The sequence below is a fragment of the Pholcus phalangioides genome, unplaced genomic scaffold (genome assembly GCF_987345545.1).
Source record: "Pholcus phalangioides strain wild (caught in Gottingen) unplaced genomic scaffold, Ppha-v1.0 ptg000007l_1, whole genome shotgun sequence".
Classification (NCBI taxonomy): Eukaryota; Metazoa; Arthropoda; class Arachnida; order Araneae; family Pholcidae; genus Pholcus; species Pholcus phalangioides.
The window spans coordinates 5,330,557-5,454,508 of NW_028301600.1; the positions used below are offsets into that span (position 1 = coordinate 5,330,557).

Here is a 123,952-nt window from a genome sequence, read left to right on the forward strand (position 1 = left end):
TGGATGTGATCCATTTCCGAATCTTTAGTTAACGCGTGGAAAATAACGTATACAATTTTTAATCGTGTAAGGTCGGGATTACACTATAAAAGTTTGATAAAATTTATTTTATAAAATTTGAAAAATGCAACCAATAATCGTCTCTGTTACGAGATTATTGGTTTGCATTTCCTCGAATGCAAACCAATAGGCATATTGGTTGGGTTTTTTTAAGTTTTGTAAAAGATCTATTATCAAACTTTTATAGTGTAATCCCGGCCTAATTCTCAAGAATTTGATACATTTTTATAATTATTCCTTTTTATTTTTTATTTTTTTGGAAGTATTGTTAAAATTTAGTGATTAATTGGATAATTCGAATTTTGGATTATTCGAACTTTTTTTGCTGTCCCCTTGAGCTTTGAATTAACCAAGTTCGACTGTATATACAGAAAACAAGCCTTCTTCGGTCATGATTTGGTATAGTTGTAATAAAAGAAACCTCGTTCTCTTTCATTGAAACTCACTACGTATACAGTCCATCTCGCTTACAACGTTCCCACTTGGAACGTTTTCCTGCTTAGTATGGCTTTCTTTTTGATCCTTGATCCCAACTCTCACTAATATATATATATATATAGTATATAATCATCGAGATTTCCAGTGAAAAACGTTTTTCATCATGGTTTATTTAAAAAAACGTTATAAGCTGTATCCACGGTGTTCCATAAATATTTCTTTTTCCTAAAATTAATATCATAACTATATAATACAACTGTGGCTATATCCTATTACAGTTAGGGCCGTAACTACAATTTTTGCCGCCCGGGGCAAACATTATTTTGCTGCCCCACAACGTTAAAATTCGATAATTTTGTAACGGTGTTCTTCGTTACCACCTAAAACTGCATCCCCGTCCCTCTTGTTCCGGCCTGATTAAAGTAGATCCCGCTTATAACGTTTTTCGAAAACCGTCAGAAAAAAAAACCTAAGATGGAAAACGCTTTAAGTGGGAAATGTTAATGAGAATTATATATATGTATATATATTTAGAGTTGTGGGACCACAAAAATACGTCGTACTAAGCCAGAAAACGCTTAAGTGGGAACGTTACAAGCGGCATTGACTGTATATATTGCAAATCGAAATGATATACAAATACAACGCCACAACAGGCAAAATGCCCAACGAGGCGGCTGAGAATTCTGAGATCTCAATTATTTCAAAAGAGTTTAATTTCTGGTCGTGAATTTATGAAAATAAAGGATATAGAAAATTTAACTACGATCCAATATTATGTCTTGGCTCAACAGACGGAAAAAGCAATAAATGATTTCAAGGGTCATTAGCTAAATAAGAAGTGCATTCTTATAGATGAGGGTTTTTACACGTGGCAAAAGCGCATATTCAAATACAGTTTCTTTTGTGGACACTTTTTTTTTTGTCTTTGAGTATAAGTAAGCGTGAGGCGGATGCGTAGTTTGGTAAACACGTTCTTGAAAAGTTCGTGGTGTCTGCAAGAATTAGTTTACATTTTCAGTTCCTTACTATAACTTCCGCTCAACATCTGGACAATTTCTTGTTCTGTCAATTTCGCTTGTATAAATACACATAGCCTACTTTGCAGAAAGAAAAGGCAGGGCACATCATCCAACATGTTCTTTACTTCGAGCAGCCGTATCTGATAATACACATCTCGCATCTTCATCAAGGTCTTACCAAAATGATATCCGATTAAATTTTCATCTCGCAAATATATTTTTGAAATGCAGTCAAACTCAGTTATAACGACACCTCGGTTATAGCAACAATAATTAGCAATCTGGGCTGATCCCCTTTAGAGAATAATGGTAATGGACAAGTAATCAATCATGGTCCCCACATCCTGAAGCAGGGCCCCTAGGCTGGGATCTTCTCCTGGCCGACCAGACTTTCACGGGTTATGATGAATTCATAGAGTTAAAAAAAAAAAAAAGATGGAAATCATCCCGGGCCCATGGGCGGAGATACCGGTGGGGGGGGGGGGGGCATTGACCCTCTCCCCCCCCCCCCCAGTGTCAAAGGTGGAGTCGACTGATCTAATGTACATGTGTATATATGAATTGACATCACATCGTGCCCCCCCCCTAACTTTCAAGTCTATTTCCGCCTATGCCCGATCCCCAGGGTTGGAGCCTTGTCAGCCCACCCCTTGTGGGGGCCATGTGGATCATGCATATAACGTCGATGAAAATAACGACATTTTGACAGGAATTGGTAATATCTCGTATTTATAACCGATTTCCCGTCTTTTCCCGTCAAATATGCCCCCCCCCCACATTCATGATAAAATAACAGCTTCTTGTACAAAATTTGATTTGATTGCATCTGACTACATTTTTTGTCAAAAAAAGTCCCGAAAACGACTACCTCGGTTATAACGACAAAACATCAGGGAATCTTCGATGTTGTTATAATCGAGTTTGACTGTGCGTCATTCCCAGCTAAAACCCGTATAAAAGCGTTTCTATAAATTCGAACGCTGAATAGCTTAATGATGATTGTGATAATTAGAGCCCGGAAGAGTTCAGGCACAAGCGGTTTGAACAAGTGTCCAACGGGTGGCAGCCTAGGCTTTCCTCTAAAAAAACTCCTCTAGTTTCTGCATAGGGAACCTATCGGAGTAGATATCTTGGAGTTAACAAAGTTCAACGCTATATTGGGGATTTGAGATTAATTAAAAATTTCAACCCCAAAAGAGAGGAAAGGAAATATGATGGCTCATCAACGTGAGCTGTAATGTGGAAAAAGTTATGTCATAATTGAGAACGATGAAAAATAGCTCTGGACCAAAAGACAAGTCAGTTTGTTTAAAAGCGGGACGTATGGTCAAACGTATTTTATTAATTAAAAATTATGTTTATCCCCATCTCCTGGGCTAAAGCCTTTTCAGCCTCCCACCAGGGTCATCGTTAAAGGTGGCACGCACAAAACTTTGCACCCGGGTGTGCGACAGGTGCGGTCGCACCGGACCCCGCGTTTACTGTTACAATAATTTTTTTTATAAATTCTAAATTTTCATCAATTCTGGAAATCTTCATTTTCATCTAGACCGAAACAATTCTGGAACTCTGCATTTCCATCTCGAAAGAAGTGTAGTTTTAGAGAGAGAGAGAATTAGTTCTTTCACATAAATTTTGAATTTCCATCATATGTGGAAATGTTTTTTTAATAAATTCAGAATTTTTTCATCATTTCTGGAATTCTGAATTTTCATCGATTCTGAAATTATATCCTTCTGATCTGATCATTTTTGTCGCACCACGGTCATTTTCTGCACACGAGGGCCAATTAGACCGGGACCTATGATTTATTGCCGACTCCGAACGGCAGGCTTTTTTATACTCATCGAGAGGTTGGTGCGCTAACCCCTCGATGGGGGACTCCCTGCGGTAGCAATTTTTTGTTGCGGTCAAGTCGCCGTTTTTTTTGTTGTACAAATTATATCCTTCATTTATTCTGAATTTCCATGGGCGCTGGAATTATTTATTTCTTGCATTTATTCTGAATTTCTATGATTTTCATTTTCTGAATTTTTGAGATTCCCCCACCCCCACAGAATAATAAAATCAGGGCAAGGGAGGGGGGCACTATTCTTTTCCCACCGGGTCAGCGTATGGTAAGGGTGGCCCTGGTGCAGGTGAGCTCGAGCAGGGCTCTGTTCAGGCATAATGACATAAATGCCTTTTTTTGCCTATTTTCAAACTTCTCTATAATTCTGTTTTTTTTCTTAAATTTCCCTGCCATCAATGCCTATTTGGGCATTGTTTTATGGTTTTCTGTAAATTTTAGAGATTATATTCTTCAGAGCTTAGATATTTCGAGCATTGGGAAATTCACAAAAGAATTGATCTTTTTATAATCTTCAACTCGAAGTATTAATTATTATTATATTAAATACTGTATTATTATTATATTAAATATTGTATTATTATTATATTAAATATTGTATTATTATTATATTAAATATTGTATTATTATTATATATTGAGTAGTATTATTATTCTACGGGAAAGCCCCCCCCCCCCCCCCCAATTCCATTTAAACGCAAATAGGTGCCTGAGAAATAGAAAACTTGGTGGTTTTAGTGACTATTTTAGGCATTTTTAGCGCTTTTTTGTGCGCCTGCCTATTTTTTATAATTTTCGGTGCATAAGCACCCCGACTCTAGTGATAACGAAATAAGCTTTTTTAGATTTTCAGCTCGTGACTGGTAATCCAAAAAAGCGGTTTGGCGTCAAAGAATTCAGCCATTGTTGGTTAATTGTCCTGCAGGTATTGTGCTACATCTTTAAGATATTCATCTTCCTGTTTTTAAAAGAATATTTTTCTCTTAAAGGGTGGAAGAAAAAAGGAGAAGGGCAGAGGGAGTTTCTCTGAAACATGTGTTGTTTCCGCGAAACGAAATTTTACGGGGGAGGAAAAGGAATCCTGTGGTGCTCATATGTTTACGTATTTTAGGATGGAGGAGGACGAAGAGAATCGCCAAGAAATGACTTGTTTGTTAGGGAAGAACACAAGGATAGCCTTTTTTTTTTTGCAGTTAGATGGGTTTTTATGGAGGAAGAATGACGAGTGAAAAACAGATGCATCTCTATTCAATGTCCACAGTTCCTTTGCTAACGGCACTTCCGTTCGAACATCAGTTATTTCAATGGCTTTTCTTCTCGTTTTCTGGAAACACGATCCTTTCAAAGTTGCGTCGTGGTGCCACGCGAAAAAATGATCAGTGAACTGATTTTCTTAGATCCTGATCGGAAAATGGATATGAGAGAGAAAGAGAGAGCATTTCGAAATCAGTTTTCAGTTTTTTTTTGGGGGGGGGGGGTGTGATTATCAATTTTTTCCTAAGGAAAAAAAAGCGTCCGAGAAGCATAAAAATTAAAAATTTGCTAATGAGTGCAATCCAGCTTGATGGCTAGAGCCCGGAAGTTTAGGCATTAAAAATGCTCAAAATATGTTCAAAATAAGCACTAGAAAGACATTTGCTGTATAAATCATGGAAGAAAGGAAAAATAACTAAAAATTAAAAAAACCGAGATATTAAGTGTCCGAAAGCTGGCTAAAAATTGATTGCACTTACTCCGATTACCGTTTTAATTATAGCTTAAAATTGCATTATTTTCAAAATTAAATTGATTTCATGCCAAAAATAAAGTGTTTATGGTCCCTCAGGATTAGGTTGATTTTAGGGCCAGCACTACTAGACGCGAAGCCAGTAGAGGAAATGATTAGGGTCTTCTTAGAGTTATAAAGGTTTTCATTTATTTGTTGCATTATTTGGAAAATTCCTCACCATTTTTTTAGTTGAAACACGGATACCATATTTTATTGTTTGTAAAACAAATTAACTTTTTTTCTCATTCATATTACCCCATATGCGGACATATAGGCCTTTTTTCAAGGGCAGGCCCCGGTGTGGCAGCACCTGGCATACCCTGAGGGCGTCTCTGGTCAATTCAATCGAATACTAAATACCTAAAATAACTTTCCATGGCTGTTTGCAATGCATTTGTAATGCGGCGCGGTAGCCCAGGTCGTTAAAATATACTCGCCAAAAGTACCAAAGAATGTTTAGAGGTGTCACCAGTTCGATACTTGGTTCGTCCTTGTCAGACACTTTCCTGACACAGGGGTACAATAGAAACGGTGACATGACCACAGAAAAATATTGCTACCGCAATCGATGGGTTAGCGCACCAACCTCGCGATGAGTACAAAAAAACAGGCTGCCGTTCGGAATCGGCAATAAATTGTAGGTCCCGTCCCGGTCTAATTAGCCCTCGTGTGCAGAAAATGACCGTGGTGTGATCATTGTAGTATAAAAAAATAAAACGGATCCCAATACAATATTGCTCCCCAAGACTAGAGCCCTCTCAACTCTTACACGGCCTGGGTGAACCAAAACGTCAACTGAGGATCTCTTGGGACAGGGATCGGTCAGCTATACGTATGCAATGCTGTCGTCTAATCTCTAATACATGAGCAAGACATGTTATAAGGTGAAACAAACTTATTATTTTTCTCATCTTCTCTCGTGCATAACTGCGTCCGTCTGAAATAAAAACATTCATGTCTAACACTATCCAGCCAAAGTTGGTGGTAATCCATCCCAATTAACAGCATCCAGCCTAAGTAGTTAATGCGGGAAACACCAAGTTTTCTATCTCTTAGGCACCTGCATCTATTCACGCTTGAATTCGGCTGGAAGAGTGCGGTGTGCGGGTGCTTTCTGATAATAATTTTTTTTTAGATATTTCCTTTATTTAATACTTAATTAATACTAAGAGTTAGAGATTTTTTAAAAATATCAAGTCGTTTGAAGTTCTCGATGCTCAAAATATTCACATTCTACAAAATATGGCCTCTGAAATTCACGAACAATATTTAAATAGGTATTTATAGCAGGAAAAATCTAAAAAAGGAGTTTTTGCAAAAAAAATTTGAAAATAGGCATTTATGGAATTTTGCTTGAACTTCCGAGCTCTATTGATAGCATATTCTCGTGCCTGAAATCAGGGCCGAAACTTACAACCGAAATTTACTCAATCGACTGGGGTTAGTTCTCTTGGTGCCTCTCCATATAACCTCCACAAGGGCAGGGCTGACAGGGATCTAGCCCCCTGGTGCCCAAAACAATGGAAAAATTAAACATCTGTGGTAAGCACAATGCACGTCTGGTAATTCAAGTTAAAGCCCTGGTGCCCGGGAGATGATTCTTATTATTTTTGTTTTTTCACACTATAAGTTCACTATAGAGAGGCCCGTCAAAGATCACAGCCTAGGGGTCCCGGCTGCAGGGTGTGTGTGGGAGGTAGGGCATGTCCTCTCCTTTACTTTGAAAGAAAAAAGAGTAAACTCGTCTCCCATTCTGGTCAAGTACCCGTGACACTAGATCCCCAGCAGCGTTATTCAACTGCATGTCCGCCAAACATTTTGTTCAATGTATGTAGCCACTACATACAACTTTAGATTTAATAAATAAATTCCGTCTCCAAAATTGGTTAGCCGTTATAAAGGTCAGCGAATTATTTATCCCATATCTGCCGGTCCAGATTTTTACCCGTGGCCCCTCTTAGAATATCCTAGGACGGCAAGGGGGTCACATCGTCCCAGGTTGAGAGCCACTGCTGTACATTATATATAGCAAGGGTTCTTAACCTTTTTCAGCCTTGATCCAAAATCAACAGCAAGATCAGCTTCCCGACCCATTTGACTGTTTTTTCGAAATTTGTGAAACTAGTGAAAATCCTGTTATAAGAGTACATTTATAACGGGACTATTAGTGGAGCAAATCAAGTTTGGATCGTAACTCAGTCAAAAATCCCCGGCTGTAAGAATTTTTGTACGACCATTTTGGAAGCCCTACGAATCAAGTTTGTGTCGTGACCCACGGCTCAAGAATCCCTGGCAGTAAGATAATTTATAACAGTGGTTCTCAACCTTTGGAAGCCCGCGGCCCGCTAAATCTCTTTTGTATAAGTGAAAGGCCCGTTCATACACACAATAACGAGAAATTAATGGGAAAAATGAAATGAAACAGATTTATAAAACCAATTTTTTTGGAAGCCCCTGCGAATCAATTTGAGGCATGACTCATAGCTCAAGAATACTCGGCTGTGAGTGGGTTTATACGACCCATTTTGGAAGCCTCTGCGACCCAAGTTTGAGTCACTACCCATAGGTTAAGAACCCCTGATATATAGGCTACCTCGAGAACAAGTATTTAGGAAAAAAATGACTTTTTTTGTCAATGAAGTGATCGAATACTTTTCTCATAAAATGGTGTAAATTGTTTTTCTCTATATTTTAGTATTTTGCATAATGACTCCAGGCAAAATGAGTACAGGAAATGTGCGTTGCTGTCAAGGGCATTTTGAAGGGCGCGAGTAATTCCATTGGAGTTGGATGAGCAGCATGAACCCCCATGAGGGATGGAAAAAGAGGAAACGAAACCCAGTGTCCTATAACTGAAGGGTGAAAATGTGATCCATTTCTCCCCTTACCCTTAAGGCTCTGGGAATTCCCACTTCAGAAAGCAAGTTCTTTCCAAAACAAGCGACATTGGTGGGTGGGAAACAAGAGCTGCTGTTGAGGAATCTCTCATGACCTTCGACTTTTAACTGTCTTCTAGATAGGGCTACATAAACCGCACTGCTCTAGTTGTGATCGAGCTAATTTTTGTTTCTTTCCAAAACCAGAAAAAATTTATATCACAATTTAGTTTCAATGAAAAATTCTCGAATAATTAAAATTTAAAAGTTAGATAAGAATAAAATACTCCGATCGACCAGTTTAAATTATTGATCAAGTTTACTATTCGTATCAAAAATAAGGTGTCAGACTAGGTTTAAACATCATTTTGGAAGAAAATATCTATTTTTATTTTTTATGAAAACCCATTTTTTGTACTTCCAAAACAAGCCTTATTTTATTTATATACTTGTTTTTACATACAAGTAATCCATGAATAAAAGCTTTAAACGCGTTTAACGAAGAATGCTATTTTTTACTCGAGTTTGAAACATGATTTCTAAAACTATTGATTGTGTCATTACAAAACTTTAATATGATATTTTGATATATATTTTCAAGATTTGGTACCAAAATCTAAGGTTTATTACATACATTTGTCTAATTACAGTGTTTTATACACTATATGTAGAATGAAACTTCAAAAAATTCCCATGGACATCAATAGATTTGGGTGTAACTTATGAGCATACCATACAATCCTTTAAATTTTGGTTCATATAACCTGCTTACCAACAAACTTTATTGTAAAAAAAACACATCTGTAGAATTTTTGAAAATCGCGTTTCGAAAATATTACATCAATTTTGCTTAAAATTTAACATAAAAACGATTTTTTCATAGAAAATGACATAGGTAATCCCATCACTATTATCATTTTCACCATTTTGAGACACTTTTTTTCTATCAAAAAAAGTTCAAAGTTCACTCCAGTACCATTTTATAGAAAAGTGATAATGATAAGAAAGGTAGTCGGATACCTTTGAGTAGGTTTGAATTTTTAAGAGATATTTTTCATGTTAGAAATTGGAATAAAAAAAGTTTCGCGAGTCAGTTTTTCATGTTATTACAGTCGTTATTCTCGACACAGTAACAGAATCTGAGTATTTTTCGGCTGCAAATCCCCGTCTTGAGTTTCCCAACATAAACAGGAGAGGTTAAAGAAGCAATGTGTGCGCGACAGACGCTCTCTGTTAGCAGCTACTCTTGCTGATATCGGGTCCAATCCTGTCCCAATCCCACACAACAAGGCATCTGCACAGCCTCAAGGGGATTTGAGTTGAGTACTTTTTCTCAGTCTTGATTCACCTAGACAACAGACGTTTCTGGGTTGCCATATGTCCGCCAATCTTCGCATTTTGAGCCACGAATAATGTCTCATCCAGTGGAACAAAACTCTTAAAATAGATTGAATGACGGTTTTCCAATCAGCACAAACCCGAGGAACTCTTGTCTGGGCCGTCTTTGCAGAATCATGGGCCCCACAAGGTTGAAAAACCAACTACAAATCAGCGCCGTCTTAAGGCATGGGCCCACCCGGGCACGGCCCGGGGACCTCAAGAGAAGAGAGGGTCTCACAAAAAGACATCTGGTGGAAATTTTCAAGAATTTGTCTGGTAGGGCTTCAGGAAAATCACTTGCCCCGGGGTCCATGATGTTCTTCAGACGGATCTGCTACCAATTTACAATCTCATTCCCGAAAAATGTTGGTGCCGGATTTCATTGTCATCGTTCCTTAGGCACTCGAGGGTCCATGCATCAAGACGGCAATGGCCCTTAGTCAATCATGGATAGAACAAAGGGGCTCCTTCGGTATGCAACTGAGAGTCGCTGTATTTCATTTTTTTCTACTTTGTTCTAAATTAATATTTTACGGATTGAATTAATATTTTAGTGCATTCGATAGCAGGGCCATCTTAACAGCATGATAGTCCCCTGGCCCCGAGCGATGATTTGGAGCCCCCTCCCCCCCAAGCCTGACGCAGTTAATGTCAGCTGCTATGCCAGGTAATCAGAGCCTTCTTCCATTCACCAAGAGGCCTTTCGACCAGTGGTTCGCAACCGTTTTGATTCGTGGAGCCCATTTTGGAATCAATTTCTATGCCGGAGCCCCTTTGATCTCTTTTTATTATTATTATTATTTATTTTTACTTAATTTAGTGATTTATTTTATTTTCCTGGAGTGGTCACCAGGGCCGTAACTAAGAATATTGTGTATTGTGGGGGGGGGGGGGGCAGGAGGAGTAAACATTATATTTTCCGCTCCCACCACTGTAAAGTTGCATGATTTTTTTCAATGTTTATGTTCCCACCTATAATTTGCCGGCCCTTAAATTCCGTAGATGCCCTTGTGAATGTCTTATTACTGCCGAAGAACTGTGAACGTGGTCAGTTGAAAGAAACTGGCCACGAACTGAAGAAAGGGACTTTTTTTTTACTTTACACATGTCTTCATTATAGGAAAGAAATTGCAAAACAAGCGCTTCGCGTACTTGTATCTTAGCGGCTTTTAAGACATTGTGAACTGAGTACGGAAGTTTTTGTCAATAAAGGAGCCTTCTGACTTCCTACATAGTCTTGCAGGTTAACAACGATAATTTATAACTAAAAATGAGTCTGGTTTAACCTTAGCAGGTTAGCTTCAAAATACGTAAAAAGAAAAAAACACTTTCGACGGAAAAAAATTGGTAACATAAACCAAAATCTTAATAATTATAAACGAATTTTTTCCCATGTTATGATATTGGTCCGTTCCGTACTTTGCAAAAATATAGCCTAATAGCAATACCCAAATGATAACATTATCCTTGATTCTCTAATAAGCGGCATTTACTTTATACGATGCAGTAAAACCTCGATATAACGGTTCTCTGTGGACCAAGAAAAGATATCGTTGTGGAGAGATTATCGTTGTACCGAGAGGCAGCAGTTTAATATTAGAATAGCGTTTCTCAGCCTTTGGCCCGCGGACCAGAGGTAGTTCGCGACGATGGCATGGGTGATCCACACGCGAACTTTATAATTTAATTAGAATTCTGAATGAAAAACTATTCAATTGTTGTAAATTAGCCACATTCTCTCTCTCTCATATGAGGGGTTCAAATAAAAACTATAGATACCTTCATATACATGGATCCCGCTATAATGTTTTCCAAAAAACCGTCAAGAAAAGCGTTGTAAGCGGGAAAACGCTTTAAAGATATGAGACCATGAAAATAAGTCGTACTAAGCGAGAAAACGTTATAAGCCGGATCGACTGTACTTGAGTTCGTCATTCCTCATCGAGATAAATGCAGGAAATACGAGATATCAGTAATTTTGTAGACAAAAAATGCAATAAGCGACAAATTTGCTAATTACTGCTATAATTGCTAAAGGGTGTAAAATAAAGAGCTGCTACAAATGAACCGCTGTAACCAAAATGTATTTGGCGGAAAAAATTAAGTGACCCTTTGACAGTATTTTATTGAGAAAAATACCAGGAACTACGATCTTAAATATAGTAAAAAACGGGACATTTTACCAGTTATCATAAAAAACGATGCCATAAGTCGGCAAAATTACCAATTTATTGTTACTTAAACTGCGAAAATAACGTTGAACGTGACATGAATATTTACATTTTTAGCCATAATTATCATAACATAACTTTTAAGTTATGAAAATTTTGTTTATTTACGATTTTTTTAAATACTACAAACCAGAACAGTTAAAAAACGGGACGGAAAAAGCCAGAACGACCAAAAATACAGGAATGTCCCGTAATACGGGTCGCAATGGTCCGTCAAATTGTTTTAGACATTTTATTGGTCCTTGGGTTCAGAAAGATTGAGAAACGATGCATTAGAGTATAGATCTGACATCTTTATCCCGTTGCTCCCTGAAGCACCCAGAGTGCTCGACGCTCGATTTCGTGCTCGCGAGCACTTGATTAACTTTCCCATGAAACACCTTGTACAAACTGCATTCAAGAACTGAAATCATTTTGATTTCGTGAATTCGTATACCAAACTTGCCGCGTAAGGGTGCTCTTCTTTTGATGATGGATACGGACAGTGCTCGTGGCTAGAAAAAGGTTGATGACCTCTGGTATAGACAAACAAGACTTGAAAAAAATATCGTTGTGTAGGGATTTATCGTTGTATCGAGTATCGTTGTGCCGAGGTTTCACTGTCTCAGTCATTCCAAAATAAATTATTCTTTTTCTCTTATCCCGAGTATAAGAGATTTTGGTTATCAATTTCAAAACCGCGCCGTGACACACAAGAACGCCAAACGGGGGCTAATTGTTGCGAAATGAAGTGAATCTCGCCAACAAGTCAATCTTTTGGCGATTTTTCGAAAGGTTTTCCCCCTGCTCTCATCTCATCCTTGGTATCATCAACATCATCTCCGCATCATCATCATATCAGACAACACCAGAAAGAGAAGCGCATCTCTCTTTGTTTTCTCGTTATCCTTAGAAGATTTTTTTCCAACACATACAATCAACAAAATTTTTATTTGAAATTATCACTAAAAATGGGTTTCAGTTACAAAATAATTTAAATTTTCCATCAAATCTGTGAAGTAATTCGATAATGAAGTTGACGTGAATTGTGTTACAAAAGTGTGTTTCGTAAACTTTTCTATCATGGGATTAATTTTGTGATTGAACCAGGTTTTATTAAGGTAAGTTTTGAATTTATTATATTTACATAAATTTTAAGTTAATTTTTTTCATATTTTTAATTTGAACCAAATTAAATAATCGTCGCCGTTTTGTATTGATTTTACACAGATAGAATTTGTTAGAGACTCAACTGTGAAAAAAATTTGTTTATTCTACGAAATTGGTGGGTATTGTTTGTTTTTCTGAAAATATTTTCGAGTATTTATATGCGATTTATAATCAGGGGAGTTTGATAGGCATTTTGCGAGTCGGTGTGGAAAGCAATATCGCGCCCCTCTAAAATATATAGCTATACAATACCTATAGCTCTTACAAGTGGGAGGCTGAAAGGGCTGTGGTCTGAGGCCGTCTTCAGAGCAGCATGGGACCCCGGGCCTAGTGATTTTTCTCAGGCCCCACCTGGTAAATTCTAGAAAATATCAATCAGATCTCTTGCTGAGAGGCCCCCGGGCCGGGATCGGGCGGTCCAGTCCCATGCGTTAAGATGGCACTGCTGTAGCCTAGGCTCTGGAGGTTACGGGATCAACCCTGTATACTTTTAGTTTTTCACATAGTAAATTTTATTTTATCAATAAATTAAGTCCTGGTTGTGTGTGTGTGGGGGGGGGGGGGTATGGTGGTCAAAAACCCTGGTTTACGGAAGTCCTTTTTTGTATGAGCGTTTGTTATTACGTCATATTTTAGACACGTATTTTTGGGGTACGGAATTTCCAGATATTGATAAATTTTTATTATGTAGTTGAGGTGAGGGCCGCCCTTACCAGACGCGGGGCCAGGTGCGAAATTAATAGCGGGACCAGAGGCGTCTTAATAATTTCGATGCTTTAGCGCCGATTTTATATATTCTATGGGGAGGAGAATCGAAAATTCATAATACATGAAAAAAAAAAAATTCCAGCACTCATTTTTTCTCATGTGTTCTCATAGGCACCGGAACCTAGGGGCTGAGGCCATTTGAGCCCTTCCCCCAATAAACTATGTTATAGAGTATATGCTATACCTCCCCCAATAATTTCTGAAAAAACAATGCAATGCGTCCTTCCTTTTCTGCGTACGCGCTTGAGTCCGTATATACGGGACGACCACCAACTTTTACTCCCCCCCCCCCCATGTTTTCTTCATATCGGAGCCTCTGTGTGTTCTGAATTTCAGAATTGATGAAAATTCAGAATAAATGAAAGAAATAATTTCAGAATTGATGAAAATTCAGAATTTATGGAACAGATGCAGTATAATCCAGTACCTTTATGAAAGATGTTATTCGTTACCGTAAGTGCAGGGCACGGTGCAACCATACCTGTCGCACACCCCTAAGGGCGACTCTGGTTGAGGTTTAAAAAAATGCATAGTGTGTATTTAATGCCGTTTTACTGCCCCAAGTATTTTGTGGCTCTTTGTTACAGGCATCTCTTACGCTGCCTAAATTAATTAAAATTTATCATTTTCAGAAATTTCAACTTTTTTTGTGATTACTCTTGTGATAGTGCTGAGTATGTGTTTACAGGATGTCATCAGTTCAAGTACGGTGAATGGCGTCGCGTCAGCCGGATTATGAGTATTTACTTATCGGCATTATCATTTGTTATTCGGTGATTCTTTTTCGGCGACATCAGTCAATCTTTACTGTCTGTACTGGGAAATATTCCCAAGATGTATGACCTTGAGGAATAGAAAAGATTCAGGAAGTTTTTTTTCCCATGGCTTAGAAAAACGCAGTTTTTTTTTTTTAAGCTTGCAATGTACATTTCCTGTAAGAACCCAAACCTCCCTGATATTCAAGTCGAAACGATAAAGCATACATGCTCAACCTCAACTCCTGGCCCGTGGGTCATATGTGGCCCTCGGAGTCATGTGATGTGGCCCGCAACCTCAAACCCGATTATGTAAAAATGAACTAAACGGCACATTTCCAGCTCAATTATGTGACCCATTGTGCAGTTCCACATCACTCAAGTGGTTCGCGGCGCACTTAAGTGAGATCACATTACGTGAGACACATTCCTGTATCCCTTGAGCGATCCGCAGAACAGTTGCGGATCTCTGAAGTGGCCCACGGCACATTTACAGATCACTTAAGTAGCCCCGCGACACGTTTTGAAATCATTGAAGTGGTCCGCACTATCGAAAGGTTTATCACCCTTGCGATAGATGATATCTTCCGAGTGTTTGGTGAAAATTTCATTTTCTTTCATCGTTGCGCCCACGATATCCATTGACCTTTTAGAAAAATGGTAGGTGCATGGCATGGGACCCACAGGCTGGGATCTTTGGACTTCCACTACTAGACTTTCTAAGGGCTCCCTGTATACTCTGTAGCAGGGCTGGATAAACCGCAAAAAAAATTTAGGCAGCAGAAAAAGTTTTTAGGCTCCAAAAAAAATTTACCTGAAGAAAAGGGTCCAAAATAATGCTGCTTTTGACTTTTTCAGAGCATAGTGACCCTCTTTCATATTGGCAGATATGCTGCTATGAATTCCAAACATTTTGTGCTACTCTCAGCCTGCAATTTAGTAACCATACAAAGAAAATTTCAGGCGCCAATAACAATTTTTTAATCACCATGGCGACCTGTCATCTGTGACTTGCCCTGCCCTGCTCTACAGTGAATTTATAACGTAACAAAACACAAAAAATGAATAGAATCATCCCGGGCACTGTCAGCCCTATCCTTGTGGAGGCTGTGATGGTAGGTATCAGTATTTTATGGAATGATTACTCCCAAAACCAGAAACAGGGTTAAAAGGAAAAGTAAATTCTGATAAATTGTTAAATTGCTTCTATATTCATTAAAAAAAAATTCATGCTTTTTTTGAACCAGTTAGTTCTGTTAGACTTTTTTGCGGGCCAAATAAAGAGAAAAATATTCATTGGTGGGCCACGGACTTTTTCTTATTGTTCATAACGATGCTTCTAAACACCTTGCCTGAATCACCCCGCTTCTCTGAGTGTCGAGTTAAAATCGACAAATCTTGAATTTTAGTGGTCATTTACAATTTTACGAACTCTTTGAATGACCCTTTTTAACACATTTTTGACATTCCTCTAATTCATGGCCAAATTGCACAATTTTTTTATATATGATAACTGATTACTTAAATAACATATTTATAGAAGTTAAAAAAAATGGACATTAATTTAACTTGGTTTTTCTTTGTAATTAATACGAATTTCCAATTAATTAACTTTTAATTAATATAAATAAATTTAATTTAAACAATTAGTAGTTATGATTTTGTGAAACCTCGTGTACCTTGTGACAATAAAAATTTGAAAAAAAAACTGTTTTTTTTGTATTTTTAAAAAATTTATTTCTGTTCATGGTCATGGGAAAACAACAGATCGAAAATCAGGATAAAATTTCCAAAAATTTCATTTTTCAAAAGTCGTAAAAAATTAAATATCTTTGTAAACAAATCCTATTACACTCATTGAACCTATTAATTTCCAAAAATGTCCATTTCATACAAAATTTCGAAGGAAAATTAATATATGAAAATAATTCAAACAAAGTGTTGCGCAAATGCAACGTCAGTCAAAAAATGGGTTAAGTTGCTTCTTATAAAATAGCTGGATTGCGTTGTGTGACTAAAGTTAAAAAAAAAAAGAATTTAACTAATGAAACTCGCAATGATATGGTGAGAACTAGCAGTCATTTTTTTTTAAATGTTAACACAAAAAAAAAATAGTTGTGATGATTCACCGTATAACTGTATCTCTTGTTGCATCAGGAATAGCATTGACAACTATACGTGTCTTGACCTCACCCACTGCGGTCGATGGGTGAAATCTCAACCCCTCCTCTAGAACTAGAGGGTTCTCTACCATGGCCCGGCGCCGGCTTCTACTCTCTATAACACTTTCTTTTCTTTATTTTCGAATACTCCCTCTTTACCCAACGTCTTCTTTTTTCTTGTAGAAGCAACAAAAAAAAAGGTCTACTTAGATGTTAATTGCTGTAAGAATAGAAGTCCAAGAAGAAGCCAACCAAAAAGCGAAGACGATATTCGTTTTCTTATCCTAATCATCACACACACACAGGCTCCAGTCTCTGTCCCATATATATTTTTTATTCCTTGTGACTGTTGTCCATATTGAACTTTGCCGCCGTCTATATGACAAGTTCGGCGCCTTTTGGTATTCTTTACCGTTTTTGTGGAATTCGTTAAAGTACCTTATTTACCGGCGTTAGGAGATGCACTTATTTTTTTAAATAGGTCTGTAAAAAACAATGAACATGTCTTATCACGGCAAGTTCTTGTCACCGTTGATTTAAATGAACTTGACATGAAATTTTCTCTCATCAGACTCATTCATTCATTTCAGGTGAGATATAACAATAATCATTAATTGATAAGCGTCGGGAGCTAATAAAATACGCTCATGATGGTTAATTGATTCATTAAAAACGGGTTTTTACTGTTCGGAGTGGGTAAATGCCAGTATTTAGTAAGAGAAACTTGGTAAATATCAGAAATGAAAATGTTAACAAGTGTTTTTCGGTATTTTACCAACTCTCCTTGGCGGTCTCCGGGCCTTTACCGTAGCATATTTATAAATAAGAAAACAATGGAACGAAACGTGAACCTATCCGCTATTTATACGAAGTATAGAGATGACTGAATTATCTTCGTTTGATATCCAGTCATCTGTACTTCCTATAAGAAAACAATGATATTGTTTGCAAATGGCAACGTCTGTGAAAATCCATTTTTGTTGATTTGCGGTGAAAAAATTATTAACTAAATTAATTAAAATTTGCAAACAAAGTAATGGGAGTCTATTGGTTACTGGGCTATTGGTTCCTGGCTATTCCTGGTGCCTTAACCATATTTTTCAGTTTTTCGTAGTCCTCTATCCCATTTTTTTTCAACCTTTCTCAGCCTATGGCCCCCTTTGGACTATATTTTCCTCTCTTGCCTACCCGTCTTTTTTAGGGCCCCTACCTTCATCCTGGAGTGAGACCCTTTTTACTTATTGAATTTAGTAAAAACTAAATTTATAATGAACTCAAATTTTATAAATAAGATCGATTTCTGGAACCCCTGAGCCATACACGAATCTAGAAGGGAAATGATCATTCCTTCCAAGAGCCGAATTAGATGGGAAAAATAGGTCAGTGCGAAATATGGGACTAAGATGTGTATTAACATTCACAAAAAAAAAAGTTAAATAAAATTAGTATTATAAAGCAATTACCATGTTCGAAACACAGAAAGAGATAAGAGAGATAAAGAGAGAAAGAGATAAATTCAATAGCGTTCACCATTGTGGCTTGCGTCTCAACATCATTGGTCCTCGGGCAAAGTGATGTTTCTGTGGGCTCAATATTTAGCTGAAAGAGTAACAGTTAACATATTTGCATACGCACTCACATTCGAAAATCATAGTTTCAGACCTCCTCATGTAGGCCCCCTATGGACATGAAATCCCATTTTTCCCGACCATATTTAACTTGAAAGCTTTATTTATTCATAGCTCTTTTTAGCCCCCTTCACCACTTATTGTGGCTCTCCTCTCATCTGATTTTTAGAATAACCCGGGACCACAAGGGGTCTATATGGCCTCAGATTAAGAACCACTATTATATTTTATTGTCTTTCAAGCGGGGGCCACATTCCCTTGCAACCCATGGAACTCCTGCAAGAGGGATGGGTATTTATCCCCGAGATCTGAAGATCCGTCTTTTATAATTTTTATATTTAGAATTATTTTTTTACGCTATAACAATTATTCAGAAATCAATTTGATAAGTCTAGTTACTGGATGGGGGGGGGGGGGATTAAAAGACAGCTAGACAGCAGCCCACAAGGAAAAAATATGGTCCAAAGGGGGTCCAATGGGTGAGAAAAGCTCAAAAAACACTGCTCTACCCTACCATTACCCCGAGGTTCTACTGTAATTGATATCACCTCCGAGTATCGGGTTCAACAATATGAACGACCATGCACGCGACAAAATAGTTGTTCTTCATAGCTTTATGGGTGAGGTTCGTGCAGCTGCAAGCTAAAAAAAAATCGTGGGGGACAAAATCATGAAGCAACTACAATTGAATTCATTTCTCAAATGCGTCTTCAACAGGCAGCAATAAAAATAGAAGAGAAATCGCTAACCATCTTGAAAGAAAAAGTCGCTTTCAAAAAACACGCCCGAATTTTCTCAATCACGTTCAATTACATTGTTTAAGGGAGATTCCTGTTTTGTGGTCCCAGCTGTGCGTGTGGATCAATCACAAAGAAATTTATCTGTCCGACATTTTTATACATAGTCTACGCTGCTTATTAAAATCACGGATGATGTTATCATTCGGGTATTGTCAGGGCCCGACTGTGACTTGATTGGGCACTGGGCAAAAAATATATTGGGGGCCCCTTGGACTGTGGTCGAAGAGGTTCGGTACGTCAGCAAATACAGTACTTGTTTGTAAACACATCAAAAAATGATATGCACTATTTTAAACGAGAAATGTAACGTATAAAATTCTCCATATGAAATATCTTACAATAAATTCTTTTCGCACTCTCATATGAGCGAAATCATTGATTTTGTCATCAAAATCTAATTTTTGAGCTATCTCAGCATCAATCTATATACATAAAATTGGTTTTCTGTCTGTCTGTGTGTGTGTATGTTCTCTATACAAATCTACAATTTTAGATCGATCGTCGCCAAATTTTGCATATATACCAAATGGAGTCCGACTTGAACGATAGGCTACTTTAAAATTTCGTCAGAGCAGGGCAAATGCCCCAAATGGGCAAAAAACTGTCGCGCAACAATGGTTTTTGGTCCTCAACAATCACTTTCCGAGCGTTTACTTTGGTTACCGTGGTTCCCTAGCAATGCGTTTAAGACGTGTATATGCCTTTACAATGGTTTGTCATTTCTTCAAGGCTGTCAGTATATGTATAATATTTATGCCTTTTTATAATGGTTTGCCACATTTTCAATACGCCCAGTAATGAAATTTTTTGAATGACGTCATAATCATCATCAGCATCGCTTTGAGGGTCAGGAAAAGGGTGATCCTCATAGAAATCATTGTTAAAATTGCCGATTTTAATGTAGAAATGCGGAAAGTTGGTGGGGTTTTCTGTCACATCGATAGTTTTAAAAATTGTATTAAATACTCGATTTTTGAAATATTGAGTTCACTTAGAGATAGATATACGAAGCCCGGGCGATTAAATATGAAGTAATTAGTCAAAAAGATGTGAAATTGAGGAATCGAACAAAAGACTGACACGTTGAAACACATTTTTGTCATGGAGTTAATATTACAATAGGTGCATTGTACATGCTGTGTAAAGTTTATTACTGATTGTAGAACATTGAAATTGATATTTTATATGGTTTGCTGATACTGAGAAATAGTATGATGCGATTTAGGGAAAATTCTTTGATGTTCCAAAATTTTTCCAAATAAAATTTATAAAAATTGGAGTAAATTATTATGAATTTGGGCCCCCCCCCCCTAAACATGAGGCCCTGACAAGGTTCAACTAGATACTTTATCACCTGGCGCGAACCAACATTTCAGTGCCCCTTGCCATGTAGACGAAACAGGTAAAAGGTGAATTCGGCACCCCTTCTGGTCCAGTGCCCGAGACACCAGACCTGCTTGTTCTTCCCTAGTTACGGCCCTGGGCAAATGCCCCTGTTGCCCATGCAAAAATCAGGCCCTGGGTATTGTTATGACTTTTCCAAAGAACGGAACGGAACAATAACATAACATGGGAAAAAATTTGTTTTAGTTATCTGGACTTTGGATAATGTTATTAATTTCCCCCCCCCCCCCCGTCTAATTTTTTTTCTTACTTATTCTGATGGTTCTGAGGTTCAACTAAACTTATTTTTTTCCCTGTAAGTTATGGTTATGAGGCTGCAAGACTATGTAGGAAGATAGAATGTGTTCTCTCTTCCCTCCCTTGTTGACAAACATTTCAGTAATCGGTCCGTAGTATTCGGTGTTATGACTTACCCATATACGTATGGAGCTGCTTTGCAATGACCTTCCTATAATGAAGGCAAATGTATGACAAAACAACGTCCTTTCCTTCAGTTATTGATAAGTTTCTTTCACACAGCTGACAAGATGCAAATTTCTTTTTTCCGAGAGACTTTCTCAAGGGATATATAAAACGTATTAAAAAACATTGAAAATATATCACGAACATTATCACTTCATCATAAACATAAAAAAATAATTCATGATATACATTAGACGGTTTCATTCCAACGCCTCACAATGGCAGGAAAAAAATGTAGGATTTTAGCTTAAGGTATTCGACTACCTTTCTTGTCACTGCTTTAAAATAGTACTGGAGTGAACTTCAATAACATTTTTTGATAGAAAATGTCCCAAACAATTATAAATTTTGGACTACCTGTCATTTTCTATGAAAAGTCATTTTTATGTCAAATTTTAAGTAAAATTCATGTGATATATTCAGAACACGATTACAAAAAATTCTATGAATGGAATGTTTTGTTATTTTCACAGTACATGTAGCTAGTAATGGTGCAGGTTGTAAACTAAAACTTGAAGGATTGTATGATATGCTCATAAGTTGCACTCAAATCTGTACGTGTGAATTTTTGGAAATTTCATTCTGCATTAAGTCTATAAACACAGGAATTAGAGAAATATATGTGATAGACTTTAGATTTTAGTTCATGACTTCGGCAATATGTAGCAAAATATTATACTAAAATTTCGCAATGATAAATAAAATAAATAGATTTTTATAAATTGTTTTTCAAACTCAAGTAAAATATCAAAAGTAGCATTCATTTAAACGCTTTCAAAGTTTTATTCACGGATAACTTGGATGTAAAAACACGCAACACTCTAAAGCGGACGTAACTTCGGTTCTGAGCGTCGTATAAACAAAACAAGGGATGTTTTGGAATCACAAAGAATATGGCTCTCATAGAAAGTAAAAATAAAAATCAATATTTTTTCCTTCCAAAATGAGATTTTGAACGTAGTTGGATACCTTAAAGAAAAAAAAAAGAAGTCCAGCAATTAAAAAAAACTGGAACGATTGAAAATTTTGCAACCAATTATGCAGGAAAGAAAAACAGAGTGGTCACGTTTTACCAGTACCCGTTTACCATACGTCCCATTTGAGCAAACAGGATGTATGGTCACCGTACTTGCAAACGGAATTTTCCGGATATAGTTATCATTCGGTTATTGTTATCCGAAACCCCGAGTCCCTATGTGATCACATTAAGCGGTGTGGACTGTATATAAAGCTAAAACCAACTGTTAGAAGAAAAAAATAAACTGCTATGTTTCATATTTTCCCCGAAGGACACTAAATGCCGAAAATATACACCAAATCTATTTTGACTGAGATCATTAATGAAAGCGCCATTTGTCATGTGAAAACGAAATAAAATAAATAAAATAAAAGTGTGTACTAATAAATTTGAAACCTTGCGTTGAGGGAAATGATTCGTTCTAAAATTAGATTCATTTTTTTTTTTGATCAAAGCAATCGAAAAAAAGAGAAAGATAGCATGTATGAATTCATGTCCTTGGATATATGTTTCTATTTCACACTCAAGTTAATTAAATACTGTCGGAGGGAAAATATCATAACACATATTTTTGGCAAATATTCCAAGGTGAATTTCTTGGAAACACTCACCGTATGAATAAAAAAAAAAATCTGTATATAAATACGTGTGTATTTATGCATGGTGTTAAACTTGATTTCTCAATAATCCCTGTTTTTGAAGAGAAAAAAAAAAACCAGAGCTCCAGACACACCATATAAAGTATCGTAGTCTTGTGTACACGCAGAAAATTTTCACCTTGCTCCATAGTCTCCTTCAGTCTGGTGTTAAACCAATCTTTTAGTCACTTCTAAAGTTTAAGGAAGACAGTTTTTCTAAAGGGTGTGGTAGCCTCATGTTGATAAGACGTCCTCATACCGAGCTTCTGCATTCAGTCCTTGAGACAGAGAGGTATGGTATTACTTCCATTTGTGGAAGAGAGATGGTGCTAAGACAATTACACATTGTGTTCCTACACACTTAATTTTTAAGCACCATACTCTTGGTGAGAAAACGGGAAGAAAAAGCCGTTTCAAATTAGCAATAAAATCTAGGACTGCAGGTCTTTGTTCAGTTGGCCCTCGTGCGTATGAAATGACCAGGGTGGAAAAAAATATCAAATGGTCGCTAACTAGTCAATCAACCAACGATTGTGACTGGGAATGAATGGAATCTGAATGCGAAAATATATATATATATATATTTTGCTTAGATCGCAAAAGGCTAGACAAATCACAAAAAAATCTAGGATCCAGAACAATTTTTTAGGCGCCAAAAAAATTTTTCCCCCAAAGGAAAGATAATGTGATAAGGTAATGAAAAGGGTAAAATTATGCTTCTTTTTTGACTTTTTAAGGGCATATAACCCTCTTTCATGTTGGTAGATATGTTGCTATAAATTCTAAAATATTTTGTGCTGCTCTCAGCCTGCAATTTAATAACTACTCAAAGAAAATTTTAGGCACCACAATACCAATTTTTTAATTACCATGGCGACCTGGTGCCTGGGGTCCATCCCTAGCTTAGATGGTTTGAGGTACAGTAGACGCCGCTTATTAGAACCACGGATGATGTTATCATTCGGGTATTGTTATCACTGTCGCAAAGTACGGACAGACCAATATCATAACATTGGAAAATCTTCGCTTATAGTTATCGGGACTTTGACGAAAAAAAATCGGTAACACATAAATCAAATTTTGTGCCTTTTGAAGCTAAGGTTGACCAGATCCATCCCCACCCCCATCTGCAAGACTACATATGTAGGAGGTCAAAAGGTGTACCCACTTCCTTGTTTATAAACATTTCCGTCTCGGTTCACAATGCATTATTCGAGCAGTCGAGCAGTAGTAGCCGCTATAATCCATTAATCCATTTACGCATGAAGCTATTTTTGCAATGGCCTACCTATAGTGGAGATGAATGCAATGGTGAAAAAGAAGGGCCCATCTTTCAGTTTCACAGTTACTCGGACAAAAGACTTTTTCTGGGCATCTATGGAACGTACCGTGCATTAACAAAGTTACTGTATAATTCGTAAAACACATTTGACAGTATCAAACTCCTCATTAATGGCTGAATAATTATAATTAACTCAGGATTTTAGCTTGAAGCAAAAATACCATGTTTAAGAACAGTATGGAAAAAGGAAACGGCACGATTGTGGACATTTTGCAACCACTTATGTGGGAAAGAAAAACTAAATTGTCCCGTTCGATCAAACAGGACATATGTTGGTCGTATTCGCTTTCCGATTTATTTTGGTTACAATTATCAATTGGTTATTCTTATCAGAAATCCTGAGTTCCGATGTGACCCCATCAAGCGACGTCCATTGTATTGTGAACAGTCGAAATGAGATATGTCATGAAAGGTTAGTAGCCTAAGTCTATTCCGTGTAGTCTTGAACATTTCGGGGGCCCTGTGCTAAAGCGACTTTTGGTGCCCCTTAGAGGAGACCGGGGTAATTGTGGTCATCTAAAGATAATAGCGTGTTACACGAGTAATTTGCCAGGTTTTCGACAGAAACTCGTGATAATTAATTTGGATTGTGATAATTGGATTTATTCCAAGTTGTGTATATTTTTAAAAAAAAACAATTTAATAAAAAATCAGAGTTGACCGTTATTACCTAGACCGGGGTATATAATGGCAGTCAATCATTCCACTCATTTAAAGCCGCATGAAATTTAAGAAAATAACACAAAACACCAGTTTTTATAAGGATGAATGTAATATTTAATCAATAAAAAAGTGAAATACATCTAGTGAACAAAAATATATATATAAGCTTTTACTACAGAAGTTACAAATGCTATCTGCCCTCTGCAGTCCTCCGTCCTAAACACTGTTGGTGAATCCAGGCAAGTGTAAGATAACAGATGAGATGGCATGAGGGGGGGGGGCTCAATTGCTTTTAAAACATACCTCCATCCTAATATGTGTACAAGTACATTCATCCGTCTTAACTAAACCCCGAAACTTTTCTCCAACTTCCAACCCCATCTCGTCTGTAATCACCACAAAATTTGTTAATCGCGACTGTACCCAATTCCCCGGGGAAAATATGTTGTAAAAATTTTGTATGTTTTTTTTTTGACACAAAATAAAGTGTTCCAGACTCTGCCACGAAGCTGGGCTGGAAGAAATCTCGGCAACGGGATAAGTCCAGTGGCAAAGTTCTGGCGTTCATTCATTCATTGTTGGTGAATCCATCTTCCACAGGGCTATATAGTACAGCGGAATCACATCTCTCCATCAATTACGAATTCTTCAAATAAACACAATTTCTTCATCGCTATTTCCCATGCTTTCAACACCAGATGAATCTTGCAAAATCATTTCTTCATTTGATACCTCCGTATCGAAATCAGAAAGTTCCCATCGTAATATTGATTTCCTCGCTTTCGTAATTTGGGGATTTCGCTTGGAAATTTCTCGTTTAGTCATGTATTCTTCTTTCTTTTTTTCACTTGAGTGTTCTTGGTAATTTTCTCATCTTTTTTTCTACTTTCTATTCTTCAAATTTCTCTTTCATTGATAATAATGTAAGAATTTCCGAGTGTTGTTTAGGCCTTGATTTTGGCACATAGGACTTCAATGTGGTTATTCACGGCAGTGTGGCACTGTACCAAGTGACCGCCATTCCCTCAATGGACTGACTGCCATTACCCCAACAGCACGCAGTGTCACAAAACAGGAAAATAAAAGAACAGCTTAATCAACTGCTGAATGAATAGCATCATTGAATAGGACAGATATTATAGTATCATGTAAGGCAGGGTCGCGACTAAGATTTTTGCCGCCTGGGCAATTTTTGATTTTGCCGTCCTCACAACTTTAAAATTCAATAATATTGTAACAGTGCTCTTTGTTCCCCTCTAAATTTTTCAGTGAATTATTACAACATACGATTTCAGGTTGCACATTCCAGTTCAGCAGCCAAACAAATACCAACAAGATGGCGATAGTTACGTCAGTAGTTCCCTACACTGCCGCAAGACTAGAGACTAGCACTTGTCAGGGCCACTCTACTGCATTGCATATTGGTCAATTGTGCTAAAATTCACGACCCTGGAGGTAAGTTATTCAAATTATTAACAACCCTATCAGTGAAAAACTTTCTGCGACACCACAACCTGGAATTGTCCCTTGCCAAACGATACTGGCGTTCCCTTGACGAAAAAGTTGGTTGACGGTGTGTATTAATAGCTTATGATCCATCCTATCCCTCCCGTTGAAAATTTTAAACAGTTCGATCATATCCCTCGATACCTGCGTTCCTCCAATGTAAACATATTCAAGAAATCAAGTATTCTGACAAGAAAGAACACATTTTTAAAAAGATTAGTTTCGTCCGAAGAAAAAATCTAAATCAATGTCATTGCAGATTGCGAAAAACTTAAGAATCGACTGTTTTTTTTAAATATTTGTATTAACAAAAGGATTGCAAAAGAGATGTTGATTACGGATGCTGTAATATGGTAAATGAAAAATGAGTTCACTTAATAACTGACTGCAATTAATATCATTATATAAATTTTCGTAATTTTTTTTTTCCAAATCAAAGAATTTCTTCTAGATTCAAAAATGGAAACATTTAAAGCGAGACGAGTGAGGATAATCCTGTGATAATGCACGAAATTCAGAGAAATGCGCATTTTTCACAAAAAATAACGTAACTCCGAAATCGCGCATCTCGGAGTAGTGTAAGTCGGTGAATTACTGGAATATGTTTCGCTATGCCTTACTTCCTCATTATCGGCATATGTGTTTAGACTTTGGAGTTGTCATCTTTGATCTCATAAACTATTTGACATCCTTGCTGGTCTTCGATACGATTTAATAAAAATTAAGCTATTTTTATTTGAGCATTTTCAACAGTTAATACACTGTCAAAAAAAAAGAAGTGCGCTGGAATTATGACTCATAAAATGCTTCTTGTGTTTCTGTTCTCAACTCGAAAGAGTCTTTGTTAATGCTTCTAAAATAATTAAAGGAGATTAAATGGGGTGACTAATTTCAAGCGTGATACGATTTAATGCTCGTGAATTAGATATCTGTGAGGATAAGTAGCAGTTGTGGATGAGAACAAGCCTCAATGAAACGTAGCAAATTAGATTTCGCTACTGTACTTCCAACATGCAGTTTCTTTTTTAGAAAACGAAAAAAGAAAAAAAGTATAGTCTTGTGAATATCAAATTCCATGACACCTCGTTCATGTCATGAAAGACCAAAAAGAAATAAAAGCCAGAGGATAAGAACATCGCTGAGAAAAAAAAAAAGAAAAAAAATGCTATGCGAAAGCAATATCTACTAAGAAAAATCACGACACAAATGAAAGTGTAAGACGAAAAAAAAAAACCCGATTTGGAGTAGGAAAAAATCTAGTTTTTTCCCCATTCAAAAAGAAGGACTAATGCCACCCACTCAAACAAAAACAAGGCGTACATTGTCAAGCTGTCATGTTAAATGGCACAAAAAAAAATAATAGTAAGACAGGAGTGGAAAAATTAATATCTTAAAGTCATACACGAATGTAAGGTTAAACAAAACACTTATAAACCCCGGATATTATAAAATTCCAGATTCGTTCCGTTTCGGATAGGACCACGTATATTAAGTTGAAAAAGGTAGATATGATTGAATCCGATTACTTATTTACCAAATAAGCATCTCCCTTTGGTCTCATACCAGCGGTTGATCTGGTTGATGACTTCTTTTGCCCGGCCGATACATGAAATCAATAGGCTATCTGTATACCATGCCGAGGTGAACTTCGGAAAAAAATTTGGCTCTCTTCATCGGGAATCGAACCCTGGACCTCTTGCATACCGAGAAGGCACTGACCATTATACCACAGAGAGACGATTTTTTTTCCCTTGAAACACGCATATTAGCGTGATATGCTGAATAAAAATATTGCGGCCTCTTAATTTTCGCTAATGGCCTCCATGTGGCGGCAGTAGAGATTGATGATTTTTTTATTTTTTAACTTGCAAAAAAATGCGTTTGCCCGGTATGCGATTGATCGGTTCGATTCCCGGTTTAGAGAACAATACCTTTTCCCGAAGTTCACCTCGGCATAATATCCATATAGCCTATTGATTTCAACGTGAGACGATTAGACCAATCGTTTCGGTCAGTTTGATAAATTTCACTACATTTATAACTTCGGTGAATATGTATAGTTTATACAAATGAAATTGGTAAGGTTATGAAAATGGAAAAAACATATGGATACACCACGTTCATTTAACTCAGGGCTTAAAAAATCTCAAGTGCCAAGTCTCCACTGCGATTATAAAATTGGTTTTGGCGCCTAAATGTTTTTATATCGATTTGCTGAATCCAAGTCTAAACATGCACAAAATTTTCTAACTTCATACCGATGTATTTTCCAACATGAAAAGGGGTCACCAAGTCACCAAGAGAAAGCCGAAAAAACACTGTTTATGACTGCTTTTCTTGGGAAAAAAGTATTGTTGGCTCTTGAGAAATTTTTCTGGCGCCTAAATTTTTCTTCTATTTGTCAAGCCCCGATTTTACACAGTTTTGTGGTTACGTGATACGTGCAATGTACGTATTTTTCTATAAAAATGAAATCAAATGAAAATAATCGTTAAGAAGATGACAACGAAAATTATTCTGTCTTTGTAATGTTGGCTTTCTTCACTTATGTCACTCATCCATTCCTCCCATTATATATAAGCATCGTATTTTTTTTCCCAAACTTTTCGATTACGGTAGAACACCCGAGGGAAGCTATTCCACAACTCTGCTAGAGAAAAATTCCTTGCGACACTATAACCTTGACTGGGATTGAGCATTCGAACGTAGAAAAAATTTAACTATCAGAGTCATTACCAGGTATATTGTAAAGTATATCCTTAATCGTTTGACGCCTTTGAATGAATAGCGTAAACCAGTGGTGTTTAAACGTTTCAGTCCACGGGCCAAATATGCCGTATTTTTGTCACTCGCGGGCCAGAAACTTTTATGGAAAGTGTGGCCATATGACCTGTATTTTACGGTACATTTCCGTAATTTTAGAGAAGTCCCAAATTTTTTATAAAATTTCCCCCGTGTTCTCTCTCATTTTGAATGAGGCTTGAACTTTTTTTAAAACCAAGAACTAAGACATTTTTCAGAACTTAGTCATAATTATCATAATATTTGTTAATATCATAATTAGTATTGTAGTCTATAAATGTATTCATCTCACATATTTATCAAAAATATACGTTTTGTTTGGTGAATTATAAGTTTTTACCCATTGCGTCTTGTGGAAGCTTCCCTACTTCCCGCTATTTGTGATTTTTCAACAATTTTTTCTAGCGGAACACCTTTAGCGGGCCAGTTGAAAACCCCTCAGCAGGCCGTAGTTCACCCATCACTAGTATAAACCAATGGTGCTCAACTTTTAGGAGCGTGCGGGCCACTTCATTGATTTGAAAACGTATCGCGAGACCTTCAAGTGATCTGTAAATATGCCACGGCCCACTTAAGTGATTAGAGAATGTGCCACGGGCCACTGAAGCTATGTGGAAATGTGCCGTGGGCTACTTGAGCGATTAGGAAAACGTGCCGTGGGCCACTTGAGCTATATAGAACTGTGCCACGCAGAGCTTTAGTGATGTGGAACTACACCATGGGCCACTTGAATGTGCTGGAACTGTGCCACACGTCACTTAAGTAATCAGTAAATATGTCATGATTTACTTGAGGGATTTATAAATGTCACGCGGGCCACTTGAGTGATGTGGAATTGCACCACGCCCCACTTAATCTGTAAAAATGTGCACCTTCGTTCATTTTTACAAAATTAGGTTTGAGATCGCGAGCAGCATCAGATGACTCCAAGCTCCACATTTGGCCCGCGGGTCATGGGTTGAGCATATAAACTAATCTTGATTAAACACCAGGAAAATATATGTTCACTTCTAATTTTTTCTTCACTTTGTTCATGTGTTGAGAGGAATAGTTAGACACAAACTGTTTATATATCCAATAATTTTGTTTTGGTCTCATTTCTCTCTCTCACTAGTAAATTACCTTTTCTCGCATTTACGAGGTCTTAACTCCTTGAAGTTTATTAATGAATAGAAAAATGACGTTATGTCTTGGCATGTGAATCTCCATCCATCCATCCAGATGTCTTGAAAACCAAGTTATGAAATTGATCAAAATGTAACACAGCAACATTTTTTTTTATCTGCGTTTTAATCTCGAGGAAGAATGCCAGACAGAGAAGATAACTACCTCAGATAACATTTTCTTCGTTGCTCTATTTTCAAGATGAGGAATATTTAATGAAGGGAATGGGGTAATTTTCTCAGCAGGACAAGAAGAAGCATATCCACGAGAAAACGAAACAAAACAGAACTAAAAAATATATTTCAAACCTTAAATCGCAATCAATATAGATTTGAAAACTAAGAGTATATGAACTATTCAGATTTAGAGGCATTAACGTAAAGAGCACGTCTATACATTCTGTAATCTTAGAATCTATGGATGAAGTAAAAACCGAGAGAATAGATGTGTGTGTACCATCATCTGTGAAAAAATACTAGGGTTTCCTCTATTTCTGTCTAGCTATGATATTTTTGTTGTTGTTTAGAATGAGCTGCTAATTTGTCGAGTGGTTTTTACATTAATGGTGGCTCTGGGCCAAATAGTCTCTCAGCATCAAGTACTCGGACTGATACGATCGGGAACGACATTTAAAGTTTAAAATGGATGGGATAAGCTGTTTTGTAAATCTTCCGAGATTCATTCGGTCGCTAAAGGGGTGCCTAATTTAAGTTGATAGAATGTTTTAAATAGAAATTTAAAAGAAAACTGTTCAACGCAATCGCATAGGCATATATAGTTACATATAACAGGGCTTGACAAATCAAAAGAGTTTTTAAGTGCCAGCGAAATTTCCTAGGAGGCAAGCATGATTTTTTCTCATGGAAAAACAGTCCTGAATATTTTTTTTCCCCACTTTTTCGGGATTCAATGACTCGTGCAATGAAATCGTAAAGATCCATTTTATCCTCAGATTTCAACTTGGCAATCCCATGTAGAAAGTTTTAGGTGTCAATACAGATTTCTTAGTCACCATGGTGACTTGGTGCCTGGGATTTGTCCTGAGATATAACTCATATTATTTCCTGTTAACTGAAAGCCAATGACACACAATGAACTCAACAATTCATTTCATTAATTAGATCTTATTATTTTTATTAGATAATTATGTTTGATTTTTTAAGTTCAAGTTGACGCTATTGGATCATGCAACATTGGCTAGAACTGAAACATTTATTACAAAATAAATGTTACTAATTATAATTTGTGTTAATTGCATTTTTAATTGGGTTGCTGTATTTTTGAAATATATGACATCCATATTTTTATGGGCACTTTTTATCAGCCACCTCGTTGGGTATTTTGTCTGTTGTGGCGTTGTATTTGTATTTGTAAAAACCCCGAGCGACTAATAGTGTTGTCCCTAAAAATGATTGGAGTGGTTTTACGATTTTCTTGTGTGTGAGTACAGTAGAACCTCTGGGTTCTTTAAGGTAAGGGGAACTTAGAGGTTGTCCGTTTTAATGAAAGTACGGTACGTGACAACTAAAATCTTGTAAGGGTGTAATGCAGGGCTTGGACAAGTCGCAAAAAATCTAGGCTCCAGAAAAAATTTTCCCTAAGAGAAAAAGTTCCAAAATAATGCTTCTTTTGACTTTTTCAGGGCATAGTGACCCCCCTTTTTATGTTGGCAGATATGCTACTATAAATTCCAAACATTTTGTGCTGCTCGCACCCTGCAATTCAGTAACTCCACAAAAAAAATTTTAGGCACCAATAGTAATTTTTTATTCGCTATGGTGGCATGACGCCTGAGATTTGTCCCGCTCTTGTATAGTGTGTTATATTGTATAAATGGCCGGAAAGGTTCTGAAATGTGTGTGATGATGATGATCCTTCTACAGAAGAGAGAAAAAAAAGGAGAAACGGACCAATCAGCAGATCGAGGTGAAAAAAAAAACATGTTTGTTCGACTCCCGTACCTCTCTCGTTGAGTGCCCCTTTCTCTTCTTTGTCTCGCTTCTCCAGTATGTGCAGTGTAGAACAAAACAATGCATAATAGAGACTAGCGACAAAACAATTGCATTGTTTTGTCGCTAGTCTCTATTATGCACTCCCGTACCTCGTGGTCACCTCACTATGTGCACGGTCTACGAAAGGTGTATCAATATTAAAGTACGGTATAGTTAGCTATAGAAAGTGCTTATTATAAATCAAATAAAAAACAACGTTCAACATAGTTTGAACTGAAACAGATGTGCACGTGTACGCTATATTACTTAATTTTTCTGGCTGGCGAGCGGTATCAGTGATGCAACTCATACATGTTGACGCAAAACAACACAATGATAAATATTTAATCCCTTGCTTGGAAATGTAAAATTCGTCACATAAGAATGAGCACCCTTTCTTATTATTATGATTTTTTCAACTGTCCGTTATAACCGATATCCGTTATAATAGGGTCCGTTATAATGAGGTTCTACTGTATATTATTTGATGTATGATTACAAAACCAATGTTGCAACTGACGCTCTATAGTGCATCAAATACCAGAAAAAATTGAAAATAACGCGTAAATGTTTTATTCACAAACCTCACGATATAATTTTACTCGTCAAGGGCATATGGTCATCCTACGTATGAGCAAACTTACCAATCAACATCCAGATTCATTTGTCTTATAACAGTCTGTTCGCAGAAGAAAAACAACTTTCTTGCCGATTGACGTTATTGTGCTGCCGTGAACGAAAATCATAGCCGCCGCCCCCACATCCTGAAGCAAGGCCCCCAAGCCGGACTTTTCACTGGCCCTTCTATAGTGAATTAGAAGCATGAAAAGCATGAAAAATAGCATGAAAAGATAAAAAAATGATGGGTAACAGCAGTCCCGGGCCTCAGGGATGGAGCCCGGTCAGCGTCCCCCCCCCCCGGGGAAGCCATGTCGAAAATCTGATACTGTAAACTTGGAGACATACTTATCTTCTTGCAACATCAAACTCAATCACCATATCTCTATCCAAACAGTTGCAGAGACCCTGAACGTTAGGTCCAGTAGCCAGCTAGTGAGAATTCGTGTGAATTACACGCATGTTACATTACTGAAGTGTTCATTTCATCGTTTTGTTTTTTTACCCACTTTCCTAACGAGATCCGACATATAGCTTCAAGCAAGAAGATCAAATACTGTAATATTTTCTCCAAGTCTGACCTTTTCGCAGAGTTCCTTGGAAAGATACATTATCTGTGAACTCCGAGGCACATCTTTGGGTTCACCATAAAAATATACTAAACACGTTATTTTTAAAATAACCGTTAGGTATGACCATAGGCGTACGCAGAATTTTCTCAAGAAAGGGTTTTTCAATTTTTTTCCCTTCTGAGGGGGGGAGGGGTTACGTTTTTTCCTGCAAAATAACACTATAATCTCGGCTTGAAGGGTAACCCCAACCCCCCCCCCCCCTTTGCGTACACCAATGGGTATGACTAAAAGTACGTTCTTTTTCATTTGACTAATTAGCAAGCTTAAAAAAATCTTACACCAAATAAAAAAATTTAAAAAAATGTATGAAAAGGAAATGTGAATAAAAACGCTGAGTAACTTGTCGGATTAGGCAGATTTTGCGTCATACCAAATTAGCATATTGTAGCTCTCAAGAAATGTGCTTTCAAAGCAGTCACAAAGGATCGTGTGAAACAGATTTTGCAGAGTAAAGCAAGTAAAATTGTTATGCTGTGAGCAAAACACGTGTGCGTAATAGATATCTCAAAAGAATTTCATACGTACACGTTAAGCATTCACAAAATATTAAGGAAACGTTATAGTTTCAAAAAGCTTCTGTGTGTGAAAAGTAAAGAAATATTTAACTAAATTCACAACTTCAAGAAATAAGAAGCTGGTACACACATATCTCGCAACAGTAAAATCATGATCAGTGCGTCAAATACAGCGTGAAGCTGAATACATATGAGCTGAACATCTCAAAATTAGCTGATCGTCAGTGGTTAGCAAAGGTACGACGTATGAAATATCAAAAAATGTTTAAAAAGTGAAAAAAAAGCAAAAACAAAGGCCTATAAGACAGCACGATTGACTTAGGCCAAAAATCGTATGCGCAATTAACTCGATAACTCGTTGTTCTCTTTTCTGACAGGAAAAGGCTTCATTCTGGCATGCTCGGTTTTTATGAATGGTTTTTACATTTTTCTGAAAAGCCCAAAAAAATGATGCAACGGCATCATGATAAGCACATGGTCACACGAAGGAACTAGGGTTCTCGCTGGAATTTTATTAATTGCAGCTATTAATAAAATGCTGAAATTGATAATATGGCTAATCAGCTAAATTGTGGATGAAAGGTTAGCTAAATTATCCCACTCTATTTAGGACATGGGTGAATATATACCCGTTACATGGCAAATTGAATCTGTTATTTAATCGCCAAATTGAAATTTTTTTTCGCGATTTAGTGCAATGGTGATCGCCAAAAGCATAGGAAACTCCGTTTTCCACCCTCAGTAAACGGAAGAAAAGTAGCAAAACCCTCTTTCACATAACAAAATAAGTATCAATATTACCAATACGACCTAGCAGTCGGGACATAGCTATTTCAGTACTGAATCCAATTTAAAAGATAGAACGAACATACGCAAGGAAACCAGACATGTCTAGGCTCTGTCCTTATTTGGAAGATACAGTCGGCTTCCACAATTTCATTCTTAGTTTACACAGTGAGTAGACTTTGTTGTGATGTTGCACCAACAGTTCATCAGTTATTAACAATTTCAAGGTGAATAATTTCATATAAAATAACGTGAGGAGGATAATCGAAGAAATTAAATAAGAAAGACATTTAGCCTCGGACGGTAATTTTGCCATCATTTAAAGCTATATAACAACAGGCCTCCCATCAACGCGTAACACAGAGACTCTTTTCATCAAACCCTAAAAGACCTTTGGTATTATATTACGTCGGCGATGGTGTGCGATATTTAAATATCATTAATTACTACTTGACGATTACTATAAACTACTTGGCTTTCTGCTCACTGCTTACCAAGGCCAAACTCAAGTTTACTACGACCCCGCCTGGTAATATTATATGTTAACATGCTCTGTTTAAACTTTTCATGAAGGCTTTGTATACAGGGTGATTCACTACTCATGGGACAAATACAAATACAAAAAAAAGGCCCAGGTAAAATGTTCAATGAGTCGACTGAAAAAAAGATGGCAATAAAAAAAAGGAGGTATTAAAGGACTTTAAGGAATCTCAAAAGCACACACCCTCTACCACCTTTGCTGTTGTGATTTGACAACATTTCATGTTTGTCCCATTTAATGGTAAAAAAAATGTTTGTTGTAGTGTGCTCTACCACCTCTTACAGTTTTACCATGAGTTCTGAATAACCCTGCATATTCCAATTATGTGCTAATTATACGTTATGGCTACAGGTCGGATTATGCAAAAGCATAAGTGTATATGTAATTGCATATTTTATCACTTTTTATAGGTAGTGCATATAAATGCACAGAATTATTGAAATTTCAGAATATAAGTGGATATTTTTAGTATTTTTTTCTATTAATCGCATTGTACTAATGTTTTCCACATTATTTTTATCTTTTTACTCTTCAAAAATGTAATCAAATTTCTTTAATTTTTTCAAGAATTATATTCCACCATTGTGTATTGCTCATTTCAGTGCATATTTTTAGGCATTTTTAAATGCATATATTTTTGCACTTCTAAGAATGCACGTTTTCCTCATTTTTCCGCATATTTTTTTAGTTTTATTGCATATTTTTTTTCTCTTTGACCATACTTCAGTGCTTTTCCTCTTGTGCATACTCTTAATTTTTTTCTGCTATATTACTGCATATTTAAATCATGCCCGTTTTTTTTGCGCATATTTGTCCTCTTACGGTAACTGCAGCATTTTTTAATTCGTATTTTTTTTTCATTTTACGCATGTTTTTTGCAATATTCCTATATGTGCTGTTTAGGGCAAGTTGAAGAATTTTCAAAGCACACTTTACATTTTTAAATTCACATTTCAGCATTTGTGAAATGCATATTTTCACAATTTTCATGAATTTTTTAATTTTTCGGGACTTTCAAATGCATCTTTTTTTATTTTTGCGTATATGTGCCGCGCTCTGTCAACCAGTTTTAGATGACAAAACCACGATGCCAGGATGCATAGCCCTGATAAACAATTTTAGAGGTGATGAAACGCCAGAAAATTTCTACAGTGTTCATCATTTGATGTTTCATCGATAATAATTCAAGGACCAAGATTGACTCACGAGAAAATCGCTCACACCATGGCATTACAGCCGCGGCCGATTGAGATCAACGCATGCAAGACGCGAGACTATCGCCGTTTACGCAAAATACGCATCCATCCAATCAGTGTCTCAAAAACTGTCATTAAGTAATATAACAATGATGCCCTTGGCGTATTTACATATGCACCATGCAGCATATACAATATCGCACTTTCTTAGCTTCTACAATCGAACACCGAATCAATGTCACCATGCTCACTTCACGACATTGGAAACAACACTTCTTCGAGTGAGTCAAAAATATCATTAATGGACATTGAAATCGTGGCGCCGGATGGATCGTTAGCAGTGATTAATCGATTGTGCTAATTCTGTATGTCGTTGCTGGATAGAAATCACCGACGTGCGTTACTCATCTTTGTAATGTCTCACGTGCGATTAGGCCATGTGTCTCTGTCTGCTCGGTGTCTATCGATGATCCTGCTGCACTCTTGACTCTCCTCCATACACATAAAGCCTACAGTTATGACCATTTCTTTGAAATATTTGAATTGACACTACTATCTCCAATATCATGGCCAATGCAAAAAGCACTTTATCCGTTATCACACTATGCATACAAAAGCAGGATGTTGCTTATGCAAAGTTTACTCAGTGTTATGTGGGCTCCACTGTATTCTATTTTAACTTACGTATTGTACTGTGTACTCTGGATTTCATTGACTAGTTTCTTATGTTGTTTTCCTTGGGATTCACGTGCAATTGTAGTTCCCAAGCGAAGGCTATTGGCCAGATCTTAATTTCCGAGGAAGTGCCCGGAGCAGAGGAGCTTTACTGGTTCAGAGAGAGAGAGAGACGAGAAGAGGCAGAGTAGTTATAAAAATAGCTGCCCGCGTCACAACACAGATAATGCCAGCCAGTCAACTTCACCCGATACTCCATGCACATCATCAAGAGTTTGGCAATCGCTCAAGAAACAATGAAGACTGGATAGATGCTTAAAAAAATATAAATAACAGGGCCACAAACTCTAAGAAAAAGTCTTAAATTTTGCGGGAAACGCTTCCCCGAGCATAATCGTCATTTGATGCTGAGTAAGGATTCATTCAGCTGCGACTAGAATTACTCTTCTAGGAAATGATCATCTCTCTTCTCGCTTAGGTGGTGAAAAGTCTTTTGCTAGTAGCTATGAATCTGAGGAGTATGCGACATTTTGTTTTGTTTTTTTCTTCTTAAAGACGCTCTTTGTTAATTCAGCACTAGACTTTGATAATACTGCATTTATGCTAAGGTTATTTGTCATTAAACAATACTTGAAGCTATGAATAGAAAAATGTATTTTAGTAACGACAATCTCATTTATAATTGTTTTGAAGCCTCGAGCACTTTGTTGCCAAAAATAAGAACACAATCATCGACTTCACTCGCCAGGTTTGATAGTTTCACTGGTTAAAATAAGGGGATAGAGTGCAACCTGTCAAAGGGACATTTTGTTAACGGCCCCGTTTTTGCGAGGATATCGTAAAGCACCACAAAACTACTTTCAGTGCTTAAATTCGGACCTGATTAAAAAAATCTTAGTAACGACGTTGTTTATAAAAGTTAAAACGAACTACGTGGCGAGAAGAGCGAAAGAAAACTACATGTGTTTTCTGATACACAGGCCAACATCCTGCAGGTGGATTACTACCACTAGCTGAGGAAAGTGTCAGCAGGGCCGCATCTACATGCTTGGTCAGCCGGGGCAAGCATGCATTTTGGCGCCCCCTCATAATGTCGAAGGAAAGATTAAAAAGTGCAATTTGCGCCCCCTCCAGTCCGGCGCCCGGGGCACCATTGGGCTGGCACATAAATATTTTTTTCGATCTGTCAAGCCCTGATACAGGCCAAAATCACAAAGGTTCAGCTTCATGAAATTTTGGCATATATAGCATTTATATATTAAGTTTTTTTTTGTACATGGCTTGGTGATAAATCAGTTTCGACATTCGTCACTGAAGGGTGCTTCTATGCAAATTGTAGTGTACCTACTGATGTCTTGCAAACGCGTTATCAAACTGATCAAGCTTCATGACAGGATATCTGTAAACCGACATCACAAAACCATTTCTATTCTCACTTATTCAATAAAGAGATTTAGTTAACCCCACCTCGTTGGGCATTTTGCCTGTTGTGGTGTTGTATTTGTATTTGTATGAAGTTAATTTTGCACGAACATTCTTTCACTGGTAAAACTCTTTTACGAACTTGGTTGATTGTGTATAAAAAGCTATGCGGGGATTTTCGGTCTTTTGAAGGGCTTTGAAAATTCTTCCCATTGCCCTTCATTAAAACGTTCACAAAATTTCATAAATTTTTTATGGGTAGTTAAGGCTGTGGATACACAAAACTCAGAACAAGCCAACTTCACTTATTAAAATACAAAGCCTATATCAGGCAAATCGCCCAACGATGTGGATGGAAAAAGCATGCCCATAAGAATATGGATGTCAAATATAACAAAAATACAGCAATCCAATATATAATAGCATATATCACCAAAAAAAAAAAAAAACAACAACAATAATAATTAATGATATATAATACACTCCCACATAAAAAAAGATTATGGTTGTCTTATCTAAGTATGGATAGCTTATCCATTTATACAAATACAAATACAACGCCACAACAGGCAAAATGCCCAACGAGGTGGCTGAGAAAAAGATGCCCATAAAAATATGGATGCCATATGTTTCAAAAATAACCCACTATGTCTATAGTACTTCTTTTTAAACGAATCGTGTTAGAATTCGCAACCACCGGAGGTAAGCTATTCCATTTATTAACAACCTTATTACAGAAAAACTCCCTGCGACACCACAACCTGGAATTTTTCCTTACTAAACGATACTGGGGTCCCCTAGTCGAAGCAGTCGCGTTATTTATTTAATACTTTTTCACTAATATTCAAAGAAGAACAATTTTTGAGTTTTTTCATTGAAATGCAACTTCTGTAAGAAATTCACCCTGTTCCTCAGAACATCATGCTGGGTTAAAAAAACAAAAAAAAACCAGCCCATGCTCGTGTGGAAACCTCGGGTATATTCCGACTTAATTCAAACAATTTATCTGGGGAAATCGCCAATTAGTGCCTAGAATTCTTTGCTTTCGGATTCCTCTGGGCCAACCATCTTTCAAGTAGAACGTCAACAGGGAACAAAGCGATCCGCTGTCATCCCATTAGCAAAGTCATAAAATAAAAATAAAAATGACGATAATGCTCACTGATGCGTTATCTTTCATTTTTCTTTATAATGTATACAGTAAAACTCTGGTGTATCTCTTATGTGTTGAAACTGTTATTGAGATTTGACAATCCAAAAATTAAATACAACTCAATTCAACGTTCCTCCGATTTTTTATTTTACCTGCGCAGACTTGTTGTTTCCCTGCGCGGTATTGACTTTTTTAGTTAGATGCCAAGGAAATACGTATACTAATGGTGTATATGACTTGTGCGTTTGAGCATTTACGCCGCTCACAAGTGTAGTATCATAGAGAGAACATTGGTAACGATGAGATTACGAGAGAAAATGCTATGCGTAGATCATCTTAGCTGTCTTTTCATATTGATCGAGCAATGCATTTTCTCACTGTTTTCTGTGGTTAGGCTTGTATAGATGGTTACAGTTCATTTCATTTTACACAGTTTACCGTTAATTTCATTTCATTTTCCGAGTACCTGTGCATGCAGCATTTCATTTTTCCATCTATTACTTTTGATAGGGGTCATCTTCATTTTCTGTATACGGTGAAACCTCGATATAGCGATATTCTGTGGACCAAAGAAAAATATCGTTGTAGAGGGATTATCGTTATATTAAGAGCAACAATATCATCACGTACCATCAAATTTATGCTGCTGTTGACATCTTCTCTAAATCTGCATTGTTAGTATATTTTGACCAATTTCGACCAGTATATTTTGACCATATTTTGACCAAAAATATGTTTTTGAGTATTTATTCGCCGCAAAATGTTTTATTAACTGACTTTTTTTTAGTTGATTAACTAAAGTCGTATTAATACGTGTATTCCCCTGTCAAGAGGTTTATGACAGTAAGCTTTGGTGCATCACACAAAAAGTAGCGATACCGAAAACTTCATAAACACTTTCGGTGATCAGGTGATACTAAATACCGATATTATGAGACGTCCTCGGAAGAACTAAAATATATGATGAGTTTAAAAAATATATTGAAGGATATTTCAAGCAAAATACACTATAAAAAATTATCATTGCAGCAGTTTCACAATGTCCTAAAAAATTATCGTTTATCGTAGTAAAGGATATCGTTCAATCGAAAAAAGTTTAACATTAGACTATGGACGCGATCCCAAACAAGATTTGAAGGTTACGTTTTTTCCTGCAAAATAACACTATAATCTTTGCTGGGGGGGGGGGGGGGGAGGCATTAGAACCCCCTCCCCCTGCATACGCCAATGCTAGGGCGTATTACATTAGGTTATGTTTCAATGTATCGCGTTGTTTATAACTTCTTGCTTTCTACCTAAATTAAACTTGTTACCTTTTACGCTTTCACACTAAGTTTTCAGATACCGCTGACTTTTATTTGCTTACCTGCAAATGGCAGCTAATCATTTGTTTGGTATGTTTGATTATTCATTTATATAAATTTTATAGTTACATCAAAATACGTACAGTGTGTATGTACTAATAATTCATTTCGTTAGTTTGTAGCTATTAATATACAGGGTGGGAATTAAAGTCAGTTTCAGTTCAAATAACTCGTGAACCGTTTTTTATGGGAACATTCTTTCAATTAGAAAAAGTATTCAAATAACGTGCCCATTTCAGATAGGTCATTTATTTTTATTACATGTACCAAAATAAAAAAGAATATTGTTTTATACGGTCCCTCATCCTCTAACTTCCAACTATCAAGTTATTGCCCTGTCTCTCTTGAGCCACAGAGTTCATGACACAAAAGAAATTCAGGTCTCTAATTATAATACAGGGTGTTTCAAAAAGAATCATCCGATTTAAAAAAGTCATAACTATTCAGCTTTTAATCCGTTTTGATCGAATAATGTATGGGTAGAAAGAGTGAAATCTCAAGTTTCACTCAGTTTCCAACAGGTAGCGCTAACGCTCTTCCTTCGGCAGCCACTTCAGTGTTTGTCAAGATTGCGACTGCACAACAGAAATCGTTTTGTGTTCTAAGCTTCGAGAAATGTGATTCCGTAACAACTGGTCATCATGCTTTTCGTTGACAATACCCTGGTGTAGAACTTCCTACCGCTCAGAGCATTAGGCGATGGTATAAACAATTCCGAGACACGGATTGTCTAGGTAAAGGGAAATCCCCTGGCCGTCCCCACATGTCAGACGAAAATGTGGAGCGCATCCGGCAAAGTTTCGCACATAGTCCACAGAAATCCACTCGCAGTGGATGCAAACATACTCGCAAAAGTTTGGGACGAATTTGACTACCGTATAGACATATGCCGTGCATCCCAAGGTGGACATATTGAGCACCTTTAATTTGGTTTGTAAAAAACTTTATGATTGGCCATGTAATATAAAATTAAACTTAAGTGTCTATGTTCAATATTTTTCGTAATATACGCATTTCAAATCGAGTGATTTTTCTTTTTTTGAAACACCCTGTATGAACTGAGATATTTGATTCAAATATCGCTAAAAATGAGAGAAAGAGCAGCGTAAATGAGCTTGTTCGTTAGTTTATGTGATCAAAAGACCACCACCATTTCTCTTTTAGAGAGGAAATCGAAAAACGTGTAACATGAACCATTTTACAGAAAGATGATTTAAAAAAGAATTATTTTATTAAATTTTAGCCAATTATTAATTTTAGCCAGAAATTTGAGAGCAATTGCCGAGAAACTTTTATAGAACACTTGCTTCTAGTCTATATCTAGTTGAGAGCTGGAAAAATCCCAGACGCCAGGTCGCCATGGCGAATATGAAATTATTACTATTAAAAAGCCTAAAACCTTTTTATGTGATTGCTAAATTGGAGTCTGAATAACGCAAAATTTTCTGATTTCATCACAGTGCGTCTTCTAACATAGGGAAAGGATATGATGTCCTGTAAAAGTCGAAAGAACATTATTTAGGACCGTTTTCTTAAGATTAAAATCATTCTTGGCCCCTTAGAAATTTGACTGGTGCCTAACTTTTTTTATTTATTTATCAAGCCCGCCCTGATCGGGTTAATGTTACTTGCCTAAACATATTTCATCCAAGGCTTTTGTAGGAAAATTTCGGACAAAAATAGTACGTATCACAATTCCAATACAAATATCTCAAACAGTCAATTGCCCGTTCATAATTCTGTTGGTCATATTTCTCGTCCTTTTTCCTCTTATTGGCCAAATAGGTCCGTATCCACCGTATTAACCTTTCCGCATATCGATCACGTCGGAATAGGTAATTGATGGTGATTATAATATCAGTGAAGTTTGAAGTACTTCTCATCAATGGTCGCTAAATCAATTAGTTTGTAAGCTTGATTATTCATTTAGCTTAATGTTAAGTTACATTAATGTACAGTGCGTTTCATAACTCCATAACTTATGTGACTATTGATTTTTTTTAGTAGTTAAAGAAATATTCATCTGTAGCTTCCGAATTTTTTCTGTCATGGAAACGAGATTATGTAGCTTTGCAATGATGGTGAAAAATAATAAGAAAAATTTGAATTTTTTTTTAATGGAAAATAATCAAATTCAACTCCACTCCCTTAAAAAAATGTGTTTGACCACTTGGCGAAATAGCTTGAAAACACCGGTAAAATCGGTTCAAATCGTGGGGGCAGTTTCATGTACCCTGTTAAAAATATACAAACAAAATGGGTGTCTGAAGTGATTATTATTATTAACTGAATATGGAATCAGCTAAAATTGCTGCTCAAGTTTCTCCATTACCGTATTTTAACGTGTATAACGAACCCCCCCTTTTTGCCAAAAATTTTGTCCTAAAAATAAGGGGGGGGGGTTTCTTATACATAGATAGTATAAGATATACATATATATAGATTATAGATATATATAAATATATATAGATATTGACTCTCACAATTCCTTGCAATTTATGATGAGAGTGAATCTGAAAATGATAATGAACTCGTTGATGTAGCTGATTGTGATGCATCAGATGAAAGTGATGAAGAATTTAATGGTTTCTATGATGTGAATAAAAAAATATCTTTTTTTATATCTTAGAATAAAAAATATCTTTGATGAAAAAAATTGTTTTCCAAATTTTAAACCCAAAAATTCAGGGGGTTCCTTATACACGTTAAAATACGGTATATATTATAAAAGTCTCAAAAAAAACTGACCTGAAACTTTTCCTTTCTAAGTTTTAACCTTTAAAGCGGCGCAGCAGAAATCATTAAACCTCTACCAAATGTCATCTTTTTTAATGAAGTAGGTTTTCTTCCGATTTTCAGCAGGTGCAGTCTAAAAGAGCTAGGGAAAACTGTTTCATTGAGAAATAAACTTTACAAAATATCTAGGCTTGTCAAGGCTAAAATAAGATGTTTTTAAGAAGGTGAGATATCTCGTCGATGTTACTCAAAGGGTTAAAAACTCAATAAGAAAAAGAAACAAACTACTATTAGAAAACTGAATTGTCAAGAAATGTCGCAATCCGACTACAGTACTGAAAAACCATGTGCGTGTGTGTGTGTCACTGTTTTGATTTCCTCAATATTATAACATGGCCAAAGAAAAACACCCTATCACGTTAAATGACCAAAATAATAATTGAAGGGGAGGAAAAAGGAACAAGACGCTATTTCATTTGCATATTCTTAACAGGGTAGATGGCAGCACCATCTGTGATTCTAGCTGATCACTCCGGTGTTTTTTCAAGCTATTTTTCCCACTGGTTAAACATTATTGTTACATTCTCTTTCCATGGGAAGGGGGGGGGGGGTTGAAAAAAAAAATTGTGTAAGTTTTTCTATTGATTTTCACGATTGGTATTATTTTTGACATAACCTCATTTCCATCATAAATTTATTTTGCAAGATTCAGATCATTATTTCTTTAATTACTACAAAAAATAGTATTGGTCATATCATTATGAAATATGCTTTAGATGCGGTGTATGGTGTTTCATTCCATTGTTTGAAACAACGTTTCGTTTGTTTTGTTTGCGTGTAGTTTTTATATGTGAAACTACAAAGGATTCACAAAAATTAAGTACTACCTTGGAATATGGGGTTCCTAAGTGGTATTATACAGGTTATGGCAATTTTTTTGGCCGCCCTGATATCGACATGTATTGCTTCATACTTTATATACTTTTATATGCTCTTATTTATGAAGAACATTCTTTTTTTTCAGAAAAATGAAAAAATTGCAGACGTATCGACGTATATAGGAAATGCATTGCCGCATACACAATTATTTCAGACATGAAATAATGGTTATCCATTTCCTCCTTTCAACGGCATTAATTTGCCTTGTAATTGGATACGAAGAAAAAGAAGAAAGCGAAAATAAATATATTAGAAGTAAGTGAACCCTTTAAAAGGACAAAAAGTTTTATAGTTTTGTAGTTTTTTATCATTAAGCTATTAAAAACAATATTTAACGAACATCATTGTCTAAACACGGGGAAAAAAGACGAAATGAAATAAGAATGCATGTTTGTGAGTTATTATTCCAATGAATGATGGAGTTGGAATCATTTTATTTTTATACATGATGGCAAAAATTTTGCGAGGACATGGGCGTCTTATGATGAGGTCGATAAGAAATTCAGCTATTGTACCAAAGTACGTTCGAAGATTTCATGAGTTCGAAACCCCATAGCACAAACGGTCTAGATGAAAATATATCCTGACAAGAGGTTAGGATATTCTACTGTAGAACAGAAAAATTATTAATTACCGTCTAGAGCAGAGGTTTTCAAACTTTTTCCAGTCGCAAGCACTGCCTGTACCCATCATCAAAAGACGAGCACCCTTACGGCAAGTTTGACATACGAATGCATGAAATCATCCTGATTTTTAATCCTTGAATGCAATTTGTACAAGGTGGTTCAATTGGGACCCTTGCATCAAGTGCTCGCGAGCACGAAATCGGACACGAGTATCGAGCATTCTGGGCGCTTCAAGGAGAACCGTAGTGCTCGCGAGCAACGGGTTCAAGATGTATGGTTTAGAGGTTCTCAACGTTGGGAAGTCTGCGGCTCGGTTTCATTTATTTTTGTAAGCGGAAGGCCCGGTTACACACACGACTTACGGGAAGTAAATGGGGACCATAGGTAAATCACCCAGGCAATATAGGCGATCGCTAGGTTTGACTCATGTCAGGGTCCGGTATTGGGCCGCGGCCCCCAGCGGTTGAGAAAAACTCAAAATTTTTTGACTCACGGAGCCTTTCTTAATACAGTGAAATCTTGATATACCGATAATCTACAGACCAAGAAAAAAAATATCGTTGTAGAGGGGTTAGCGTTATATCGAGAGGCAGCAGTTAAATATTAAAGTATAGACATTTCCAAACAAGACTTGAAACCTATACCTGTAGAGTTGAGGAAGATTTAACAGTGGGAGACCAGGCACGTGCCCTGCTCCCCGACTTCTGAAAGGCCCCAAAAAACTCCAACTTTTTTTTTCTAATTTAAAGTGCCCAATGTTTTCTTCTGTGACTGGGATCTCAACCAACCTTATCCGCTTTTGTTGTAGAGGGATTCGTCGTTATATCGAGTATTGATGTAGAGCAGCGGTTCTCAACCTTTTTTGACTCGCGCGCGGAGCCCTTTTAAGTAAAAAAATTCTATGGCGGAGTCCCGTAGGCCAATTTTTTAACTAAGCATCAAAAAGTTACTGATTTATTTTTACTATTTAAAAATATTTATATATATATTTTTTAATTTTACTGTTTTTTTTTATATTTTCCTCGAACGTCCGCGGAGCACCGGTTGAGAACCACTGATGTAGAGAGATTGCATTGTATATGATTTCTTTGACGGAGCTCCGTAGGCCCACTTCTTATTCACTTATTAAATTTACTCATTTATTTAAAATTTATTTCATTTTCCTGAAGTGGCAGCGAAGAGATTAGCCGACCAGCGTTTCTCAAAGGTTGAGAACCACTGGTCTAGAGCAGTGTTTCTCAACCGCCGAACCGCAAAACGGTATCGGGCCCCAGACATAAATCAAACAAACCGGGCTGTGAGTGGTTCATTGTTTCATTTTTAATCATTTAATTTACAATTAATCGTGCGTATGGCCGGAACTTCCAGCCACGAAATAAAAAATCAACCGGACAGCGGGCTTTCAAAGGTTGAGAATCACTGCGCTGGAGTACTGTTTCTCAGAGTGGGCTATGAAACGAATTAGGGGGGAGGGGTGTAGAATCTACAAATACAACGTGGGATCCTATGGGTTAATTCGGAAAGGTGGACGATGGGAACATTTTTTTTTCTGATAAGGGGAGAGGAACAATGAGGCAGAAATGTTTGGAAGACATTATCTAGTGTCTACAGACTTTTTGTTTCATCGCCCCCCTTCTTCAGAAATTTTTTCCCTCATCACCTTCCCCCCTCCCAAGTCAAGCCAACCTATAGGGTCCTATGAAAATTTTGTAAATTATTATCAAAAGACAATTAGTGAAGTGGATAGACGAAAATTATGTATTGTCGGACAATCAGCATGGGTTCAGGAAGGGGAAGTCATGTGTACCTAACCTCCTTTGCTTCTATGATCACGTGACTAAGGCCTTGGGTAAGAACAAGAATGTAGATGTTGTTTATCTTGATTTCCAGAAGGCATTCGATCGGGTCCAACATGCTAAACTCTTGAGACGTTTACACGAGATTGGGATTGGGTGAATTTGCTGCATGGAATTTTCGAATTTGCTGAATTGGATAAATTTGTGGTTAAGAGATAGGTCACAACAAGTTATGGTGAACGGGTAATTCTCTGATTTGACAGGCGTCACAAGTAGAATTCCACAAGTACGTGTTCTTGGCCCATAGTCTTTTCACTTTTTATCGATAAACTCGATCAGGGTATCGAGGGGATTGCTAGCAAATTCGCAGATGGCGTGAAGCTAATGGGGTGGTCGCGAATCAAAACGATAGGGAGTTGCTCCAGACCAACTTCAACAGGATTGGAGCATGGGCAAATGAATGGACCATGCTCCAATCCTGAACGTTTAGCGTTGAAAAGTACATGGTCACTCATTTTAGTTCGAAGAACCCACGTTTCTCTTACGAGTTAAATGGTGTCACTACCCCGCATAGGCGGAGATAGACTTGGAAGTCTGGGGGTGCACGGTCATTATTGCTGGGGGGGGGGGCACGATGATGATGATGTCAATTCATATATACATTTGATCACAGTCGACTCCACCTTTGACGCTGCCCCCCCCCCCCCAGTATCTCCGCCCATGATACCCCGGATACAACTGGAGTCACCGATTTGGGAATTCCCATTGACGAGCGACTTTGGTTTTCTGAATATTGTACAGGCGATGGTCAAAAAATCGAATATAATGCTCGGTTTCATTTTCAAAAAGGTCTCTTCGCGTTCTCCTCAAGTCATTCTTCTGCTTTTCTGAGGCTTAGTTCGTTCTGAACTTGAGTATGCTGTAAGATTTTGGAGACCAAAATACCTACAGAGGGACACCGCCAATCGACTGCTCTTACAAGGTAACACCAGTATCGATTGGTAATGGACAATTCTAGGTTATGGTGTCGCAGGGAACTTTTCTCTAATAGGGTTGTTAATAAATGGAATAGCTTACCCCCGGAGGTTGTAAATGCTAACACAATGACACGTTTAAAAAGAAATACGATAAACATGTTGGGGTAAATCGAGAAGTTATTCATACTTAGAATAAAACAACCATAAATACATTTTATGGGCATTGTATAATATTTTATCATGTGTATATATTGTTTCTAGTGTTTATAATTGCATTTTTAATTGTGTTGCTGTATTTTTGAAATATATGATATCCATATTTGTTAAGGGCATCTTTTTCTCATCCACCTCGTTTGGCATTTTGCCTGTTGTGGCTTTGTATTTGTCTTTGTAATACCCGTAGCTTCTATCGCCCCCCCCCACCCCGGACTATTCCATTGCCTCAGGGCTTGATATTGCCTTGGGAAAACCACATTACCGTAAACATCACCCTTTTAAAAAATTTCCTGATAAAATATGAATCTAATCCGATACGAAAAACAACAAAACAATTTAACTTGTTCATTTTACTTCAAATATAGCCTACCCATCAGTATATAATTCGGAGTAAATTCTGATTGCGGCCCGTGATACACGTGCTACTAACATTAAGTAACACGAAAGCATGCCACTTTCGAGCATATGCAACTAATGAGATTATTGTTAGCATTTCCACGAAAAAAAAAAAGTTACTAAAGTAAAGTAAAGAAAGTTACTAAGTAATCTCATTGGTATCATATGCTAGGAAGTGGCATGCTTTCGTGCTACTTAGTAGCATGTGTATCACGGGCCTTCGTCCCCACCCGCATGCCAGAACCACAAATGTACAAATTTTTCCTTCTTTTTTATCAGCTGGTTGGATACCTTATTTCGCTAAGTTTTGCCTGAAACGGGAATGTGTATCCCTATTGAAACACATGTTGCAAAACATTTTAAGAAAATTACATGAGTAAAGTAAACGTTCAAACGTCATTTCCCACGTTCTTTGATTTCCAAGGACATTGCACATTCGTACTTCTGACATGAGGGGGACGATGTACGATAAATACTTCTTTGGAAACTATTTAGGCAGGCATACACCATAAAAGTTTTAGAAAAGTTATTTTATAAAACTTGAATAAAAAAACCACCTTATTGATTTTATTCGCTCGAATGTAACGATAAGCATATTGGTTGCATTTTTCAAGTTTTATAAAAAAAAATTTACAAAACTTGAAAAATGCAACCAAAAAGCGCATCAGTCATATTTAAGCGAATGTTTAAGCAATAGGTTTTTTTTTATTCAAGTTTTATAAAAATTCTAGTTCTAAAAGTTTTTAAAAAAAATCAAAAAGTTTTGGGAAAAAAAACAGCGTAAATGAGGGGGGAAAAGCGTTTTACATTGTTTATAATGTTTTTCCCAACTTTCTCCGATTTTTGAATTCAAATATTTCAGCGAATATTGCACTTAAAAAAACATGGAATTTTTTGTTGGCCCCAAGAGAGACAGAGCAACAACTTTCTAATTGGGTTTTTGAGCACAGGATGATCGTATAAAAAATTATTATTTTTTTCATTTTAATAACTATACACCCCCTTGCAATATGAATGGCGTATCTGAGGTCCACACGTTATTTGGATACTTTTTCTGATCTAGGATCAACGATTCGCCAGTAATTTGCGGTGCCAAGTGTTAGCTGTGCGCCTTGTATATCTTTGTAATATAAATATTATTTATTTTTTGTATTTAATTAATACATGCTTATTATTGATTATTTTATAAAATGAACGAGTAGTCTCCACTCCACGAGTGGTTATTTATGTCTTTTCAACAATCTATTCTATGGGATTTTTGGCTATTTATTTTTGGAATTCTAATTATAGCAGTAGATTTTTATAAGGTTAGTTAATTTATTTGAAAGCAATGCAAATCAGTCTCAGACATTCTACAGAGCAAAAAAATTTGATGTAAGCTGTGATGACGTTTGGATAATTTTCTCTCGATTATCTCGCAAATGTTACATATCTTCTGAGCATCTCGACATATCTACATAAGCGTAATTCTTCTTTTAGAAGATAATTCCAAAGTGTTACATGATGTGATAATGTTAAAATAAACCACTCCAGTGTAATAACATATCTGTCGGCCTTCCGATGTTACACTAAACAAAGTGAGATGAAGATAAGATCCTCAAAATTATTTTATCTCTTTGTTTCTCTCATTACATCAACGATACATACATCATTACATCACGCAAATAGGCCTAAACAGAGCGTTTCACCAAAACTTTCAGAGAGGCATAAAAACAATTCTACGGTCCAAATTTAAAAGTCAGGTAAATGATCACCAAACATTGCAGAATTGTTCTGTGATAGATGAATCCCCCTCCTCCTCCCAAAATAACTATTGGCGGGAAATTTAAAAAATTTAAAACTATGCGCATTTAATATAAAATGAAAGAAATGTGAAATACGTAGGTATTTTATGCTTTTTTCTGTTATCAAACTAAAAAACTTCCCCGTAAAACTTAAACAGAAATTTGTCGATGTCACGTCATTATTTTCGTGGTCCCAACTATAACTAATGCTCATTGAGATTATGTTTTTTTTTTTTAAAAACGTTATAAGCGGGATCCCCGGTATTTGCACATCGTGCATATCAATTAATAAGTAGATGTCAAGAACAAAAAAATACCATTCCAGAAGCCAGGACAAATATTTGTAAATAAACTGAAAATTTTCGACCTATATACTGTACAATGCACATGCGTAAGTACAATAAAAATTGAGAATTATATATACCTGCACATTTTCAGAAAATATTCATGCTTAATACACACACGCACACCCAAACAAATAAATAATTCCCGTACATATTTCAAATATGTTGCCTGGGTGCATGGCAAAAAGAAAGAGAACAGAAAGGGAAAGGAGGGGGAGGGGGCTCAAAACTGCTGTTATAAAAAACATATAGTTTTTGAGATATCTTTAACAAATCGGAAAAAATGTAAACAGAATGAAGGGGAGGGATCTTTAAACATTTATATAAAAGTTGATTTAGAAAGGTTTGTTTTTGAAGAGCAAAAAAGCTGCATTATTTAAGCAGGTGGTAAAGATCATTATGGCTATTTAATTGTTTGCAAACCCCCTTCCCTTCCTCCGATAACGTTCATCAGGGTTAAATTTATGCAATATATACCTTTTTGTTCGAGTAAGGTGTAAAAAATAAAAAGAGACGTAGAGAGAGAGAAAGAGCCACTATATAGCCAAATATCCTACGAACCGGCAAAGGGAGATGGAACAGAAGGTATGATTGCAGTGCGAATTCAAAATTATCTGCAAAGTAAAATTAATATTGAAGCGATCGAGTCAAGATCTGTCATCTTGGAGAGTGATATTAAGAGATGTTAAAACTGCTTGGAATGAGGCAAAGAGGATGTGTGAACCAAATATCAGATCGAACGCAGTTATCCCGTTATTTTGTTTCGTGGAAACAAATTTTTGGTATACTGTTTTCGTTCATTCTTAGAAGCCTAAGGCCGAACACATAGTGAGGCGACCACGAAGTACGGGAGTACATAATTGGGACTAGCGACGAAAACAATTGAAGGGTCGCGGGGAAAAACGACTTTACAGCATAAATTTGATTTTGAAAAAAAAAGAGTTTGAAAGTTTGGATTATAATGGTCTTCCCCATTAAACCAAAACGACGCTATTTTTTACGACTTTAAAATCATTTTATCCCCAAAAATGAATGCATGTGGGGATAGTATTCTTTGAAATCTACAAGAAGACACTGCTATCTCATTTTTGAAAAAATTGCTGTGAAGTCGTTTTTCCCCTGAACCCTTCAATTGTATTATTTTGTTCCACACCGCACATACTCGAAAAGCGAGATAAAGAAGAGAAAGAGGCCACTGAATGAGGTGCGTTACTTGAATAATCTTGTTTGTTTTCACCTCGATCTGCTGATTTTCGCCATCTGCTGATTGGTCCGTTTCTCCCTTTTCTTTTCCTTTTCCTCCTTCTACGGATGGAGCGTCATCGTCACACCCATACATTTCAGAAACCTCCGGCCTTTTTCTCTGTCCTCTTCCTGTTTTAGTATGTGCGGACGTCTCTTCCTCCATCCCTATGCATTTTTTTCTTCCTAGTAGCTATTGTTGGAACTCGTATCTCTGCGCTCCACTATGATCGCAGCCTAATGCGTGGTGAGTTGGTTGAACATCAACCTATTCCAGAGTGCGGACTACCTAGAAACTCGTTGCGGGCCACTTGAGTTATCTGGAATTATACCACGAGTTACTCTGGTGATCTGAAAGTGTTAAGCGGGCAATTCAAGTGATCTGTAAATGTGCCGCGCGTAATTTAGAAGATCTGGAAATGCACTGCGAGTCGCTTAAATGATCTGCAAATGTGCAAACGAGCCACTTAAATGATCTATAAATTTATGTGGACCACTTAAGTGAACTGTAAATGTGTCATGAGCCACTTAAGTTATCTTTAAGTGTGCTGCGAGCCACGCAAGTGATCCGAAAGAGTTTCGCTGGCCCTTCGAGTAATCTGGAAATGTGCCGTCAGACACTCAAGTAATCCGCAAATGTACCTCGAGCCACTTACGTGACCTGGATGCGAAGTGGAGGTGTGCCACGACTGACTCAAGTGACCTAGAGGTGTGCTCTTGAATATTATGTATTGGCATATTCAGATCACTGGATATGTGTCGTTGACAGCGTTAATGATCTGAAAATGTGCCGCAATCCACCCAAGTGATTTCAAAATCTTTCGTGGGTTATTTGTGTGGTTTGGTTATTTGTCGCGGACAATATCAGATGACTCCGAGGGCCGCATTTATCCCGCGGGCCCTGGGTTGAGCATGTACGCTCTATTCTATATCTCAACAAGATATCCAAAGGATAGTATTTGCTTATATTTAATAATTTCTTGAGAAAAGCATGAACCCTTTCCTCCATATAGTATAAAACAGCTTGAATGCCACACACAACCAGCGAGGGAGTGGCGTATTAACACATGGCTCATAGGAGCTAATGGCACGGCCCGGGGCCTCAAATTCAGAGGAGGGCCGAAGATGAGATCAGGTTGAAACATAGGCAGAGATATGGGGGGCGCCCCCCTCCAGCGTCAATGACGAAGCTGACTGATCTAATGTACGGGGTGATTATAAAAAAACTATCCCGACATATGGGCCCCTAACTATCATACCATTCACAGAAACTGAATGAAATTTTGGCATAAGGTATTTTGAGGTATGCGCTCAAGAATGATATGGAAAACAACAGTGTCACTCTAACAGTTACGGTTACAGTGAGAAAATTTCGAAAATATCAAATGGCAACACCAAGTTTTTTGTATTGGAATGCGATCTCCATACTGAAAAACACTAAATAGCGTTAGAATGGCAACTGTAGCACGAAAATCCCCGGAGCTAGGCAAGGAAAAAGTAAAAAGGACTTTGCCGTGCACCAGAGCATTAATGTTCGTTTCATTCGTCACGCCGTTTCTTCGGATGAGATCCCAGCCTGATTAGTCCTCCACAAGGTCATGTGGAAAATTTGTGAAACACAATAAAATGCTTTATTTTATGCTCCTTATTGGTTGTCCTCACTTTTAGCCTATCTACCGCCGGTGATTTTCATGCTACAGTTGCCGTTCGAACGCTATTCAGGGTTTTTCACAATGGAGATCACATTACAATACAAAAAACTTGGTGTTGCCATTTGATATTTTCGAAATTTTCTCACTGTAACCGTAACTGTTAGAGTGACACTGTTGTTTTCCATATCATTCTTGAGCGCATACATCAAAATACCTCATGCCAAAATTTCATTCAGTTTCTGTGAATGGTATGATAGTTAGGAGCCCATATGTCGGGATAGTTTTTTTATAATCACCCTGTATATGCACATGTATCAATTGGCATCATCATTATGGGGGCGCATCCCCACAACTTTCATTGTCATGCCTTCCCCCCCCCCCTTCCGCCTCTCACGTCTATCTCCGCCTATGGGCTAAAATTTTCGAGGGTAAGCATGTAAACTGGTAGGAAGGGGCATTTCTGGCCTGGGTACGGATCCCAAATAAATCACTTAGCCCGGGGGCCCACGATGCTTTTAGCACGGCCGTGCAGCGAGATATTTCTGGACCTCTCCTGCGCAGCTTCAGTAATTGGATGCGGGTCGCTAATTTCGCAAATGCACCGCTATTCCGCGATTTCTGCCAATCACGTCTTTTCTTGGTTTACGATAATTCCCACTCCCGTAATATCGTACGATCTGTTTCGCTTTCGGTCACAAGGTGGCTTCGTTATGTAATTACCGGAATGTATTCTGAAAGATTAACACGCTGTATGCCAAACAAAATTATTTATTTTGATTCGCGTATGGGAAGGATTAAAATTCCGTGGTTAATGGTAGCGAGTGATGAAGGTGGTAATACATTTCCAAAAAAAAAAAAAATTCACTAAAAGTATATGCTTTTGGTGATAAGCAGTTTAGAACCTTTTCCGTCGATCGAATTAGTGCAGGTGATAGTGTATCGGGCTGTGAACCTGAAGATCAAAGTTCTACATTTTTTTTGTACTTCTCGCCAGAAAATGACTTAAACATTTTAATTTTCTTTGCTGAAGTAATACATTTTACAATATATTTTGCGGACTCTTAAAATACAAAAACGTACTGCATATAGTAAATCAGTTAGATATTATAACAAAAGCATGCAGGAGAAATTAAGACCAATAATGTTATAAAAAACGTAGTTGTCTTTTAGTATCTTTTCTTTTCCTAAGTTCCAATTTTTAAATATTTCGTAGCTGTTTACGAGTAATTAACATACATAATATATATTTTTGTATACTATAATTTTTCTGTTTATTTTTAGTCGATTTGCTATCGAAAAATGCATTGATGAATTCGAGAAATGTTTTAATAAAATTTGCAAGGATTTTCTATCACATTTTCAGAAATTTGGTATCGTTATTCTATTTATAGTTTAAAAAATAAAATCGTTTTTATAACATGGAAAATAGCGCGATTACACATTTAAAATGCCTCGCGGAACATCGGTGGAAATGTTTACCTTGTTTGCACCCCTGTTCCGCGATCAGATACGAAAATGAAGATATCGTAGAGTTGCGCAAATTATCGTAGAGGCTGAAGCAACGTGATTGACTATGTGGAAAAAATTACGAAAAAAATCGTGGAATAGAGCGGTGCATTTGCGAAATAGTATAGTATTACCCGCGGCCAGTTTTTTTTTTTTTTTTAGCGTTGCGGTATTATATTATTATAATCATTATGTTATATTACTGTTAAATTATATATTATTGTAATATTATCGCGCGAGCGAGCAGTCATGACAAAATAAAAGTGAAATCGTTAATGAACCCTGGTGTTTGGTAAGTTGCCACACGTAACAGCCGGAAGCACACTCTGAAGTCTTGTTATGGGAAAAATTACGAATCTCGGAATAGCGGTGCTCTTGTAAATTATGCTTCCGCGTCCTCGCAATGCGAATCCGTCACTATGCCGCTTCTTTGTTATGACCACTCGACCACCACAACGACACATAAATGAAAGCATTCGCAATTGGTTGTTCAGTAATTTGTACGGCGTCGTGAACGATTCTTGAGCTGTTTTAACTGGAACCACCTGGAATCTGTTTTTTCATCGAATATAAAGAAAAACAGAGCCGAAACTAGAATGGGGGGGGGGGGCAACTGCTCCGGGCCGTAAAATTTAGGGGGCGGAAATTGTAGGTGAGAACAAAGAACACCGTTATAAAATCATCGAATTTTAAAGTTGTGGTGGCAGCAAAATAAAATGTTTGTCCCGGGCGGCAAAAATCCTAGTTACGGCCCTGAGGAAAGAAAGGAACACAAAGGAAGTTTCTCTACCCACGAGAGGATTAGAACAGCACCTCCAAGAGATAGAGGTGATCTGTCTCTAGGAGGTGATGATTAGGACCCCGCTGCAGGGGGGTCGTATGCTACAAGATTGGCGCGCTAATGTATACGTGCCTATATCGCCCGCATACAGGAGAATGTTGAGTTCAGTGGAGTTGATTGAGATGCCTCGCAAAGCAGTTGCCAGAAATTTCTTTCGAAGGGGGACAACTGATGTTTCGGGGGGGGGGGGGAAGACCAAGGTGAGATAAAAATTGAAATAACCATGTTATTCCATAAAAATCAGCCATTTTCTAAAATTGCGGGGGTGTCCTTTTTGATGAATAATTATTCTTCAAGTTCTTCATCTGATATTGAGCGTAAGGAGTTAAAAATAATTTTTTATAGGTACCTGAAAATAGGCAACCTGGTAGCATAATTTTTTTTTTCCTCTCCAGGTTCAGAGCTCAATGATGACCTACTGTTGGACACCTATCTGGAAGTTCCAATAGGCCACAAAGTGAAACTCAAATGTCTTTTCAATGAAGATGCAAAAAATGAAATTCAATGGTTCAAAGATTCAGAGATTATCAATTTACCAACTTCACCGGGCATTGTCTTTGGTGTGAACAGTTTGCTGATTGAAAATGCAAAAATTGAAGATAGTGGACTATATACTTGCAAATCCATGAGCGGATTAATTATCAGAAATTACACTGTCAATGTCACAGGTAATGTTTTGTCCCTTGTCAGCCAAACTCAGTTTGTGCAACTCAAACAAGCAATATTTATGATGGTGAATTGAGTTTGGGCATAAGAAAAGTTTGTGTTCCCTCTTCATGATCCATTACCTCAAAATTAAGATTAACCAAAAATAAGTGATATGTTTTCACATTATGTCAAATGTAATTAAGCAGTAATTATTTAATTTCCGTTTTATATTAATAAATTAACTATTTTATTAATTAATGAATAGTATTTAATTTGAGTTTTTTTTACAAAATAATCATTCTCTACCCTTTTTATTAATATACTTAACAGAAGAAAAATTCCATTTTTTGAGGCTCCATAATATTCCATAATATGAGGCTGTCTTTTCTGAAATGAATGCTACAGGAAAGAAGTTAGGAATAAAAAAAAATAGTAAAAAAAAATTATGAAGTAAATTTTTGTATTTTTTGATATGGACAAATATTCTAATCTGAAATAATTTTTGAAAAGATTAGAGCACCCGTATAACCCCTTGTTTTCCTAAGGAATTTTTATTCATATCATGATGGTATAAATAGTTTTTCTGAATTTATAATAAGAAAAAATCTGATTTCATGTAGATTATGGGAAATGATGGGATGATGTACCCCACTATGAGACACTATGAGAGTTTCCCTAGACATATAATTATATTTTTATGGATAAAATTATCGTAAATGGTATTATCAGTAGTGTACACAGGATTTTCTCAGGGAAGGGGAGTCCCCCATTTTTTTTTTCAATCTTTCCAGGGTGTCTCAAGGGAGGGGAAGGATTTGAACCCCTAAAGTCTCCTTGCATACGCCAGTGGATATTATTATGTACAGGGTGTCCCGAAAGTCCTAATTCAACTCTTACCTAATCAATAGTTTATCGCATAGGTATGGTTTCAATTTTAAAAATGCTCATATTGTGTTAAAAAGTTATCCAGTACCAGTTTTGAGACTGTCACAAAATAAAAAAAATTTAAATTTTTGTATGGTCCCCTGTCCTCTAACTTCCAGTTGGAAAGTTGTTGCATTGACTCTTCTGAGACTAAGAAAAAAAATCCTGTTTTTAACTACAATATTCACTGACATATTTAAATTCCAAAATCAGAGAAAAGCTGGGGAAAAACAGCATAAATGAGGAAAAAAGAGCATTGTCTGTTAGTTTATGCTGTTCTTTCTCAACTCTTTTTCAATTTTTGAATTCATATACCTCAGTGAATATTCAAGTTGAAAACAAGATTGTTTTGTAAGCTCAGAAGGGACAAGGCAACAACTTTCTAGTTGTTCATATTTTCATATATTCGCATACTCAAAATATAGCACACAACTATTAAATATGTAGTATTTACAGTAAATGTGCATGCGCAGAGTATCTGAGGAAGTCTATATATAATATCATTTTAAACAAATTTGTTTTATCTATGAAACAAATGTTCTCAATCAATTCAAAAGAAGTTATAGCTTCATAAACCAGCCAAAACTTCCAGTTAGTAAGTTAGGAACAACTTTTAAGAAGTGGTATTTCATATTTCAACTATAGAAATATCTTATATATGTCAGAAATAATTTCAATAATTTTTCACATAGTTGTGTATTTTCAGACTTATCTGGACCCAGTGTATGTACATTTTTGCTTACATTGTTTTACAGATTTAAGCTTGTTTGAAGAAGAATCCGATACATCAAGAGAAGTTTTAATGCTGAATGAGAGAGTAAAGAAGTGTAAGTTGTTTTTTTCATTCAACTTGTTGAAGAAGAAAATTGTGAAAAAGAAATAAAAATACAAGAAAATGCACAATGGACATTCTACAATGGCGTGAATGTTTTTTTAAAAATACAAAAAACTAAGGGTACAAAGAGATGGGTGGGAAAAAATATATATAAAGAAATGCTATTAAAACACACCCATAATAAATACAGTTGTTCATAAAACCAAAGTGCAGCTATCCATATTTAAGGACCCAGGGCCGCAACTAAATGCTTGGTCACCCAGGGCAAGCGTGCATTTTGACACCCCCTTGTAATGTTGAAAGAGAGGTTTCAGAATGAAATTTGCGCCCGGGGCACAGGACCCACCTGCTCCCCCCTAGTTGCGGCCTGTGAGGACCATAGCAAAGAACTGAAAACACTTTAAGAAATAATAATACATTGCCCATAAAAATATGGTTGTCATTATAAAAATAAATAGCTTCTTGATTTCCTCTTCCATGAATACCACATTGTCTTTTAAACATGCCAGTTGAGGGGAATCTGTGACAACAGAAGGTAAGCTTAGCTATTCCATGCATTCACAGTCCTGTTAGGGAAAAAAAAGCTCCAGGTTATGCAATTGTGTGCTTCTGTTGCGCATATATATTTTTGTATTATATGTTTGTTGATGATTTTATTTTTAACGTGTGAATTCAATGAATTATTATTATTTTGCTTTTCTATTAATTTTCATTACTTGTATTTTTCGTATTCTTTATGTCTGGTGTTTCCCATCTCTGTACTTGGGCTCAGCCTGTTGAGATGTGTAAATAAATAAATTGATACTCCAGGTGATTGAATTGTCTATGTTAGAATATTATGTTAATAGACAAACAACTTATTTATTTATTTCTGTTTTTGGTATCTGACAACACATTATTAGTCACAAGTATTTAGTTTCAGAGTTTGCTTAGATCATAGTTTCCCAACCTTTTTTGTTCTATCGCCCCCTTCTTCAGAAATATGTTTCTCCCATTGCCCCCCAACGCAATATAACCCATAGGATCCTATGTTATACCCATAGCTTTTACTGCCCCTCTGGAACATTCCATCGCCCCCACAGGGGGCGTTAACTCCCACGTTGGGAATCACTGCCTTAGATGCTGAAAACCCTGAATAATAAAGTCAAGTTTCAGACTTTTGGCAACAGTATAAAAAAAACATGGCTGCTCAAGTCTGAACAGCAACAGATGTTGTCACCTTTAAGCATGGGCGGAGATACGGGGGGGGGGCAAAGTCTATCTCCGCCTATGCCTTTAAGTGTTTAAATCTCTATTAAATATGTGTCTGTCTTCAATTGAATATTCTGGTTATAATTACTTACACACACACAGTGGTGTCGGAGCCGGGGGTGCTGTGGGTGCTCGAGCACCAACGGAAGTTTGTAGAACGGGTCCGAGCACCCACAGAATTGATTCAAAAATCGAAATTTCCTACATGAATCTCAAGACCAGCACCCACAGGTTCAAAACACTTCCGACGCCCCTGCACACACACATCATTTGTAAGAAGGATATATCAACAGATCCAAAATAATAAGAGGTTATGGGTCTCTTTATGCTGACTCTGCTGTGTGTGTGAGTAAACAGAGTTCCTAAGCCTAACTCCAGTCAAGAAGCAAGCCATTGAGTGGCAAAGGAGACTGGACACTATGAAAATATAGGATAAAATTTGCATCAAGTTTCTATGGTGAGGCCTTAGATATAGTGAATGGAAAAATGCAACTGCCAGAGAAGCCATTGGATGGATCATCAGAAACTATTGTAAGTCAATACAAGATTGACTCAAAGGAGTATAATAAAGCAAATAACTGTGCTATGATGGTTCTAACGAATTCAATGACAGAGGACACAGAATTGAGAGGACACTCATTAGAGAAAGTAATGAGATTTGACTCTGCTAAGGATGTGTGGCTAGAACTACACAAGCTATTTGAAGCGACATCTGAAAATCAACTGTACAACATTTGTTTAGAGTTCTTCCAGTTTAAGTGGTCATCAACTGAGGATATGGCAGCAAACTAATCCAAATTGAAGAATCTGTGGAATGAGCTTAACAAAGGTTTAGAAAGTAAACAAGAAACCAAGCTTCCACATATGCTGCTGATATGCAAGATACTTGATGCTCTTCCTCAAAGCTATCGTGCCTTCAAATCAAGTTGGTTGTTATAGTGATGCTGACTTTGGAGGATGTGAAAAGACTGGTCGCTCAACTACAGGAGTGGTGATCTTGTATTCTGGTGGAGCTATCTCATGGCTCAGTCAACGACAATCTATGGTAGCAACATCGACCACGGAAGCAGAAATTGTTGCAGCAAATGAATGCTGTAAAGAAGCAATTTAGTTGCAAAGGATGTACAAAGCAGTTGTGCAACTTAAAGTTCCAGTGATCCAAATTGATAATAACGCAGCTATAAGACTCGCACAAAATCCAGAATTCCATTGCCGCACAAAGCACATTAGCATTAAACATTTCTTCATTCGTGAAAAAGTGATAGAAGGAGAGATTGCAGTACAAAAGGTCTCTACAGAGTATCAGTTGGCTGATATGATGACAAAGCCATTGCACAAGCCAAGATTAGTGACACTGTCTGCTAGAATAGGACTTGTATTGTAACGGAATTGTTTGTTTTATTAACAAGGGAAAGTGTTAGAATATTATGTTAATGGACAAACAATTTATTTATTTCTGTTTTTGGTATCTGGCAACACATTATTAGTCAAGTATTTAGTTTCAGAGTTTTGGCAACGGTACAAAAAAAACATGGCTGCACAAGTCTGAACGGCAACAGATGTTATGTCTAACTTTAAGTGTTTAAATCTCTATTAAATATGTGTCTGTCTTCAATTGAATATTCTGGTTATAATTACTTACACACACATCATTAGTAAGAAGGATATATCAACAGATCCAAAATAATAAGAGTCTATAACAAAAATTGCTGTTCTCTTGTTAAAGTACTTGATTGTGAATAATTATCTCATATTCCATCCTACCAACCTCATTGAGAATCTTTGATATTTTATCATCCTCTCTCAACACTTATGTTGTTCTGAAGAAAACATATTCAAAGAATCAAGTCTTTTTGGCTCAAGCCAAACATCTGGCAAGACGATGTGACAGGAGGGATCATTTCCCCGCTTCCCTCTGGATCCATGCCTTAGTTAAGGTAGACATCTTCAGCTATGAATGGAGTGAGGCTGGAGTGAAGGCTGGCATCTTCAGTTGCAAATATAATAGAGGCAGGCATCTTAAACTGCAAATTAAGTGGAGGCAGACATCTTCAGCTACGAATGAAACCGAGGTAGACATCTTCAGCTTTAAATGGGGAGAAGGTAGACATATTCTGCTTGGAATGGAGTAAAGACAGACATTTTCAGCTGCAAATTATAGCTTAGGCCGACTTCTTTTGCTGTAAATGGAACAGAGTTAGGTGGATTCAGGGTGATGTGTCCGAGAAGCTACTAATTGTGTAGGTGCATCAGATCCACATATATTTTATGGGACAGACACATTTTCCCCCATATAAATTTGGCTCTTTTGAAGGGGCAATTGTCCCCTATCCTCTGGATGAGGGACACAGGGCTGAGCCATTGGCTCAGGCCCTGTGTAGCTCTTTTCTGCGCCTCCTTGACAAAACCTATTCTTTCTATAGATATGGTCCTCAAAATCATACTTTTTCCTGAATGAAATAGGCCACAGAAGAGCTGAAATATGATTTCAGTGAAATCCTAAATGCAAAACCTCTTTTATACAGTTTTTCTTTTCTACGAACCATAGGTAACAATTTGTTTGTCATCTAGTTATTATTAAATTTATGTGTTCTAGTGCGATATTTGCAATTATTTTTAATAGAATTCAATACAAATGCAAAAATTTAATATTGCGTATCGATATCAACATTATCCCTCCAATTGTATTTATAATTATTTAGAAAATTAGAAAGCATATTTTTGTCGATTACTGTAAAGTACCTGCAATCAGAAATTTTTGAGCTTGGAATTGTATCATGGCTCAATTTCATAACTATGGGAAAATGATCAGTTAGATTATTAATAATTATTCCAGAAGAAATAGTGGATGGGTTATTTTGTGATTTTTAAAAAAATATGATCGATGCAAGTGGATGTATCTCTCACTCTAGTAGGTTTATTTATCAGACACTTAAAACCATATTGGCTTAGACAGTTCAGGTAATCATGGATGTCAATACTGTTTGGAAAAATCTCTATATTCAAATCCCCAATAATTATAATATTATCAAAATTAAGGTTGGATAAAACAAATTGGATCGCATTATTAAATTCAGCTATTGTGAATTGGTGAGAACAATAGATAGATAAGAGTGCAATATTAAATTCCCTACTGAATAATAGTATACATTCAGCTGTAGTGAAATGAATATAAATCTGATTAAAAATCATATTTTTCCGTACAAAGACTGCGATTCCCCCCGACCTGCTATTTTCTCTGCAACAGAAAAACGAGTTGAAATCATCCAACTTATTATACAAGTTCACTTCATTACTATAAATCCAGATTTCAGAAAAAATTAATAAAGATATTTTGTTTAAACAACCTGTAAATTCTGCTAAAAAATTGTATGAAAGCTGTGTGCATTCGTGATCGCAAGGTTGAGCAGGGCTGGAATTAATTAGAGGCAAAGGGGGCAACTGCCCTGGCTGCAAAATTCAGGTGGAGGTGGCAAATTTTAGGTGGGAACAAAAACACTGTTATAAAATCATTGAATTTTACAGGGTAGGGCAGCAAAATCATGTTGCTCTCTCTATCCCCCCCCCCTTTCCCTCATAAAATTCTTGGTTATGGCCCTGATGCCAATGATTACATAAACATAGACGATAATGTACAAACTGACCTGACACAACAGATATTGACATCCTAATTGAAAATTCTTAAAGAACATAAATGCTGTTATTTTAGACATAGAAACAGATGTGTCAAAACCTAAATACCGTATTGAGTAAATATAGACTAATTATTTATTTTGTCTATCTTTAATTAATTTATTTTTATTCTATTTCAATCACACACAAGATCGTTATATAATTTTACACATCAATTGAACCTTTATTAAGTGAAAACCTGTGTTCAACGGGAAAAACTTGGTCCCTTGTGATTCTGTTGAAGACAGGTTTTACTGTAGTAGTAACTCAAGAATCCCTGACAGTAAGTGGATTTGAACAACCCATCTCAAAAGCCCCAGCGATCCATAGGTCAAGAACCGCTGATCTAGATCAAACCATAAAAGGGTGGCTAGGCTGTGTAACCTATGCAGACCCACAGAGCCCCAAATCAGGGATGAAAGAGAAGAATAATAGCAAACATTGCAAAAAGAAATCAGAAAAAAAAAAGTTATGCAAAATTTCAAACTATGAGTGAACTGGACTGAATGATTCGGAGAGAAAATTGTGATTTTTGAGGTTGGCAACACAGCAGCGAGTTTTCAGGATTATTTTACTGGTGCAGCTTACACACCAGAAGGAGGCCAAAACTGTTCCACATGGGTAATAATAATTAACGATAAGATAACGCTCCTGAATTCATCATTTCCCATTTAGGTCCCATTCATTGCCTCTCCCCTGAAACCATGCAGTTGATCAGCTAATGACTGACTCATAAAGATTTGTACATTTTCATCTTAACGTCCTCATTCTGTAGAACTTGGCTTACTCTTCATGCGTGGGTCTTACCCAGAAGACTTCACAACAATTAGATCTGTCTACAATTTTTGAGAGTTAGCATGCAAATTGGGGTAGGCAGGTATTTTTAGCTAGGTAGAGGAGCCTCAGAAAAATCAGTTTGCCCAAGGGCCCTATGATGCTGTTAAGAAGGCCCAAGCTTACTTTATGGAAATTGCACGAAACTTCATTCAAAAACTCAGCATTAACATGATCTCTATTGTGCAATGTTATTAGTTTTTCTGCATTTGTGCATTCCGTTTGATGAAGGTCTAGGATTAAATTCTAGGATTTTTTGCCGGATTCTTGGTGATGGAAACAAATTGTGCATAAAAAACACATTTCAATAACTTTTTATGGTGCCCCCTTTTTTTCTGATGCCCTAAGCATGTGCTTATTTTGTTTAATGGTTAATTCGGCCCTGTCAAGACTCCTGACCCCTTCCTGCCAGACTTATTGCTGGAAAAGTGTTAAATTCAGAGAAAAAAAATTCTTCCTCATTTTTTTAAGTTTCTGTAATGGCTATGAGCTTTCGAAACTCTCTGCAGCAATCATATTTTCTAAAAATTATTTCTTATTACCCAAGCTTTCAGCATTTTATTACAGTATAATACATTTTAGTTTGTCCCCATGACATGTTGTTGAGATGCAGCTCTTTAGCAGGGGTCCCTAGGCTGAGATTTTAGTCAGGACCCAGGCCCGATATTTTATGGACCCCACTATCATGAAATTTATAGTGTAAAAAAAGCAAAAATGACAAGAATCATTCCCGGGCAGGAGCCCTGTCAGTCCCACCCTTGTGGGAGCCATGAATTCAGAAACTATTGAAGTCAAACTCTTCCCCCAGCTTTACTCTCATTGTTCACACTAATTATCCCACATTTCCATCTACCAGCCATTTTATGCATAAAAAACTTTACTTGAAATTTATTTATTTCAAAAATGAGAACACAGAAAAAATATTGATGGTTTCAGTCGAGAATCGCACACCAGTCTTCAACCTTTTTACACCAGCAGAGGGATGAAATAGTGGGAAAACTTCATGGACTGGTGGAAATGGAAGAAATACTAAGCAGACATGCTGACAGCTAAGGTAAATAAAAACCAATATAGAGATGGGATAGTTTTTATAAAGTCTAAAATAATGTAACGGCTACATGAGTGGGACAAAATGTTTCATGGTCTAGCAGTTGAAGAACACTGTTCTACACCATCTGATGCTCTGTATACTTAATTTCATTATTAGAGCCTGGATTATATGAATGTCCCCCATGATATGTGCATATGCAATAAAGATTTGTACATTTTCATCTTAACGTCCTCATTCTGTAGAACTTGGCTTACTCTTCATGCGTGGGTCTTACCTGGAAGACTTCACAACAATTAGATCTGTCTACAATTTTTGCATATTTTGGCCTTTTTTAGCATTAATGTATAAAATCAAAGAATTTTCTGGATAAGACCATATTTTTGAATTTTTATTTATTTTAAACTTAATCACATTTTTTACAATTTTCAAATGACTTGCTCATAATATTTTCATAACATTGGTATTTTTTTCATGCAGGTGGGATTTAGTGATTCCTTTTCTCTATCATAGTGTAACACAATCAAAATTAAAATATTATAATTATGAGGTTGAATTATTTATATATATAAGCACAAGAAGTTTGATAGTTTATAACAGTTTAATGAATATTGTGAGCTGTGTGAAAGATTTCTGACTCAACTCCCAGCCAGTGTTAGCTACGATGGGTCATAACTGGAAGCTGGGTGCTTTATTTGTTTCTCACAATTTTTGAGTCAAGTGTTAAGTCTTAAATATGAGGTAAATAAAAATTTATCACTTTTGATGGTATTTCTAGAAATATCAGTAATATAAATTCCTTTGTTACTGGTATTTTGTTATTGAGCAGCTGGGGGGAATAATTAGAAATTGAATTTTTATAAATGCCTAAATAAAAAATATGTGGAAGCTATTTGCATATATATACACACATTTTAACAACATATGTTTTTTTACACTGTGATTCTTTTAACTCATATTTTCTCATTTTTAGTACATATTTTGGAATTTTTTTTAGCTTTTTCAGGACTTTCAGTACATATTTTGACATTTTTAAGTGCATATTTGCATATTTTTTAGAGTGCATTTTCCACTTGTTTAGTGCATATAATTCAGGCTCTTGTAATTTTTTCTTTTATTACATGTGTTTGTATTAATGTTTTGCAGTTCCACCTTTATTCACTCAACCAAAGAGAATGCTGAAAGATTTCTTTGCTCGGCCCTCTGGTAGCAGTGTTACAATGAAATGTCCTGCTAAGGCAAGCCCACCAGCAAACATACTGTGGTTTAAAGACCATGAAATACCAACAAAGAATCTAGAATCAAAAGTAATTTTTTCTGCCATTTATAAATGTTCATGCTCAGTAAATTTTGTTCAAAAGGTTCTGTTTAAGACATTTCCCCTCTGCAAAAATTTTGTTTTCAGAGTCTCAATTTTTCGCACATCTTGTGTATTATTTTTCCCATTAAAAATGTTCATTGGTATCAACATAGGCGTACGCAGAATTTTCTCGAGGGGGTGTTTCAGATTTTTTCCTTCTGAGGGGGTTTTTCTTGCAAAATAACACTATAATCTTGGCTCGGGGGGGGTGTAGAACCTCCCTTTGCAGACGCCAATGGGTATCAATTCTGGAGTAATTGCTTTCATCAATTCTGGATTTGCTTCTTTTATTAATGGTGAAATTATTTCTTTCATTAATTTTGAAATTATCACTTTTTCATTACTGCTGAAATTATTTCTTTCATTGATTCTGAAATTATATCTCATTGATTCTGAAATTATATCTCATTAATTCTGGAATTATCTCTCATTAATTCTGGAATTATCTCTCATTAATTCTGGAATTATCTCTTTCATTAATTCTGGAATTATCTCTTTCATTAATTCTGGAATTATCTCTTTCATTAATTCTGGAATTATCTCTTTCATTAATTTTGGAATTATCACTTATTTCATCAATGCTAAAATTATTTCTTTCATTAATTCTAGAATTGTTTCTTTCATTAATTTTGGAACTGAAATTATATTTCATTAAAACTAGAATTTTTCTTTCATTTATTCTAGACTCATCTTTCATTTATTCTAGAATCATCTTTCATTAATTCCGGAATTATCACTTTCATTAATTCCGGAATTATCACTTTCATTAATTTTGAAATTATCAATTTTGTCAATGCTGAAAGTATATCTTTCATCAATTCTGGAATTATCTTTAATTACTCTCATGAAAGGAATGCCACATGCGACTCATGAACAGAACAAATCTGAATTAAAGGAACATAGAAATGAATCGATCTGCCTGTTTGCTTCAAAAAATGCTTGATTAAAGCTGCGTAATTTCTTCGATTTAATTTATATGGGCACACAATTAATTTCAAAACATCCTAAACTGTATGGATTGAGATGCAATTGGATAATATAAGACAATAAAGGGACATTAATTCTCATTTTCACGCTTCAGAAGATATAAATAAAAAGTTGAAATAAATGTTATTGCATTAATAGTCACCTCAAAAGTGGGTCTAGCTCATAATTTTATATTTAATTTTCTGAGCTTTGTATTTCTGAGCGAACTCAATATTTCGAAAATTAAAAATTCAATTCAATTTTTAAAATTATTGATGTGGCAGAAAAACCTACTAAATTTCCGTATTTCTATGCTAAAATCGGCAATTTTAACATTGATCTCTATGGGGAATCGTGTTTGTTTGCACTGAGTCACGTGATCTTCAGACAGAGATGTTGGGGGACACCGCTCTCAGCACTGCCAAGGTAGAGACTGCTGACGTCATACTCCCTCCAGTAATATAAGCTCGATGGTATCAAGTTATCATTGTTAAAAAATTTGTCAGGCTTCTGGTTTTCAGTGAAATATGTGATCAAAACTTGTTTACATGCTGAGTGAATTGAAGACCCTTGCATTATGTGATATCGTGTCATCAGGAGGTGTTTATCAAGGAAACAAAAAAACAAAATGGTTCCTTGTGAATAAAAGGGTATTTCATTATAAAAAGTTTAGATATTGAGAGTTCCTGTATTATCAACATCTAGGAATGCTGAGACTGATCAGGCCATTCTGAAAAATGCTTGAATTAAAAGGGGAGATTTGTTGGACATTGCAGTGTACCCCCTCCCCACCATGAAGGTTTCAGCACAGATTTAAAAATTTTGTGTGTACTTCCAGCACTAAAATTTTTTTTATAAGCAAAAAAAGTTTTAATTTTTTTTTTGTCCAGCCTCATAAGATGTAAAAACACCTCAGATATAATAATTTTTTAAAAAAAGGAAAAAATAATTTCTTGTATGATTGATGCTTGTTTTTTAAAATTAAATTTTGAAGCTTTCTGAAAAGATTCATTCCATTATCTTAGAATGCTGAGATACATTTTAATGATTAAAAATGTAAAACATCAGTTTCTCGACCCAAATACCAATTTAAAAAATTTTTTTTTTCTTTTTACCTCAAAGTTCTTGATGCTATGAATTACATTTTTTTTATTTTCAATAAAAATCATGTCTTATTATGGTATGATTAATATCTGTGTTAATTATTTAACATTTGTTTCCTGTTTCAGTTTGATATATCCTACAGAAAGTGGTCCATGACAATCAATAATCTTACCATTGATCATAATGGAGTTTATACATGTATAGTGTCCAATTCTGAAGGATCTATCAGTGCAGACTTCACATTAGAAATACAAGAACGAATTCCCCACAAGCCGATAATACAAGAAGGGTTCCCAGCGAATCAAACTGTATATACTGGTGAAAGAGCTACATTCGAGTGTCGTTTCATCAGTGACTTACAGCCAAATGTAAAGTGGATAAGGCATTATCAAATAAATGGATCCTTTGCTGATAGTTCGGATATGCCGTACATAAAGATTTTTGAGAGAGAGAGAGATCCTAATGTCAACACCACAGAGAGAGATTCACATTTCTTGGTACTTGATAATGTTACACTTGACGATGAAGGTTGGATCTCATGCTTAGCAGCCAATTTATTTGGGGTGTCATATCGAAGTGCATATTTATCAGTTTTGCCATGTAAGTATAATTTTTCCCCTCCCTTAGAAATGAATTATCTTGTGATAAATGATAATATGATGGCAATCAATGTTTAATCAACGTAAACACTAACAGTGATAAAGAGATGTTATTTTCTCAGCTCACAACATATCAAAGAAATAGAGTTTATGGATAATAATGCAGAGACAAGGCTTTGCAAAGAGTGGTTTGGTGTCTTCACCGGGAATCAAACCTTTTGTCTTTGTGGTATATTGCTTAGTGAACTTGCCTGGATTCCAAGAGAACCTGGATTCAGTTCCTGGTAGAGGCAACAAATTTTTCTTTCCACAGCTTGTGTCAGCATTAATATCAAGAAAATCACTAACAGAGATGTCAAGTGAGTTTTAGACCTGTGGGTGCTTTTCTTGTAGGAGATCTAGATTTCTGAATCAACTTTTGGCGTGCTTGATTCATGATATTACGATTGCATTAATACTTATTAATGCAGGGCCATAGCATGCCTTCTTGGAAGCCTTGAAGCAGACTTTGTCTTGAGACCATCCATGAAAGGGTTATGAAAGATTATTATGCAAAATAAGTGTATTTTGTGGGGCCCTCATTCAGCTCGAGGCCTTAGGGCAGTGTGCTGGTTGCCCCAGCCTAGTTACAGGCCTGTATGATTGATGTTGTTTTGAATAGAATGAATTCTGAATAGTATGTTTCATTCTTGTTGAATTATTCCCTTATTAGTTGAAGTATTTTCAAAAGAATCATACAATATTTATAAATGCGAATTTTTTATTTTAAAAAAAATGACAGAAATTTTTTTTTTTTACATAAAATATGTGTGAAATAGCAGTTATATTGGCTGAAATTTAAATGTTACATGAAATATAAAAATGACTATCACAATAAATCATGAAGTAATCCCATATATTAATTAACACATAATAATAAATTGGACTACAATAAAACAAATATAAAGTTTGAAAATATTATATTTATTCAAGACATTTCAAATGTCCCTTATAAAACTGTCCTGTTATAAACTTGGGACATTTTAAATATCCCAAGCAAACATTTTGCTTAGAACCAACAATTTCCCTTTAATTATCCTGAGTGTAAATAAATAATCAAGAGAGAAAAAGACAGCCTCAACTGAGTGCACTTTGGATACTCTGCTGGAATGAATTAGAGATATCATTTATACGCGAAGGCTGAACAAAATAAACTTGCTGAATGATGGTAATGATGCAATAAGCATTTCAATGTTTCAGTAATGAATTCTATCCCAAATTTCAGATCCAGAAGAGCATGCAAGTGAATTTGTCATGGAAAAATCTACAAGTGTTTATAGCTTGGAGAGATATGCCATTGTAGCTTTAGCCATTGCTGGTACAACTATTGCTGCTGCTATTTTTTTTGTTGTCTCTAAAAAGCAAAAAAACAACCTCAAGCTGCTTAGCAATCCTTCACAAATAATGGTGAAAAAAAAAATCATTCTTGAAAGACAAGTAAGCGAATTATTTTTTTCTATCTGTTCACTCAGCATTCATCATACTGAATGAGTTCATATATTCTGTGATTTTAAAGCAAAAAATAAATTTATGCAATATTTGAATTTTTTTATAAATTTTTTTGAATGAGAATGATTTTAAAGTAAGGAGATGTATTTGTTTTTTTTTTAAGTTATTGAATGTGTAATATCTTTTGAGCTCACATAAAATCATACTCATTTTCCATTAATTTTAATTATTTTGATGATAATACTTTGAAATTTGAATAAAATAGAAAAATTTCTTTTTTGCACATGGGATATACAAAAGATATGAGATAAATTTGAGTCAAGTATTTATCATTTTTCATGATTCAATGTAAAAAATGTTTATTTACAATTACAAAAACAACTTTTATCTCACTGATGAAAGAATTATCAAGTCACTAATTTTTGGTGCATGTCACGCAACCTCAGTAAAACAAGCTTTATTTATCTAACAATTCTGTATTCTCACAAGATAATTTAATTAACATTGAAAATCCCATTGCTCATCAGTGATCACATTTTTCTTCTCAGGATTCAAATAATTCTGAAGCTTCTGTAGTTCCCTTGGTAAAAATAGATTATACAACAAGTCGATCACGTTTACCATCAGACATGACTGTTTCTGAGTATGAGTTACCTGTTGATCCGGTATATGAATTTCCAAGGGACAGGTCAGTATTTCTCAACATTTCTGCACAAAAAACATGGAGAAAACAATTTTGTATTTCATTAAAAGTATAAAAAATTTTATTATATGAATAAAATAAATATTATAGGAATAGGTCTATCTACTTTTTTTAAACCTATGAATATAATAAAATTTACTATGAATGCTGAGATGAGGCTATTGTGCAGATGAATATGAAAAGGGTATAGAATTTGAGATTGCCCAGGTACCCACCTTAAAGAGAATATTACTACAGGAGGCAATGTAACAATTGGTGTGTGCCAAACTCATAGTTTATCACAATCGTATCAATGTTACAGAAAATGTTCTTAATGTACTGATGTTCAGTCAGGAGGAAGATGCACAGAAAGCACTGTCTGATTTGCAGAAATGATTCAGGCTTTGGCCTGATGTGCTGATGTAAGACAGTCCAATCATAGGCAGAGATAGAGCAAGTCTCAGGGGGCATGATGGTGATTGCTGGGGAGGGGCGCATGATGATTATATCAGTTTATATGCACGCATATACATTAGATCAGGCTGCACTGCTTTGATGGCCCCCCGTATCTCCACCCACGAGTCCAACAGGTCCCAAATCCATTTTCTCATTGCTAACATGTGACACATAGCTATATATAATAGTTGTACTAGATTTTCTCCATGTGACGAGAGAGAAAAAAGAACAATTTGAGTCGATTGACCATATGTTCCATATTTGCCAGGACATTCCCAGTTTTTTCTGTTTTTCTGGCTGTCCCAACTTTTTTGCAAAAATGTCCCCATTTTTCATGTATTTTTAATGAAGCCAACTTACCTTTATTCTTCTAATCAATGATTAAAAGTATCTTCCCCCAACTCAGAAATTACATTACTGTAATTACGACCACAAAGAAGAATATTTATTTCACATATTTTATGGGCATCTTTTTCTCAGCCCTTTTCTCGTTGTATTTGTATTTCTATATGTCATGTTCTTTTTTAAATTCACTGCAATTCGAAGTGGTGCTTCATTTTCCTTGACTGGCAACTTTTCTGTGATCTTAGAACAAGTTGGCGTCTTTGCTTACTTTTGGCAATTATTGGTGATGTCCTGTATTTTCCTGTATTTCAAAGCCCAATTTTACATATTTTCTCAAGCAAATATGGTCAGCCTAAATTTGAGAGAAAAATTATGTATATAATAATATATACATATAGTGTTTTTTGTTTAATTTTGAAGAAGAAAAAATTCGTCACATCATGACTGCAATATGATAAGTTGCCTAATGTGGATATAATTATCATGAAAAAATATGCCAAATGGTGATGACCATGAATCATGCATTTTGTTTTCAGACGTTTTCTAGAGGTCTCCAGCTACTTTGTGAGCTGGCTGGCCAAAGCCAAAAATTTGGACATTGGTCGGGCCAGTTTCGGGCTTTGGCAGTAACAGATATAAAATTTTAGAAGAATTCATTCAAAGCTATGAATGTCAAAACAGATGGGACACTTGTGTTTGAACTTCAGTCGTACATGTTTTTCCCCTATTTTAGGAATGGTGCTTTTTAGATTTTGATCACATTCTGACTATTCATTTTCAGACTTGTACTTGGCAAAAGACTTGGCTGTGGGGCTTTTGGAGACGTTTTTCTTGCTGAAGCATATGGCTTAAACAAAAATGAGTGTACTAAAGTAGCAGTTAAAATGCTGAAAGGTAAGTATTTTTATAAAGTGGAACCCTTTATAGTCATTAAATGAATTTTGGCTGAAGTTGGTTTTCTGTGGTTTTCCAACTGGTGGGGTGAAAGAAGCCAGTCTCTCATTTCAAAAAATCTCCCCAGAGAACTTGGAGTTATTCAACTTGATACTTACATAGCACAAAAATTCAAGCATCTTTACTTCAAAAATATGGAAGATGGATGGCAGCACTAGAACGCAGGACATGAATAACATTGACAACATAAATATTTTAGGGTCACACATACACTCAGAACACATATTCTGGCATGTACCAATTAATTAGAAATTTTACAAAGGAATGTTTATGAGGTACATAAGGTTAAGTACTAGTAGTCATACTAAGATACTCAAGCTTTTGCCACAAATGAAAAATTAAGTAAGTTCCTCATAAGTGGACCAGAAGAAAATGTATTAAAATATTGATACATTGCTCTGAATTAACCAGTATGCTGTTGAAATCTGGGAAAATCAGATATTCAAACATTTCAGTCTGGTCTTTTCCCTGCATACTGAAAAAAGCTACGTTAATTGAGAATCACTGAATATGCCTACGTTTTCATAAATATGAATAAAAACTCAGAAACCATTAGACAAATTGCCCAACTAGATGGCTGAAAAAAATAATTAAAAAAGTAAAGAAATAAAGAAAAATAAATAATATTGGAAAAAAGGTCCATAGGTGTGGTTCTCATATATAGTTCTCTCTATGTTCTCAACCATATGGTTCTCGTAGTCTAAGTATAGCAACCCAATAGCAATATGACTGATATCAATTTGGTACATAAAAAGCAAGTAAAAATGAAATAAGAGTCTTTACTCTTTTTTAATATGATTTGCAAAGGAATTTGATAATATATAAAGTTGATATTCACTATTCAAAGAAATTTTTAGCATGTTTCAAGCTTTAGCTGAATAAACATTCATTTATTGCACAAATTTGATTATTGTGAGATGTGAATATGAAATATATATGAATGATGATAATTTAATTATATCAAGATCACTAAATTTGCTTTCTTTGTTCATTGGGTTAAATTTTCATATTTGTTAATGTCATTTTCTAAAATATTTTTGTTCCATAATTTTTTTTATTAGCAGAAACTTTCTTCCAAAAGTCTCTACCTATTAAGCTATCATTAGGTCTGAAGCAGATCAATGTTTTCCAGACCATGGAGTTTTCTTATCCATGTGCAAGCTATTTTCTCTCCATAAAACTTCAATATCATATTTGTTTCTGAGTTTTCAAAAATTTATTAGTCCATACAGTTCTATTCAGAAATTGGAAGTTAGATGATCACCTTCCTTTTCTAAGCATATTTTTTTAATTTAAACGTTTGCCATTTTAGGATATTTTACTTTTTTTTAAATCAGAATTTGATCAAAATTTGATTTTTGTTTTAATTGCAACCACACACCTCATATTCTGCTGTGTGATTCTTTAACCTCTGGCATTACCTTATATTCTCATTCATCTTCTATTACTACATGATCAAGGAATACACAAAAATATTGTGTGGTTCTACTTTTACACTATTTTCATTTAACTAATCTAATTTTGCAAGAACTAATTTAAAGGCCTTTAATATATATATACATATATATATATATGGTGGACAGATTAGTATTATATCATGGATAGGATTATGATGATTATGATCATGTTCTATCAAACTTGAGCTGTTGGTAGTTCTTTCAGTTCCATTCAGAAGTTTGGCATTGTAAGTGCTACCAGAAAACACTTATGAACATTTGTTTGTTGCACAAAAAAGAAAAAAAAGTTATTTAATTAAATAACAAAAATCCATTTTAAAAGTAACAATGAGTTCCCTTTGACATTATGTTTGTCATACCTGGACATGAATTGTAAGACATATCTGTCATAAATTAAAAGGAGAATCAAGTTAATTATAATAGCGTTCAACTGTGCTTATAGTTCTAAGACTTGTCACTATTCGTCTATAGATTGAATGCCCATTATATCATTCGAATGACTTCATGAGTATGATCAAATAATATTTTTCTTCCTAAATTTGGTAGATGGCCATACTGATCAAGAAATGACTGACCTTGTATCAGAAATGCAAATGCTCAAAATCATTGGCAAGCACATCAATGTTGTGAGTCTTCTGGGATGTTGCTCTGTAAATGGTAAGCTGTATTGAAGTGAAATGTATTTCAAATCTCTTTAGTGTTTAATTTATAAAGTCATAACTATGTTCTGATGCAACCCTGAATATATTAAATTCAGATGACAATGATAGTGTAGTTATTATATGCCAGATGACCGTGAAGACCATCCAGATACCAAAAACAGACTTTCCATATCAGAACATTTTTTCAGGTTCATCTCAGCTTCTTAGACTTTAATTAGTGTAATTGATACATCTAAACAGAATCAAATATAGGAACAGCAACTCATATACAGGGTGCACAAGTAACAGGGCATTTTACTGGTGAACCGTTGATCCTAAAAGCATACGAAAATACATAATTAGAAGAAGTTTCCAAATAATGTGTAGTACTCAGATATGCCATTAATGTTGCAAAGGGTTTTATAGTTATTAAAATTTAAAAAAAATTAACTTTTTATACCATCCCTGTGTGCTCAAAACCCCGACCAGAGAACTATTGCCCTGTCTCTCTTGATGTCAACTAAATAAATTTCACGTTTCTAAGTGCAATATTCACTGAGATATTTAAATTTGAAAAATGGGGAGAATTGGGGAAAAACAGCATTAAATGTGTGTAAAACTGTTTTCCTGCATTTAATGCTGTTTTTTTCTCAATTTCCCTCAATTTTTTGAATTAAAATATCTCAGCGAATATTGCACTTAGAAACATGGAATTTTTTTTTAGTTGACATCAGAAGAGATAGGGCAACAGCTTTCTAATTGGGTTTTTTGGCACACGGGGACAATACAGAAAGTTAATTTTTTTACTTTAATAACTATGCAACCCTTTGCAACCTATTATACAACATATATTTGCGACATGTTCAAGTACTCCACATTATTTGGATATGTTTTCTAATTGGAAGTATGTCTGTAGGATTAATGGTACACCAGTAAAATGCCATATGCCATGTTACCGATGCACCCTGTATATACCTGCAGTGAAAACAGTAGCTAGACGTGTTTCGGAACTATTAGAAGTTCCTTCCTCAGTTGCATGGAAAATGGACTAAAAACATCATACAATAACATCATTTAGCAGAGGTTGCTCATTTATTGGGATGCAAAGTCAAATGACTGGTCATGTAATAAGGGGGAGGAAAGAAACATGGCAGAGCCAATCAGAGAGAAAAACCTGATAGTGATGATAATGGGGAAAACAATTCATACTCGACCATAATGCTAATACTGGTCACACTCTTAATATCCTTAATTCCATTGACCCCTGCACTCAATCCACTATAGAGGCAAAAAATAATAACCAACTTGCTTCCCTGGATGTATTGGTCACTTGTCACGAACACAATTTTTCTACCACTTTTGAAGCAAACCATTTGCAGTTTCATTACCCTCACACAATCTTTCACAGCGCATCCTCTAGCACAAAAATACACTGCATTCTATACATTTCTGGCACAAACTACTAAGATCTGCTTCATATTGGCATGCTATTTGCAGATGAACTTAATCATCTCGAAGCAGTAGCTGTCAACAGAGGCTACTGTAGATCCCTGGTTGACACTTTAAACAGCAAATTAACCCTTTAAGTGGTTTAAAAAAAATTTCTGATCCACATTATAATTGCCACAATGAAAATAAAAGCATGTTAAGAATCCAAGATATTTCGGTGAGACCAAAATAAAGCAGATAAAGTTTGACAAGATATCTTGGGATTGCTGCTGTAAGGGTTAATCAGAAATACTACTTCCACAACAAACCAAAGCCTGAATACAAAAATTTGATCATTTTGCCCATTTTCCCAAAAATGACCTAAGACATTGCAAAATCCTCTGAAAATACAATTCTTCGGATTATCTTTACCCCACCAACAAAATCAGCTTCTCTCAATTGAAAGATACCATCTACCATCTTAACAACTAGGGCATCTATAGTATTTCATGCTAATGTGGTTTATCATACAAGCAAAACTAAACATGCCCTTGAATATCGTTTAAACGAGCCTAAAAGATGTGTGATCAACCAAGATTTTAGCTGCTCATCCATCCATTGCCCAACATTGCTGGTCCTTGATGGACAAAGATAGACTTGAAAGTCTGGAGGGGGGGGGGGCATGATAATCATAAATACCGATATACATTAGATCAATCGGCTCCATCTTTGACCAGCGTCAAAAGGGATATCTCACCCTATGCCCCTTCCCCACCCCCCTGATCTGCCCATGTAATCCTTTGATCATAAATTTGATTTTTGTCAACAAAACTTATTCAAAAATACCTCTCACCTTTCAACTTGTATTTTTATGAATCGTTTCACATCTCAAAAAACTCCACTTGTCAACAACCTAACAAGCATACCACCTTTCTCTAAAATCTGGAAACAGTTTCTACAGGTCTCCCTACCACAATAATTTTTTCCATCATCATCACTCACATTCTCTGCTCTGTGATTGGTTCTGCCATTTTTCTTTCCTTCCTCTTTCTCATGTGTCTAGTTTGACTTTGCATCCCAATAAGTGAGCAACTTCCATATGAGGTTATTTTTTGCTTTTTTTTGTCCCTTTTCCATGCTACTAAAAAAGGAACTTCTAATACAATAAAGCCTGTCAGTTTGGACACCTTTGTATCCTGGACAACTCCTTACACTGGACAGTTTTGAATGGAACTAACCATAATCCTATAACACAATGTTCACAATACTATACCTCTATATCTTTGACACCTCTCTAAGTTGGACAAATTGTAATGGAACCAAGGTATCTAACTTATACAGGAATGCGTCTAGCTATCATTTTCACTGCATTTTCAGTTTATATATACATTGCTGTTCTAATGGTTATTCTTTTCACTCAAAAGGTAATCTTTTTCTACAGTCAATTAATTTGTGGTGCATACTGTCCCTCTACTAACAATACTAAAACATGGTTTATTTACCAAGAATTGTCAATTCTCAACAGTGAAACTCTTGGATCAATATGGGACTGATATCAATCCTGCTTATGTTTTTCAATCAATTGCTGTCTTTTCTGATTCCATGATTTCGTTGGTACGAAGTTTTTAAAAATCATTCCCACACTGTTTCATTCACCTTTTATTTTCTCAGCATTTTCATTACAGTTTCTAATCTGACTATATTTCTTTAATACAGATTCTTGGCCATTCTGGCATAGCTATCAATGTGAAAATTGATAGTTGCATTGGATCAGAGTTTCCCAAACTTTTTGCTCTATCTCCGCACCTTTTCAGAAATTTTTTTCCTCATTGCTCTCCCCCTCAAGCCAACCCACAGAATTATATATTATACCCATAGCTTCAACCGCCCTTCCTGAACCATTCCATCGCCCCCAGGGAGACTATATTACTCACTTCGGAAAACACTGTGCAAGATAGATTAACTTTTTCTTCTTCATTGAATATTTTCGTATCAAATCTATATGTGGAGGATATCTGCGTGAAATTCTGTCACCTTCTTTCGAATGGTAGAAAAAAAATAGTGAATTGTGTTTTCACCATTTCTGCCTTTCCTGAGTTTAATCACCTCTATAGCTGATCTGAAAAATTCTTCTTTCTTCACCAGTTGTAGGGTCAAACTGGGTGCCCTTAAACACTTATATCATCATCAACCATTTTAAATCCATGGATGGTTGTTGGTCTCCTCTAATTTTTTTTATTTTACTCTGTCTGATGTTTTTGCCATCCAGTCGGCTCCAGCTACTTTTTGGATATCCTGTTTTTACACTTTCTTTTTTTCTCTCTATCTTGTTTGGGGAGAATTCTCAGTCATTTAACACCACAGGGGTACCATACTGTGGTTCGTCTGTTGTTCTGTCTTCATACAATATGTTCAGCCCATTTCTATTTTAGACTTCTTTACATGATATCATATACTTTTGTTTGGCCCCCTTATCCATGTGATTTGTTTTCCATCTCTTCTTGCGATGCCTAGCATAAATCTTTCCATGCTCCTTTGTGCAGTCTGTCTTTGAAGAAAAACCACTTATGTATGCTTAACTTATATTATTAGGTGTTTACTTATGTAACTAAACCTATGAATTCTTGTTTTCAGGTCCTCTTTATGTCATTGTAGAATATATTGATAATGGAAACCTTCGGGATTTCTTGCGAGCCCATCGACCAGAATCGGGCTATGAAATAGCTATTGGTTCATTGGATATACTCACAGAAAAGAAGCTTGTGTCATTTGCATACCAAGTTTCAAGAGGAATGGATTACTTAGCTTCAAAGAAGGTACTTTTTACATGTTGAATTTCACAATTACACCTTTTTCTTGCATGTCTAGTAATTTCTATTCTCATTCTAATTTAGGATTAGACTAAATTACCTATGTTTACATCTCACACTTGTATTTGAACTCCTTTATAAAATGCGAAGGCTGAAAATTCTTAATGCAGCATTGAAAATTTGTGCAAACAACATGACAAACACCAGTGAGGAATAAAAAAAATATTCGCAACAAATAACAACCAATTACCAAACCCATGTGCATGTACAATCTTACTGAATTCACATTTTGAAATGCCAGGCACTACTGTGTGCTTTTTTTTTAAGATTTGGGCTTGTGCATGTGTGCATACACATTTAAGAATATGAGAATTCTATAAACAAAAGTAGGGTGGCAATAGCAGTGGAACAGTTCCATTTATTTATAATCTGTTCTATGAATCAAATTTTTGGCAGTTTCTTTTCAACTCACTAAATTTTATAAACTTAAAATAATAATTGTGCCTATTTGATGTCACTTATTTTAATGAGCAATGCTGATTTTGTAAAAATACTAATTTGAGTTGAAGCTATTGAATTCTTATCTGTGTGTAACATTATTGATGCTCGATCTTAACCAACTTTGAGCCTCTTTGTGTTCAGAAAAATGAATTTCAATGGAAGATGGTGTAAAGCAGCAATTCCCAACCTGTGTTTTGCAGAACCCTTAGAATTCCATGTGCACTTCCCCAGGTATTCTGAGACTGCTCCAGAAAAATTTAAGCCTAAATGTGCTGTACTGTAGAAATTGATTCTGAAAAAAAGCTTCCACAAATCATAAAGGTTGGGAACTGCTGGTGTAAAGTGTTTGTCAAAATGGAAATAAAATAAGAATAAATAAAAATATTCATTTTTTTCTATAAAATAGTTCATTCACAGAGATCTAGCAGCAAGAAATGTGCTGATTACCAAAGACCATGTGATAAAGATAGCAGACTTTGGCTTATCAAGGGACATGCATTACATTGACTATTATAAAAAGAAAACAAATGTATGTGGTTTTTAATATTATATAGACTGTATGCAAATATTATTATAGCACGTTCAGACATAGAAAATTTCAGAAGAGACCTACATCCAGCAGCATATTAAAAATGGATGATGATGATATGGGTTTACGGGTGGGAATTTTTTTCTTTTTTAATTTTTATGTTTTTCCCTTACCTGTAATTTTGTTCTCGTAACTTTTTGTCTTGCATTTATAGTGAGACAAAGTTCTATGTTTCTGAGTATCTAAGTAAAGTATTCACCAAGATATCACATATTGAACCGTTCAGAGTTGTTAGAGAGCAATCTCAAGATAAGAAAAGTTTGGTATCACATTTTTACTGAACTTTGTTCATAACTGAATACTTATTTTTGACTCTTATGTGCATGTAGAAAGGCTTCACTTTGAACCTTGATCTACAGTGTGTTTAGATCTCGAACAAATGGGATTTTCATTAAACTTTGTTTTTTTATTAACAGGGTGAAACAGCCAACTTAATTGAATTCATCAACTAATCACTTAAAATTTTTTGTTGCCATATAGATGTATTTTATGGTGGTACTAACAATGCAAATTCAGAAGATGTGTCAATAATAGCATAAATTTGGCGGCATCTGATGATAATGCTACTTCCTTTATATAATGTGATAATCCCTCTACAACAATATTTTTTCTTGGTCCGCAGAGTATTTATTGTATCAAGGTTTCACTGTATATATATCTAAAAATTTACCCCCTTATTTTACTCCATATACAGCCCCTTGCAAAATAAATTAAATATATAGTACCTGACAGTTATTTGAATATTATTTGTAATAAAAAGTGATCAACAGTTTAGAAGTTAAAGGATGTTTAAAAAATTTACTTGGCTCCTTTTATACAGGGTGCATAGAAAAGTCCCTTTATCCTAGAATAACTTTCTAATTATACTTCCAATTAGAAAAAAGTATCCAAATAATGCGTAGACCTCAGATATGTCATTCGTATTTGCAAGGGGGTGTATAGTTATTAATTTTAAAAATTAACATTTTATTTGGTCACCCGTCCAAAAATCTGATTAAGAAATTGTTTTCCCGTCTATCCTGAACCCAAAGTGCAATATTTTTTTAGATATTTTAATTTAAAAATTGCTCAAAACGAAGGAAAGAACTGCATAAACTAATGGACAAGCTCATTATACACTTCATGTGCTGTTGTTTTGTTTTTGTTATTATTTTCAGGGATTTTCAGATTCAAATATATATCATCAAATATTGCTCTTAAAAACATGGTTTTTTTTAGCTTAGTAGATATGATCCAACAACATTTCATTGGGTTTTTAGGACAGGGTGATCAAATAAAAAGTTAATATTTTTATTTTAATAATTATACAACCTCTTGCAATATTAATTGTTTCCAGTTTTTGTAATTGCATTTTTAATTGGGATGCTACATTTCAGAAATATGACATCCATATTTTATTTTATTTTTTTATACTATTATTTTAACAACACAACACAGACACTGTATCATGAAATACAAAATACAAATACAAATGAAAAACAACACAACAAAAAAATACTTACACTATGCAGCTCTTAGGGACCCACTTGGTCCATCCTAGAGCATATAAAAAATTTCTGTATACAATTTTTTTCCATATTTTGCTTTCAGGGAAGGTTACCTATAAAATGGATGGCTCCTGAATCATTGTATCATCGCATTTATAGCACTTACAGTGATGTATGGGCTTTTGGAGTTCTCCTTTGGGAAATATTCACGCTTGGCGGAACACCGTATCCATCAGTACCCACTGAAAAGCTTTATTCATTGTTACAAGCTGGACATCGTATGGAAAAACCTCTTAACTGCTCCCTTGAAATGTATGATTGAGAATATTTCAATTATAAAAAAAATGATTTTTTGTGTTCCAAGTTCTGAGTAATAGTTTCAAAATTAAGAAAGTAATAATAATAATTTTACAATTCATACTATACTATAGTATTTCCTATCCAGAAGGGCAGGCTGGATAACAAAAAAGCCGGATAGGCTGGAGTTCTATAAATGCTCACTTATATATATATATATATACTACCTCATACATACCATTAAAAACACCCTTTACCAAAACCCACACTTTTTCATTTTTTCTAACCTCTAAGTATAGGCCAGTACTTTTTAAATGTTTGTTATGCACTGTACAAGATGGCATAAGCAAGACTTTCTTCATTTTTTAATTGTTTCCTAGTGTTTCGTTTTTGAAAAAATGCACCATTATCTCGGCTCTAACCCCCCTTCGCCTGATGTACGATTATGGTATTGTGTGTTTTAAAAATTTATTACAGAAAAAAAAAAGCCCGAGAATAAAAATATTATATACATTTTAAGATAAATTTGATAATGCCGAACTTAATTGTGGGGAATATAAAATCATGTAAACTATACAGTATATAAATATGTAAACTTTTAAAATAAACAAAATATTGATTCTGTGGACAAAAATTCTTCTTAAAAAAATTATTGAAAATTCATAAATTTTTTATCTTCCTATCGCCCCACTTGTTGAGTTGATGGAAGACTTAGAATACTTATGATGGCCTCTGATCAGGTGAGAGTACTCAATATAATAATAAATCTCTCTCTCTCTCTCTCTCTCTCTCTACAATGATACTTTTTCAAGTCTTGTTTGGAAACCTCAATACTTTAATGTTAAACTGCTACTTCTCAATACAACATTTTTTCATGGTCAACATTGATTTATTTTACATTGATTTTCATCATTGATAAGTGATTACACAAATTGATAACACTTGGAATGCCTGACAAAGTAAATTATTCACTCTTCATTTTATCACGGAGAATTATTATTATTCAACTTGGCTGTATCTATATTTGGAGAAATGTTTTATCAATGGAAAAGTTATGTATGTAACTTAATTTTCATTCCTTTCCATTTTTTAGATATATGATAATGCGTGAATGTTGGCAAGCTACACCGTTACAACGGCCCACTTTTGGTGAGTTGATGGAAGACTTAGACAGAATACTTATGATGGCCTCTGATCAGGTGAGAGTACTTAAAACATTAAAAAAATTACTGTACAGTGAAACCTCACTATAACGATACTCAATATAATGATAAAAAAATCTCTCTTTCTCTCTCTCTACAATGATATTTTTTCAAGTCTTGTTTGGAAACCTCAATACTTTAATGTTAAACTGCTGCTTCTCGATACAACAATATTTTTTTTTTGGGAACAGAATATTGATATATTGAGGTTTGACTGCATATGTACGTATGTTACACTTCACATGCTCTGGTTTTGAAAGCCAGTTGTCATGTACCATAGTCTATATAGACTTGTTTTTATGAGCCAAATAAAATTTTTCACCAAAGGTTACTTTTAAATATAAAACATTTAAAAAAACTAAATATCTTCTTGAACAATAATGCAAATAAATAAGTGCCTTTAATACATATCTCAATTTTTAAATAGTAATTTATATATGTTATAACCATGTTTGAAGTCTAGATGCTTATCAAAGTGTCTAGACTTCAGACTCTGACCATAACATATTAATCAATAAAAGTTGAACATCAGATCTATATGAAACATGTGACTCTACCTGTAAATTGATTTTATTTCACTTTAATCCAGTAATATTTATGTGGTTTTGTTAAACTATCAACTCAGACTACGTGTATTTAAGTTTACAATTAAAGGAATTAGACCTTTTCCTTTATATTATGATATTGTGCATAGGTGAATTTGGAAAAAAAGAAGTCATCTTGTCTCCACAGCGAAGATGACTTTTCTTTTTTATTTCAACTCTGCATAATATTTAGAAAAGGTCTATTTCCTTGATGTATTAGACTGAGAAAAACTGTCTCACTCTTTACAATTAAACTTAGTGTGTTTACTTTTTATTTCCAGGAGTATCTGGAACTAAATGTATCAGCTTTAGATACTCCACCTTCAAGTTGGTCAGAAATTGATAGCGATAGCAGTTCATCTGACACTGAGAGGACTAAACCACCAGACCTTTGATTAAAAACAATATTTGAAGTCAACATAACACTGTAAAGTTTGCATTGTTTTGGAGGCATGCAAATTTTCAAATAAAAGTTGATTTTGTGATGACTGATCTCGCAAATGACCAATTTCGGCACACTTGGCCAGTCATTGCATTGTTCTGGTGATAAGAGATTCATCACCTGAATTTTCATCACTTGTGTCTTTCAACAAAGCACATATGTTGTACAGATTTCATTGAAATTGAGTTTTGTAACTAGAAAAGACCAAAGATTTTACAAAATATATGACAATTGTACAAGCTACATTAATAATGTTTAAAAAAATTTTACTCACTGATTTAATTGTGTGCTTGATACATGAAATCCTTGATCTTCACAATAAGATTGAAAGAGAGAGAATTCAAGCATAAATAATAAACTATGTATAGAAAGATATTTTATTGGGTTATTAATGTATTTAAAATAATATTTTTCTGTGCTTAAGATAAAACTTTTTTTTATAAAAAAAAAAAGTGTTTCCAACTACCTTGTAAACAAGCATGAATTTTAGCTCCTTAGCCAAGATAGCTAAGGCGGCCATGATGGATCCTTATTCCAGAACTATCTTTCATCCAGCATAAGACTAATAGCTTTCAATATGCACTATTATTCAAGAATATATAGAGTACTAAATATATGTAAGAAAACAACTTATTCTGAAAATCCTCATCTTATCCTAGAAATAATTTTCAGCTTATAAGGCTGCAGACAAAGGTTATACAGTCGAACTTAGTTAGTTCAAAGGGTCAGTAAAAAAGTTCAAATTATCCAATTTATTGATATAGGATAACCATACTTTTACAAAAAATCAAAAACTCGCAATGATTATAAAAATGTATTGGACGCTATATATACATCACTTCCTGTGCATGTTTCTTCTTTGTTGGAGTAGTACACAACTAGTGTATGTATAAAGCGTAAATGATTATAAAAACATCAAATATTTCATTTGTAATTTTAATTTGTTTTTTTTTTTGCATGCTCTTAAACATTGCACAAATTTATTTAGAGAATGAAAAATGAGATTTTTGAGCTTCAACAGCCTTATTTTCTCCAACATGCCCATACAGCCCATAAGCTTTTTTAGATTTGTTTTCCTCCTCCTCTTCATTGGCTTCTTCACCAATGTCTGTATTGGTAAGTCAACCACAATTTCTTTCCTCCAGAGTTCAAAAAGCATATGGACTTTGTTTGGTGAAAAACTTTACTAAACTACATGTGATATTTCAAAATAAACAAACCATAAAGTCATGAATCTCTGACACATTTTTACCAGACAATAAACTGGGATTTCAGTTCTCCAGCTTCCAGAGATTACCACACACATACACATACAAATGTCCATATCTCCTTAGTAGTAGCATTTGAACCTGGCATTGCAGGTGCTAATGAAGTCATCCAAGATCCGTTAAAAGGCCTGCTGCAAAAGGAAAGACTAAAGCCATTGTGTAAAGCTGGCAATGAAATCATTGTTTCTTAGAGCTCAAGCAAAAAAGTTCAGATTTTGTTGATTGTAACTTTTTTATTTAGGCTATATATGAAATTCTGTAAAGATCAGTAAATCACGGAATAAAGAAAAAGATGACGAAGTTAGCCAGAAATTCGGCGAAAACTGATATTTTGCAAATGAGATATCTGAATAAAACTTCGAATTATCCAAACATTAGGTAAAAAAATCAAATTAAACAGGTATTCTTAACATTGAATTTAATAAGAAATGCAAGGGGAATTCCTAAAATTTGAATTAACCAAGTTCGAATTAGCCAAGTTTGCCTGAATATACAAGGTGTCCTGTAAGTCCTAATACAGCCTTTATATAATCAACCGTTCACCGTAAATGTATGCATCTAATTTAAGAAATGGTTAAAATGTGTTGAGGAATCATTCTGTACCAGTTTCAAGAGTGAAATAAATATAACACAAATGAAATTGTCATAATATCATAAATAAATATGAAAATTTCATAAAATGAATATTCTATATTTTCATACGAGTTCACTCTATCCTCTAACTTCGAATTAGGAAGTTGTTGCCCTGTCTTTCTTGAGGCCAAAAAAAAATCTATGTTTCTAAGTGCGATATTTGCTGATGTTAGAATTCAAAAATCGGAGAAAATTTGGGAAAGAACAACATAAATGAGAGAAAGAAGCATTGTCATTAGTTTATGCTGTTCTTTCCAACATTTCTTCAATTTTTGAATTCAAATATCTCGGTGAATGTTGCACTTGGCAACATGGAATTTTTTTATTGGCCTCTGAAGATACAGGGCAACAACTTTCTAATTGGAAGTTAGGGAACTAGGGGACCGTATGAAAATATAGGTTTTTTTTTATTTTATGACATACTGTATTTTCACTCTCAAAACTGGTACAGAGTGATTCCTGAACACATTTTGAGTATTTTTTAAATTAAAACCATACCACTAAGATGGCGGTTGATGAGATAAAGGGCTAAATGAGCGCTTGCATTGTATATAGATTTGTTATTTATTTGTATTCATACATTTTAAGAATTAGAACACACCTGAAGTTTTCATGAAGCTTCCAATAAAAGCTTGTGTGAAAGAATCATTTTCCATAATACAAGAGTGAAAGTTATTTTTGTGTGCATTGCTGTGTGTTGTATTGCACTAATGATGAATCATGCAAGTTAAACATGTCCAACTTTTATGAAGTAATAGCATAAATCGCTCATAAACATAGAAATGACTATGCACCATTAAATTGTAACAAAGATTATTAAAGCAGTTTTTTTTCTCTCTCATCATCAAAAATTAAACCAGACTCCATTAATTATAGATGTATGGAGTTTGTTTTATTAGTACAGTAACATACAGTTATAAAATATGAATTTTGGTTAGTTTAGTAAATTTTATTATACTTAATATGTTTACTTTTGAAATGATATATATTGTCAACCCCAAAGAATAAAAGAATATGATGGGAAAAAAATGTAATATGTGAATATTTGTAGGGTTCCTATGCAATAGTTCATTGAACATTGCAAATTTTTGTCATTGTTGTGAGTTCTTTTGTAAAATATGGTTGTGAATATGTGAAAGTTTGCATTTCAGATGGAAGAAAAAAATATAATCATTGAAAATGATGAGTATAAAATGTTATGAAAAAAGAATATTTTAACAATTTACTTTAGAAAACTCTTGTGTTATATTTTCAAACAATCATTAGTTACTTTTTTTCATCTGTATATTCATTACATCATCTGTGTTAGTAGAGAATTTTTTCATTGTGGAACACTTTTGCTTTGTGTGACTTTTATTCTCTCATTGCATCTACCTAACTCACACAAACTATTCAATTTTGCCACTTCCCAGTTGTGCCTTTTTCTGATACAATTTTGTAATGTTTTTAAGATTTTTTCTATAATGTCAAAAAATAAATGTCACACAGTAAGAGCAAAATAAATGTTTGTAATTTCTCATTTTTGTTTACCTCTTTTGTGAACATTACCTTTATTGGGGGGGGGGGGAATAAACAAATTTAAAAGTTCAAAATTTTTTCTATACAAGGCAATTTTTTAATTGTCACTTGTGACTTTGAGTTTGGTTATGCCTTAGTGATGCGCAGGGCAGTCTTAACAGTATGGGTCCCCAGGCCAAGTGATATCCTGAACCCCCTACACTAAACATAGCCGTTATAGTCTTTTTTGCTATTTGTAGCTTTTTAATTTGTGATGATTAAATTTGTAACTTTTTAAAAAATATGTTTTATTGTCGTGCATGTAATACATTTATATATACATAATAAAGCACCTGAAACCGCCAGCCCCTCATCCAAGCTAATGTCTAAAATTGACAATTTTCGATAGAGCTTGGGCAGTGCACAGTATAAAATGGAAATGGTCATTATAGTCGATCCAATTTTCTCATCTCAAATTTGATAGACTACAACCAGTGCTGTCTTAATGCATGGGCTCATTCTGGCACGACCCGAGGGCCTCAAGGAAGAGGGACCTCACAAAAATAAGATATAGTTGCAATTTTCTAGGAATATGCATGTAAATTTGTCTGGCAGGGCCTCAGAAAAACCACTTGGGGTGGGGGCCCATGGTGCTCTTAAGACGGCCCTGACTACACCGGCCGCGTTCAGTTGAATAGTACACTTAACTCTCACCGCACTGTCATCCACTTGTCCAGCGGACTACTTCCTACTGCAGATCCCTCTGTTTTGGCAAAGGGAAACAACTTCGCTGTTACTCCTGTCGTTGTTGCCATTGAAGACATTGTTGTCAATATTGATTCCAGCATCAGAGGACTTCAACTAGAGGGAGCGGAGAAAATTCGTCGTGAATCTGATATAATTCTAGAACACAGCAAGCCACCAATGTCTAACATCAGCCGTGAAGAAGATGCAGCAATTAGGAGTTCGAAGAGTGACTCAAAAATCAATGTTCTTCCTGCCAACAAAGAAAACGGAACCACGGTGATGAACCAAGAAGAATATGGCCGGAAAATAGAGGATTTGCTCGACTCTCCCACATACAAAAAACTCAAATTGAATCCCACCTCTCGCGTAGCGAAGAAGACCAATGCTTTGGCAAGTCATCCGCCATCTATAAGAAAATTCAACGCCGTCACATAAAATCTGAAACCCATCCGCCATGTCCGTGCGGTCTACCAAATATACCCAAGTCTAACATCCTCTTCTGTCTAATTGTTAGTGTAATCGGATCTCCAACCTACGTCATCGACAAGCATCTCACCACGTTTCTCCGACTTCATGTAGGTATGGAGGAATCTTACCTCATACAGAAACACCATGAGATTTCCCTCCAACCAAGTGACATTCTAGTGAGTTTTGACGTCAGTTCGCTCTTCACTAACGTTCCGGTCCTGGGCATTACCGAAATTATTGATTGTATATTTTCGAGGGATCTCACCGATCTATTCCAGCACGTCCTGACGATCACCTACCTCAAGCATCTTCAACCTGTTACTCGCGAGCACAAGGGCGTAGCGAGGGGGGGGGGTCCCCCCCCCCGAAATGTGAAAAAATGACAGAAAAAAGGGAAAAAGATGGCCAAATCCATTGTTCTGTCACTTTGGTTCTCCCCCCCCCCCGAACGAAATTTCTGGCTACGCCCCTGCGCGAGCGCCACGGTGCTCCCTGAAGCTCCCAGAGTGCTCAATGCTCGTGTCCGATTTCTTGCTCGCAAGCATTTGATCAACATCTCAATTAAATACCTTGTACAAACTGCATTCAAGGATTAAAATCATCCTGATTTTCATTCATATATATGTCAAACTTGCCGTAATGGTGCTCTTCTTTTGATGAAGGGTACAGACAGTGCTTGCGACTACAAAAAGGTTAAAAACTTCTGACCTACCTTCAAGTGTAATAGCAAATTATACGAACAGACTGATGGCGTGGGTAGCCCTTTCAGACCCGTTGTCGTAAATCTGTTTATGGAGTCCTAGAAAAAAAGCCATTGATTTCACCCCCCCCCTCCCAGCGTCCAGCGACATAAAGGTCCGTCCCACGAGAGTTTGCTAAGGGACGCTGGGTAAGATAATTAAAGATAATAAAAGTCTTTGTTGGACATAAACCGCCAAAACCACAGCCGGCGTGAAATAATCCGTACTTGTTCGATCATTCACAAAGGAAGACGCTCGTTCTGCTGCCTTTGTATTGAAAGCCATAAAAATTATTGCTTCCCGAAGCCCGAGACGACCGCAGACCCTGACAAAGACTTTTATTATCTTTAACTTTAATTATCTGACCCAGCGTCCCCTAGCAAACTCTCGTGGGACGGACCTTTTAGTTTCGCTACGTCGATGACATTGATTATGTAGCCCCCATGGTGAGGAGACTCTATAAGAGATTCGTCCCACGAGAGTTTTCTAGGGGACGCTGGGTAAGATAATAAAAGTCTTTGTCAGGGTCCGCGGTCGCCTCGGGGAAACAATAATTTTTATGGCTTGCAATACAAAGGCAGCGGAACGAGCGTCTTCCTTTGTGAATGACCGAACAAGTATGAATTATTTCACGCCGGCTGTGGTTTTTGCGGTTTATGTCCAATAAAGACTATTATTATCTTTAGACTTTTATTAACTTTAATTATCTTACCCAGCGTCCCCTAGCAAACTCTCGTGGGACGGACCTTTTAGGCTACGGTTATAATGGAACGAAGAGGTAAGTGGGACTGGAAAAAAATGCATGGCGGAAGGAAGAGACGTCCGCGCATAATAAAAGAAGGAGAAAATGGAGGGAGAGGGGTTCTGAATTATAAGGGTGTAAAATGATTCCTTCGCAGTAGAAGGAAAGGGAAAAAGTGAGAAACGGACCAATCAGTAGATATCTAAAAACAGCACATCGAGGTGAAAACAAACCGGATTGTTCAAGTCACGTACCTCGTTGAGTGGTTTCTTTGTCTCGCTGCTCGAATATGTGAGGTGTAGAAGAAAACAATACAATTGGTTTTTTTTTTCGTCGCTAGTCTTTGTTATGAACTCCCGTACCTCGTGGTTACCTGACTATGCGTTCGGCCTAAGTGAATTCTTGAGACATCTAAACCACCACCACTAGATAACTCACGCATCACTAGATTAAATTCATATCCCCCGACACCTGCGTTCCTCTTTTCTTCCTGCTCTATTCTGCACCTCCTCAACCAAGCTTACTTCCCACTGTAGGTATGGTCTGCAAAACCTTACGGCATACTGCACTCCAGGACGAACTAACCGTCGGAAAAGAGAGAGAATGACTTTAGGACAGTGTTTCCCAAAGTGGGTAATATCGCCCCCTGGTGGGTGATGGGATGGTACAGGGGGGCGATGGAAGCTGTGGGCATAACATAGGATCCTATGGCTTCGCTTGAGTTGGGGGGAAATGAGAGAAAAAGCTGCTCTGAAGAAGGGGGCGGATGGAATGAAAAGTTTGGGAAACTGTCCTAAAGCATAGTTTCCCAAACTTTTCGTTCCACCGTTTGAGAACGTGAAAAGACCTTTTTAAGGATGAAATCGAGCATTTTCTTTTCGATTTTTTTACCACCGCTGAACAACGTTCAAAAACCCAAGCCGCTCGTCAATGAGAATTTCCAAACCGGTGATCCTAGTTGCATCCCGTACAGTAATACCGTTCAACTTGCAAATGAAACGTGGGTTGATCAAAATGAGCGGCCGTGCACTTATCAACACTAAAGGTCATACTCCATTAATTAGTCCATCCTACAATCATATTCATGTTAGTCTAGAGCAGTGGTTCTCAATCGTTGGAAGCCCAAGGTCCGTTTGATTTCTTTTTTGCGAATGGAAAGCCCGGTCATAGTCCAAAGTGATAGAACAATAGATTTGGTCATGTCTTTTTCCTTTTTTCGGTCATTTTCTCACAGTTCGGAGGGAACCAGATCCCCAAGTCCCTCCTCCCACTACGCCCTTCGGTCACACACGATTAATGGGAAATGGGTAAAAAATGAAACGGTCAGTTTTAACTGTTGTTAGGGCCCAGTACTAGGCTGCGGCCAGGAGGTAGAGAAACACTAGTCTAGATCAGTGTTTCTTAACCTTTTTCAGCCCATGACCCCCCTATGGATCAGATTGTCTCTCGTGGCCCCCCTGTCCTATCCGCCCCCCCCCAATCCTCATCCAAGAGAGATACTTTCTATTTTTTTATTATGAATGAAATTTTAATAAATCAGATCAATCTCTGGAATCCTGGCTAAGCATGGATTCAAATGGTGGATTATCATCTCTCCCGGGAGTCAAATTATATTGTAAAATACAGGACGATCTAAGGAACGTGCACGATAAAACGACCCTCCCAACATAGCCGTTGCTCTGGCGGTCCTCCATACTTAGCTCCAAGTAACAGCTTACATATGAAAATCATAGTACCAGATCCCATATAGTGCAGTCCCCTTCCCTCCATTATAGACATGCAGACCCGGGTCATGCCCACATAGACCCAAGGGTTAAGATGCCCCTGGTTCTATGGACGGATCTGATGAATTCTGAAAGTAGTAATATTTTTCAACCATGTTTCACTTTTAAAGCTTTTCTCTTCACAGCTCTCTATGACTTCCTTCACCACCTGTCGTGGATCACCTTTCTTCTAATTTTCTCCCGTGGCCCCCCTAGAATATCCCAGGACCGCAAGGGGGCCATATGGCCCCAGGTTGAGAACCACTGGTCTAGATCATCTCCCTATCACTTGGATTCTTGACTACCGCCATTAGCTTCACATCGTCAGCAAATTTGCTAACAATCTCGTCAATACCCTGATCAAGTGCATCAATAAAAAGTGGAGAAATTATGAGCACAAGGACACTTCCTTGAGGGACGCCACTCTTCACACCTGTCTAATCAGAAAATTCCCCGTTCACCATAAACCGTTGCGAACTATCTCTGGACCATGATTCTATCCAATTCAACAAGTTCTCAATCTCGATCTCATGTAAACGCTTCAAGAGTTTGCCATGTTGGACCCGATCGAATGCTTTCTGGAAATCAAGATAAAAAACATCAACGTTTTTGCCCTTTCGCAAATCCATAGTCTTGTGATCATAAGAGCAAAAGTGGTTGGCTACACTTGACTTCCCTTCCGGAGTCCATGCCGATTATCCGACAATACATTATTCTCGTCTACCCACTTCACCAATTGCCTTTTGATAATAATTTCCAATGTTTTCGAGAGGGAGCTCTTCAAAAAAATTAGACGATAATTGGGCACGGCTATTTTACTACCCTTTTTAAATATCGGCACTACATTACTAAGCTACCAATCCCTTGGGACGATACCCTCAGTAACACTATTTCTGTAAATCTGTGCAACTGGCCCCAACAGTCTATCAGCACATTCCCTAAGAACAACAGCATAAATATCATCTAGTCCCGGTACTTTTCTTTCACATACATTTTTCAGCAGTTTTAGGAATTCCACATTTTCCACTTGAATATCGTTAAGGACTTTATCGCCCTATGATACACCATTACTTTTTAAATCACCTTCCCTAATAAAAACCGATGTCAAAAAATTATTGAAAGCACCACACGTATCCAAATTGCTTTCTACCTTAGGTCCTTCTATTGAGAAGGAGCCAACTTTCCCCCTTACATCCGTTATTGATATTCTTGGAAAATGATTTTGGGTCAGCGCTAATGTCATCTGGTGACCTTGATTCAACTTCCTTTTACTTTCCCCAATCACTTTCTTTAATGCCTTTCTTTCTTTAATACATGATGACAGGTCACCTATTCCACTTTTATACGCTGTAAATGCCCATTTCTTTTCCAGATAAAGATTACGCACTTTTTCTGTGAACCAGAGGTGGTGCGACAAATGAACGCACTTTTTACGAACAAAGGGTATGACGACATGCAAAACAGAGGATAGTTTTAGCCTAAATTCTTCCCATTGACGTACCACGCCAACTGATTCCAACCGTTTTCGAATACTCCCACTAACCTTTCTCTCAAAAGGCTGGTTTTTCGAAAACAAGGAACCATTCTTCTGTTATCAGCTTCACCTGAAGAAAAGTTACAAAGAAAGCTAACGACACGGTGATCACTTGAGAGAGAGAGAGAGAGAAGAAAACTCGTCTTCCCCTTCCTCAAAAACATATCCAACGAGATCCTTGGACCTAGTGGGAACTAAATACAAAATGGAAGTAACCCTGGTGGCTTGTGATATCTGCTGATACAAAACATCATCGAGCACTAACTTAAGAAGGCCTTTCAACTAAGGAAAGCCTTTCTCATATTGATCTCTAGCCGATAGGTTCTTCCAATCGATACCAGGGTAATTGAAATTCCCAAATAATATGTTAACCCTCTTATGCTTACACATGTAGGATATTTCCACATGAAGTTTGGAGATGTAATTCAGATCCTTTCGGTGGATTTAAAACAAACTCCTACCACATAAGCTTATGGTGTTTTTTGCATGGCTCCCAGATCCAGGAGCAGGGCCCTGCTGAATAGACTTTCATAGGCCCCTTTATGATGAATTTGTAGCGTGAAAAAACATGAAATGATGAGAATCGTCCCGGGCCCTGTCAGCCCCAATCTTGTGGGGTCCATGTTATTGTTTTCCAGCTCAACTCATGCAGTTTCAATATTACTACTTTGGATGTTACACTCTCGAGCTTGCTAACATGATCTCACGTAAACCAAGACTCCGCCTCCTTTCCTATCACGTATCAGATCTATTTCTCAAAAAAGGATCATATCCTGAGATGGGTAAGAATAATTTCATTCCCCATCGTTTGCCCAAGATTTTGTAATGGCTACAAGGTCTGAGCCCCTCACAGATATCATAGTTCCATTCTTAAAAATCTTTCTTATTACCCAAGGTCCTGGCGTTTATTAGCACACATTTTAATTTACCCTGTGATTTAGTGTCAGTCGAGAAGCCATCCAAGTCAGAGGTGGGAATACTGCTATTATCATCAATAGCTCACCCACATTCCTGTCTATCTGGGGGGTACAAACACAAACGCCACAACAGGCAAATTTTCCAACGAGGTGGCTGAAAAAAGACGCCATAAATATGGGTGTGAAATATAACCAACGTACAGCAACCTAATATAATAGCATAAATCGCAAAAGAGAAGACTAATAATTAATACTATACACTGCCCCCAGGCAGTGTATAGTATTACAGTGCATTATAGTACATTAACGGTGCACGCGCCCGGGGCCCGAAAAACCCAAACTTCACACTTTTTTCTAATTTTAAAGGCCCAATATTTTCTTTTGCACCCGGGCCCTCAGACCGACTTTAATCCGCCACTGACACTGCCTAAAAAAAGAATATGGTTGTCTTAATCTAAGTATGGGGAGCTTCTCGATTTATCCAGCACCTCCTAGAGAGAAGGCTTCTGCACTGTTTGCCATAAACGTCATTCAGACTACCTAGCAAGTTTGCCACATTTTGAAACACAGCATCCTATTTCGTTTCTTCTTATTTTGGCGTAGAATCTTCCTGATTGGCTCACAAATACCGCATAGTGATTGGATGTGGGGCATAGAAATCGCCAATTCTGAGCCCGATCATTTCTTTTCCTCACAACGATGACACTGGCACGAGCAGGGAATTTTTCCCTTGAATATTTTGAAAGAAAATGGACTACTTACTGACATCACAAGCAGACGGCGGGGGCCTCCTATCTCTAGGAGGTGCTGATTTACCCCACTATGTTTATCGTACTTTTTTTCGGGGTGGATTCACGTCTACAGACACTCACCGTGTCGTGTCAGACACAGCAAACATTCTTTAATATAAAAATGTTAATCTGCGCCTGCGTAGCCACGATACGATAGATATGAATACGTTCATTGGCTTTATGTCAAATGATGCTTGCCGTATCTAACGCAGTAAGTATCTGTAGATGTGAATTCACCCTTAAACGTATCGATTGCGTGAGAATTGCCCCTTACTAAACGATAACGGTGTTCCCTTATCGAAGCAGTTGATTGACGGTATATTAACAACTCCTGGTTAATCCTATCCATCCTATTCACTTCGATCATATCCCCCCGACAACTGTGTTCTTCCAATGTAAACATATTCAGGAAGTCAAGTCTTTCTTCATAGATTAAGAATTTCGTGCCAACAAGAGTACGTGTAGCTCTTTTCTGCACCTTCTCAACCAGGTCTGTGTCCCTCTGTAAGTATGGTCTCCTCAAACCTCATGGCATACTCCAGTCCAAGACATACTAAGCATCGGAAAAACGAAAGAATAACTTTACGACAGTGTTTCCCTAAAGGACGTAAAACAAGTTAAGTCAAGACAGTGTTTCCCAAAGTACGAGCCATTAATTCTGAAAAGGCACAGTGATATGATTGGCTAGTGAGGTCGGCGTACCGACCGCAAACGGCTCGCACGTCGCTTCGCTCTTCTGGCCGTTAAAGGGGGCCCCTGCCCCCGGACTGAAAATATCAACTCTCTTTTCACCACAACCAGAAACATGGCAAAACTGATAAGTTCAAACAGCATGTTCCAAAAAGCGGTCACGGGCAATACTACACCGCGGCTGGAAATGTTCCGAAGTTCCAATTTTACTAGAAAGATCAGAACCAGAACAATTAAAATTAATTTAAGAGATCAAGAAATAAAGATGGAAGAGAGGAAAAAAAAAAAGCAACAACTGATATGTATGGGATCCGAACCCACAACGGTAGAGCTTCTTACGTTAACCACTACACCAATTGCGGTTGCAAGTCCTATGTAAAATTAAGTAAATATATCGTTAAACGTAACCAGGTAATATGTTGGCGGCAACCCATTCATTTTCGTTGCATCATCACCAGCCAATCGTATCACTGTACCTTTTGAGAATTAACGGCTAGTTCCCAACGTGGGCGATGGAATGGTCCGATGGGGCGATAGAAGCTACGGACTTAACATAGGAGTTTTGGAACTATGCTTTAGGAGAACGTGAATACTATAATACACTGGCCCGGGGCAAACGGAAAAATCGGCTGTCGCTGAGCACGCCTCTCTCAAGGTCCATGACATCCACTTCCAAGACACTGATATCCTTTCTTTTGAGCCGCATTTCTACTCCCGGCTGAACTGCGAGGCAATAGAGATCGTCAAACAAAGAAAATTTGGCTTCTTTTAAGATGAAACCAGGCATCCTATTCGCTTTTTTGATCACCGCCGAACAATGTTTAGAAAACCCAAGTGGATCGTCAATGAGAAATCCCAAATCGATGATTCTAGTTGCATTCGGGATAGTATTAATATTCAACTCGTAAGTGAAACGTGGGTTGTTCGAACCAAAATGAGCGATTTTTCACTTATCAACACCACAGTTCATGCTCCATTCATTAGCCCATGGTGCAATCATATTCAAGTTCATCTGGAGCATCTCCCTGTCGCTTGGATTCCCGACTACTCCCATTATTCACGTCACCTGTGGATTTGCTAACGATCCCATTGATGCCCTTATCGAGTTTATCCATACAAAGTGAAAAAGAATGGGTCCAAGCAGGGCCGCAACTAGGGAGAGCAGGCGGGTCTCGTGCCCCGGGCACTAGATCCGAGGGGGTGCAAATTTCATTGTGAAACCTCTCCTTCAACATTACAAGTGGACGTCAAAATGTGCGCTTGCCCCGGTGATCAAGCATCTAGTGGCGGCCCTGGGTGCAAGAGCACGTCCTTGAGGGACTCCATATTTCACGCCTGTCCAATCCGTAAATTCCCCGTTCATCATAACCTATCTATCTTTCAACCACATGATTCTATCTAATTCACACACAAGAAGTTGCCCCTAATTTCATATAAACGCTTTAACTGTACCGTGTCGGATCACAACGCATTACGATCTACACTCGAACACTAAGTACCCTTCTTCGATCGGCTAAAGACCTTTGAGACCCTTTCTCATCGTCGGGGGTTTGTAGGATTCCCTGCTCAGGTAGATCTGTCTACATAGGCACCACTTTGCTCTCAATAAAAACTCGCTTCACCGAGCATCAACACCACAGTCGCCCGGGGAAAACGGAAAAATCTGCTGTCGCTGAACATGCCTCCATCATGGTCCATGACATCCATTTTACCCTGAGTAAAACTTTTTTTCCGTATTTAACGCTGTTTTTTTCAATTTTCCTCCGTTTTTCGAATTCGAATATCTCAGTACATATTGCACTTAGAAAGGTGCAGTTTTTTTTGTTGGCATTAATTCATAAATAAAAGAAATATTTTTAGAATTGATGATTTTTTTTTCAAAATAAATGAAAGAAATAATTTAAAAATGAAAGTTTTCAGAATTGGTGGATATTCAGAATTAAAAAAAAGCAGAAAAATCGAGAATTACTTCTTTCTAGGTGAAAATACAGGATTTTTCAGAATCAAAGAATATTCAAATATTCGGAATTCAGAATTTATGAAAAGTAATTCCAGAATAAATGGAAATTCTGAATTTATGATAGAAGCAATCACAGCATTGATGAATATGTAGATTTCCAGAATCGATGAAGATTCAGAATTTACGAAAGAAATTATTACTATCTTAAAAGTACGCCCCCCCCCAAAAAAAAGAAAACGCGGGGTCGGTGCGACCGCACCTGTTGCACACCCCTGCTCAGAAATATCCTTCAATAAATGACTACGCATTCGACGTTTTTAACAAAGCCTTTTTGAAAGTTGCCACACCAACGTTTCAAGTCAAAAATGTCTACGAGATGGCAGTGCAATCGTTTTATTCGGTTTCGGTTTAATTGCGAGTAGGCCAGTTTTAATGTAAATTCAAGTTAAAATTTATAAAAATAATCTTTCTTTTTTCGCACTTTTTTATTTTTATAAATAGCTTCTTTGTGCTGATTCATTTGTGCATAATTAACTGTAACTGTATTATAAAATTATAATTTAGAGTATAGGATCGAGAGCTGGAATAAAATAAATTTAAAATAATTACAGGATAGCGAGAAGAGACCGTAAATAGGATATTATACAAAATACATAAGCCTAGCTAGATGCATGGCTAAAATGAAAATTCATATGCTTTATTTTTAATTTACATTCATTAAAATTTTTGAAAATTAGCAGTCATTAAACTACTTTTCAATTTAAGTCATTAAACTTTCCTGTAATTCCGTAATTCGAAATAATGGCTGATTCAGTAGCTCTGCTGATAATGAAATTTATTTTCTGATTACATTAGAGCATTGGTTCTCAACCTGGGGCCACATGGGCCCCTTGAGGTAATGAGATATTCCAAGAGGGCCCACGGGTGAAAATCAGATGAAAGAGGAGCCGTGAAGTGATGAACAGGGCCAGAGAGAGATGTGAAGAAATAAAGCTTTTTCTCAAGTTACAATATGGTAGGGAAACATGTGGCTGCTTTCAGAATCCCTGTTCATAAAACCAGGGTGATCTTTACCCTTGGACCTATGTTGACATGACCCGGGGCTTCCTACCGATACGATGCCTGTATGATGAGATCTGGTACCAGTATGCAAATATGTAAGCTGTGTCGCACTTCCAGCTAACCATGGGACCCCAAAACCATGAGCGAAATTTGAGAGAGCAGGGTGAGGGTCTGGTGCCCCAAGCGTTGGATCGGAAACGACGTTAAGTTCTTTACGTTTTAAGTTTTTTTACAAAGGCGCTTACTGTTTTTTCGTTCACAATTACGGGGAATGGGGTGCTAAAATAGACGCTGTCCACGGGTAAAGTAAATTTTCGTTTCTAGTTGCGGCCCTGCCCAGAACATCACTTTGTCCGGGAACCCATGATATTTTAAGACGGTCATGCATAAAACCCCTACAAGAAGGATGATCAATCAACTCTAGCCCAGTGTAGTAGTGGACCTAAGGTGATATGTTGGAGAGTCCATTGTGCAGGTTCGTTGTGGATCGTTCACTATTTTACACACACCTATTTTTCCCATATAATTTGGCTCTTGGGAGGGATGATCATCACCTTTTCTGAATCGGTGCCTGGCCCAGGGTTCCAGAGATCGATCATATTTATAAAATTTTTTATCATTATAAATTTAGTTTTGATTTAACTCGATTCGATAAGTAGAAAGAATCTCGCTCTTATACGAGAGTAGGGAGGGGGAGAAGAAAATATATTCCAAAGGGAGGCCATGGACTGAAAAAGGTTGAGAAACACTGTATTATAAAGGGTGTCCTGTAAGTGCTAATGTGGCCTTTATCTCATCAACCGTCCATCGTATACAGGTATGATTCCAATTTAAGGCGTTTAAAAATTACCCTGTACCAGTTTTGAGAATGAAAATACAGTGTGTCACAAAATAAAAAATCTAAATCTTTACATGGTCCCCTTTTCCTCTAACTTCCAATCAGAACGTTGTTGCCCTGTATCTCCTGAGGCCAATAAAAAATCCTACGTTTCTAAGTGCAATATTCGTCAAGATATTTGAATTCAAAAATCGGAGAAAAGATATGAAAGACCAGCGAAAAATAACGGACAAGGCTCCTTTTCCCTTATTTATGCTGTCCTTTCCGAACTTTTCTCTGATTTTGGGATTCGAATATCTCAGCGAATATTGCAAGTTGGAGGACGGGGGGGGGGGACGGTATGAAAATATAGGTTTTTTTTTTATTTTATGACACACTGTATTTTCACACTCTCAAAACTGGTACAGGGAAATTTTCGAACGCATTTTGAGCATTTTTTAAATTGAAACTATACCCCCACGACGAACGGCAGATGAGATAAATGCGGAATTAGCACTTACAGGACACCCTGTACAGATTGTTCTAATAATGCTAAGTGTTTTGGATGTTCCGTATGAAAATGGAACGTCTCCGCATTAAATGAAAAATTACATAATGTCACGTGTAGACATTTTCTTTGGAAAGAGTTCTTAGACCTTGTGAAGCACGAGGAACGAACGGGGTGTGCCTAAAAAAAGCTCAGCTCGGCCTTTGAACTCTTTGCTAAAATGGAGGTGTGTCGTCGTTTTGTGCTTCATTCTATTCCCGTTGTCTAATATGTGGCGTCACCTTGAACATCATCATCATCGGAATATATTCGAGCGAAGGTCGGCACAAAAAAAGAGCTTTCTTTACCGACTAACGCCCAGCCATTGGCGAGCCTCCAACACACCAAATAAAATAGAAATACAAAACCGGAGATCCGTCATAAAATACGTTGATGCTCATCAAAGCTTTGATGGGATTTTCCCGAGATACACGTGGGTTGAGAAAATGTTCTCGCACAACTAAAAACATTTCAATGTCAAACTATCCATTGAAGAACCGATCGCTGTTATGCGTATACTTTTCATTCACTTTTTTTAATTGCTATAAACTGAGTATTTTTATGGCGACAGATACATATTTTTTAATCATAATTTCAGTGCCAACTTCCATATACAGTGTACCGCAAAAGTTTTTTCCTGTCAAAAAAATCCCCGTGACCTAGCGATGCTAACCCTGCAAACCGTGTTTTATTTCGGTTATCAGATAATTTCCTCTCTCTCTAAAAATATTATTCGAACATTTGAATATCAAAAGCAGTGCTGTAATTTGTACAGACAGCATTTGTGCGTTGAGGTTTCAACTTGAGCACAAAACACAAAGATTACAGTGGGCTCGCAAGTGTGTGCCGTGTATCCAAATGGTATTCAATTATTTTCAGCAATGAGAAGAAATGGAACCTAGATGGGTCAGATAGATCAGGATAATAATCAGGATAATTTGCACAAGGAACCACAGATTGACTGTAACAACAGTGGTGGTTCACCGATGGTTTCGGCTGCATTCTGCTGAAATAGGCAGGTATCAATAGCGAAGTGCGAAAGCTTGGACAACCAAGCGGAGATGAAGATGAAGTTTGGGAAAGAAGACTCGCATTCCCCTGTGGGGAATCGAACCACCAATCTCTCACTGTCCGGGCAAGTACACAGAGATACAAAGCACAGATATATATTTTCTTTCCTTGGAGCATATGTATGAATGCTGAACGGGACTGCGCATGGACAGCCTCCTAGCTCTACTAATAGCTCTTATGATGTTAGCCCCCAGATGGCGACATATAGAGAGAAACGATGTCACTCTCCACTAATCATACGAAGTGCGAAAGCCTGGATAAAACCAAGCGGAAATAAAGTTGAAGTTCAGAAAGAGCTATAAGTAAGAACTATTATCAGAGCTAGGCCGTGCATGCGTAGTCCCGTTCAGCGTTCATACATGTGCTCTAAGAAAAGGAAATATCTGTCCTCTGTAGCTCGATGGTAGAGCACTCACCCGGATAGTGAGAGGTTGGTGGTTCGATTCCCCACAGACGAATGGGAATTTGCTTCCCGAACCTCATCTCCGCTTGGTTATCCAGGCTTTCGTACTTCGTATGAACAGCGGAGATGGACATCGCGTTTCTCTCTCTATTGGTATCAGTAGCCTTTCTTAGAGGCCGCTAAAAATGCTCAGCATTACATAATGACACTAGACATTGAATAGACACATGATCTATTACTATTTGATGTACTTCTAGCTCAGTGGTTCTCAAACTTTTGTCATCCGTGGCTCTCTTTTCCGATTCAGGGTTAATCTGAGGCTCCCCAAAAGAGTTTTATAGATATGTATTTTCATTTGTAAAAAAACACTTCTAAGCACAGAAAAAAATAAATAATAATAATAGGCACATAAATCAATATCTTCACCTTGTCGTGATGCCTCTGTCAAAGGTTGGTGACGTCCCTAGGAGCTGACGCACACTTTGAAAAACACTGCTCTAGCTAGTCTCCAGTGGGAGTTTCAGCAAAATAATGCCGGCAGGTCGTAGTCGTAGGCATATCGTGTACATAGCAAAAGCCTACTTTAACTTAAAATATTGAAGTTTTTTGACAGGACAGAGCATGTGGCTCTGATTTCAAACCTATTGAGAAGCTTTGTCATGTTGTCGAGAGGTTTATGAAAATAATCTTTATTATTCGTCTGTAAAAGATATTGGAGCGTCCATTGAAAGTCATTAGCATAATTTTGAGCCGCAGATAGTGCAAAAATTAATTCCTTCAATGAAAAACTGCATTAACTTATTAAGGGAAAAGAGACATCCGACCAGATTTTAGATAATTTTTACTTTGCAGAAAATTTGACTTTGTCTAAACTTTTGCGACGATTGTTTATACGCTATTTTTGTTTATTTTGTCATTATGCTGTCTATAAAATGTATAGTCTAATTTTAATACTTTGAAAATAAAGAACTCTAGTAAGTGGTAATTAAATTGGCGATTTTGAAATTAAGTAGTTTTCATACTGTGGATCTCATCTGGTGTCTAAACCTTTGCGGTGCACTGTATGCCATCCTCATATTATCTGAGATGCTTTCGATGTTTAATATTTGGTATGATACGTCCTCGTTCTCGGCGAACAATTGAACCTTCCGAATAGTGAATGTAATATAAGACGATCAGAACTTCATTTGTAGTATCCAAACATATCGAATATACTTCCGTGTATCCGGTTATGGCACATATTATTTTGCATGCATGAGAGAGGATCACTGAATAACAGAACAGTTATTAGAGTCACACTTGAGTGAGTGTCCATTCATAACATTAAATCCAATCAGATCGAATGACGATACACTGTACATACAAAATACACGACAAAAAATACGAACGAGAAAATGGTTACATGGTTCTGAATGTCGGTTCGCCCATTACTTGAGTGATGATAGTGCCAACTGCAATCGATAAAATTATTTTTGTTATGTCTCGGAAAATACACTGCTGGCCACCCAAATTGCAACACCAAGAAAGACAAGAGATATCGCAACAATATTTATTTTGTAGATAACATGTTGACCAAGCATCAAATGATTAAATTTATAGACTTCTGTGAAGTGTGGTTCCTGCCAAAATCAGTAGCCAGAGTAGCCGCCATTGTTGGAGATCACCGCTGCCACACGCCTCGGCATTGATTCAAAGAGACTTTGGATGTGTTCTTGGGGTACAGCAGACCAAGCAGCTTCCACGCGTTGCCAAAGTTGATCTGATGTGGCAGCTGGGGATGTAATCTGGGTCAATCGTTGAGCAACCATGGACCACATGTTTTCTATCGGCGAAAGATCCGGAGAGCGAGCTGGCCAGGGAAGCAATTCAATCTGGCGATTGACGAAGAACCTTTGGACAATGCGTGCCACGTGTGGTCGCGCATTATCCTGTTGAAATATGGCTGTGGGCAAGCCCTGAAGGTAAGGAAGGACAACTGGCTCCAACACCTCGGAGATGTAGCGCTGGCTTTTTAAAGTACCGGCAATGCGTACTAGAGGAGTGCGAGAGTGATATCCAATACCGCCCCATACCATAATACCCGGTGCAGGACCAGTGTGGCGGTGCATAACGCAGCTGTTCAGCATCCTCTCTCCATGGTGTCTCCAGACTCGAATCCGACCATCGTGGTGTTGCAGACAGAAGCGTGACTCGTCAGTAAAGACAATTTCATTCCATTGTGCCGTCCACATCCTTCTTTCATCGCACCATTGGCGGCGGAGACATCTGTGGTTCTGCGTCAAGGGTAGACGAAGCAATGGACGTCTTGCGGACAGACCACTCTGCTGTAAACGGCGTCGAATGGTACGCGCAGACACTGGATGATGCGGTACAGACTGAATCACTGCCATACGCACAATACGCCTGTCATCACGTGAAGTGGTGCACTGAGGTGGATGCGATCGAACACGTCGGTCCGTCGTACCCTCCTGCATCCAACGATCACATATCCGCATTACAGTTGTTTGGTTTCGTCCAACACGACTACCGATTTCCCTGAAAGATGATCCACAATCTCGGTAGGCCACTATCCTTCCTCTGTCGAACTCGGATACTTGATCAAAAGATGATCACTGTTTTCTACGAGGCATAATTGATCGTTTTTTTGAAAAAACCACAAGAAAAACACAATTGCCGTACTTCAAATCGTCCAAATCTCCAAGCCTTAAATAGCGCTTTGAAGTGGCGCCACAGGCGCGCGTGATGTGCGTCTTCGCTGAAATTCTAATCATTTGCATATCTCACCTTCACTAATGCATGTTGTAAATTTCATATTATTTGCATGCTTCCTTCAGGGTGTTGCATTTACGGTGGCCAGCAGTGTAGATTAGGAATGATTCTGTTGAAAAATAGCGCGGCGTTTCTCAACCTTTCTGAACCCAAGGACCAGTAAAATATCTGAGATGATTCGACTGCTCCCTAAGGCCCCTTTCACACGGAGCGGATGCGGATTCGGACGCGGGTCCGCATACCCTTTCACACGAGCACTAAAGATGAGGGCGAATTTGAAATTCGTGCATAAAAACTATTTTTTCGCAATTTTTGTAATTATTTTTCTCCTTCACCCCTGATTCAGTGCCCATAGGCAGCCTAGAGGCATTCTTTGGTGGTTTAGTCTAGAGCCCCATAGAATATGGGTATAAAGATGTCTTCATTCCGATCCTCACAAGTAGGGGATAAGATGGGAGAAAATGTCTTCAAATATTTTCAAAATATTTTGAAAAAAAACTGGCTTTTCGGAAAAATATGAAAGAAAAATTCCAAAAATATCCAATGTTCGAAAAATATGAAAGAAAAATTCCAAAAATATCCAATGTTCGAAAAATCCAATCCAAAAACATTCGATGTTCCAAAAAAAAAAAAATTTCAGGAGATATCAAAGAATTTGCAAGTAGAAAAAAAGGGGAGGGGTAGAGACTTTCAAAATGCCTGTGCTTAGAAATATTCACATCACAATTCTGTCTTACGCCGGGATTACACTATAAAAGTTTGATAAAAGCTCTTTGATAAAACGTGGAAAATTCAAGCAATAAGATCACCCGTTGCATTTGCTTGAATGAAATCGATGCGCCTATTGGTTGAATTTTCAACTTTTATAAAATATCTTTTATAAAACTTTATAGTGTGATCCCGGCCTCCGTATGAAAGGGGCCTTAGTCCCTTCAAGTATTTCACTTTGATGATGCGATTCCTTTCACTCGATTAATTAATTGGTTGCTTTTTTCAAGTTTTATAAAATAACTTTCATAAACCTTTTAGAGTGAAATCCCATCCTTAGATTAGTCTCACTTCTGAAATATAAAATTTCACTTTTTTTTTCAGTTTATAGACTTAATATCGAGTAAAATAAACTTGTAGGTATCGAGGGAACCGCCAAAAATATTCAAGTACTTAGAGCCTTCAAACGTCTCAATCCTGCCCTGAGTAAACACCGTGCGTGGACAACATTGTTTAATACAGCGGTTCTCAACCGGTGCTCCACGGAGCCGTTGGGGCTCCTTGTGCACTCTCCAGGGGCTCCGCGGCCGCTCGAGGAAAACAAAAAAAAAAACCAGTAAAATTTTAAAAAATAATTATAAATATTTTTAAATAGTAAAAATAAATCAGTAACTTTGATGAATAATTAAAAAAATGGCCTACGGGACCCCGCCATAGAATTTTTTTACTTAAAAGGGTTCCGCGAGTCAAAAAAGGTTGAGAACCGCTGGTTTAATAAAAGCATTTTTTTTAAAGTTTATAAAAAAATTAAAAGATTGAAAATTTAAAAAAATAATAAATATTTAAAATAATTTTAAATATTTATATTTTTTAAATTTCAAATATTTAAAAAGAAAAAATTAAAATTTTTTAATTAAATTTAAAAGTTATGTAGTAGTTTAAAAGTATGTATAATTTAAAGTACTAATGTGTACTTATTAAGGTGATCTTATTGGTAAAATTTTTCACGTTTTATCAAAGGGCTTTTACAAAACTTTTATAGTGTAATCCCGGCCTAAGACCGAATTGTGATGTGAATATTTCAAAATCTTTTGAAAATATTCTAAGACATTTTCTCCCATCGACTACTTGTGAGGATCGGAATGAAGACATCTTTATACCCATATTCTATAGGGCTCTAGACTAAACCACCAAAGAATGCCTCTAGGCTGCCTATGGGCACTGAATCAGGGGTGAAGGAGAAAAATAATTACAAAAATTGCGAAAAAATAGTTTTTATGCACGAATTTCAGGCATCTTTAGTGCTCGTGTGAAAGGGTATACGGACCCGCGTCCGCATCCGCTCCGTGTGAAAGGGGCCTTAGGTTTTGACACATGCGGACGACGTCCGGACCCGCATGAACATTTCCTAGGTGCGGGGAAATTTCGGCTCGTCTGAAGGGCTCTGTATATATTCTAATTGTTAAAACTTCTTCCGGACCCGCGTCCCATAGGCGGATATAGACTTGGAAGTCAGGGGGGGGGGCAAGGTCATTATTGCTGGGGGGGGGGCACGATGATGATGATGATGTCAATTCATATACACACATATACATTAGATCTGCCCACTCCACTTTGACGCTGGAGGGGCAATGCCCCCCCCGCTCCCCCGTATCTCCGCCCATGCCGCGCCCGCATCCACATCTGCTCCGTGTGAAAGGCCTCTAACTCAAAGCATCAGTTGCATGACCAGGTGTCCCGTATTTTACGGGGACATTCCTGTATTTTTGTCCGTTCCGACTTTACACAACTGTTCCGTTGTCTTTAATTAACGAAGCTTATTCGAATTTTGTAATCTTTACTTAAAATGGTGAAAGAAGATAACTTTCGTAATTTATAAATTATAGTATGATAATTATGACTATATAGATGAATACCCATCTTACATACAGTACTTGTCATGATAAACCTTTCTTTTTTCCGTGAACATTATTTCAAGTTACTGTGAGTTCCAGTGGTCGTTCATTTTCCACTCATTCATAATTTTCAGCTATTTGAGCGACAATTGGTTATTTTGTCAACTTGTGGCAATATTTAAAAAAAATTGTCAATATCCCGTATTTTGCCGTATTCCAGATTATAGTTCCCCGAACTTTTCTCAATGGAAATGGTCCCCAGTCATGATGAATGCTTTTTTATGAAATACATTTTAGTTAACTGTGATTTGCTGTAGTCCTTTATTTCCCCACTTTTTAGTAATTTTAGTAGTAATCAAATTTTTCGTAAATTGCATTATTGACTACAATTTACTCTATATTTAGTATTGCGATAAACAGTGTTTTTCTCAATTAGATATGGTTACCCTAAGTGTGAAAGTCTAACTTCTACTTGGGAACTCATACGAATATTACTAAAATCAATAAAATTTATTGATAGAATATTGCTAAAATCAATGTGGGTGTGTGTGAACATTTTTCATTTAATTACAATTAAAATGATCAAGTCTGTCTGTGGACCACCTATGGTCCGCGGACCATAGGTTGAGAAACGCTGAAATAGTGCATTTACGCATCGCTGTTAGTTTTTTTTCCATACATTGTAACCCGATTTTAAGAACCGACGACAGGGTTATCGCATATTCTTTTACCACAGTCCTAATTTTATCCTGTACTCTTTGAGGGTAGATGGATTATTCAGAGAATTGAGACCATGATATTAGAATATTTTCAGACTAAACAAGATCTGAATGCTCTAAATGTGCCATTTTTATCGCAGGCAAAACAAGTCTCAAATTTTCGTGTTGATTTCGAATAGCCCAATTTAGTATTATTAAAAACTTATCTCATCTTATCAACGTAGTCCACACGATTATATTACTTCATAGCTCTTGCCAAGAAGGTCATAATCATACAGACACGAGCCAAGACCCACTTCAGTATTTTTAGCGCTATTTTATCCGAGGCCTTAATTTCAAGAGAGAGAAAGCGTTTCTCGGGACGGCAACGGAAGCCCTAATGGTTCGGTGGGCGGGCTTTTCCGCTGAAAAAATTGCGAAAAGTTCCAGAGGATGAGGGGAGGGGGGAACTTATACAAAAATCTCCAGACGGTCTATTTCCCCTGTCGGTATTGACTACCACCTGGAATTTTCGGCTGAAAAACCTCCAAATTAGTATCAGCCAATGATACTTCCTCTTGCCCTGTATATGTAAGTACTAGGAAAAAAGCTGAACTGGGGAAAAGAGAAAAAAAAAGTTTCCCCTTCCTACATCAGTGAGGGGTAAACTGTACCGTACGTAAGTACAATGCAACATTACCAGCAAGGATAGAAAAAAAATGAAGCCTACTAAAGAATTCTGGAACAGATGGTAGCGTGTCAGCCTCGTGGGCCACCACGGGCTTCACGTGAAAGGTGGGTAAAGAAAACTCATTGAGAAAAAAACTTTTTACAATATTCTAATCAGTGTGTGTTGTCAACTCTTACTTATTTTTCAACTACATATTTTCTGCATGGACTCGTTAACATTTTTCAGTCATTCGGAAACGACTTTTAACTTCTGGTCCCGCGGTTAGTCACTGGGAGAGACATAAGTCTATTAAAATCATCAAGCATCCCATGTGAAACTTGAATATGATTGCAGCATGACCTTTAGAGTTGATTAAGTGCATAGTCGCTCATTTTGGTTCGAACAACCCACGTTTCACTTTAGAATTGAATGGTATTACTATCCCGAACGCGACTAGGGTCACCGATCTGGGAATTCGCATTGACGAGTGGCTTAGGTTTTATGAATATTGTTCGGCGGCGGAGTCAACTTTCGCTTTTGGAGGCTCAGTTCGTCCTGGACTGGAGTATGCCGCAAGGTTTCGGAGACCATACCTGCAGAGGGACATAGACTTGGTTTGGGGGGGGGGGTGTGCAGTGAAGATTTACACGTAGGCTACTCTTGTCGGAACACAAGGTTTGAGCTATGAAGAAAGACTTGATTTCTTGAATATGCTTACATTGGAGGAACGCAGGTGTCGAAGGGATATGATCGAAGTGTTTAAAATTTTCAACAGGGGATAGGATGGGCCATGAGTTATTAATACACCGTCAATCAACTGCTTCGACAAGGGGGTACCAATTTCGTTTAGTAAGGGACAACTCTAAGATTGGCGGGGAGTTTTTCTCCAATAGGGTTGTTAATACCTGTAAATGGAACATGGAGCTAACCTCCGGGGGTCGTGAATTCTAACACAATTGACACGTTTAAAAAGCACACTGGACATAGTGGGTCAAATCGAGAAGCTATCCATACTGAGATTAAGACAACCATGATGTTTTTATGGGTGGTGTTCTATATAGTATTTAATCATTCGTTTTTCCTTTCGTGGTACGTATATGCTTTTATATTGGGCTGCTTTATTTTAGTTATATTTGACATCCATATTTCTATGGGCATCTTTTTCAGCCAACTCGTTGGACATTTTGCCTGTTGTGGCCTTTGTATTTGTATATGTCTACATTGGGGAAGCCCAAAAATGCGAAAGGGGGGGGGGGGAGGACTTAAAAAAATTGACTTTTCTGGCCCATTCTTTGTTAAAAGTACCAGAGAAAGTAATTTTTATGAGAAGTATGTGCCATGATAAGAGTCATCAATGAACTCTCTGAAGAAAAAGAAGGAAAAACTGGCGCTTTTTTTGGGAATTTTTTTCACGTTTTAGCGAATGCTTCCTAATTTTCAAACACTATAACCGAATATTTATCTTTAACATTATCTATTTGACAATCACTTGTAAATCACTCGTTATAGCGAGATTCTCGTAATAAGCCGGACTTTTACTGTAGTTTTCGAAGGATGTTTTTTGAGAAAGACGAAAGCAGCTATTTTAATAAGTCGTGTTTTCTCTATTTTCAGAATGGATGGTACTACAAACAAGACCACACGCGTACGGCTTCTGTACCAACCAAAAAAAGAAAAGAGAAGATACTGATGAGATCTAAAAAGGAAAATAAGAAACGATTGTGTTGACAATTTTTTCTTTCCTCCCGAGGACACGAATGACCATCCACAGTGCAGTGGTGGTCATACGAGTTTCCTGTTCATAAAGCCCTTTATTGTAGACTACAACGCCCTTATTATTATTACGGCTTCATTCGATACACCGTTGTTGTTGCATGTGCGCGTATTTTTGGGGCTTTAACACAAAAAAAAAAAAACCTGGCCCTCCCACTTCTCGAGAATGTCCTTTTTTCTGCATTCACGGATGCACTGGACCAAGATCAAGGTAGAGATGGCGTAGAAAATGAGTTTTTCGTTTGTATTTGCTGGAAAAAAGAAAAGAATGATCACACATAGAATGGAATAGTAATCGGCTGGCTGCACAAAAACCCGATCTCATCATGCCTTTGAAGAAACCAACCAGTGCTTGTAAAACTAGAGTCGCTTCAGTGAGTTCTTGAGCCAAGTTGTGCTGCTTGATGGGGGCCCCCAACAACTAAATAGCCCTTCGGAAGGAAATGGAAAATAATACACGACTCTCTCTCTCTCTCTGGGTTTAGCTCTAGGAACATGAATTCGACGGTGAATGAAAGCATAAGCTAACAATGAGAATGAAAAGAAAGAAAGAAACTGTGTAATCGCCGAAGCGAGTTGGTTAGTGGTTGTTGTAGGTGTCAGATTTACTTTTACATGCATTTCCTTTTCTATCTTAGAAACACTCATTATAAGCTTTAGGTATTATTATTTATTCTATATTAATAAATGGGCCACCTGAAGTGTTTCGATGTGTTTGCTCTTGATAACTTTCTCCTTTCGATGCAATTTACGTATGTATTTATCATTCCGCAAATGTTCTCTTTTTTAAAAAAAAAAGAAGAAAAAACATTTGTGAATGCCATCTCTAGAACTCGTGAACAGAGCCGCCCTTTGGGGTGTGCGACAGTTGCGGTCACACCAAGTCCCGCGGTTTGGTGTGAACCGCGGTTTTGTGTGTGAGGTTTGGTGTGAACCGCGGGATCCTCCCTCCCCCGCACTCATGGTAATAGAAGTAAAAAAATATAAATGTATCAAAAGATACATTTTTTGTAGACAAATACAAATACAAATACAACGCCACAACAGGCAAAATGCCCAACGAGGTGGCTGATAAAAAGATGCCCATAAAAATATGGATGTCATATATTTCAAAAATACAGCAACCCAATTAGAAATGCAATTAACACAAATTATAAACAATATATACACATGATAAAATATTATAAAGAATACTTATGGTTGTCTTATTCTAAGAATGGATAGCTTCTCGATTTACCAAAAAAATGTTTATCGTATTTCTTTTTAAACGTGTCAATTGTGTTACAATTTACTACCTCCGGGGGTAAGCTATTCCATTTATTAACAACCCTATTAGAGAAAAATTCCTTGCGATACCATAACCTTGCATTGTCCCTCACCAAATAGTGTTCCTGAGCTTCAATTGATTTCATTCTGGAATTTTCATTGTTTCTGGAATTACTTTCTTTCATCAATTCTAGAAATATTTCTTTAGTAAATTCTAAATTTTTCCATTTATTCTGGAATTATTTCTCTCATTAATTCTGCATTTTCATCGATTCTAGAATTTTTTTTTCTCATCAATTATGAAACTTATTCATCCGTTAATTCAAAATTTTTAACAATCCTGAGATTTTGTCATTAATTTTTAACTTTTTTTTCATGAATTCTGAGTTTTTTCTTTCATTAATTCTGAATTTTCATCAATTTTGGGATTTTTTACTTGACTAATCCTGAATTTTCACTGGTGGATGCTAGAATTATTTCTCATTTCTAATTCATCAATTTTAAATTATCATTAGTTCGCAGAAAAAAATAGGTTTCAATTTTCCTTAGTTTTGAAATAATTTCTTTCCATCAGTTTAAAAATTGTTTTTGTTCTGAACTTTCACCGATTTAAAATTTTCCTTAATTTTTGCGTTAATTTACATTTAATCGAGTCTAAAGTTCTTTGAGTGAATATTTTTTTTCTTTTCAGCATTCCTCATTATATTCTGTAATAATGCATGAAGCTATGGATACCGATTCCCCACTCCCACAAAATATATGAAATCGAGGCTAAATAGCCCCGAAATTATTTTCGCACCGGATTCCGCGTCTGATGAGGGCGGCCCTGCTCGTGGAATACTTAAGAAGTTATTTCGAGACATTTAATTTTGGAAGTTTGAGTCGATTTCTAAAATGGGATTCAAACTGAAAATTGACAGGATCCCCCAGTGTTTCTCAAAGTGTGCGTCGCGGCTCCTTGCCAATCTTTGTCGGGGCGTCGAGGTGAGCTCGAGACAAGGCCGTAACTAGGTGTTTTATGGGAAGGGGACAGCATGACTTTGACCCGGATTCGAACCCAAGGGAGGAGGATATTGATAAGATATTTTCCCTAACGAACTCAAGGCGACCACCGATAGACAGCGCCTTCACTTCCAACCCATCTCACTAATGGCAGTAAATTGCACTATAGCGATATGGCCAGAGTTGGTGTTTGGTGAAGTAGTAGTAGCATGACACCCCACCACCCCAAAATTCTGAGTTTATAACGATATTTTTATTCTCTCCTAAAATGTGCTTAAGGTTTTTGCCTAATGTTTGCAGCAAAAGGAAGTTGCCCCCCCCCCTTTGGGCTCCTCCTTCAGTTCCGGCCCTGGCTGGAGATAATGATTTGTCTGCCTATTTATGTTTTGAAGTGGTTGTTTTATAAATGAAAATGTCTACTAAACTATTCCGGGGAGCCGCGGATGAACCATGAACTAGGTAAGAGAGCCGATAGTGACAAAAGTTAGAGAACCAGCTGGGAGTCGAAACATCAAAGGCGTAGTCGTTACTTTCAATAAGTTGTTACCCAATATTTGATAGGCTAATGTTTAACTCGTACAGTCTTTTGACGCCCAAAGATACTGTAAGGATAAAGGCGAGGGGAATGGAGGAAACTAACTACGGTGGTCAGCAAAAATGATATTTACTCATGTATCAGATGTAGCACTAAACACCGCAAATAACCATCAAATACAAATGCAAAGGCCACAACATGCTAATTGCCCAACGAGGTGGCTGAAAAATTATGCCCATATAAACGGATAATGAACCATACGAATGGGCAAAAACTTGACAATGGAGTAACGATCATTCGAACAGTGTTTAGCATTACAAAGACAAGAAGAATCGTATCTTTCAGCCATCAGTTGTATTTTCTTGGGAAAAAAAACCTCGTAATTTCGTTACATTGCAACCCTTTATTTGGCAATGTTGCTCTCAAAAAAGCAACACGTGTTTCTTATATTTTTTAAGTGAAGCCACCTTATATTTTGAGCTCGTTTCGGCACTGATGCTTCTAAGCAAATCCTAAACATTCGATTTTTACTTGTGATCTGTTCATGAAGTTTCTATTATTACCTGCAAAATGGCAACAGCTACTCGTCTTTTATTTCTTGACAAGCCAAACAAGAAAGATTTTTGACCTTTGCATTTTAGAGTAAAATGGAGGAGAGATATTGCTCTGAATTCTTCAACAATGATATAAAAGTAAGTTGGCAAGCAATAAATGACATTTTATCATTATTCTAATCTAAGTAAATCATATAAATACAGTGTGTTTCTTAAAATTCAACACCAAATTTTTTAAATATTGACATTAAATTTTTTCCGTCATGAAATGACTTTCAGGTTACCTCATATGCTTCATATATAACTCCTCAAAAATTTTCTTTCCTGGATATTTCTATGCTTGCCAATTGAAGGGTTAAAAAAGGCAAAACACGTTTTATGATAGTTTAAAGAAAAGATTCAATTATGGAAAAAGACTTTCGAAGTAGAATAGAATGCTTTTGGATGAGAGATCATTTTGTTCGTGACGCGAGTTCATGCGCGTTCGAAATAATGAATTGTCGTCCTTTTGGATATGACGTACAATTGGGACAATACCTCGTAGATTAAAAGAATTCTCTCGCAGTCGTGACAAAACGCTTAGCTTTGCTATTTCCGGTGGCTTCTTTCATATTCGCATTCGTGGCATTGAAATCGATCATCAAATCGGTGATAACAATGAGTCCAAAATACTGTACTCATATTGGCCTCACTTGACTGTCTCAAACTTTGAAACGATTCACGCGGTGAAATTTTCCATGCACGAAGAATAAACCTTCGCACCATTCATTGATATAGAATGAGTAATAATAGATAATAATGAAGGTCAAAATATTCACATTCAGTCCACGTTACCAAAATTTGTGTAGCCAAGCACTACTTTGACTATTAAATCAAGTACAAGTCGTACAGCAACCAAACAGGACTCATAATTGACAGTATACATAGCAGTGTTGTTTTAACGGATAGGCCAACAAGGGGGCGCGGTAGCCCGGTCGATACGATGCTCGCCTAAAGTACCAAAGGGTGTTTAGAGGTGTCGCGAGTTCGATACCCGGTTCGTCCTTGTCAGAAAACTTTCCTGACACAGGGGTACAACAAAAAACGGTGACTTGATCGCAGCAAAAAATTGCTACCGCAGGGAGTCCCCCATCGAGGGGTTAGCGCACCAACCTCTCGATGAGTATAAAAAACAAGCCTGCCGTTCGGAATCGGCAATAAATTGTAGGTCCCGGTCTAATTAGCCCTCGTGTGCAGAAAATGACCGTGGTGCGACAAAAATGATCGAATAGGCCAACAAGGCCCAAAGTCGATAAAATAAGTCAGTACAAATTTAGTTGGTATTAAATTCAATTTGATAAGTAGAAAGGGTCTCGCTTTTGGATTAGGGTAGTGGGTCTTGGGTAAGACGAGAAAACCATTTTCCCGCATTTAATGCTGTTTTTTCCCAACTTTCCTCCATTTTTCGAATTTGAATATATAAGCAAATATTGCACTTATAAACGTGGAATTTTTTTTGTCGGAATCAAAAGGGACAGGGCAACAAATTTCTACTGGGTTTTTGAGCACAGGGTGTTCATATAAAAAGATAACATTTTTGTTTTAATAACTACAGAACCCCCTTGCACCATGAATGGCGTATCTGAGTACTACACGCATGGCCCCCACAAAGGGTGGGCTGACAAGGCTCCAGTCCTGGGACCCGGTGTGATTTTAATCATTTTTTTGTTTTTTCACGCTATAAATTCATAATAAAGGGGCCCCGTGAAAGTCTAGTCGGGGGGCCGGTGAAAGATCCCAGCCTAGGGGCCCTGCTTCAGGATGTGGGGGTCATGACTACACGTTATTTGGATACTTCTTCTAACTCGAAGCATACTTCTAAGATCAACGGTTCACCAGTAAAATGCCATACGCCTTGTTACCTACGAGTATATGCACCTTGTATATATGTACATGATTACATTGATAAAAAAAAAATTCTCATGTTCCCAAAGAAATTTTAATAGTGTTAGGGTCAATTATTGCTGATTGGATGTATTTAGGGCTGCTGATTGTAAAACTCGTGTTGGTTTTGTCGAATTGGCTCCATTTTCTGAGATAATGTACTCTCAACATTTCAATACAACCTGCAACCACTAATATTTGCGTCGAATTTTTACTCTTTCAATTTTTTATTTATTTTCCGATTTCATTCAATATATCATTTCATTAATTTATATCATGATTAGACATCAGTGGTCTTTATTTATTTGGAGTGTGGGGGGGGGGGTAAATTTTCTGAATAATTTTCGAATTTTTCAGTTTTTAAATACTATAAAATTTTCTGCTTCTAACACTGTGGCCGAGTTATACTTTTGTTTTTTCTACTACTTGCACACAAAAAGTATTTTTTAACATATTTTAATATAAACTATTGGCAGGCATTATATATACATATTTTCCATTATAATTTTTCTCTTTTCTAAAAACGTTTTGTCAGCCACTTGTTCAAATATCTTAAAACTTTACGTGTCTCTCAACACTAAGATGTCACACGCTTTAACGAGAGGACTTCTTATTAAAATGATTTAAAGAAGTTTTGCAAAAACTTTTGTAAGGGAAAATAACCAACAATTAAAATCCTAAATGCTCTCGTTAAATTGTGTAAAAGTATCCATGGTATTTGAGGGAAAAAATTGAGTGCCTAAATTGAATAGAAAATTTTTAAATGTTCCTTAAAGGAAGGATATTTTTCCCCATAGGAAAGCATGGGAAGCCAAGATCGTGCACCAACCCTCTTTAGTTTATCAGGCCCCGCTAACTTGAGCGTTATTGATTTACATTTCGCACACTTCGAATGTGATTTGTATGTTGACAAAACTAATGCAGAATTCGAAATCAGCACCATAAAATCACCCTATAATCATTGAAATATCTTTGTCAATGATTTACTGTATTTATTTATAACCAGTGGCGTCTTAACACATAGGCCCACCGGGCACGGAACGGGGCTCTCAAATACAGAGCGGACCTCACGAAAATTATATCATTAAAATGGTTAGAAATTTCGATAGTAAGCATGCAAATTGGTAGGCAGGCATTTCTAGTCAGGTAAGGAGCCTCAGAAAATCACTTCACCCCGGGCCCACGATGCTCTCAAGACGGCCCTGTTTATAATGCACAGTTTTAGTGTGATTTGTATGTTGCTTATTTACTACCATTGAAATTTAACTTTCACTTTATTTTCAAAAACTAAAGAGCCGATCTGACAAAACAAATGGTAGATTCGAAATCAGCACCCTAAAATGATTGAATTACCTTTTCCCCAATGATTTAGATAATTATCAATCATAGATAATCATCTATGGAGAAACATGTTTCGGAAGGCCATTGTGTTCGTTTGATAGCCAAAAGAGTCATGTTGAGCCATAAATGGAAAAAGGGGTCTTGAAGACGAAAGAGAGTCAGAGGGCGTCTCTGTATAAAGGTGAGACGAAATCGGCCATCTTTTTCGCTGTGTGAGCTATTTCCTGTTGAGTGGTAAAGAAAAAGTAAAAGGCATTGGAGCGAAAAAAAAGAAGAAGGTGCAAGAACAGAAGTCTCCAAGAAGATGCAGGGGTTGGTACATCCTGTAACAACAACAAGATGATGTTGCCCGCTACTTATTATCCCCCTGCTCCTACTTCGGCAAACAAATCACCAAAAGGGTGTGACTTGACTTGGTGGGTGTACCGTTATATAAGATGGTCAAAAGAATGCGATTTGGACCACCCGTTGCTGCGAACCATTTTAGCCACACAGGTTGAAAGAGCGCCCAATTATCATTTGTTGCTTACTTTTCCCACAGGTTCAAGCTGTTAAGTATTTTGTTGAAAAAGCCATTTTTTCTCTCAACTCCGTTATACGAGGACCTTGAGTTTAAATCCTGAAACGCTACAAAATAGCGTTTGTGTCGCAGCTGGAAATCAAACCTACGTTAATGGGCTCGACATATGGCTTTAATCAACTGAATTGTCTTCTGTTTGAGTTTTGTCTCAAATTTTATAATACAAGTGACAATCTTATCGAAACGAGAAATACGGGGTGATTCTAAATTCACGGGACAAACTTTAAGAGGTGATAGGTGATATAAGACACCTAAACAAGCATTTTGATCATAGAATGTGCGGTCGAATCGCAATAGGGCGGTAGAGGGTGTTTTTAGAGAGTGCTCAACAGCACTTCAACATAAACAAACATCATATTTTTCAGACGGATTTGCTGCGGTTTATGCTATCAACCATTCGAGGGTACATATGCGCCTTCGAATTTGATTGGAGTTTGTTGTTTATTGGTGCAAAGGACCACCAAGGTTATTCTGCGCCAAACAATAATCAAGAGGTATAGTGACTTGTGGTAGAATTTGCGTTACCCGAATTGCAGCATCAGAAGGTCTACCACAGTAAAATACCCTGCACTCGCGGATTGTTGATTGAACTAGTTCATCTCTGAGCCTAATCCATAGACGGAGATAGACTTGAAAGTTTGAGGGGGGGGGGGCGCATGATGATGATATCTATTCATATATACGCATATAAAGTTGGTAAGTTTGCTTCGCCCTTGACACTGGGGAGCAATGCTCCCCATGCCCCCTCGTGTCTCCACCCATGGCCTACTCCCTATCATATCTCTTGTGAGTAGAAGCGGCATACATATTCTATGTATTACCTTGCTGTAAATGGATTGTTTTCTGCAGGTATATTTAAATAAATAAATATTAAAAAAGGCCGCAAAAACGTTCTCGCACGGGCCGCTAAATGATTAAACCCGGCACGGACCGAGGTCAGGGGCCCAGGGCAAATTGATCTTTCTGAGGCCCTACGTGGTAAATTCTAGAAAATTTCAACCAGATATAATTTTTATGAGGTCCCTTCTCTTGAGGCCCCGGGTACGGCCCCACGCGTAAAGACAGGACTGGCCGAGGTATCACTGTATTTTCATTTTTTCCGACGTAAAATTCATTCATCTCACGGCATAAAATGAGTGATCTCTCTGAGATTATTGTAAGACTATCTCAACAATTTGAAGTTAAATGTCAGCTGATGCAGATGAACAAAATACATGCTTGTATTTTAGGGGAAAAGACGACTTGATCCGTATGTGAAGACCTATAATAAACAGACAGAGAAAGAGAGAACCTAAAATATCCTCAGTACTTACCTTCAGCAAGGTAGGAAAAAATGGCGCGTGCAGTCCAGGGAGGGTAATAAAAGGTCCCCTCCGAGCTCAAATTCCATTTCCTGTGGTGTCAGCCGGTAACCATTATCTGGCAGGCTTGCCTGCTGCCTGCTGCTGTATAATCTCCTCCTTGAGTTTGGTCCTCAAAGAATATCGTGGGGGAATGTAGAGTGAAAGCCTCTACACTGGAAATCCGCCATTGTACGACACCTTTCAAAAGAGTTAGGAATCCAAAAGTTTCCGGTTTCGTTGACAGCCATTGAATTACTGTATACACCGTATACACAGTACCAGCGTTTCTCAACCTTTCTGAACCTTAGGACCAGTAAAATGTCTGAAATAATTTTACGGGACATTCCAGTAATTTTAGTTGCTCCGATTTTTGTATATTTGTCCCGTTCTTTCACCGATGCTTTTATTTGAATTTGCAATACAGTTAAACCTCGATATAATGATATCCTGCGGGCCAAGAGGAAAAAGCTATCGCTGTAGAGCTGCGTTTCTCAATCTGTGGGTAGGCAGGCAGACTTGATAATTCAATTTTAACTGAATGAAAAATTACTCAACTGTTGTAGTAAATATTAGTAACATATATATATATATATATATATATATTATCCATATGTGGAAATGATATTTTTTCGCCCCGAAATATATTGAGAAATTGAATTTTCTTGATGTTATGCCGAAACTAATATTTGGAAAGTAAAGGGAGACGAGACAAATCACTTTTCTTTCCAAATATTAGTTCCGGCATATATATATATAACATCCAGAAAATTCAATTTCCAGTATCCATATGTGGGTTCGAATAAGAATTCTATATTCATACTTAGGTTCGCCATTACCTCATCAAAGAAAATGCAGGAAATTGCTATCCTAAATACGGGATATCACTAATTGTAGTCAAAAAATGCTTTTACGACAAATTTGCTAATTACTGCTAAAATGTGGGAATGGAGGAGGGGGGATTACAAATGGCTGATACAAATCGCAGTAAAGAAAAATGCGTTCACCGAAAAAAAACAACAACATTCAAATGATGACCATTGAGAAAAATAAGGGTTACTGTGGGATCACGAACTGGGGGGGGGGGGTAATCACCCCGGGCGGAAAAATTTAGAGGGGGTAGCAATTTTAGGTGGAAACAAAGAAAACAATTATAAAATTGTTGAATTTTTAAGCTGGGGGGCGGCAAAAATCCTAGTTACGACCATGACTGGATCATAAACCCAGTATCGCCCCGTAAAATACGGTGCGTCACCAATTGTCATAAGTCGGCAAAATCCCCAATTGTAGTTAAAATCGGTGAAAAATTGGGTAAAAAATGCTGAACCTGGCAAATATATAAAATATATGAAATTCATTTAGATGCATTGCCCCTGTAAAGAAGTTTACCTTATTTAATTTTTGTGTCTTACAGAGTAAGTGGAAATACCATCAGATTTATTAACATTTTCGGTGATCACGTGGTGCAAAACACCGATGTCATAAGTCACTCTCAGAAGGAAGTGACGAAGTTGAAATTAAATTCAAGATGATTTTGAGTGAAATGTGAAAAAAAGTTGTTTAGCGGGTTTCAAAATCTCTTAAAAAATATCATTGTAGAGGGATTTATAGTAGTAGAGAATATCGTTGTATCGAGAGATGTTTAACATTAGGCTATAGGCGATTCCAAACAAGATTTGAAAAAATATCGTTGCAGAGGGATTTATCGTTATATCGAGTATCGTTATAGTGAAGTTTCTTTACCAAAGTCGTGAACACACAGAGTTTTCATAATACAGTGTATAAACTGTTTTATCATAATTACGACAAAAAAATATATAGATATCATTTTTCACATACTTGTCAGGAGCAACGTTCTTTTTGCAGTTTTCAGCAACTTTAATAAAAATTAGTGATTATGCCCACTTCCGGCAACATCTTTGTTGGAAAGTGGTTATGTCCCGTATTTACTCTATTTAACATCCCAGTTTACCGTATGAAATATGGTCATCTCATCATTTGAATATTTTTTCGTGAAATACATTATGTTTATTGTGAGCAGCCCTTTATTTCCCCACCCTTCAACGAATTCATAAGTAATTAGAAAATTGCATTTAAAGCAATAAATTGCATTCTTTCGTAAAATTTAGTGAGATCTCGTCAGCTTTCAGATAGGCGGGGGGGGGGGGGAAGGTCCTTCAATCTTTCTTGTCTCACGAGCAAAAAATTGAACTATTTTTTTTTATTGAATCTTTCTTTTCCCCACGGTCTATTTATCCTCTATACAAAGTTTCATCAAAATATCTCCATCAGAATGGGCTCTACATACGCCTGAGTAGTTTCAGTTTATTTATAACCACCCTGTATTTCCTACAGTTTTTAAAGGAAACAAGCACAACAGAATGAAGATCGGAAGAGCAGTTCGGAAATCAGTGACTAACCTAAAATAATCGATTTTATAAAATAAATCGATAAAAGATCCGAGTTAAGAAATTCCAGGATATGACAAAATATGTTCAGCATATTAAATTGCTTAATGCGGGAAGAAAAAAATGTCTTAATATATTCTAGTGTTTTTGTTCACAGGTGTTTGAAGTGAATGAAATATTTTTTGTAGCATCAATTAATATCACCAATACTACGTTTGTTATTAATGGTTAGCGTTCAAAAATATATTCTATTAATCAATTACATTTTTTTGATTAACCAGTTAAAAATTTTAATCGATTCCCAGCCCTAGTAATTATGCTTAAATACAGTACTTTCATGAAATAGATCCTTATATCCTGATATGTAATAGCATTTTCTCCTTTTAGAATCCCTAATATAGTCTTCATGTTCACAAACATCATTCAAGAATTCTACAAGAAGAGAATGTAAAATATCTTGAATGATTTTTTGACCCAAAAATTTGTGTGCCCCGCAAGCATGTGAAAAGGGCACTGTAATATGTGCAAACATTAGGCTAAATTGCGACTGAATATCTATATAGTTATATATATTCTATTAATTATATATATTCTATCAATTATTATTATTATATAGTCACCAATACTACGTTTGTTATGAATGGTTAGCGTTCAAAAATATTAGATTAAAATTCGATTAATCGATTAAAACTTTCTGATAAACCAGTTAAAAATTTTAATCGATTCCCAGCCCCAACTTTTAATATAGAAAACTGTCTCAAAGGACCCCCCAAAAAAAGCTCGAGGCCAGAACGCGTTAAGGTATGCGACGACCTTTTTTGTCACTTTTCTATAAAATGGTAGAGGAGTGAACTTTAATATTTTTCTCATACAAAGTGTCTGAAATGGTGAAAACGATAACAAATTTTAGACTACCTGTGTCATTACTATGAAAGTCATTTTTATGTCAAATTTTAAGCAAAATTAATGTAATGTTCGAATTCACGATTGCAAAAAATTCTATGCATGAAATGTTTTATTTTCACAGTACATTTTTGTAAACAGTAATGTTTCAGGTGGTGAACCAAAATTTAAAGGATTGTATGATACACTCATAAGTTACACCCAAATCTGTTGATGCACGTGTGATTTTTTAGAAATGTCATTATTATACATATATAAAACACTGTAATTGGATAAATATATGTGTGGCAGATGTTAAATTTTAATTCATAACTTCAACAGTATATGGAAAAATATCGTTTAGTAAAAAATAAAATTTTGCAACGATTCAATCAATAAATTTTTTGAAATAATGTTTCCAACTCAAGTAAAATGTCAAAAATAGCATTCTTCGTAAAAACACATTTGAAGTCTTTATTCACAGATTACTTGCATGGAAAAACGCAACACTGAAGTCGGTTCTAAGCATCATATAAACCGTATATGCTCAACCCATGACCCGCGGGCCAAATGTGGCCCTCGGAGTTTTCTGATGGTGCCCGCGACTGCAAACCAAATTTTGTAAAAATGAACTACAAGAGCACCACGTTTCCAGATCACTTTAGTGACATGGAAGTTCACTTTAGTTCCGGAATACTTGAATATCCTGCGGCACATTTCCAGCTAACTTAAGTGGTCCGCGGCACATTTTTGGACCACTTAAGTGACCCGCAGCTCAGTTACAGAATACTTGAATGTCCTTCGGCACAATCCCAGGTAACTTAAGTGGCCCGAGGCACGTTTTCATACCACTTAAATGACCCGTAGCTCAGTTCCAGTATACTTGAGTGGCCCGCGACAAAGTTCCAAATCACTTTAATGACTCGCGGCATATTCACTTGGGTAACCTGAGGCGTAGTTTCAGACTACTTAATGAAGTGGCTTGCTACACGTTTTCAAATCAATGAAGTGTCCTCGCACTCTCCTAAAGGTTGAACACCATTGATCTAAACCAGCTATTCTCAATCTCTTTTGTGAGAGATTCGCCGAGAACTTATTTAATATATAAGTTTTCCATGGCGGAGAGTCCTTTTTTAGTATATAATTCACAGGCGGAATAGACATGAAAGTATGGGGGTGGGTACATGATGATAATGATGTCAATCCATACATCGGATTCGCCTATGATATAATTTGTATGGCGGAGCACTTTTTAGACATAATTTCTATGGTGGGGCCCCATAGGCTTCTTTTTTTTAAATTAATCATATTTATTGATTTTTTTTTTAATTTCCCCGTAAGCGGCTGTGGAGTACCTGTGATCCGCGGAGCACCGATTGAGAATCGCTGATATAAAAAAAAGGCCTGTTTTGAAATCGGAAAAAATAAGGGCTTTCATAAAAAATGAAAAAAAAAAAATCGACATTTTCTTCGAAAATGACGTTATTAAACATAGCCGGATACACCTTATGCCCTTCCGCCA

General features: G+C 36.6%; 1 protein-coding gene across 2 annotated transcripts; it reads left to right on the plus strand.

The window, feature by feature from the left end:
* The first annotated feature begins 12,427 nt into the window (after positions 1 to 12,427).
* On the plus strand, positions 12,428 to 87,855 carry LOC149084828 (fibroblast growth factor receptor 3-like). Of its 2 annotated transcripts, none has more exons than XM_089232568.1 (15): positions 12,428 to 12,723; positions 44,538 to 44,707; positions 56,228 to 56,500; positions 58,160 to 58,231; positions 66,191 to 66,351; positions 68,600 to 69,074; positions 70,338 to 70,549; positions 71,110 to 71,249; positions 72,826 to 72,938; positions 75,002 to 75,112; positions 79,159 to 79,340; positions 80,242 to 80,364; positions 82,015 to 82,223; positions 83,302 to 83,407; positions 84,276 to 87,855. In XM_089232568.1, exons 2-15 carry the CDS (start codon positions 44,578 to 44,580, stop codon positions 84,387 to 84,389), a joined length of 2,421 nt encoding a protein of 806 aa, XP_089088694.1. In that variant the 5' UTR covers positions 12,428 to 12,723; positions 44,538 to 44,577; the 3' UTR covers positions 84,390 to 87,855. The 2 variants fall into 2 exon arrangements, with proteins under 2 accessions (XP_089088694.1, XP_089088693.1); XM_089232567.1 differs by lacking the exon at positions 12,428 to 12,723 and adding an exon at positions 25,782 to 25,867 and having other exon boundaries at positions 84,276 to 84,524.
* Positions 87,856 to 123,952: the final 36,097 nt, after the last annotated feature.

Excerpts from the sequence above, each read along its gene's own strand:
- LOC149084828 (XM_089232568.1), top strand. The coding sequence starts at position 44,578 with ATGCATTGCCGCATACACAATTATTTCAGACATGAAATAATGGTTATC. Across the intron at positions 58,232-66,190 it reads GAATGAGAGAGTAAAGAAGT|TTCCACCTTTATTCACTCAA; the intron begins GTAAGTTGTTTT and ends AATGTTTTGCAG. Across the intron at positions 75,113-79,158 it reads GGGATGTTGCTCTGTAAATG|GTCCTCTTTATGTCATTGTA; the intron begins GTAAGCTGTATT and ends TCTTGTTTTCAG.